General features: G+C 46.8%; 1 protein-coding gene across 2 annotated transcripts; it reads right to left on the bottom strand.

The window, feature by feature from the left end:
• Positions 1–33027: 33027 nt before the first annotated feature.
• LOC142294904 (uncharacterized) lies at positions 33028–98338 on the bottom strand. Of its 2 annotated transcripts, XM_075337971.1 has the most exons (3): positions 98282–98338; positions 33839–34262; positions 33028–33605 (listed from the first exon to the last, which is right to left on the bottom strand). In XM_075337971.1, exons 2-3 carry the CDS (start codon positions 34139–34141, stop codon positions 33105–33107), a joined length of 804 nt encoding a protein of 267 aa, XP_075194086.1. In that variant the 5' UTR covers positions 34142–34262; positions 98282–98338; the 3' UTR covers positions 33028–33104. The 2 variants fall into 2 exon arrangements, with proteins under 2 accessions (XP_075194086.1, XP_075194093.1); XM_075337978.1 differs by lacking the exon at positions 98282–98338 and having other exon boundaries at positions 33839–34284.
• Between the last annotated feature and the right edge of the window lie 45841 nt (positions 98339–144179).

Here is a 144179-nt window from a genome sequence, read left to right as displayed (position 1 = left end):
GCCTCAGTGTCGAACCCACAACCTCTCGCAGGCCAAGCAAAGAGCCTACCACTACACCACCACAGAGAAGTGTGAAACTGATTCTACATTAACTCACATTATCCTAGTGACTGCGCACACAACATGGCCAAACGAAAGCAAAAGACGGTACCTGGCCTTTCAATCCAATGGAAACTCATAGGCAACGCATTCCATTGGACTAGGCAATTACATAGAGCCATACAAAATCCATGGGCCTTGCTTCAGCGTCGAACCCACAACCTCTCACAGCCCAAGTAAAGAGCCTACCACTACACCAACACAGAGAAGTGCAAAACTTACTCTACATAAATTCACATAATCCTAGTGACTGCGCACACAACATGGCCAAACGAAAGCAAAAGACGGTACCAGGCCTATCAATCCAATGGAAACTCATAGGCAACGCATTCCATTGGACTAGGCAATTACATGCAGCCATACAAAGTCCATGGGCCTTGCCTCAGCGTCGAACCCACAACCTCTCGCAGCCCAAGCAAAGAGCCTACCACTACACCAACACAGAGAAGTGTGAAACTGATTCTACATTAACTCACATTATCCTAGTGACTGCGCACACAACATGGCCAAACGAAAGCAAAAGACGGTACCTGGCCTATCAATCCAATGGAAACTCATAGGCAACGCATTCCATTGGACTAGGCAATTACATAGAGCCATACAAAATCCATGGGCCTTGCTTCAGAGTCAAACCCACAACCTCTCACAGCCCAAGTAAAGAGCCTACCACTACACCAACACAGAGAAGTGCAAAACTTACTCTACATAAATTCACATAATCCTAGTGACTGCGCACACAACATGGCCAAACAAAAGCAAAAGACGGTACCAGGCCTATCAATCCAATGGAAACTCAAAGGCAACACAATCCATTGGACTAGGCAATTACATGCAGCCATACAAAGTCCATGGGCCTTGCCTCAGCGTCGAACCCACAACCTCTCGCAGCCCAAGCAAAGAGCCTACCACTACACCAACACAGAGAAGTGTGAAACTGATTCTACATTAACTCACATTATCCTAGTGACTGCGCACACAACATGGCCAAACGAAAGCAAAAGACGGTACCTGGCCTATCAATCCAATGGAAACTCATAAGCAACGCATTCCATTGGACTAGGCAATTACATAGAGCCATACAAAATCCATGGGCCTTGCTTCAGAGTCAAACCCACAACCTCTCACAGCCCAAGTAAAGAGCCTACCACTACACCAACACAGAGAAGAGCAAAACTTACTCTACATAAATTCACATAATCCTAGTGACTGCGCACACAACATGGCCAAACGAAAGCAAAAGACGGTACCAGGCCTATCAATCCAATGGAAACTCAAAGGCAACACAATCCATTGGACTAGGCAATTACATGCAGCCATACAAAGTCCATGGGCCTTGCCTCAGCGTCGAACCCACAACCTCTCGCAGCCCAAGCAAAGAGCCTACCACTACACCAACACAGAGAAGTGTGAAACTGATTCTACATTAACTCACATTATCCTAGTGACTGCGCACACAACATGGCCAAACGAAAGCAAAAGACGGTACCTGGCCTATCAATCCAATGGAAACTCATAGGCAACGCATTCCATTGGACTAGGCAATTACATAGAGCCATACAAAATCCATGGGCCTTGCTTCAGAGTCAAACCCACAACCTCTCACAGCCCAAGTAAAGAGCCTACCACTACACCAACACAGAGAAGTGCAAATCTTACTCTACATAAATTCACATAATCCTAGTAACTGCGCACACAACATGGCCAAACGAAAGCAAAAGACGGTACCTGGCCTATCAATCCAATGGAAACTCATAGGCAACGCATTCCATTGGACTAGGCAATTACATAGAGCCATACAAAATTCATGGGCCTTGCTTCAGAGTCAAACCCACAACCTCTCGCATTCCAAGCAAAGAGCCTACCACTACACCAACACAGAGAAGTGTGAAACTGATACTACATTAACTCACATTATCCTAGTGACTGCGCACACAACATGGCCAAACGAAAGCAAAAGACGGTACCTGGCCTATCAATCCAATGGAAACTCATAGGCAACGCATTCCATTGGACTAGGCAATTACATAGAGCCATACAAAATCCATGGGCCTTGCTTCAGAGTCAAACCCACAACCTCTCACAGCCCAAGTAAAGAGCCTACCACTACACCAACACAGAGAAGTGCAAAACTTACTCTACATAAATTCACATAATCCTAGTGACTGTGCACACAACATGGCCAAACGAAAGCAAAAGACGGTACCTGGCCTATCAATCCAATGGAAACTCATAGGCAACGCATTCCATTGGACTAGGCAATTACATAGAGCCATACAAAATCCATGGGCCTTGCTTCAGAGTCAAACCCACAACCTCTCACAGCCCACGTAAAGAGCCTACCACTACACCAACACAGAGAAGTGCAAAACTTACTCTACATAAATTCACATAATCCTAGTGACTGCGCACACAACATGGCCAAACAAAAGCAAAAGACGGTACCTGGCCTATCAATCCAATGGAAACTCATAGGCAACGCATTCCATTGGACTAGGCAATTACATAGAGCCATATAAAATCCATGGGCCTTGCTTCAGAGTCAAACCCACAACCTCTCACAGCCCAAGTAAAGAGCCTACCACTACACCAACACAGAGAAGTGCAAAACTTACTCTACATAAATTCACATAATCCTAGTGACTGCGCACACAACATGGCCAAACGAAAGCAAAAGACGGTACCTGGCCTATCAATCCAATGGAAACTCATAGGCAACGCAGTCCATTGGACTAGGCAATTACATAGAGCCATACAAAATCCATGGGCCTTGCTTCAGAGTCAAACCCACAACCTCTCGCAGCCCAAGCAAAGAGCCTACCACTACACCAACACAGAGAAGTGTGAAACTGATTCTACATTAACTCACATTATCCTAGTGACTGCGCACACAACATGGCCAAACGAAAGCAAAAGACGGTACCTGGCCTATCAATCCAATGGAAACTCATAGGCAACGCATTCCATTGGACTAGGCAATTACATAGAGCCATACAAAATCCATGGGCCTTGCTTCAGAGTCAAACCCACAACCTCTCACAGCCCAAGTAAAGAGCCTACCACTACACCAACACAGAGAAGTGCAAAACTTACTCTACATAAATTCACATAATCCTAGTGACTGCGCACACAACATGGCCAAACGAAAGCAAAATACGGTACCAGGCCTATCAATCCAATGGAAACTCAAAGGCAACACAATCCATTGGACTAGGCTATTACATGCAGCCATACAAAGTCCATGGGCCTTGCCTCAGCGTCGAACCCACAACCTCTCGCAGCCCAAGCAAGGAGCCTACCACTACACCAACACAGAGAAGTGTGAAACTGATTCTACATTAACTCACATTATCCTAGTGACTGCGCACACAACATGGCCAAACGAAAGCAAAAGACGGTACCTGGCCTATCAATCCAATGGAAACTCATAGGCAACGCGTTCCATTGGACTAGGCAATTACATAGAGCCATACAAAATCCATTGGCCTTGCTTCAGAGTCAAACCCACAACCTCTCACAGCCCAAGTAAAGAGCCTACCACTACACCAACACAGAGAAGTGCAAACCTTACTCTACATAAATTCACATAATCCTAGTGACTGCGCACACAACATGGCCAAACAAAAGCAAAAGACGGTACCAGGCCTATCAATCCAATGGAAACTCAAAGGCAACACAATCCATTGGACTAGGCAATTACACGCAGCCATACAAAGTCCATGGGCCTTGCCTCAGCGTCGAACCCACAACCTCTCGCAGCCCAAGCAAAGAGCCTACCACTACACCAACACAGAGAAGTGTGAAACTGATTCTACATTAACTCACATTATCCTAGTGACTGCGCACACAACATGGCCAAACGAAAGCAAAAGACGGTACCTGGCCTATCAATCCAATGGAAACTCATAGGCAACGCATTCCATTGGACTAGGCAATTACATAGAGCCATACAAAATCCATGGGCCTTGCTTCAGAGTCAAACCCACAACCTCTCACAGCCCAAGTAAAGAGCCTACCACTACACCAACACAGAGAAGTGCAAAACTTGCTCTACATAAATTCACATAATCCTAGTGACTGCGCACACAACATGGCCAAACAAAAGCAAAAGACAGTACCAGGCCTATCAATCCAATGGAAACTCAATGGCAACACAATCCATTGGACTAGGCAATTACATGCAGCCATAAAAAGTCCATGGGCCTTGCCTCAGCGTCGAACCCACAACCTCTCGCAGCCCAAGCAAAGAGCCTACCACTACACCAACACAGAGAAGTGTGAAACTGATTCTACATTAACTCACATTATCCTAGTGACTGCGCACACAACATGGCCAAACGAAAGCAAAAGACGGTACCTGGCCTATCAATCCAATGGAAACTCATAGGCAACGCATTCCATTGGACTAGGCAATTACATAGAGCCATACAAAATCCATGGGCCTTGCTTCAGCGTCGAACCCACAACCTCTCACAGCCCAAGTAAAGAGCCTAACACTACACCAACACAGAGAAGTGCAAAACTTACTCTACATAAATTCACATAATCCTAGTGACTGCGCACACAACATGGCCAAACAAAAGCAAAAGACAGTACCAGGCCTATCAATCCAATGGAAACTCAAAGGCAACACAATCCATTGGACTAGGCAATTACATGCAGCCATACAAAGTCCATGGGCCTTGCCTCAGCGTCGAACCCACAACGTCTCGCAGCCCAAGCAAAGAGCCTACCACTACACCAACACAGAGAAGTGTGAAACTGATTCTACATTACCTCACATTATCCTAGTGACTGCACACACAACATGGCCAAACGAAAGCAAAAGACAGTACCTGGCCTATCAATCCAATGGAAACTCATTGGCAACGCATTCCATTGGACTAGGCAATTACATAGAGCCATACAAAATCCATGGGCCTTGCTTCAGAGGCAAACCCACAACCTCTCACAGCCCAAGTAAAGAGCCTACCACTACTAGAGATGAGCGAACCGGTCGCGGTTCGGCTCGAGGTTGGTTCGCCGAACGGACCTCCCGTTCGAGTTCGGTTCGTCGAACGTTCGACGAACCGAACTCGAACTGCATAGGAAACAATGTCAGGCAATCACAAACACAGAAAAACACCTAGAAAATACCCTCAAAGGTGTCCTAAAGGTGACAAACAACTCAAACACATTGGAAAGTGACAAGGACATATACTCATGCGAAAACAAAACAGCTGGACAAGGAAAAAGAGGAGGACACACAGATATAGGCATGGCACGCCCTTCTAAAATCATGTAAAACACCGCAAGGTGACTCCAAGCGGAGTCTCCATTTTTTCCAAAAATTGGGCCACACACACACCCACCCCTTCAGTGGCAGCAGTTGTGCCCCAGTTGTACACTTCACAGCTACATTTGCATCAAGCACATTCAAAAATACGCCATTCTTATCCATCCCCAGGATGACACCGGGGTAGGTAGCAAAGTCTTTGCTGACCCATGACTTGTTCATCTTGGCTTCTTTTAAAAACAATGTAAGCAAGGGTTACTCCAAGCGGAGTCTCCCTTTTTTCCAAAAATTGGGCCACACAGACACCCACCCCATCAGTGGCAGCACTTGGGCCCTAGTTGCAAACAGGATGTTTTGATTTGCATCAAGCACATTCAAAAATACGCCATTCTTATCCGTCCCCAGGATGACACCGGGGTAGGTAGCAAAGTCTTTCCTGATCCCAGCTCTGTTCATCTTGGCTTCATTTTAAAAACACATCAAGCAAGGGTTACTCCAAGCGGAGTCTCCCTTTTTTCCAAAAATTGGGCCACACAGACACCCACCCCATCAGTGGCAGCACTTGGGCCCTAGTTGCAAACAGGATGTTTTGATTTGCATCAAGCACATTCAAAAATACGCCATTCTTATCCGTCCCCAGGATGACACCGGGGTAGGTAGCAAAGTCTTTGCTGATCCCAGCTCTGTTCATCTTGGCTTCTTTTAAAAACACATCAAGCAAGGGTTACTCCAAGCGGAGTCTCCCTTTTTTTCCAAAAATTGGGCCACACAGACACCCACCCCATCAGTGGCAGCACTTGGGCCCTAGTTGCAAACAGGATGTTTTGATTTGCATCAAGCACATTCAAAAATACGCCATTCTTATCCGTCCCCAGGATGACACCGGGGTAGGTAGCAAAGTCTTTGCTGATCCCAGCTCTGTTCATCTTGGCTTCTTTTAAAAACACATCAAGCAAGGGTTACTCCAAGCGGAGTCTCCCTTTTTTTCCAAAAATTGGGCCACACAGACACCCACCCCATCAGTGGCAGCACTTGGGCCCTAGTTGCAAACAGGATGTTTTGATTTGCATCAAGCACATTCAAAAATACGCCATTCTTATCCGTCCCCAGGATGACACCGGGGTAGGTAGCAAAGTATTTCCTGATCCCAGCTCTGTTCATCTTGGCTTCTTTTAAAAACACATCAAGCAAGGGTTACTCCAAGCGGAGTCTCCCTTTTTTCCAAAAATTGGGCCACACAGACACCCACCCCATCAGTGGCAGCACTTGGGCCCTAGTTGCAAACAGGATGTTTTGATTTGCATCAAGCACATTCAAAAATACGCCATTCTTATCCGTCCCCAGGATGACACCGGGGTAGGTAGCAAAGTCTTTGCTGATCCCAGCTCTGTTCATCTTGGCTTCTTTTAAAAACACATCAAGCAAGGGTTACTCCAAGCGGAGTCTCCCTTTTTTTCCAAAAATTGGGCCACACAGACACCCACCCCATCAGTGGCAGCACTTGGGCCCTAGTTGCAAACAGGATGTTTTGATTTGCATCAAGCACATTCAAAAATACGCCATTCTTATCCGTCCCCAGGATGACACCGGGGTAGGTAGCAAAGTATTTCCTGATCCCAGCTCTGTTCATCTTGGCTTCTTTTAAAAACACATCAAGCAAGGGTTACTCCAAGCGGAGTCTCCCTTTTTTCCAAAAATTGGGCCACACAGACACCCACCCCATCAGTGGCAGCACTTGGGCCCTAGTTGCAAACAGGATGTTTTGATTTGCATCAAGCACATTCAAAAATACGCCATTCTTATCCGTCCCCAGGATGACACCGGGGTAGGTAGCAAAGTCTTTGCTGATCCCAGCTCTGTTCATCTTGGCTTCTTTTAAAAACACATCAAGCAAGGGTTACTCCAAGCGGAGTCTCCCTTTTTTTCCAAAAATTGGGCCACACAGACACCCACCCCATCAGTGGCAGCACTTGGGCCCTAGTTGCAAACAGGATGTTTTGATTTGCATCAAGCACATTCAAAAATACGCCATTCTTATCCGTCCCCAGGATGACACCGGGGTAGGTAGCAAAGTCTTTGCTGATCCCAGCTCTGTTCATCTTGGCTTCTTTTAAAAACACATCAAGCAAGGGTTACTCCAAGCGGAGTCTCCCTTTTTTTCCAAAAATTGGGCCACACAGACACCCACCCCATCAGTGGCAGCACTTGGGCCCTAGTTGCAAACAGGATGTTTTGATTTGCATCAAGCACATTCAAAAATACGCCATTCTTATCCGTCCCCAGGATGACACCGGGGTAGGTAGCAAAGTCTTTGCTGATCCCAGCTCTGTTCATCTTGGCTTCTTTTAAAAACACATCAAGCAAGGGTTACTCCAAGCGGAGTCTCCCTTTTTTTCCAAAAATTGGGCCACACAGACACCCACCCCATCAGTGGCAGCACTTGGGCCCTAGTTGCAAACAGGATGTTTTGATTTGCATCAAGCACATTCAAAAATACGCCATTCTTATCCGTCCCCAGGATGACACCGGGGTAGGTAGCAAAGCCTTTGCTGATCCCAGCTCTGTTCATCTTGGCTTCTTTTAAAAACACATCAAGCAAGGGTTACTCCAAGCGGAGTCTCCCTTTTTTTCCAAAAATTGGGCCACACAGACACCCACCCCATCAGTGGCAGCACTTGGGCCCTAGTTGCAAACAGGATGTTTTGATTTGCATCAAGCACATTCAAAAATACGCCATTCTTATCCGTCCCCAGGATGACACCGGGGTAGGTAGCAAAGTATTTCCTGATCCCAGCTCTGTTCATCTTGGCTTCTTTTAAAAACACATCAAGCAAGGGTTACTCCAAGCGGAGTCTCCCTTTTTTCCAAAAATTGGGCCACACAGACACCCACCCCATCAGTGGCAGCACTTGGGCCCTAGTTGCAAACAGGATGTTTTGATTTGCATCAAGCACATTCAAAAATACGCCATTCTTATCCGTCCCCAGGATGACACCGGGGTAGGTAGCAAAGTTTTTGCTGATCCCAGCTCTGTTCATCTTGGCTTCTTTTAAAAACACATCAAGCAAGGGTTACTCCAAGCGGAGTCTCCCTTTTTTTCCAAAAATTGGGCCACACAGACACCCACCCCATCAGTGGCAGCACTTGGGCCCTAGTTGCAAACAGGATGTTTTGATTTGCATCAAGCACATTCAAAAATACGCCATTCTTATCCGTCCCCAGGATGACACCGGGGTAGGTAGCAAAGTATTTCCTGATCCCAGCTCTGTTCATCTTGGCTTCTTTTAAAAACACATCAAGCAAGGGTTACTCCAAGCGGAGTCTCCCTTTTTTCCAAAAATTGGGCCACACAGACACCCACCCCATCAGTGGCAGCACTTGGGCCCTAGTTGCAAACAGGATGTTTTGATTTGCATCAAGCACATTCAAAAATACGCCATTCTTATCCGTCCCCAGGATGACACCGGGGTAGGTAGCAAAGTCTTTGCTGATCCCAGCTCTGTTCATCTTGGCTTCTTTTAAAAACACATCAAGCAAGGGTTACTCCAAGCGGAGTCTCCCTTTTTTTCCAAAAATTGGGCCACACAGACACCCACCCCATCAGTGGCAGCACTTGGGCCCTAGTTGCAAACAGGATGTTTTGATTTGCATCAAGCACATTCAAAAATACGCCATTCTTATCCGTCCCCAGGATGACACCGGGGTAGGTAGCAAAGTCTTTCCTGATCCCAGCTCTGTTCATCTTGGCTTCTTTTAAAAACACATCAAGCAAGGGTTACTCCAAGCGGAGTCTCCCTTTTTTTCCAAAAATTGGGCCACACAGACACCCACCCCATCAGTGGCAGCACTTGGGCCCTAGTTGCAAACAGGATGTTTTGATTTGCATCAAGCACATTCAAAAATACGCCATTCTTATCCGTCCCCAGGATGACACCGGGGTAGGTAGCAAAGTATTTCCTGATCCCAGCTCTGTTCATCTTGGCTTCTTTTAAAAACACATCAAGCAAGGGTTACTCCAAGCGGAGTCTCCCTTTATTCCAAAAATTGGGCCACACAGACACCCACCCCATCAGTGGCAGCACTTGGGCCCTAGTTGCAAACAGGATGTTTTGATTTGCATCAAGCACATTCAAAAATACGCCATTCTTATCTGTCCCCAGGATGACACCGGGGTAGGTAGCAAAGTATTTCCTGATCCCAGCTCTGTTCATCTTGGCTTCTTTTAAAAACACATCAAGCAAGGGTTACTCCAAGCGGAGTCTCCCTTTTTTCCAAAAATTGGGCCACACAGACACCCACCCCATCAGTGGCAGCACTTGGGCCCTAGTTGCAAACAGGATGTTTTGATTTGCATCAAGCACATTCAAAAATACGCCATTCTTATCCGTCCCCAGGATGACACCAGGGTAGGTAGCAAAGTCTTTGCTGATCCCAGCTCTGTTCATCTTGGCTTCTTTTAAAAACACATCAAGCAAGGGTTACTCCAAGCGGAGTCTCCCTTTTTTTCCAAAAATTGGGCCACACAGACACCCACCCCATCAGTGGCAGCACTTGGGCCCTAGTTGCAAACAGGATGTTTTGATTTGCATCAAGCACATTCAAAAATACGCCATTCTTATCCGTCCCCAGGATGACACCGGGGTAGGTAGCAAAGTCTTTGCTGACCCATGACTTGTTCATCTTGGCTTCTTTTAAAAACAATGTAAGCAAGGGTTACTCCAAGCGGAGTCTCCCTTTTTTCCAAAAATTGGGCCACACAGACACCCACCCCATCAGTGGCAGCACTTGGGCCCTAGTTGCAAACAGGATGTTTTGATTTGCATCAAGCACATTCCAAATCCACAAGCATTTACTCTCCCCAGGATGACACAGGGGTAGTAAATTCCTTCTGGATCCATGACTTGTTCATTTTGATGAACGTCAATCTGTCTACATTGTCACTGGACAGACACGTGCGCTTATCTGTCAGCACACACCCAGCAGCACTGAATACACGTTCAGAGACAACGCTGGCAGCTGGACACGACAAAATCTCCAAGGCGTAACTGGAGAGCTCTGGCCATTTTTCTATGTTTGAAGCCCAAAAGGAGCAAGGCTCCAGTTGCACAGTCATGGCATCGATGTTCATTTGGAGATACTCCTGTATCATCCTCTCCAGCCGTTGAGTATGTGTCAGACTTGTTGTCTCTGGTGGCCTTGCAAAAGAGGGTCTAAAAAAATTATGAAAAGATTCCATAAAATTGCTGTTACCGGCACCAGATACGGTCCTACTGGTACGGGTAGACTGGTGAAGATGACGAGACCGTCCCATGTTTGTCAAGTTACAACTGGGAGATTCCCTCCCTGCACCTGCACGGTTGTTTGGTGGAAAAGCCGAGCTAAGATCGAGTAACAGCTTCTGCTGATACTCCTGCATACGTGCGTCCCTTTCTATGGCTGGAATTATGTCACAAAATTTGGACTTGTACCGGGGATCTAATAGTGTGGCAATCCAGTAGTCATCATCACTTCTAATTTTGACAATACGACTGTCATGTTGGAGGTAGTGCAACAAAAAGGCACTCATGTGTCTTGCGCAGCCATGCGGACCAAGTCCACGCTGTGTTTGTGGCATAGAGGTGCTACCCGTTCTTTCTTCCTCTGACATCTCCCCCCAACCTCTTTCAACTGAAATTTGACCAAGGTCTCCCTCATCCGCTGAGTCTTCCATGTCCATGGACAGTTCGTCCTCCATTTCTTCATGTTCTCCTGCACCTTGCTCAACATTTCGCCTGCTACTATGCGCCCTTGTCGATCCCTGTTCCCCATGGTCCCATGCCTGCTGCGTTGGTGATGATGAACGTCTGGACCTTGGTGATGTTGTTGTCCCTTGCACATATGAATCCTCCTGTAGTTCCTCCCCTTCATGTTGTCCCACCCCCTGACTCCGAATAGTGTTTAGCGTGTGCTCCAGCATGTAAATGACTGGAATCGTCATGCTGATAATGGCATTGTCAGAGCTAAACATATTCGTCGCCATGTCGAAACTGTGCAGAAGGGTGCATAGGTCCTTGATCTGAGACCACTCCATCAGGGTGATCTGCCCCACCTCTGCATCTCGTTGGCCCAGGCTATACGTCATGACGTATTGCACCAGGGCTCTGCGGTGCTGCCACAGTCGCTGTAACATGTGGAGAGTTGAATTCCAGCGTGTCGCCACATCGCATTTCAGGCGATGAACCGGCAGGCCGAAAGACTTCTGTAGCGATGCAAGTCGCTCAGCTGCGGCGCTTGAACGCCGGAAGTGAGCAGACAGTTTTCGTGCCCTGTTCAGAAGGCCATCTAGGCCGGGATAGTGTGTTAAAAATTGCTGCACGACAAGGTTCAACACGTGAGCCATACAAGGTACGTGTGTCACCTTGCCCAGGCGAAGGGCCGCACCCAGGTTTGCAGCATTGTCGCACACGGCCTTACCAGGCTGCAGGTTGAGTGGAGACAACCATTTATTAAACTCGGACCGCAGAGCTGACCACAACTCCTCAGCTGTGTGACTCTTATTACCAAGACATGTCAAGCTAAAGACCGCCTGATGCCGTTGCGCTCGGCTGCCAGCATAGTAATGAGGCGTGCGTGATTCCTTCTGCGCAGTGAGAACGCTGGTGGCCTGACCAGGCAGGCTTGGGGCGGAGGTGGAGGACCCAGATGAGGTGGAGGATGCAGAAGCTGTGGCGGAACTTGGACAGACAGAGGATTGACACACAAGTCGTGGGGACGGCAAGACTTGTGCAGCAGACCCTTCACCATCTATCACCATAGTTACCCAGTGCCCAGTCAGCGACATGTAACGTCCCTGTCCATGCTTACTGGTCCAAGTATCGGTGGTGAAATGCACCCGTTCACACACAGAGTTTCTCAAGGAAGCGGTGATGTTGTGTGCGACATGCTGGTGTAGCGCGGGCACACCTTTCTTAGAGAAGTAGTGGCGACTAGGCATCTGGTACTGGGGCACAGCGACAGACATAAGGTCTCTAAAATCCTGTGTGTCCACTAGGCGGAAAGGCAGCATTTCGGTAGCCAACAGCTTACAGTAGGATAGAGTCAACCTCTTAGCTTTGTCATGGGTCGGAGGAAGTGGCCTTTTATTTGACCACATCTGAGGGACAGAGATCTGGCTGCTGTGTGTAGACGGTGTTGAGTAGGGTGTCCCTGGAAAAATGCAGGTTTGTGAGGAAAGTGCAGGCGGAGACATGATGTTGCCTTCATCCAACGTTGGTGCTATCGATGTCTGAGAGAGCTGTACACACTCACTTGTTTCCCCTTCCAAACCAACTGACGACCTTACAAGCAAACTGCCTGTTGCGGTTACAGTGGTGGAAGTTTTGCGTGGAAAAACAGGTGTGACAGCTGTCCCCACAGTCCTAGAAGATGAAGAGCGCGCGGATGCACTGGAAGGGGCGGGCGGTGGATGGTTCGCTCCGCTAGCCGGCATTGCAGCACGGTGAGCTTCCCACCGGGACTTATGATATTTATTCATGTGACGATTCATGGAAGAAGTTGTCAAACTGCTGAGGTTTTGACCTCTACTAACAGAATCATGACAAATGTTACATATCACATGAGTTGGGCGATCTTTTTCGATGTGAAAAAAGGCCCAGGCTAGGCAAGGCTTAGAGGCCATGCGACCTGTTGATCCACCCCGAATAATGCTCATAGGCAGAGTGGTGGCTGAGGATGCAGTTGTAGACGTGCTACCAGTGCTCCGACTCTGTCCAGGAAGGCGCAAGGTAACTTCGTCGTCGGTTGCATCCTCCTCCACCGCCTCTGTTGACCTCGAGTGCCTGACTGGGGGTTGACAGTAGGTGGGATCTAGAATGTCATCATCAATTGTTGTGTTCGCACTCCCCTCCCCCTCAGACCGAGCCTCTTCTTGCCCTGACCGAATATTTAAGTTGTCATCCCAATCGGGTATCTGCATCTCATCTTCATCAGTATGTTCCTCATTGTCTATAACCACAGGTGTTACAGTTTGTGACAAAGGGTCAACATTATGCTCAGAAACTTGGTCCTCACGACCTGAATCTGAGTCACAAAGGTTCTGGGCATCACTGCAGACCATTTCCTGTTCTGTACTCACTGTAGCTTGGGAGCAGACCTCTGATTCCCAGGCTATAGTGTGACTGAACAGCTCTGCAGACTCAGCCATCTCAGTTCTACCATACTGTGCAGGGCTGATGGAGACTTCAGAGCTGGGAGAAATCAAGTGTGATTGGGATGACAACTCAGAGGAATGGTGTTTTTTGGATGCGGTACTTGAAGTGGCTGAGAGGGCACTTGTTGGACCACTTGAGATCCATTCAAGCATTTTCCTTTTTTGCCCATCATCTACCTTTGTTCCTCTTGTTCGTGTCCGTAAAAAAGGGAGCACATCGGATTGTCCACAATAAGTAGTAGACATCTTACTTTTGCTAGTAGATGGTCTATCTTCAGCAGATGATAATGGAGCTTTGGCACCTTCCCCACTGACAAAACCTTTTTTGCCTTTTCCACCACGCCTCTTCCCCTTTCCACCAGCATCTGTCATTTTGCCACTCATGTTGATTGCGACAAGATTGTGGACTGAAAATGTGGTAGTAAAAATTGACAGGTGGTGAAGATTGCAGTGGTGGTCTAGCTTTATTAACAGCAGAATAATAAAGAATAAATATCCCTGACAATGTAACTTAGTTATAATTCGTTGGAGTGTGCAACGCAGGCAGACGTGCTGCAAATGTCTTGGCACTAGTGGGACTATAGCAAAGTCCAATAGCCACGTATAGGATGCCACTAGGTTCACTGAGTGTGTGCTAGTATAATGGCTTAGTTATAATTAGTTGGAGTGTGCAACGCAGGCAGTTGAGCTCTGCAAATGTCTTGGCACTAGTAGGACTATAGCAAAGTCCAATAGCCACGTATAGGATGCCACTAGGTACACTGAGTGTGTGCTAGTATAATGGCTTAGTTATAATTAGTTGGAGTGTGCAACGCAGGCAGACGTGCTGCAAATGTCTTGGCACTAGTGGGACTATAGCAAAGTCCAATAGCCACGTATAGGATGCCACTAGGTACACTGAGTGTGTGCTAGTATAATGGCTTAGTTATAATTAGTTGGAGTGTGCAACGCAGGCAGACGTGCTGCAAATGTCTTGGCACTAGTGGGACTATAGCAAAGTCCAATAGCCACGTATAGGATGCCACTAGGTACACTGAGTGTGTGCTAGTATAATGGCTTAGTTATAATTAGTTGGAGTGTGCAACGCAGGCAGACGTGCTGCAAATGTCTTGGCACTAGTGGGACTATAGCAAAGTCCAATAGCCACGTATAGGATGCCACTAGGTACACTGAGTGTGTGCTAGTATAATGGCTTAGTTATAATTAGTTGGAGTGTGCAACGCAGGCAGACGTGCTGCAAATGTCTTGGCACTAGTGGGACTATAGCAAAGTCCAATAGCCACGTATAGGATGCCACTAGGTACACTGAGTGTGTGCTAGTATAATGGCTTAGTTATAATTAGTTGGAGTGTGCAACGCAGGCAGACGTGCTGCAAATGTCTTGGCACTAGTGGGACTATAGCAAAGTCCAATAGCCACGTATAGGATGCCACTAGGTACACTGAGTGTGTGCTAGTATAATGGCTTAGTTATAATTAGTTGGAGTGTGCAACGCAGGCAGACGTGCTGCAAATGTCTTGGCACTAGTGGGACTATAGCAAAGTCCAATAGCCACGTATAGGATGCCACTAGGTACACTGAGTGTGTGCTAGTATAATGGCTTAGTTATAATTAGTTGGAGTGTGCAACGCAGGCAGACGTGCTGCAAATGTCTTGGCACTAGTGGGACTATAGCAAAGTCCAATAGCCACGTATAGGATGCCACTAGGTACACTGAGTGTGTGCTAGTATAATGGCTTAGTTATAATTAGTTGGAGTGTGCAACGCAGGCAGACGTGCTGCAAATGTCTTGGCACTAGTGGGACTATAGCAAAGTCCAATAGCCACGTATAGGATGCCACTAGGTACACTGAGTGTGTGCTAGTATAATGGCTTAGTTATAATTAGTTGGAGTGTGCAACGCAGGCAGACGTGCTGCAAATGTCTTGGCACTAGTGGGACTATAGCAAAGTCCAATAGCCACGTATAGGATGCCACTAGGTACACTGAGTGTGTGCTAGTATAATGGCTTAGTTATAATTAGTTGGAGTGTGCAACGCAGGCAGACGTGCTGCAAATGTCTTGGCACTAGTGGGACTATAGCAAAGTCCAATAGCCACGTATAGGATGCCACTAGGTACACTGAGTGTGTGCTAGTATAATGGCTTAGTTATAATTAGTTGGAGTGTGCAACGCAGGCAGACGTGCTGCAAATGTCTTGGCACTAGTGGGACTATAGCAAAGTCCAATAGCCACGTATAGGATGCCACTAGGTACACTGAGTGTGTGCTAGTATAATGGCTTAGTTATAATTAGTTGGAGTGTGCAACGCAGGCAGACGTGCTGCAAATGTCTTGGCACTAGTGGGACTATAGCAAAGTCCAATAGCCACGTATAGGATGCCACTAGGTACACTGAGTGTGTGCTAGTATAATGGCTTAGTTATAATTAGTTGGAGTGTGCAACGCAGGCAGACGTGCTGCAAATGTCTTGGCACTAGTGGGACTATAGCAAAGTCCAATAGCCACGTATAGGATGCCACTAGGTTCACTGAGTGTGTGCTAGTATAATGGCTTAGTTATAATTAGTTGGAGTGTGCAACGCAGGCAGATGCGCTCTGCAAATGTCTTGGCACTAGTAGGACTATAGCAAAGTCCAATAGCCACGTATAGGATGCCACTAAAAAACACTTAGTGTGTGCAAGTATAATGGCTTAGTTATAATTAGTTGGAGTGTGCAACGCAGGCAGATGCGCTCTGCAAATGTCTTGGCACTAGTGGGACTATAGCAAAGTCCAATAGCCACGTATAGGATGCCACTAGGTACACTGAGTGTTTGCTAGTAAAATTGCTTAGTTTAAAAAAGTTGTAGTGTGCAATGCAGGCAGACGTGCTCTGCAAATGTCTTTGCACTAGTGGGACTATAGCAAAGTCCAATAGCCACGTATAGGATGCCACTAGGTACACTGAGTGTTTGCTAGTATAATGGCTTAGTTATAATTAGTTGGAGTGTGCAATGCAGGCAGATGTGCTCTGCTAATGTCTTTGCACTAGTGGGACTATAGCAAAGTCCAATAGCCACGTATAGGATGCCACTAGGTACACTGAGTGTTTGCTAGTATAATGGCTTAGTTATAATTAGTTGGAGTGTGCAACGCAGGCAGATGCGCTCTGCAAATGTCTTTGCACTAGTGGGACTATAGCAAAGTCCAATAGCCACGTATAGGATGCCACTAGGTACACTGAGTGTGTGCTAGTTTAATGGCTTAGTTATAATTCGTTGGAGTGTGCAACGCAGGCAGATGCGCTCTGCAAATGTCTTGGCACTAGTGGGACTATAGCAAAGTCCAATAGCCACGTATAGGATGCCACTAGGTACACTGAGTGTTTGCTAGTAAAATTGCTTAGTTTAAAAAAGTTGTAGTGTGCAATGCAGGCAGACGTGCTCTGCAAATGTCTTTGCACTAGTGGGACTATAGCAAAGTCCAATAGCCACGTATAGGATGCCACTAGGTACACTGAATGTTTGCTAGTATAATGGCTTACTTAGAATGAGTTGGAGTGTGCAGAGGACAAGAGGGTACAGTGGCAGGATTGTGGTGCTCTGGGTAGAGGAATGGAAGCCTGCCTTTCTATTCCCTCCTAATGGTGAAATGCAGGGAGGAAATCCCTGACCTGGGCTACACAGACGCTGTTGCTGTTTGCAGGACCTGTCACTTATGGCTCTCTGACCCTGCCGCTTTGAGCCCTTAAAAGGACTGCTAGAATGTGCTCTCCCTAAGCTGTCTAACGCTGTGTATGCAGCGCATACAGCTGTATCGGCTATAGGACTCAGGAGGACGGAGCTGCGACACTGATGTCTGACACCAAAGACGCAGAAGGCAGATAATGGCGTTCGTGAAGAAAATGTCCGGTTTTATAATGCAGGGACATGTGACATGCAGATCCTATCACACATGCCGTTGCTTCTCTGGCTCAAAGTCCACTTAGGTGTGTGTGTGTCTGTGATTGGCTGACATGCTGGCCCGCCCCACAAGACGCGCGCGCTTAGGGAAGGAAGACAAGAAAAAAAAAAAAAAAAATGGCGATCGCCATTATAGAAACAGCAGTGATCTGAAGGCGCTGTTCACGCACACTATACACTGAAATGTGATAATAGTTTGATTCACAGAGTGACTTACACTATTACAGCAGAAACCAAGCTAGGATTTAGCTGTTTTTTGGCTGCTAGAACCGTTCTCGAACGTTTCTAAAACTATCGAGCTTTTGCAAAAAGCTCGAGTTCTAGTTCGATCTAGAACATGCCCCAAAATCACTCGAGCCGCGAACTGGAGAACCACGAACCACGAACCGCGCTCAACTCTAACCACTACACCAACACAGAGAAGTGCAAAACTTACTCTACATAAATTCACATAATCCTAGTGACTGCGCACACAACATGGCCAAACAAAAGCAAAAGACGGTACCAGGCCTATCAATCCAATGGAAACTCAAAGGCAACACAATCCATTGGACTAGGCAATTACATGCAGCCATACAAAGTCCATGGGCCTTGCCTCAGCGTCGAACCCACAATCTCTCGCAGCCCAAGCAAAGAGCCTACCACTACACCAACACAGAGAAGTGTGAAACTGATTCTACATTAACTCACATTATCCTAGTGACTGCGCACACAACATGGCCAAACGAAAGCAAAAGACGGTAGCTGGCCTATCAATCCAATGGAAACTCATAGGCAACGCATTCTTTGGACTAGACAATTACATAGAGCCATAAAAAATCCATGGCCCTTGCTTCAGTGTCAAACCCACAACCTCTCACAACCCAAGTAAAGAGCCTACCACTACACCAACACAGAGAAGTGCAAAACTTACTCTACATAAATTCACATAATCCTAGTGACTGCGCACACAACATGGCCAAACGAAAGCAAAAGACGGTACCTGGCCTATCAATCCAATGGAAACTCATAGGCAACGCATTCCATTGGACTAGGCAATTACATAGAGCCATACAAAATCCATGGGCCTTGGTTCAGAGTCAAACCCACAACCTCTCACAGCCCAAGTAAAGAGCCTACCACTACACCAACACAGAGAAGTGCAAAACTTACTCTACATAAATTCACATAATCCTAGTGACTGCGCACACAACATGGCCAAACGAAAGCAAAAGACGGTACCTGGCCTATCAATCCAATGGAAACTCATAGGCAACGCATTCCATTGGACTAGGCAATTACATAGAGCCATACAAAATCCATGGGCCTTGCTTCAGAGTAAAACCCACAACCTCTCACAGCCAAAGTAAAGAGCCTACCACTACACCAACACAGAGAAGTGCAAAACTTACTCTACATAAATTCACATAATCCTAGTGACTGCGCACACAACATGGCCAAACAAAAGCAAAAGACGGTACCAGGCCTATCAATCCAATGGAAACTCAAAGGTAACACAATCCATTGGACTAGGCAATTACATGCAGCCATACAAAGTCCATGGGCCTTGCCTTAGCGTCGAACCCACAACCTCTCGCAGCCTAAGCAAAGAGCCTACCACTACACCAACACAGAGAAGTGTGAAACTGATTCTACATTAACTCACATTATCCTAGTGACTGCGCACACAACATGGCCAAACGAAAGCAAAACACGGTACGTGGCCTATCAATCCAATGGAAACTCATAGGCAACGCATTCCATTGGACTAAGCAATTACATAGAGCCATACAAAATCCATGGGCCTTGCTTCAGAGTCAAACCCACAACCTCTCACAGCCCAAGTAAAGAGCCTACCACTACACCAACACAGAGAAGTGCAAAACTTACTCTACATAAATTCACATAATCCTAGTGACTGCGCACACAACATGGCCAAACAAAAGCAAAAGACGGTACCAGGCCTATCAATCCAATGGAAACTCAAAGGCAACACAATCCATTGGACTAGGCAATTACATGCAGCCATACAAAGTCCATGGGCCTTGCCTCAGCGTCGAACCCACAACCTCTCGCAGCCCAAGCAAAGAGCCTCCCACTACACCAACACAGAGAAGTGTGAAACTGAATCTACATTAACTCACATTATCCTAGTGACTGCGCACACAACATGGCCAAACGAAAGCAAAAGACGGTACCTGGCCTATCAATCCAATGGAAACTCATAGGCAACGCATTCCATTGGACTAGGCAATTACATAGAGCCATACAAAATCCATGGGCCTTGCTTCAGAGTCAAACCCACAACCTCTCACAGCCCAAGTAAAGAGCCTACCACTACACCAACAAAGAGAAGTGCAAAACTTACTCTACATAAATTCACATAATCCTAGTGACTGCGCACACAACATGGCCAAACAAAAGCAAAAGACGGTACCATGCCTATCAATCCAATGGAAACTCAAAGGCAACACAATCCATTGGACTAGGCAATTACATGCAGCCATACAAAGTCCATGGGCCTTGCCTCAGCGTCGAACCCACAACCTCTCGCAGCCCAAGCAAAGAGCCTACCACTACACCAACACAGAGAAGTGTGAAACTGATTCTACATTAACTCACATTATCCTAGTGACTGCGCACACAACATGGCCAAACGAAAGCAAAAGACGGTACCTGGCCTATCAATCCAATGGAAACTCATAGGCAACGCATTCCATTGGACTAGGCAATTACATAGAGCCATACAAAATCCATGGGCCTTGCTTCAGAGTCAAACCCACAACCTCTCACAGCCCAAGTAAAGAGCCTACCACTACACCAACACAGAGAAGAGCAAAACTTACTCTACATAAATTCACATAATCCTAGTGACTGCGCACACAACATGGCCAAACAAAAGCAAAAGACGGTACCAGGCCTATCAATCCAATGGAAACTCAAAGGCAACACAATCCATTGGACTAGGCAATTACATGCAGCCATACAAAGTCCATGGGCCTTGCCTCAGCGTCGAACCCACAACCTCTCGCAGCGCAAGCAAAGAGCCTACCACTACACCAACACAGAGAAGTGTGAAACTGATTCTACATTAACTCACATTATCCTAGTGACTGCGCACACAACATGGCCAAACGAAAGCAAAAGACGGTACCTGGCCTATCAATCCAATGGAAACTCATAGGCAACGCATTCCATTGGACTAGGCAATTACATAGAGCCATACAAAATCCATGGGCCTTGCTTCAGAGTCAAACCCACAACCTCTCACAGCCCAAGTAAAGAGCCTACCACTACACCAACACAGAGAAGTGCAAAACTTACTCTACATAAATTCACATAATCCTAGTGACTGCGCACACAACATGGCCAAACGAAAGCAAAAGACGGTACCTGGCCTATCAATCCAATGGAAACTCATAGGCAACGCATTCCATTGGACTAGGCAATTACATAGAGCCATACAAAATCCATGGTCCTTGCTTCAGAGTCAAACCCACAACCTCTCACAGCCCAAGTAAAGAGCCTACCACTATACCAACACAGAGAAGTGCAAAACTTACTCTACATAAATTCACATAATCCTAGTGACTGCGCACACAACATGGCCAAACAAAAGCAAAAGACGGTACCAGGCCTATCAATCCAATGGAAACTCAAAGGCAACACAATCCATTGGACTAGGCAATTACATGCAGCCATACAAAGTCCATGGGCCTTGCCTCAGCGTCGAACCCACAACCTCTCGCAGCCCAAGCAAAGAGCCTACCACTACACCAACACAGAGAAGTGTGAAACTGATTCTACATTAACTCACATTATCCTAGTGACTGCGCACACAACATGGCCAAACGAAAGCAAAAGACGGTACCTGGCCTATCAATCCAATGGAAACTCATAGGCAACGCATTCCATTGGACTAGGCGATTACATAGAGCCATACAAAATCCATGGGCCTTGCTTCAGCGTCGAACCCACAACCTCTCACAGCCCAAGTACAGAGCTTACCACTACACCAACACAGAGAAGTGCAAAACTTACTCTACATAAATTCACATAATCCTAGTGACTGCGCACACAACATGGCCAAACAAAAGCAAAAGACGGTACCAGGCCTATCAATCCAATGGAAACTCAAAGGCAACACAATCCATTGGACTAGGCAATTACATGCAGCCATACAAAGTCCATGGGCCTTGCCTCAGCGTCGAACCCACAACCTCTCGCAGCCCAAGCAAAGAGCCTACCACTACACCAAAACAGAGAAGTGTGAAACTGATTCTACATTAACTCACATTATCCTAGTGACTGCGCACACAACATGGCCAAACGAAAGCAAAAGACGGTACCTGGCCTATCAATCCAATGGAAACTCATAGGCAACACAATCCATTGGACTAGGCAATTACATGCAGCCATACAAAGTCCATGGGCCTTGCCTCAGCGTCAAACCCACAACCTCTCGGAGCCCAAGCAAAGAGCCTACCACTACACCAACACAGAGAAGTGTGAAACTGATTCTACATTAACTCACATTATCCTAGTGACTGCGCACACAACATGGCCAAACGAAAGCAAAAGACGGTACCTGGCCTATCAATCCAATGGAAACTCATAGGCAACGCATTCCATTGGACTAGGCAATTACATAGAGCCATACAAAATCCATGGGCCTTGCCTCAGAGTCAAACCCGCAGCCCAAGCAAACAGCCTACCACTAGTGATGAGCGAGTACAAAAAAGCTCGGGTGCTCGAGGCTTGGGCCAAGCATCCCAAGATACTCGTGTACTCGGCCCGAGCACCGAGCCCAATGTTATCCTATGGGAGACCCAAGTATTTTTCTGAAATGACCCCCGGCAGCATGTAGAAACCCTAAAAATGTCACAAAAGTCTCAGAAGAGTGCTCAAATGACATGGCAACAGCATGGGGAAGACCCCTTGAAGCATTTATCACTCAAAAGTCACAGCTGTGAACAATTTTGTCCGGGTTTTATGCCATTTTTACGGACTCACCAGAAAACCTTCCAAAATGACACCAAAATGAATTTTCATGGCGGTGAGATAGAGCTGGTGTATGTTACTTTTTGAGATTAATACATGAAAGATTTTACGTAAAACATTGTGTGGCACTCCGATGTCCAAAACGCACGTTTTGTGCTTTTTTAGCGATGTCGGTAATTTTTTTTTTCATTCTATCTCCCGTCGGTCGGTCTCGCTCTGTCGGTCTCTCTCTATCTTGTCTGTCCCCCTCTCACAGTCTGTCGGTCATTCTCCCCCCTCTCTCTTACTTACCGTTCCCCGATCACTGCCGCGGCGCTGCACAGCTGTTCGCTAAACTCCGGCGGCTTTTCCTCTTTTGAAAAAGCCGGCCGCTCATTAAACAATCTCGTATTCCCTGTTTTCCTGCTTTTCGGCGCCTATGATTGGTTGCAATGAGACACGCCCCCACGCTGAGTGACAGGTGTCTCACTGCACCCAATCACAGCAGGCGGTGGGTGTGTGTATACTGTGCAGTGAAATAAATAATTAAATAATTTAAAAAAACGGCGTGCGGTCCCCCCAATTTTAATACCAGCCAGATAAAGCCATACGGCTGAAGGCTGGTATTCTCAGGATGGGGAGGTCCACGTTATGGGGAGCCCCCCAGCCTAACAATATCAGTCAGCAGCCGCCCAGAATTGCCGCATACATTATATGCGACAGTTCTGGGACTGTACCCGGCTCTTCCCGATTTACCCTAGTGCGTTGGCAAATCGGGGTAATAAGGAGTTAATGGCAGCCCATAGCTGCCACTAAATCCTAGATTAATCATGTCAGACGTCTCCCCGAGATTCCTTCCATGATTCATCTGTAAATTACAGTTAAAAAACACACACACTCGAAAAATCCTTTATTAGAAATAAAAACACTAACAAAGTCCCTCATCACCAATTTATTAACCCCGACAAGGCCTCCATGTCCGGCATACTCCACAGTCCTCCAGCATCGCATCCAGCTGTGCTGCATGATGGTGACAGGAGCAGCAGAATACACCGCCGCTCCTGTCAGCTTCACACAGCAACTGAAGACAGCCATGCGATCAGCTGAGCTGTCTCTGAGGTTACCTGGATCCAGCGGTGGCCGTGAGTTACCTGACTGACAGCAGCTGATCGCGCTACTCACCTCAGTTGCTGTGTGAAGCTGACAGGAGTGGCGGTGTATTCTGCAGCTCCTGTCACCTGCATGCAGCAGAGCTGGACGCGACGCTGGAGGACTGTGGAGTACGCCGGACATGGAGGCTTTGTCGGGGTTAATAAATTGGTGATGAGGGACTTTGTTATTGTTTTTTATTTCTAATAAAGGATTTTTCGGGTGTGTGTGTTTTTTAACTGTAATTTACAGATTAATCATGGAAGGAATCTTGGGGAGACGCCTGACATGATTAATCTAGGATTTAGTGGCAGCTATGGACTGCCATTAACTCCTTATTACCCCAATTTGCCAACGCACTAGGGTAAATCGGGAAGAGCCGGGTACAGTCCCAGAACTGTCGCATCTAATGTATGCGGCAATTCTGGGCGGCTGCTGACTGATATTGTTAGGCTGGGGGGCTCCCCATAACGTGGGGCTCCCCATCCTGAGAATACCAGCCTTCAGTTGTATGGCTTTATCTGGCTGGTATTAAAATTGGGGGGACCGCGCGCCGTTTTTTTTTAATTATTTATTTATTTTACTGCACAGTATAGACACGCCCACCGGCTGTTGTGATTGGGTGCAGTGAGACACCTGTCACTCAGCGTGGGGGCGTGTCTCACTGCAACCAATCATAGGCGTCTGTGGGCGGGGAAAGCAGGGAATATGAGATGGCTGTGTGCAGAGCACAGCGCGCCCGCCGGTATAAAGGCTCGGTCACGCTGTGCAGGCCGGCCAATCACTGCAATTCTACAACTAACAGGGCTGTGGCATTGCAGTGGTCTGCCAGCCAATCCCTGCATGAGGGCTGGCTCTTAAAAGAGCGCCAACATGCAGGGATGAAGACCACGAGTACAGCACGAGTATTGCAAAATTACTCGGTACCCGCCGAGTAGCCCGAGTACAGTGATACTCGTGCGAGTACCGAGTAGTAACAAGCATACTCGCTCATCACTAATATTTATATGTATATATCTATATATATATAAATATATATCTCTATAGATAGCACCCACTCAGCACCCAGATTTCCCATGATCTGAAATCCCTCTATCAGCACCCAGATTTCATATGTTCTGATATACATCTTGTCCTCGGCACCCAGCTTCCCCATGCTTGGCTAAACATCATTCCCTCAGCACCCAGCTTTCCCATATCAGAGCATGGGAAAGCTGGGTGCTGTGGGTAGGAGCCTTTTTCCCTCAGCATAAAATGTTTCCATCTCCTGCTTGTATCTTTGTCCCCCCTCGTATATAGTTCTCCAAATACAATAATGGCCCCCACATAGCCTTCCATATAGTATAAAGGGTCGCACATAACCCTTCATATATTAGAATGCACCCCATAGTCCTCCATGTACTATAATGCATTTCCTAGAGTTCTCCATGTATTATAATTCACCCCATAGTTCTCCATATATTATACTGCACCACATAGTCCCCAATGTGTTATAATGCACCCCCATAGTCCATGTATAAGGTAGGCTACGTAGTCCGCCATATATTATAATGTACCCCCCACAGTCCTATATGTATCATAACATAACCCCATAAGACTTCATATTTTATTAAGAACCCTCAGAGAAGCAAGGAGCCATAGAGGGTCAACAGCCCCCACAGGAGCATGTGCCCCTGGAGGATCCAGAGCACCCGGTGGAGCTACAGCCACCAGAGAAGGAGGAGCACCCGTATGAGGCATCGGCTGGATCGGCTCCCTGTCATTGTTTCATATAAAATAAACTCCATATAAATTGCAAAACATAAAGCTGTTGAGTACTATAAAGTGTTTTTTGTTTTCATAGATAGTATTCCAACGGGCTCCATCAGTCCCTCAATATCGGACGAGGGGGAAAGCCGTAAGTCTTAAACATGAATCTCCTACTTCATAATAATAATAAGCAGAAATAAAAATTATGATTGTAAACTTTTACCATTCCCTCCATAGGCATCCCCACTTTGGCAGACCTCGTCTCTTCTCAAGCGAACATCAGGGCTTCACAGAGACGAATCATCTCAGCCCAGAGAAGACTGATGGCCAAAGTGGAGCATCATGCAGCGATGCTGGCCCGTTATGTGGCTGGCCAAGGGGAGGGCAGCAGCCAGTAATCCATTTGTAAACTGGAGGAACATACAGTCACATGGTAATTTTTTGGCACCCCTATTAATGCTAACCTTTAAATCCTTTCTAAAAATGTGGGTTTCTGCCACAGCTAATTCAGCTTCATATATGTAGTAACTGATGGACTGAGTAAGATTTCTGGATTGAAATGAGGTTTATTGTACAAACAGAAAATGTGCAATCCGCATTGAAAGAAAATTTGACCGATGCAAAAGTATGGGCACCGCAACATAAAAGTGACCTTAATATATTGTAGATCCTCGTTTTGCAGAAATAACAGCCTCTTCTTGCTTTCAGTAGCTTTTAATAAGATACACCAGCCTATGAATTTGAAAGCTCAATGAGGTTACCCAACCAATTTAGTGCTTTAGTAAAAATTTGTGAGGAGGGTTCAAATCAAGAAATTGTTAAGGTTGCCCATATTATTGCACCGGTCAAATTTTTTGGAAATGCGAGTTGCACATTTTATGTTACTACAATAAACCTCATTTGAATCCAGAAATATTACTGAGTCCATCAGTTATTAAATATATGAAACTGAAATAGTTGTTGCAAAAACCCAATTTTTTATAAATGAAAATGTTAACATTAATAGGTGTGGCCAAATTTTTTAATATGACTGTATATGTTATTGTAATCCCTCATTGTATGCCATACTCATTTTACAATGTCCCAAGTTCAGAATCGGGTATGTTACGCTTGGCTTTGTATGGCTGTCTTCAATGGCTTCTTTCGGGCCTTGAACCCTCTGAAAAAACAGCAAATTTCCAGCGCCAGGAGAAGCTTAATTAAAAATCCACTTTATTATGAAAAATAAAATAAAAAACAGCAGGTACAGCATATGTCGGATAGCTTACAGAACAACGCGTTTCGACGCTCAGGTCTTAATCATGTTCTGACATTGAATGCGACCATCTTCCTTTTGTCGGAGCTCTCCACCATTGATAATCCTAAACACATGTGTGGGTCGTAATAGGCAACTCCCAAAATGGTGGTGGAGAGAGATCCCACAGAATGGAAGAAAAAATTCTAGATATATATAGAATTGTTATAAGATAAGCAACATTCTCATATATACTTTTAAAATATGGATATTCACTATGGATTTGATATATACAGTCCTCCATAAATATAATTCATACATATAATTTTTAGTTTAACATGGATTTGCAACACATTTATTTATTTTTAATTATATATATATATATATATGTATAAATCAAAAGACAATAAGCAAACCACATTATAACTGTATGTTTAAGTAGAGTGGTAAAAGGTAGAATATAGGTATATTTTTGCAATAGTCAAGAAGACAAAAAATGGATGTCAATCCTATAAGGAAAATGGGATATAAAATCCATCAGTGCAATGATGCACAAAGGGGATATATAGAAACCACGTATGGTCTGAACTAGGTTATAAGGATTTTTTGTTCACTTGTTCATGAATCTTTTGATCATCACTATTATAATAATTTGATCAGAGAATATATATATATTCTCAAATCAACAAAAAACTGCATTAGTGAATTTGTAGCAAATTTATAATAGATAGATTTTCCCTTATATAGCATTCAAAATAATTATTTTATATATATAAATTTTCCAAGTTTATTTTTTAGAAAAGTCAGGTTAATTTATTTTGGTACTATTTTAGTTCAATAATGCAGTATTAAATCCTGGCGATTGTTCAGACCGTTCGGGTTTCTTGTATTAAGGGTGAGGATCCAGAAGGATTCTTTATTGAGGAGTTTCCTTCTATGATCTCCACCCCTAATCGGTCTGAAAACCTGTTCAATACCCATAAACTGAAAACCACTAACATCTCCCTTGTGAATAGAGGCAAAGTGTTTGGATACTGCAGAAGTCGCAATTGCGTTTTGTTTGGAGACATCAGAAAGATGCCTTCTGATCCTAACTTTTAATGGACCCATTGTGCAGCCTGTATACTGGATGTTACATATTTTGCAGGTTATTAAATATACTACGTAAGTGGTATTACAATTAATCAGGGAATTAATTTGAAATGTTTTTTGATTAGAAATGGAATAAAAGGTTTTCCCTTTTTGTACATAGCTGCACGCTTTGCATCTCGTCGCACCACATTTATGAAAGCCTTTTAGGGCAATCCAAGAGGATTGTTTGTCATAACTACTATCACTCAGAAAAAGACTCGGGGAGAGTATAGTACCCAGGGTTGGAGCTCGTTTAGCAACACATTTTACGTTGTTTTTTATTACCTGTTTTAATACTGGATCCTCATTTAGGATTGGTAAATATTTTTTCACTATATTAGTGACCAAATTATATTGATTGCTATAGTTAGTGGAAAAGACAATATTGTTATTAATAGTTTTTTTCTTTTTAAGTTGTAATTTATTTTTAACAGTATGAAATAAATGGTGTGCACTCTGCCCTAATAAGGAGAAGGGGTTGAGGTGCTAGTGAGAGGACCGAGGTCCGAGTTACAATATATATGAATCACTGCACTCTCATTGATTTGAAGAAAGTATCAACAGATTCGTTTTTGTGCCAAAAATAATTTTTTATTAATAAATATTTTTTCATATATTTGATTAATTAATAGATAGACTAAGTGGAAATGGGACGTTTCGGCCCAGTAACGGGCCTTCTTCACGCCAATATACACTAAAAGAATATAAAACAAACAGACAACAATCAATATACACATTATGATACAAGGTTAACATGGAGATTCAATAAAGTAGTAAAACACATGTAGAGATGTAAAGATATTATCATGTCAGCGTTGACAAAAATTCAAAGAACAGTAATATAATACACACTGGTAGTTCGTCATGTAGAAGGAAAAGAAAAAGAACAAGCAAATGAAGAAAGAAAAGGAAAGAGGAGGAAAAAAGAAAGAAGAAAGAAAAAAGCAGAAAGCAGGCAACATGATGGTCTGTGTGAACGGTATAACATACCTCAGTTATTGTGAGGTGGTTTATTCAGGTTCTGTACGTGCAGAAAAAGAAAGGAGTTTTTACGGGGGATATTTGTAGAGGAACACCACTTCAATTCATTAGCTCTTGCATTAGGAGTCCTAGGGAACAAGTCCTACGGAAAAGGGATATATGTATAAAAGAGGGGGGTACCAAATGTATGTATATGTTCCTAGTGAAATACCACAGGAGCTTTTTTACCTTATTGGTATTTATGTACGGATTCACAAAGTAAATATTCTGAGTCTCTGGAAACCAGGCTAACAAAATATTATGCTTTCCTTGTGGTCCCTTTGAGAAATTAGAGATATTCAGGATTAGAGGTAAGAGATCTTAGATCAGTGAGTATGGGGCATGTGTCATAAATACCTTGTATCCTATAATATTCAGTATGGTTGTACTTGGAATAAGATGTTGATGAATCTTTTGTTAGCCTGGTTTCCAGAGACTCAGAATATTTACTTTGTGAATCCGTACATAAATACCAATAAGGTAAAAAAGCTCCTGTGGTATTTCACTAGGAACATATACATACATTTGGTACCCCCCTCTTTTATACATATATCCCTTTTCCGTAGGACTTGTTCCCTAGGACTCCTAATGCAAGAGCTAATGAATTGAAGTGGTGTTCCTCTACAAATATCCCCCGTAAAAACTCCTTTCTTTTTCTGCACGTACAGAACCTGAATAAACCACCTCACAATAACTGAGGTATGTTATACCGTTCACACAGACCATCATGTTGCCTGCCTTCTGCTTTTTTCTTTCTTCTTTCTTTTTTCCTCCTCTTTCCTTTTCTTTCTTCATTTGCTTGTTCTTTTTCTTTTCCTTCTACATGACGAACTACCAGTGTGTATTATATTACTGTTCTTTGAATTTTTGTCAACGCTGACATGATAATATCTTTACATCTCTACATGTGTTTTACTACTTTATTGTATCTCCATGTTAACCTTGTATCATAATGTGTATATTGATTGTTGTCTGTTTGTTTTATATTCTTTTAGTGTATATTGGCGTGAAGAAGGCCCGTTACTGGGCCGAAACGTCCCATTTCCACTTAGTCTATCTATTAATTAATCAAATATATGAAAAAATATTTATTAATAAAAAATTATTTTTGGCACAAAAACGAATCTGTTGATACTTTCTTCAAATCAATGAGAGTGCAGTGATTCATATATATTGTAATTTATTTTTATGCAGTAAATCTGCTCTGTCTATTCCACTAACAATTGTTTTAGCTCGATTGAGAACCCAGGTGGAATACCCTCAATCTGAGAGTCTATTGCAGATTTGAGCCTCTTCCCTAGAATAATCGCTAGTTAGGGAACAGTTACGTTTTGTTCTTATGAGTTCTCCTACAGGAATATTATTCTTGGTCGACGTGCTATGGCATGAGTCTGCTGTTAGTATAGAATTGGTGGCAGTAGGCTTTCTATACGGTGTGACTATGACACAGTCAGAATCATTCACAGATAAAGTTATATCCAGGAAATTCATAGTGGTTGGATGAAAATAGGATGTGAACTTCAAATTAAAACCATTACTATTCATATAAGCAAGAAACTCCTCAATATGATCTGTTGGTCCTGACCAAATAATGAGTAAATCATCCAGATATCTGCCATACCAACGCAGATACCTGGAAAAAACATTTTGGTCAGTGTACAGAAAATCTTCCTCCCACCTCGCCATTACTATATTTGCTAGCGAGGGGGAGAAGCGAGCCCCCATGCTTACTCCTCTGCACTGTAGATAGAATTTCTTGTCAAAAGAAAAATAATTATGTCTCAAAAGAAACTCCACTGAAGAAATTAAAAAATCCTTCAGACAAATGTCATAGTCACTAAATTTATCTAGATGTTGAGATAGACAGCGTTATGCCACATTATGGGGAATAGATGGATATAGTGAAATCACGTCACATGAGAGCCAAGAATAGTAAGATTTCCAACTGTAACCATCCAAAGCCCTAACGACTTCCTTGGTATCCCTGAGATAACCTGGTATATCAAGGATCAGGGGTTGAAAAAAATGATCTATCCACCCTCCCAGGTTTTCCCCCAATGACCCAATACCCGAAACTATCGGTCGCATTGGGGGGGGGAATATTTTTATAAATTTTTGGGAGACAGTGGTATATTGGGACCACAGGAATTTTATCTATTATTTAATAAAAATCCTGTGGTCCCAATATACCACTGTCTCCCAAAAATTCATAAAAATATTTCCCCCCCCAATGCGACCGATAGTATATATATATATATATATATATAGTATATATCAAATCCATAGTGAATATCCATATTTTAAAAGTATATATGAGAATGTTGCTTATCTTATAACAATTCTATATATATCTAGAATTTTTTCTTCCATTCTGTGGGATCTCTCTCCACCACCATTTTGGGAGTTGCCTATTACGACCCACACATGTATTTAGGATTATCAATGGTGGAGAGATCCGACAAAAGGAAGATGGTCGCATTCAATGTCAGAACATGATTAAGACCTGAGCGTCGAAACGCGTTGTTCTGTAAGCTATCCGACATATGCTGTACCTGCTGTTTTTTATTTTATTTTTCATAATAAAGTGGATTTTTAATTAAGCTTCTCCTGGCGCTGGAAATTTGCTGCTTTTTTCTATAATTGTACGGCTGCCTAGCCATATTCCGTGGGCAGGAATTGGATATTATCAGCAGGACGGTTGGTGAGCTGGATTTTTTCTCTTTTCATGAACCCTCTGAAGTACATGTTGTTTTATAAAGACTTTGAAATTGATATCTCCTGTTTGTTACGTGTCATTTCAAAAAGCAAGTTAACATCTATCACCACTCACAAACATTATATTACATGTATGCATCTGCATAGATGCACCAACCCCATTTTTCCGCTTTTGGCAGAGCAGGATGTCGAGTCAGGTGACAACTGTGGTGCAGTGGGCAATATATAAAAGGCTGGGCCGGTAGCGAGAAGGTGGAGTTGATGCCAAGATTACCAAGGAAGAAGACGTGTGTGCAGTAGGTCAGGCTCATGTTGCCTGCAGTGGAATGATCAGGAAGTGTGCTGAGCCCCAGACGAACACAAAGACTGCATACGATTACCAGTGGAACCTGAAATCTGAATACCATCGTCGGAGAAACCCCAAGACCAAATACCATTGCCTGAGGAATCCGATGACAGAATGCCATCGCCAGAGGAACTTGAAGACGGAACACTGAACATTAGTGAACTGCGAGCTTTAACTGATAGTAAAGGTATAAGGGTACCGTCACACTTTAGCGATGCAGCAGCGATCCCACCAGCGATCTGACCTGGTCAGGATCGCTGGTGCGTCGCTACATGGTCGCTGGTGAGCTGTCAATCAGGCAGATCTCAACAGCGACCAGTCCCCAGCCAGCAGCGACTTGGAAACGATGCTGCGCTTTAAGGGAGCCGGCGTCTGGAAGCTGAGGACACTGGTAACCACGGTAAACATTGGGTAACCAAGCGCTTGTTACCCAATATTTACCTTGGTCACCAGCGCACACCACTTAGCGCTGGCTCCCTGCCCTCCTAGCCAGAGTACACATCGGGTTAATTAACACTCACAAACATTATATTACATGTATGCATCTGTATAGATGCACCAATCCCATTATCCCGCCTTTGGCCAGGTAGTAACAAGTGCTGGCCGGACCCGGGCTCATGCGGCCGTCCGTACAGTATACCGTAGAAAGGGATTGTTTACTGGGGAGTGAGTTGTTGGTAAGGCCAACCGGGTGCTGCGGTGACTGATGGTGGGACGGTTAGGGGAGGTGTAGTCCCTGGGCCCTGGTGTATGGGCTAAATAACTGTGGAAGGTGACATGCAGGGTTGTACCGGTGTACTCACCCGCGCCCGGATCTATGTCGCCTTTGAGCCTGCTTGCCATCTGTCACCTAGTCCAGTAGTCCATGGGCCCCAACCCCTGACTCCGCTATGCTTCAGACTACTCCACTTCAACTGTCAGAACTTGACTACAGTGGTCCCGCCCCTGACATCTCAGGACCCCTAGGTGGGCGCTCCCATCTGCCTGGTCCCGCCCACTGCTGTGTCCTTATTGTCACGAGGGGGTGACTAGGCTTTACTGGTTGTGGGTTGTGTGGTGGTATGCCAATGAGGGTGGAGTATGGTACAACCTCTGTAACTACCGTGTTTTGCCAGGGCGTCACAACCATATGCTGAATTAAGTAAAGCAGGCTGCAAGATTGAACCAACATAAATTTATTATTACAATCAAAATGAAACAATCAATTAAAATTACACACAAATAACAAACTTTAGTTGCCCTCTTCATATCGGGTGGCATATCCTAGCCGGGTGGGAGACGACAGTTGGGATAAAAATGATTAATTTGAATAAATGGGATACTGTGGGGGGGGGATACTGTGGGGGGGATACTGTGGGGGGAGGTCAAGGTGCAAGCTTGGTGGAGGCATCCTCTTTGGTGTACTTCGTAGGGGCTGTGGATGAATCCATGAAGTTGAATGATTGGGCTGGTTCATCCTACATATAGTATCAGTTTCATCAAGTTCTCCTCGTCCTGCCTTTCTTAGGACTTCGAACATTAGTCTCTCTGCTTGCTCCCTCTGTGTGGAATCCAGTTTGCTGAGTCTGTCTGACGCAAATGTTGCAAAGCTATCAACTAGTGTGCTTTTTGGCTGGAATAGAAGTTTGTTCGCTAAAGAGTAAAAATCGGCGGATGTCACTGGGATGGCCTTCCTTTTGCGGAAATGTGTTCGCCGCATTTCACCAGAGGGTGCAGGTGCTTCATTATCCTCCACAATCGCCTCGGTAGACGTGGTGGGATTCTCGTCCAATTGGGGCCTCACCATATCTGTCTGAGGGTTCTGCGGGAACAGAAAAATAAATGTTAAGTAAAAGCCATACATTTTAATAGGTATTATATTTAATTTAAGTGTGACAAAATTGTATTGGAGTGTACTTATCTGAACTGGAAGGGATAACTTTTCAAAACTCCACAATAAATCATGGTAACAAGAAGTTACTATTTTGTATTCATCAATGGAATGTACATAAAAAGTTTTAATGCTATGTACCATGAAGCAAATAAGGTACTTACATCTACAACAGCGGAGGTGTTGTCATCGATTGGGATGTCTGTTTGCGGATCCTGGTTTGGTAGGTATGAGCTTTCCATCCTTCTGGTTGGCTCCTGGTCCCTCGTGAATTCTAGGAGATTATAGTACCACAAAGGTGAAACATAGACCTGGTCGGTGCCGGCCCCAGACTTTTTGGATTTCTCCACCTTGTTAACTTCTTTCTTGTAAACAGTCCGCAATTCTTGTATTTTCTTTTTAACAAGCTTGGCATCCACCGCCTCGCCTCCACTGTGTTTTTTTAAAAAGTTCCACCAATTGGGCATAGGCCTCTTGTTTTTTTATTCTGTCCGAATATTCTGCTGATTTGATTTTCCACAGGCAGGGCAGTGATTTATACAACTCCAAAAGCTCGCGCACGATCTCTTCTTTGTTGTAATAAGACTTCTGAAATAAAGAATGCAAAAATTATATGTAAACATAAGAGAAGTTACAATAAACCAATCTCAATTTTTGGTTATGGTGTGGCAGAGACTAAAATGGCCGCCCCCTGTTCTATGTGTGGCAGAGACACAAAATGGCGTCTGTAGCTGAGAGACAAAAGAGCCAGCGATGCTAGGATAGGACACATTACAAACGGCACTATGGATGTACGCATATGAGACCCCCTGTAAAAGGCATTATGCACACAGATAAAAGCCAGCCACTTTAATTAACTCACATAATAAATACTAACATGTTATAATAGCAAGAACATTAAACAAAATTGAGGACCCCCCCCAAATAAGGACCTACCTTTTCAAAGAGGTGTATAGCTGTCTATCAGTGAAGAATCCTGGTGGAATCGCAAATCGCATATTCGATCTCACCGTAAACACTTGGGAATGCAAGAGGGATGAATCCGGGTGCAGATGCGGCTTCGATCCGAAAAAACCCCAACCAAGCGACCGGGTACAAAGGACGAATGAATCAGGGTGGAGTCGCAGGTTCTATTCTCAAAGCAAAGCTCAAAAGAAGTGACAAAGGGTGACACGATACAAAATTTAACCGCTAGAAACGCCGCCTGCCTGCCCAATCAGAACGCAGTATTGGCCACCAATCAGAGCGGAGGGGTATGTAAAAGGCGACGCCTGCCCGGCCGCCCAATCAGAAAGCAGTATTGGCCACCAATCAAAGCGGAGGGGGTATGGAAAAGGCGACGCAAATGCACGCCTACGTGGCTCACTGCGTTTCACTACGCCCCCAATGGGATCGGAATCGTTAACACAGTTGCTGTGTGACAGGGTCCCGACGATTTGCAAGATCGTTATACGGGACGCATGCTCGTTCCTAAAGTCGTTATGTGTGACACCTTACATGCGATTTCAACAACGACTTAGCAACGATCCAGGAAGTGTGACGTAGTAGCGATCTCGTTCACGATCTCGTTATGTGTGACTGGACCTTTAGAAAGAATCCTAGCAGAAGGAACACAATTAGGTATTATCACTAAGAAACAGAGTGATTATTTGAATCCATCCTGTCCGTCTACACCATTATTCCATGCACTACCTAAGATGCACAAAAATTCTTTTCCTCCTAATTTTAGACCCATAGTTTCTGGAATTGGGTACCTGACAGAGCGATTGTCCGAATGGTTATATTCTCGTTTGCAGGTGTTAGCTCAGATTTCACCCAGTCTCGTCCGGGACACAAAACACATTCTGAACGTTTTTTCTGAATTTTCATGGGAAAGTGAATATAGCTGGCTAACTTGTGATATTGCCAGTCTCTATACTTCTATCCTCACAATTTAGCCATATTAGCACTGGAACAGCAGTTGTCTAAATATAGTAACTACTCAGACGACCTACAAAAATATATTTTAGAGGTCACACATTTTTTATTGAAAAACATTTTTTTTATTTTTATGGGCAGTTACTATGTTCAGACACAAGGATGTGCCATGTGTGTGAAATTTTCACCTTCCCTGGCAAACATTTCCTGTCGTCGGGGGAAGAAGAATATATTTTTTCCACTGAGAACCCCTTCTCACATGATATTGCAATATTTTTAAGGTAGATCGATGATGTCATTGTTATTCTTATTATTGTTTTAATCTCCCTCAGAAGTAGTGATGGGGAGACTTGTAGATAAAGAAAAAATAAAAAAATCCAGTTTGGGCCCGTAATTGATCTCGAATATCTGGCCGGACGCCAGTAAGTCTATGGGGGACCAGAATCTGGTGCTTTAAAATGGTGGTAGAAAGGATAGGGGGATTGGAGCAGGCATGTTATAATTATCGAATCTCTGCGTGGCTCTAACGCTACTTCCGAGGCCGCTCATTATCCTTCGTACATATTCACATCTTCCCCAGCCCACCAGCAGTCCTCTAGTCTCTGATTGGTTGCAGTCAAACACGCCCTTATCCTGTGTGATAGCGTGTCTGACTGCAACCAATCAGAGATGCTGTTTGTGTGTCTCTATTGTTGTAAAAATAAATAAATAAAATAATTGGCATAAGGTCCCCCTGTATGATACCCAGCACAGATAAAGCATACGGCTACAGGCTGCAACCTGCAGCCTCCGGTCGTGTGCTTTTCCTGGCTGTGGACCAAAATAAGAGAAACACATGCGGCTTTTTAAATAAAAATATTTACATAAATAATTGTAAAAAAAGGAGTGCGGTCCCCTGCAATTTTGATACCGAGACATGATAAAGCCTGACAGCTGGGGGCTGATATTATCAGGCTGGGGAGACCCATGCTTATTAAGCCCCCCAGCCTAAAAAAAGCAGCCTGCAGCTGCCCAGGATTGTCACAACCATTAGAGTGGCAATCAGGATGAGCTGGGTAAAGTTCCAGGATTGTTGCATCTAATGGATGTGACAATCCTAGGTACCTGCAGGCTGCTATTTTTAGGTTAGGGGGCCCAATAAGCATGGGTCTCTCCAGCCTGAGAATACCAGTCACCAGCTGTCGGGCTTTATTATGGCTGGGTATCAAAGTTTGGGAGACCGCACAGCGTTTTTAAAATGAAATGTATATATATTTTTTTTTTTTTAAAAAAAAGCTGTATGCGGTTCCTCTTATTTTGATAGACAGCCAAGATTAGCATGTGGCTGGGGGCTGCAGCCTGTAGCTGTATGCTTTATCTGTGCTGGTTATCATAATATGAAGGGACCATACATGATTTTATTTTATTATTTATTTTTACACCAATATAAACCTGTAGACAGGGTCTGTGATTGCAAGCAGTCAGACACGCTGTCACACAGGCTGGTGACGCGTCTGACTGCAACCAATCACAGACACTAGGTCACCAGTACTCCCTTATAACTCCAGGCCTGGTGTTTGGGTACTTTTGAACCTGCACAGATCCAGACTTACAGTCCAGGTCTGCCCATCACTACTCAGAAACCTTAGCATGTTTGGATTCTAATGAATAGTCTCATGAGAAAGGAGCTGAATGAAGGGACTTCCCATGTGATATCTAGTGAAAGGACTTTTTCTTAGGCAATGAATTGAAGGACTTTTTCCTGTTTAATTGTTTTATCTATGAACATAGATGTGGAGTAATTACAATCTTTCAACCCTTTCTCCCACCTTTTTTCCTCTCCTTTTCCTTCTCTTTTATCTCCTCTTTCTTCTTTACTCTAGTTCTCTTTTTCTCTCTATTTTCTCCTTTGTTTCCTTCTTTTCTGAATCCTGACTGGCTAACAGCTATCTTTTTTTATACTCTGCTGATCATGAGTGGGAGGATGCTATTTGAAACGAGGGTAACGTTGTTGAAAATGTATATTTTTGGATACCTTCTTGGGGTGCTCTCATGGTGTTGACTGGCCTTATGTTTCCTAATGTAAGAGGAATTTCTCAATGTTCTTGTTTGTATAATTTTGAGTGGGTTGGGAGGGAATTTTCCAGAGAAATGCTGTCTACTGTTTGCTGTGGTTTGTCTGAATGACGAACGGGTAGAGAGGATATGATATATGCTTCAAAGAGTTATTCCCTGACTTGATAATGCACTACACCTGTTATGGCAACCATAATTAATATCATAGCATGTAATTTTAGAGGGCTGGGGACTCCAGTAAAGGGGTGCTCTGTGTTTTCAAGGCTCCATCAATTTCAGGCAGGGATTATATGTCACTCTGAAACACATATGATGGGAGATCGAACCAGATTTTTTTAAAAAAGCCTTGGTGAGCATGGAGTATCAATCAGTCTTTACCACTAATGTAACTAGAGTTTGATGGGCCCCGGTGCATAGTTCGGACCGGGGTTCCCTCCACGTACACCGACACTTGGGGTACGGGATAATGACACTGACACTCGGGTACAGGATAATGATGCTGACACTTGGCTCTTACCTTCAGCACCCAGGCTTCCCATGCTCTGAAATCCCTCTATCAGCACCCAGCTTGCCTATGTTCTGATATCCATCTTGTCCTCGGCACCCAGCTTCCCCATGCTCTGCTATACATCTTTCCCTCAGCACCCAGCTTTCCTATATCAGAGCAGGGGAAAGCTGGGTGCTGAGAGAAGATGTATAGCAGAGTATGGGAAAGCTGGTTGCTGAGGGAAAGAGCCTTTTTCCCTCAGCACAAAACGTTCCCATGCCATGCTTATATCTTTGTCCCCCCTCATATATAGTTCTCCAAAGACTATAATGGCCCCCAGATAGCCTTCCATATAGTATAGCGGGTCCCATATAACCCTTCATATATTAGAATGCACCTCCATAGCCCTCCATGTAATAATGCACTTTCCATAGTTCTCCATGTATTATAATTTACCCCATAATACTCCATATATTATACTGCACTACATAGTCCTCCATGTTTTATAATGCACACCCATAGTCCATGCATAAGGTAGCCTCCATTGTCCTCCATATAATATAATGTAGCCCCCATAGTCCTATATGTATTATAATGCAGCCCCATAAACCTTCATATTGTATTATGCAGCCCCATACTCCTCCATGTATAATGCAAGCCTATATTCCATTTATAAGGTGTCCTTCATATTGTATTATGCAGCCTACTACTTCTCCATGTATAGTGCACCCCTATAGTCCTTGTTTAAGGTGTCCTTCATGTTGTATAATGCACCCCCATAGATCTCCATGTATAAAGCAGCCCCATAGACCTCCATGTATAATACAGCCCACCAGGCCTCTATGTATAATGCAGCACCCTCAGGCCTCCATGTACAATGCAGCACCCCCAGAGCTCCATGTATAATGCAGCCAGCCCACCAGGCCTCCATGTATAATGCAGCCAGTCCACCAGGCTTCCATGTATAATGCAGCACCCCCAGGCCTCCATGTATAATGCAGCACCCCCAGGCCTCCATGTATAATGCAGCAAGCCCACCAGGCCTCCCTGTATAATGCAGTACACCCAGGCCTCTATTTATAAGGCAGCCCCCCCCAGGTCTCTGGCCACTCACTGATTTATATGAAAAAAAAAATAATAAAAAAAACAACAAGTACTCACCTCTCTCCTCGTTCCCCTGCTGCTCCGGTCAGCATCCTCCCGTCCTGCACTCTGCATGCCTCAGCACAGCAGTTGCACAGGAGTGATGTCACCACCCAGGCAAGGGAAGAATGATGGAGCGGCACAGGTTGCTTGATGCTTTATCATTGCAGTGTGCGATGACAGGGGAGGGGGCCCGCTGCTGCCACTGGTGCCGGTGTCATATAGCGGTGCGTGGTATGTGACAGAACAGCGCAGCTCCTCTCTCACAAGAAAGAGCTGGCTGCTGATCTGCAGGGCAGCCTGGGGTCCGTAACCTGCCAGGTCTGGTCGCAATGGCGACCTCTGCGACCGCCGTAATTACGCCCCGGATATACTATATTTCTTACTAACGCCCTTTTGTCTGTTGGGTCCACACCTCCTAATTCATATGGTTTGGACTCCAGCCTTTAGTAGCACGGTAGTACTTATTTGGTTGTCGTTTTTTCCATTATCTGACAGATCTCGACACAGAATCTGTCTTCTACCAGCGGCTACTTCCATTTAATTTTTTGCAATATAATAAAAAGTATAATTACTTTTCACAGCGCTTGGTGGAATTTATTTATTTATTTATTTAGTGTTTGAAAATAACTGGTAACCACACATAATATTGATACTTTGGGCACAATTTGGCCATTTTCACATAGGGGTGTACTCACTTTTGTTGCCAGTGGTTTAGACATTATTGGCTGTGTGTTGACTTAGAGTGCACATTAAATTTACACTGTTATACAAGCTGTACACAGACTACTTTACATTATATCAAAGTGTCCTATCTTCAGTGTTATCCCATTAAAAGATATAACACAATATTTGCAAAACTGTGAGGGGTGTACTCACTTTTGTCACATAAAGTATTATAGCCAGGAGGACTGACTGCAGGAGAAAAGCCAAAAGGGACCTCAGTGCTCTGCCCCCTGATTTGACCCCAATGGTCTGATTGCTATGGCATCTCCTTGCTATATGTACCAATGTTCTGTGATGGAAATACGGCAGAAAGTTGATAGGAACACTGAGAATAAAACACTTAGATTTGTTCTGAACATAAAACCACAATTTTCAGCCCATTACAGACACTACCAGGCCTTCTTTATACACGTACAATTGACAACACAAGTAATTTTACCCCAGATATCAATACAGCTCTTCTAAGTAAATGTGCATAATATATGAAGAGATACAGGAGCGTCTGCCCACACATTATCTGAGCAGCTCCATGTAATATACAGTGTTATATGAAATCTGAAATCTATGGTAAAATGTACTGTAGTGCAATTACTGCATACTGTCCCTTTAAATCTGCAGATGCCTCTGTCACCATGGTAACTGCATTGATAAGCAGCCAATAGCACTGCTCACTTTGAATGAGAGAAAAAAAAAAAATTGTTTATCCTCAGTTTGTTACACCTCATCAGAGAGTGAAGACAGACACCAGCGATCAGCGAGCGATATCAGGTATAAGACATAATATAAGATACCGGGCGGCGACACATCAATGACCCGCACTCACACAAGATACCGGGCGGCGATACATCCATTACTAGCACTCACAGCAGATACCGGGCGGCGATACATCCATCACCCGCACTCACTCCAGGGGGATCGGCCATCACTTGTCCCATCAGGCAGCCCCTTTAGTGAAATTGATCTCATATGTAACAGGAAATATCTTTCCATCTCCCAATCTCGCCCGTCCACAACAGCCCCTGAATATAGAGACAATGTTCTTCAGTGTTTTCAGGAACTGTCACCCAAGTCATACAAATATGGATCAGGTCCCTACAACCTCTGCTCCTTTTTTATAGGATTTTGATACATTTCAGCAAAACGAAGATGTCATCAGATGCCATTAATTGGACTGGATCTTGTGCCAGCGTTGGACCAGGTAGTATCATCAGTCTGTGAGGGTCGACTGTTTCCTAGATTTAGGATATCCACTACTACCGGAGGGGGTCATTTTGACCCTTTTGCTATTTCTTTTTCCTATAATTTCAAAAATTTTAACAAATGAGTTCTGAGCTTTTGTGACTTTTATTTATTCATGGTAGTGTATATTTTAGGACACAAAAATGAATTGTAACTTTTTCAGGGGCCCGGATTTTACAATTCATACCAATAAGTACTGAAGGGGTCAATTTGACCCCATACATAAAAGTAGTAGTAGGCAAGTCACCTAATATTACAGAGTACAGAAAATCACAGTGATTCTCCCTAGTTGTAGAGTGTAATTGTATCTTTGCATATCAGGGATGATTCAGCATTTTGCTTTGCCTAAACATGTTTGATCCATGTCTCTTGTAGCGATTTCGGTCTGCACTTCAGTAGCAAAGATTACAGTTCAAGCTACAACTCTGAATGTTTGTACAGTGTTGTTTTATTACTTCTGCGATCTTACAAGTCCCTTTTTGCGACGTACAGTGCTGGCCAAAAGTATTGGCACCCCTGCAATTCTGTCAGATAATACTCAGTTTATTCTTGAAAATGATTGCAATCACAAATTCTTTGGTATTATTATCTTCATTTAATTTGTCTTCAATGAAAAAAAATACAAAAAAAATTGTCATAAAGCCAAATTGGATATAATTCCACACCAAACATAAAAAGGGGGTGCACAAAAGTATTGGCACTGTTTGAAAAATCATGTGATGCTTCTCTAATTTGTGTAATTAACAGCCCCTGTAACTTACCTGTGGCACCTAACAGGTGCTGGCAATAATTAAATCACACTTGCAGGCAGTTGACATGGATTAAAGTTGACTCAACCTCTGTCCTGTGTCCTTGTGTGTACCACATTGAGCATGGAGAAAAGAAAGAAGACCAAAGAACTGTCTGAGGACTTGAGAATCCAAATTGTGAGGAAGCATGAGCAATCTCAAGGCTACAAGTCCATCTCCAAAGACCTGAAAGTTCCTGTGTCTATGGTGCGCAGTGTCATCAAGAAGTGTAAAGCCCATGGCACTGTGGCTAACCTCCCTAGATGTGGAAGGAAAAAAAAAATTGACGAGTGATTTCAACGCAAGATTGTGCGGATGGTGGATAAAGAACCTCGACTAACATCCAAACAAGTTCAAGCTGCCCTGCAGTCCGAGGGTACAGCAGTGTCAACCCGTACCATCCATCAGCGTCTGAATGAAAAGGGACTGTATGGTAGGATACCCAGGAAGACCTCACTTCTTACCCCGAGACATAAAAAAGCCACGCTGGAGTTTGCCAAAACTTACTTGAGAAAGCCTAAAACGTTTTGGAAGAATGTTCTCTGGTCAGATGAGACAAAAGTAAAGCTTTTTGGGAAAAGCCATCAACATAAAGTTTACAGGGAAAAAAAAGAGGCATTCAAAGAAAAAAACACCGTCCCTACAGTTAAACATGACGGAGGTTCCCTGATGTTTTGGGGTTGCTTTGCTGCCTCTGGCACTGGACTGCTTGACCGTGTGCATGGCATTATGAAGTCTGAAGACTACCAACAAATTTTGCAGCATAATGTAGGACCCAGTGTGAGAAAGCTGGGTCTCCCTCAGAGGTCATGGGTCTTCCAGCAGGACAATGACCCAAAACACACTTCAAAAAGCACTAGAAAATGGTTTGATAGAAAGCACTGGAGACTACTAAAGTGGCCAGCAATGAGTCCAGACATGAATCCCATAGAACACCTGTGGAGAGATCTCAGAATGGCAGTTTGGAGAAGGCACCCTTCAAATCTCAGGGACCTGGAGCAGTTTGCCAAAGAAGAATGGTCTAAAATTCCAGCAGAGCATTGTTAGAAACTCACTGATGGTTACCGTAAGCGGTTGTTCGCAGTTATTTTGGTTAAAGGTTGTGCAACCAAGTATTAGGCTAAGGGTGCCAATACTTTTGTCTGGCCCATTTTTGGAGTTTTGTGTGAAATGATCAATTATTTGATTTTTGTTTCATTCTCTTTTGTGTTTTTTCATTGCAAGCAAAATAAATGAAGATAATAATACCAAAGCATTTGTGATTGCAATCATTTTCAAGAAGAAACTGAGTATTCTCTGACAGAATTGCAGGGGTGCCAATACTTTTGGCCAGCACTGTATATTTGAAGCATGAGTAAGCAGAGGGGTCTGACAAGTGATGAAATTTTATCTGAAAATGAGTCAGAAGAAGAAAATCAGGAACAAATAGACTCAGAGTCTGATGGAAGAATATTTTCCTCATGATATTTCCGAAGAATCAGATATAATGGACGATACCGAAGATTCTGGAGAGGATGATGGACATACTTGATCTGAACACTGTTACTACTAAGTTAAAATAAATGTTCTTTAATTTGTTGGCAACAAAAAAGTTATTTTTACTCCAGAGTCAGTACTTTTGAATGGGGGTCAAAATGACCCCTAATGGTAGTTATAGGTATTATGAAACATGTGGTAGTTTTAGTGTTAAAGGGGTTATCCATTCATTGTTAGACTTTGGACCTTTGAATTTGTCATCAGAAATCACCTATTATTTAAATCAGGTTTTTGTGCTTAATCTATTTTTTAATAATATTTGTCATTGTGTTTTTTTTTTATCCATATCACAATCTTTAATGGAAACAGCACTTAAAAATCTTGCAGTTCTCATTGTGGCTTTTTTTTTTTTTTTTTTTTTTTTTAAGGGGGGGCTTTAGTCTCTAATCAGAGCCTAATATCTGGTTGTTTCCTTTAGTTTACATTACACCGGAGGAAAAACTAAGAAGATTGTCCTATTGTATGATGATGCTACCATCACCAATCTTCAAGAAGGAGGTCAGTGAGAAAACTAAGGGCAACATTGATGTTTCTTTTATAATAAGGTCGTTGTGTATTCAGATGTTCCTATTAATCCTTGTAACGTAATCTCTTGTCTTCCTAGCGCCTGATGCCGACAAGCCCCGAGGCCCAGAAAATGTATAGAGTTCGGCGAGAAAAACAGCCTAAGCCATCCAGAATAATCGATGTCAGAGAAAAAAGGAATAGGAGAGAAGAATATGAAAAAAAAAAAATTTGGAGAGAATTATGCAGCTACCTGGATGAAGAAAAAGAAGAAGAAGAAGATCACATGCCAAAAAAGTCGGTAAAGAAGATAAAACTGGACATCAAGATCCCTGCACAGAGGACACAACAAAGAAGGATCCAGCAGGAAAACAACCGCCAATATGTCAACTGGTTCTTGAGAGGAAGGAGGAACATCATATGGACCATCCTGCTGGGGCCTGAACACTGAAACATCAAACATGGCGGTGGTAAGTATAATAATAAGAACAATAATATGAGTGTTAATAAGAAAGTAGTAAAAATATGAAGAAAATAACAGTAGTAATAGATAGAACTGCAGTTTGATCCAGGGTTCTAGGACTGATCGCCTTTTGCCGGGGTCGAGAAGGAATTTTTCCCCTGTGACACAAATTGGCTGAATGTGTCACAGGGGTTTTTTGCCTTCTTCTGGATCAACATTGTAGATTAGTGTAGTACAAATAGTTATAGAATAGTTAGAATTATTGAGCTATTGAGCCACGTTTAGGATGCCACTAGGTTCACTCAGTGTTTGCTAGTATAATGGCTTAGCTACAATGAGTTTGAGTGTGCAATGCAGGCAGACGTGCTGAAAATATCTTTGCACTACTGGGGCAATAGAGCAGTCCAACAACCACGTTAAGGATGCCACTAAGTTCACTCAGTGTTTGCTAGTATAATGGCTTAGTAACAATGAGTTTGAGTGTGCAATGCAGGCAGACGTGCTGCAAATATCTTTGCAGTAGTGGGACTATACAGAAGTCCAATAGCCACGTTAAGGATGCCACTAAGTTCACTCAGTGTTTGCTAGTATAATGGCTTAGTAACAATGAGTTTGAGTGTGCAATGCAGGCAGAGGTGCTGCAAATATCTTTGCACTAGTGGGACTATACAGAAGTCCAATAGCCACATTTAGGATGCCACTAGGTTCGCTCAGTGTTTGCTAGTATAATGGCTTAGCTACAATGAGTTTGAGTGTGCAATGCAGGCAGACGTGCTGCAAATATCTTTGCATTAGTGGGACTATACAGAAGTCCAATAGCCATGTTAAGGATGCCACTAAGTTCACTCAGTGTTTGCTAGTATAATGGCTTAGTAACAATGAGTTTGAGTGTGCAATGCAGGCAGAGGTGCTGCAAATATCTTTGCACTAGTGGGACTATACAGAAGTTCAATAGCCACGTTAAGGATGCCACTAGGTACACTCAGTGTTTGCTAGTATAATGGCTTAGTAACAATGAGTTTGAGTGTGCAATGCAGGCAGAGGTGCTGCAAATATCTTTGCACTAGTGGGACTATACAGAAGTCCAATAGCCACTTTTATGATGCCACTAAGTTCACTCAGTGTTTGCTAGTATAATGGCTTAGTAACAATGAGTTTGAGTGTGCAATGCAGGCAGAGGTGCTGCAAATATCTTTGCACTAGTGGGACTATACAGAAGTCCAATAGCCACGTTAAGGATGCCACTAAGTTCACTCAGTGTTTTCTAGTATAATGGCTTAGTAACAATGAGTTTGAGTGTGCAATGCAGGCAGAGGTGCTGCAAATATCTTTGCACTAGTGGGACTATACAGAAGTCCAATAGCCACGTTAAGGATGCCACTAAGTTCACTCAGTGTTTGCTAGTATAATGGCTTAGTAACAATGAGTTGGAGTGTGCAAAGGGCAGGAGGGTACAGTGGCAGGTTTGTGGGTCTCTGGGTAGAAGAAAGGAAGCCTGCCTTTCTATCCCTCCTAATGGGGAAATGCAGCAAGGAAATCCCTGACCTTAGCTATACAGACGCTGTCATCTTGTGTAGCTGTTTAACTCTGTTTTCAGGACCTGTCACCTATGGCTCTGACCCTGCCGGTATGAGCCCTTAAAAGGACTGATAGAAAGTGCTATCCCTATGCTGTCCAGCGTTGTGTATGGAGCGTAATACAGCTGTATCGACGATAGGAGCTGCGCCAGTGATGTCTGACACCAAGGACGCAGAAGGCAGATAATGGCATGCTGGAGGAAAATGTCCATTTTTATAATGCAGGGACATGTGACATGGACATCTGTCACGCTCCCCGGGTACCCTGCTCTGCTCCCCGGCTCACCTGCCACGCTCCCCGGCTTCCCTGCATCGCTCCCCGGTTCCTATGTCCGGCGTCCGCCGCTCCCCGGTCTCCAGCCTCCATTGCCTGCGGTTCCCAGGCGTCCTGGTCCCCGCTCCCAGCGCCCGTCGGCTACTCAGCCCCAGCCCGGCTCTCCTGCTTCCTCCTCACCGCTCCCTGCCCTGGCTTCTGGCACCCGGGCCTCGCGCATGCGCATTAGGGCGCGCGCGCGGTCATTGACCCTTTCTTAAAGGGCCAGCGTCCACTGACAGGAAATTGAGCACACAGGTACAGGGTATAAAGGGGTTAGTGTCCAAGTGGGTGGGGCCTGTTCTTTGTGTTTCCCAAGCTAGGAGTCAGGTCTCCTTGTGTTCCTGTGATATACTCACCTCTCTCTCTTCTAGAGCCGATCCTGCCTCGCCATCCGGTCCTGCCGAATCCCGAACCCCGAACGCTGACTATCTGCCATCCTGACAGTCCGTTCCATCTCTGATCCCTGTGGTGACCCGTCCTCTCGCTCCATCGGTTCCAGACTCCGCCTGACAACATCTCGGCTTCCGAACCTGAGCTCCGTCACCCGGACTACCATCAGTGACTCCGTGGTCCCAGGGACTTCTCCATTCTACTCTTGTGCACGGACTGTCCTGCTACCCGTAGTGCTCCGGCTACCGGACCCCTTACATTCATCAAGGAGTTCGGCCCAGTGGATCCACCTCCTGGGTCTGCCCGTCCACCTGGCCCTAACAGTAAGAACAGGCCATGGATCCCGCCGAAGCACTAGCGGCCTTGCAGGAAGAACTCACACGCCAGCGTGAGACTCAGACCCGCATGCTGAACTTTATGTCTTCTGTGGACGCCCGCCTGAACACGCTACAAGCGTCGGTTACATCTTCAGCATCTCGGGCTTCCACTAGACAATCCACGGCTCCAGCTCCCGTGGCAGCCTCCTCGGATGCTTCCAGGCTTCGTTTGGCCTCACCACCCCGGTACGCCGGAGATCCCAAGACCTGCAGGGGATTCATAAACCAATGCTCCCTCCATTTCACGCAGCTGCCGCATTTGTTTGCCTCCGACCAAGCCAAGGTCGCCTTCATGATGTCCCATCTAGAGGGTGAGGCACTGGCGTGGATGAACCCCTTGTGGGAGAAGGAGGACCCTATGACCACGAACATCCAGGAGTTCCTGCAGGCATTTCGTGGCACCTTTGACGAGCCCGGACGCGCCTCCGCGTCTGCCTCATCTCTTCTCCGGTTATGTCAGGGGACTCTGACGGTGGGTCAATATGCCATCCGTTTTCGCACCTTGGCTTCGGAACTCGGGTGGAACAACGAGGCTCTAACCGCCACCTTCTGGGAAGGACTCTCGGGTCGAATTAAAGATGAGCTGGCGGGTCGTGACGTACCGTCCACCCTGGATGCCCTGATTACCCTAGCGACTCCAGTGGACATTCGCTTTCAGGAGCGATCCAAAGAGGTGTCCCGTGAGAGACGTCCGGTACGGCATTCCTCTCCTCCGCAGAAGCCCGCCGTACTTCAGTCAACGGCATCTGGTGTCTCCGTCCACGAGCCCATGCAGATCGACCGTGTACGGCAGTCTGAACAACGCTGAGCAGAGCGGCTCGCCAAGGGCCTCTGCTTCTACTGCGGAGAGGGCACACACCTTCTACGCTCCTGTCCAGAGAGGCCGGGAAACTCCAAAGCCTAGGGTTGGTAGGAGAGGCCACCCTAGGTGCTGGGACTCTCTCAGACCCGGTTACGTGGACTGTTCAAGTGACAACGGGAGAGACGCGGTTCACGGCCGAGGCGTACCTCGATTCTGGGGCAGCAGGCAATTTCATCCAGCAGGCCACGGTGGACAAGTACCAGGTGCCTGTTACTCCACTCGACAAACCCCTCGTGATTGCCTCTGTGGATGGGAGACCCCTCTCTGATACCATCTCGTGGATCACCAGGCCGGTCGAACTGCGTATCGGTGCCCTGCACACCGAGAACATCGCTCTCTACGTCCTCCCACACATGTCCCATCAAATCCTGCTGGGACTCCCCTGGTTACGGACACACGAACCGTCAGTCAGCTGGGGCACTGGTGAAATCACCCGATGGGGCTCTTCTTGCCATGAGAACTGTCTGAAGACCATACAACCCATCCGACGACCTCCGGTTCCAGAGTCCCTACCGGGACTGCCCTCGGCCTATTGGTCCTTCGCGGACGTCTTTGACAAAAAGGAATCAGAGGTACTTCCGCCACATCGTCCTTACGATTGTGCTATCGACCTGCTCCCGGGAACTACACCACCTCGAGGACGGATATATCCGCTGTCTCCTGCCGAAACAAGGGCCATGTCTACTTACATCACAGAGAGCCTGGCAAGGGGATTCATTCGGAGATCCTCCTCTCCTGCTGGAGCAGGCTTCTTCTTCGTTAAGAAGAAAGAAGGTGACCTACGCCCATGCATAGACTACCGGGGATTGAACCAAATCACCGTGAAAAACAAGTACCCCCTGCCGCTCATCCCCGAATTGTTTAATCGGCTTAGAGGAGCTCGTGTGTTCACCAAATTGGATCTTCGGGGTGCCTACAACCTGGTCCGCATCCGCTCTGGGGACGAATGGAAGACCGCGTTCAATACTCGCGATGGGCACTATGAATACTGTGTGATGCCCTTCAGCCTGTGTAACGCACCAGCAGTCTTTCAGGAATTGGTGAACGATGTGTTCCGGGACATTCTCTACATCTGTGTGGTGGTGTATCTTGATGACATCCTGGTCTTTTCTCCGGACCTCCAGACCCAAAGAGAGAACATGCAGCTGGTACTACGACGACTGAGGGAGAATCGTCTGTACGCCAAGTATGAGAAGTGTGTCTTCGAGCAGTCTTCTCTTCCCTTCCTGGGTTACGTCATCTCCGATACCGGACTGCAGATGGATCCGAAGAAGGTCTCTTCCATTCTCAACTGGCCTCCTCCTTCTGAACTAAAGGCAATCCAACGCTTTCTGGGATTCGCCAACTATTACCGCCAGTTCATCCCTCACTTCTCGGCTCTGACTGCTCCTCTCTCCGCCTTGACCAAGAAGGGGGCTAATCCAAAGGACTGGTCACCTGCGGCCGACGCCGCGTTTGGCTCTCTGAAGCGGGCATTTGCCTCCTCTCCTGTGCTCCACCGTCCGGAGTTAAACCGACTGTTCACCTTGGAGGTGGATGCCTCCTCCTCGGGAGCCGGAGCAGTGCTCATGCAGAAGTCCTCCTCCGGGAAGATGGTGACTTGCGGTTTCTTCTCCAAGAGCTTCTCAGCGCCTGAACGCAACTACACCATCGGTGACAGAGAGCTATTGGCAGTCAAACTGGCTCTGGAGGAATGGCGCTACCTTCTGGAAGGAGCAGTGTACCCCGTTATTATTTACACGGACCACAAGAACCTGGAATACCTGCGGTCTGCTCAGCGACTGAACCCAAGGCAAGCCAGGTGGTCATTGTTCTTTGCCAGATTCGATTTCCAGCTCCATTTCCGACCCGCGGACAAGAATGTACGCGCAGATACCTTGTCCAGGTCATTCATGCCCATGGAGCAGGAGGAGGATACATCCCAGCCCATCATCTGCCCTAGTAAAATCATTCCGGTGACTCCTGTCACCCTGGCCCAGATACCGCCCGGGAAGACCTATGTCTCTGAGACTGACAGGCAAAAAGTGTTACACTGGGGCCATGCCTCGAAAATAGCCGGTCATGCTGGTCAGAAGAGAACATGGAGTACGATTGTACGTCATTACTGGTGGCCATCCCTTCGGACGGATGTCGCTTCTTTTGTCTCAGCCTGCTCCTCCTGTGCCAGGAACAAGACGCCCAAACACCTGCCATATGGCCGTCTTCTGCCTCTGCCTATACCCTCAGTTCTGTGGCAACACATTGCGATGGACTTTATTACGGACTTGCCACTGTCCTTCGGACACACAGTCATATGGGTCGTGGTGGATTGGTTCTCTAAAATGGCTCATTTCGTCCCTATGGCTGGACTGCCCTCTGCCCAGGAACTCACTGACGCCTATATACAACACATCTTCCGCTTGCATGGCTTTCCATCACACATTGTGTCCGACAGAGGAACTCAGTTCACCTCCCGCTTTTGGAGGGCTCTCTGCAAACATCTGGGAGTGACTCTGGACTTTTCTTCAGCCTACCATCCTCAGTCGAACGGCCAAGTGGAACGGGTCAATCAGATCTTGACCTCCTTCTTACGTCACTATGTCAAAGCCCCTCATGACGACTGGTCCACGCTTCTTCCTTGGGCTGAATTCTCCCATAACCACCACGTCAGTGAGTCCTCCTCCAGCTCTCCCTTCCATGTCGTTTACGGACTTCAGCCTTCCGTCCCATTGCCTGTATCCTCTTCCTCGGATGTCCCTGCTGCTGATGCTGTAGCCCGTGACTTTGCAACGATTTGGGACTCTGTCAAGGCGACCCTTGGACGTGCTTCCCTGCGGATAAAGAGACACGCAGACAAGAGGCGTCTGGACCCTCCGTGTTTCTCTCCAGGAGATCTCGTCTGGCTTGCTTCCAAGTACGTCCGATTGAAGCTACCATCCTACAAGCTGGGACCTCGCTACATCGGGCCGTTTAAAGTCCTCAGCAAGATCAATGAGGTCTCCTACAAGCTGCAGCTCCCGGCCACGATGAGGATACCCAACTCCTTCCACGTCTCCCTGCTCAAGCCGGTTGTCCTTGGTTCCTTCTCCGCTGCTGCCAGTTCGGCTCCTCCTCCTAGTGCCGATAACGACATCTATGCGGTAAGGGATATCGTGGCCATGAAAACCGTACGGGGCCGACAGTTCTTCCTGGTGGACTGGGCAGGGTATGACCCTGAGGATAGGTCCTGGGAGCCCCGGGAGAATGTGGGTACTCCTTTGATCCGTGCCTTCCTGTCCCGGTTGCGGGGAGGGGGCGTGGGGGGGGGTACTGTCACGCTCCCCGGGTCCCCTGCTCTGCTCCCCGGCTCACCTGCCACGCTCCCCGGCTTCCCTGCATCGCTCCCCGGTTCCTCTGTCCGGCGTCCGCCGCTCCCCGGTCTCCAGCCTCCATTGCCTGCGGTTCCCAGGCGTCCTGGTCCCCGCTCCCGGCGCCCGTCGGCTACTCAGCCCCAGCCCGGCTCTCCTTCTTCCTCCTCACCGCTCCCTGCCCTGGCTTCTGGCACCCGGGCCTCGCGCATGCGCATTAGGGCGCTCGCGCGGTCATTGACCCTTTCTTAAAGGGCCAGCGTCCACTGACAGGAAATTGAGCACACAGGTACAGGGTATAAAGGGGTTAGTGTCCAAGTGGGCGGGGCCTGTTCTTCGTGTTTCCCAAGCTAGGAGTCAGGTCTCCTTGTGTTCCTGTGATATACTCACCTCTCTCTCTTCTAGAGCCGATCCTGCCTCGCCATCCGGTCCTGCCGAATCCCGAACCCCGAACGCTGACTATCTGCCATCCTGACAGTCCGTTCCATCTCTGATCCCTGTGGTGACCCGTCCTCTCACTCCATCGGTTCCGGACTCCGCCTGACAACATCTCGGCTTCCGAACCTGAGCTCCGTCACCCGGACTACCATCAGTGACTCCGTGGTCCCAGGGACTTCTCCATTCTACTCTTGTGCACGGACTGTCCTGCTACCCGTAGTGCTCCGGCTACCGGACCCCTTACATTCATCAAGGAGTTCGGCCCAGTGGATCCACCTCCTGGGTCTGCCCGTCCACCTGGCCCTAACAACATCCTATCACACATGCCGTTGCTTCTCTGGCTAAAAGTCCACTTAGCTGTGTGTGTGTCTGGGATTGGCTGACATGCTGGCCCTCCCCACTACACGCGCGCGCTTAGGGAAGGAAGACAAGGAAAAAAAAAAAAAATGGCGATCGCCATTATCCAAACAGCAGTGATCTGAATGCGCTGCTCCCGCACACTATACACTGAAATGTCATAATAGTGTGAGTCACAGAGTGACTTACACTATTACAGCGGAAAGCCAGCTATGAATTAGCTGTTTTTTTTGCTGCTAGAACCGTTCTCGAACGTATCTAGAACTATCGAGCTTTTGCAAAAAGCTCGAGTTCTAGTTCGATCTAGAACAGCCCCCAAAATCACTCGAGCCTCGGACTGGAGAACCTCAAACCGCAAACCGCGCTTAACTCTAGTGGTGGTAGGCTCTTTGCTTGGGCTACGAGAGGTTGCGGGTTTGACTCTGAGGCAAGGCTCATGGACTTTTATGGCTGCATGTATATGCCTAGTTCAACGGACTATGTTGCCTATGAGTTTCCATTGGATTGATAGGCCAGGTACTGTCTTTTGCTTTTGTTTGGCCATGTTGTGTGCGCAGTCACTATGATTATGTGAATTAATGTAGACTCAGTTTCACACTTCTCTGTGTTGGTGTAGTGGTAGGCTCTTTGCTTGGGCTGCGTGAGGTTGTGGGTTTGACTCTGATGCAAGGCCAATGGACTTTTTATGGCTACATGTAATTGCCTAGTCCAATGGACTGTGTTGCCTAAGAGTTTCCATTGGATTGATAGGCCAGGTACTGTCTTTTGCTTTTGTTTGGCCATGTTCTGTGCGCAGTCACTAGGATTATGTGAATTAATGTAGAGTCAGGCTCCCACTTCTCTGGGTTGGTGTAGTGGTATGCTCTTTGCTTGGGCTGCGAGAGGTTGTGGGTTCGATTCTGAGGCAAGGCCCATGGACTTTGTATGGCTGCATGTGTATGCCTAGTCCAATGGACTATATTGCCTATGAGTTTAAATTGGATTGATAGGCCAGGTACTGACTTTTGCTTTCGTTTAGCCATGTTGTGTGCGCAGTCACTAGGATTATGTGAATTAATGTAGAGTCAGTATCCCACTTCTCTGTGTTGGTGTAGTGGTAGGCTCTTTGCTTGGGCTGCGAGAGGTTGTGAGTTTGACTCTGTGGCAAGGCCCATGGACTTTGTATGGCTGCATGTAATTGCCTCATCCAATGGCCTGTGTTACCTATGAGTTTCCATTCTATTGATAGGCCAGGTACTGTCTTTTGCTTTGGTTTGGCCATGTTGTGTGCGCAGTCACTATGATTATGTGAATTAATGTAGAGTCAGTTTCTCACTTCTCTGTGTTGGTGTAGTGGTAGGCTTCGTTCTTGGGCTGCGAGAGGTTGTGGGTTCGACTCTAAGGCAAGGCCCATGGACTTTTTATGGCTGCATGTAATTGCCTAGTCCAATGGAGTGTGTTGCCTATGAATGCACAAGAAAAATGGACATGTCTCCGTTTGGCAATCACGCACACGCGGGTATGCTGCACGGAGACATGGTCAGTGAAAAATCACTGATGTGTGAGCAGACCCATTCATTTAAAAAAAAGCACAAACGTACCAGAATCACTGACGAAGGGGCCATCATCTTAAGCCTGCTTTACACCTTACAATTAGGTATGCGATCTCGTATGCGATGTGACACGCCCAGTTCGTATATGCGATCTAATGAGATTGCATGTAGGTCGTTCATTTGCTGTCACACGTGCGTTAGTAGTCTATGTTAAATTGATCAATTTTGTGTGCGATCCTTTGGATCATGTGTTCTGTGACGTATGCATTGGGCATCTTTTTTTTTTTTTATTTATTGACTTGCCAAGCGTGTGTAATGTGTAGGGATGCGTTTTTACTATGTCATCTGCCATTCAGCTCTGCTACATGGCCGCTAACAGCAGACACAGACAGCCATGTAGCAGCGGTGAATGGCCGCTGACAGCAGACACAGACAGAGCCGCACTGTCAGAATGAACTCGGGTGAACCTCACCCGACTTCATTGTCATGCTGCGGCTCTGTCTGTGTCGCGTCCTGATTAGCGGTCACCAGTGAAGGATTCACCGGTGACCGCTAATCTCCTGAGTAACTGAATTGAGCAGCCCTCTCTCATATACTCACCGATCCCCGATCCCCGGCGCTGCACGGCATTCACACTGCTCCGGCGGCTTTTACTGTTTTGAAAAAGCCGGCCGCCCATTAAACAATCTCGTATTCCCTGCTTACCCCGCCCACCGGCGCCTATGATTGGTTACAGTGAGACACGCCCCCCACGCTGAGTGACAGGTGTCACACTGCACCCAATCACAGCAGCCGGTGGGCGTGTCTATACTGTGTATTGAAATAAATAATTAAATAATTAAAAAAAATGGCGTGCGGTCCCCCCCAATTTTAAAACCAGCCAGATAAAGCCATACGGCTGAAGCTGGTATTCTCAGGATGGGGAGCTCCACGTTATGGGGAGCCCCCCAGCCTAACAATATCAGCCAACAGCCGCCCAGAATTGCCGCATACATTATATGCGACAGATCTGGGACTGTACCCGGCTCTTCCCGATTTGCCCTGGTGCGTTGGCAAATCGAGGTAATAAGGAGTTATTGGCAGCCCATAGCTGCCAATAAGTCCTAGATTAATCATGTCAGGCGTCTATGAGACACCTTCCATGATTAATCTGTAAGTTACAGTAAATAAACACACACACCCGAAAAATCCTTTATTAGAAATGAAAACACAAACATATACCCTGGTTATCCACTTTAATCAGCCCCAAAAAGCCCTCCTTGTCCGGCGTAATCCAGGATGATCCAGCGTCGCTTCCACCGCAGCTGCATGGAGGTGACCAGAGCTGCAGCAGACAGCCGCTCCGGTCACCTCCACACAGCAACTGAAGACAGCCGTGCGATCGGCTGAGCTGTCACTGAGGTTACCCGCTGTCACCGCTGGATCCAGCGGTGACAGCGGGTAACCTCAGTGACAGGTCAGCTGATCGCGCGGCTGTCTTCATTACCTGCGTGGAGGTGACCGGAGCGGCTGTGTCTGCTGCAGCTCCGGTCACCTCCATGCAGCTGCGGTGGAAGCGACGCTGGATCATCCTGGATTACGCCGGACAAGGAGGGCTTTTTGGGGCTGATTAAAGTGGATAACCAGGGTATATGTTTGTGTTTTCATTTCTAATAAAGGATTTTTCGGGTGTGTGTGTTTATTTACTGTAACTTACAGATTAATCATGGAAGGTGTCTCATAGACGCCTGACATGATTAATCTAGGACTTATTGGCAGCTATGGGCTGCCAATAACTCCTTATTACCTCGATTTGCCAACGCACCAGGGCAAATCGGGAATAGCCGGGTACAGTCCCAGATCTGTCGCATATAATGTATGCGGCAATTCTGGGCGGCTGTTGGCTGATATTGTTAGGCTGGGGGGCTCCCCATAACGTGGAGCTCCCCATCCTGAGAATACCAGCCTTCAGCCGTATGGCTTTATCTGGCTGGTATTAAAATTGAGGGGGACCGCACGGCGTTTTTTTTAATTATTTAATTATTTATTTCAATGCACAGTATAGACACGCCCACTGGCTGCTGTGATTGGGTGCAGTGTGACACCTGTCACTCAGCGTGGGGGGCGTGTCTCACTGTAACCAATCATAGGCGCCGGTGGGCGGGGTAAGCAGGGAATACGAGATTGTTTAATGGGCGGCCGGCTTTTTCAAAACAGTAAAAGCCGCCAGAGCAGTGTGAATGCCGTGCAGCGCCGGGGATCGGGGATCGGTGAGTATATGAGAGAGGGGGATAGACTGACATGGACAGAGAGTGAGGGACAGAGATAGTGACGGACTGACAGATTAGTTAATGACAGACATTGTGAGGCGCTTCAGAACGCAGCTTTTCAGCTGCGCTCTGAAGCAGACCTTTTTTAAGCTGCGGTGCAGAGCGCACACCTGCGCACATAGCATCAGACACCAAAATCGTATGAGGGATGTCACACGTTACAATTCACTAGTTTCGTACAACAAAACGTCCAATGTATGAGGAATAAACGACGTGTATGCGATCACCGTATTTTCGTTCAATCTTGATCGCATGTAGGTTTCACACGCAAATACGTCACGAACGATGCCGGATGTGCGTCACTTACAACTTGACCCCGACGACGGATTGAAAGATCTATTGAAGTGTGTAAAGCAGGCTTTATAGCCATAACAGACGCAACAGGGCAAAATTAAACAAATACACACAACACCTGCTCTGTACATTCAAAGGAAACAGATAGATGTCATCATAGACCAGTCAACTAGCATATTGGACCGTGACCAAGCAAATTTCCAAGAGCATCCATTGGGATTTGAACACCCAAGGTGACACATCAAAGACCACCAACCTACCACTAGACCAAAGAAGAGACGTGGGAAATGAACATTCCCCCACTTCCCTTGATCCTATAGCCATAACAGACGCAACAGGGCAAAATTAAACAAACACACATGACACCTGCTCTCTCGATTCAACTGAAACAGATAAACGTCTTCAAAGACAAGGCAACTAGCCCATTGGGCCATGACACAGCAAACATTCTGGAATGATCATTGGGATTCAAACTCCCAAGCTCTCACATCCAAGGACACCAGCTTACCAATACACCATGGATGGGACATTGAAAATACAGCTTCACATACTTCACTTGATCTTTTAGCCATAACAGACGCAACAGGGCAAAATTAAAGAGATACATACGACGCCTGCTCTATTCCTTTAATGGAAACAGATAGGCGTCATCATAATCCAGTCAACTAGCTCATTAGGCCATGACACAGCACATATCCAGGAGCGTCCATTGGAATTTAAACTGCCAAACCCACACATCCAAGGACGACAGCTTACCTCTAGACCATGGAAAGGACATGGAAAATACAGCTTTCCCTACTTACCTTAATCTTATAGCTATAACAGACGCAACAGGGCAAAATTAAAAAAATACACACGACGCCTGCTCTCTCCATTCAGTGGAGATAGATAAGTGTCATCATTGACCAGGCAACTAGCCCATTGGACCATGCCACAGCAAATATCCAGGAGCGTCCATTGGGACACTTAAAAACTCACACATTCAAGGCCACCAGCTTACCACTAGACCATGGAAGGAACATGGGAAATACAGCTTCCCCTACTTCCCTTGATCCTATAGCCATAACAGACGCAACAGGGTAAAATTAAAGAAATACGCACGATGCCTGCTTACTCCAATCAACGGAGACTGATAGGTGTCATAACAGACCTGTCAACTAGCTCATTGGACCATGACACAATGAAAACCAAGGAGCGTCCATTGGGATTTGAACTCCCAGACTCACACATCCAAGTCCAACAGTTTACCACTAGACCATGTAAGCCATAAGAGATGCCATTAAGTAAAATTAAAGAAATACTGACGACAGCTGCTTTCTCAATTCAATGGAATTAGATAAATGTCATCATAGACCAGTCAAGCAGCACATTGGACCATGACACAGCAAACAGGAGTGTCTATTGGGATTCAAACTCCCAAGCGCACACATTCAAGGACACCAACTTACCCCTAGACCATGGAAAGGAAATGGGAAATACAGCTTTCCCTACTTCCCTTGATCCTCTAACAGATCAACAGGGCAAAATTAAAGAAATACACACGACGTTTGCTCTCTCCATTTAATGGAAACAGATAGGCGTCATCATAGACCAGTCAACTAGCCCACTGGGCCATGACACAGCAAATATCCAGGAGCATCCATTGGGATTTGAACTCCCAAATTCACACAGCCAAGGCCACTAGCTTACCACTAGAGCATGGAACGGACATGGGAAATACAGCTTCCCCTACTTTCCTTGATCCTATAACCATAACAGACGCAACAGGGCAAAATGAAAGAAATGCGCACGACGCTTGCTCACTCCAATCAATGGAGACAGATAGGCGTCATAATAGACCAGTCAACTAGCCCATTGGACCATGACACAACAAATACCAAGGAGCGTCCATTAAGATTTGAACTCCCAAACTCACACATCCAAGTCCAACAGCTTATCACTAGACCATGGAAACCATAACAGATACCATAGAGCAAAATTTTATGAAATACTTTACGCCTGCTCTCTCAATTCATTGGAAGTAGATAAATGTCATCATAGACCAGTCAACTAGCACATTGGACCATGACACAGCAAATATCCAAAAATGTCCATTGGGATTCAAACTCCTAAAGTCACACATCCAAAAACACCAACTTACCACTAGACCATGGAAGGAACATTTCAAGTACAGCTTCCCCTCCTTCCCTTGATCCTATAGCCATAACAGACACAACAGGGCAACACAAGATTTCTCCCGTGCATCCCCCATACTCTGGAACGCTCTACCTCAGCACATCAGACTCTCCACTACCGTGGAAAGCTTCAAGAGGAACCTCAAGACCCACCTCTTCCAACAAGCCTACAACCTACAATAGCCCTCAGCCCAGTAGACCACTGCGCAACCAGCTCTGTCCTCACCTATTGTACCATCACCCATTCCCTGTAGACTGTGAGCCCTCGCGGGCAGGGTCCTCTCTCCTCCTATACCAGTCTGTCTTGTACTGTTAATGATTGTTGTACGTATACCCTCTTTCACTTGTAAAGCGCCATGGAATAAATGGCGCTATAATAATAAATAATAATAATAATAATTAAAGAAATACACGCGACGTCTGCTCTCTTCGTTCAATGGAGTCACATAGGTGTCATCATGGACCAGTCAACTAGCTTATTGGACCAAGCCACAGCAAATACCAAGGAGTGGCCATTGGAATTCAAACTCCCAATTTCACACATCCAAGGACACCGGCTTACCACTAGACCATGGAAGGGAAATGGGAAATACAGCTTTCCCTACTTCCCTTGATCCTATAGCCATAACAGACTCAACAGGGCAAAATTAAAGAAATACACACGACGTCTGCTCGCTCCATTTAATGGAGACAGATAGGCGCCATAATAGACCGCCCAACTTGCCAATTGGACGATGACACAGGAAATACCAAGGAGCTTCCATTGGGATTCAGACTCCCAAACTCTCCAATCAAAGGCCAACAGCTTACCACTAGACAATGGAAGGGACATGGGAAATACAGCTTTCCTTACTTCCCTTAATTTTATAGCCATAACAGACGCATCAGAGCAAAGTTAAAGAAATATACATCATGCCTGCTCTCTCCATTCAATGGAAACAGATAAACATCATCATAGACCAGGCAACTAGTCCATTGGGCCATGACACAGCAAACATCCAGGAGAGATAATTGGGATTCGAACTCCCAAGCTCACACATCCAGCTTACCACTAGACCATGGAAGGAACATGGGAAATATGGCTTCCCCTACTTCTCTTGATTCTATAGCGATAACAGATGCCATAGAGCAAAATTAAAGAAATACAAAAGACGCCTGCTCTCTCAATTCATTGGAAATAGATAAATGTCATCATAGACCAGTCAACTAGACCATTGGACAATGACACAGCAAATATCCAGGAGCGTCCATTGGGATTCACACTCCTAAGCTCACACAACCAAGGACACCAGCTTACCACTAGACCATGGAAGGGACATGGGAAATGCAGCTTCCCCTACTTCCCTTAATCTTATAGCCATAACAGACACAACAGGGCATAATTAAAGAAATACACAAGATGCCTGCTCCCTCCATTCAATGGAGACAGATAGGTGTCATCATAGACCAATCAACTAGCCCATTGGACCATGACACAGCCAATACCAAGGAGCGCAAATTGGGATTTGAACTCCCAAGCCCACGCATCCAAAGTCAACAGCTTACCACTAGACCATGGAAGGGACAAGGGAGATAAAGCTTTCCCTACTTCCCTTGATCCTATTACCATAACAGACACAACAGGGCAAAATTAAAGAAATACAGACGAAGCCTGCTCTCTCCATTCATTGGAAATAGATAAATGTCATCATAGATGAAACCAGAGAAAAAAAGTCTTTAAATTTGCCAAGTGACAAATATACCCAAACAAGCCATAATTATGAATGTACAAAACATTTTATTTTTATAATGCTGCAGGGATATCAAAATAAATAAACAGTACATAAACATAGGACCAAGGGAAATTAGTGCTAGAGGGGAAAACCCCACGTGTCCCAGACACTATTCAAGGAGAACAAGTCTCCACTAAGTTAAGGCAGACTTCTCAGGGTTAAAGTAACCCACAGGTAGGGAAAGGCTCAACTGTATAAACATGGCCAAAGAGGCCAGAGCAATAGAAAGTATAGCCCAAAGGGCAGAGCACCTACCAGGAAGATGAATCGCCGAGGACCAGGGTAGCACGTGGGGACCAACGTCCCAACACATGTTTCGCTCAGTGTGCTTCGTCGGGGGACAGATAAAAAATAGTGAAGCGTGTGAGTCTTATAAAGGGGGTCCAACCCCATTGAAAACGCCCCCTCATCAATGCGTCCAGATGGATAGCGCGCAGGACCGCGCCGCAGTGAAGCCTCAGCAGCAGAAGCCGGGTGGAAGAAAACTTCCTGTGACGTCACAACACTTCCGGTATTCCGCTGCTAAGGACACCACCGCGATCGCGCCAAGGAGGCCTCCCACTAGCGCGTCACAGAGCCCGCCCGCCCAGGTGAGGGAAAGGAATCACGTCCATTAGTAAACTGTGCGGCAATGCCCTACACTTGTAACAAGAACAGAAGGCTGTAATTCAGAGTCGTGCCGAAAGTATCGGCAAATTTAAAGCCACATATTCATAATAAAAACATGCATGTAATATATAATGTACACATATGTACATAAATACATGTCCATCAAATACATAATTAGAGCCAAACTACAATGCATGTCATTAGTCGATCCAACGTCAAAGGCTCCATATCCCAGGTTGCTTGTAAGGGAAGAAGTAGCCACCTTCCATAGTGTATGTCCCGATAGGAATCAAAAGGATGAGGGGTGAAACATGATAGGGGTAGGACCCAAGGATAAGCTAAAAAGACCAAAAAAGAACACTGTAAAAATTTAGAACCAGAAACCACTATATAGAAGACAGAAACAACCTGCTAAGAATATAAATAACCAAAAAATAATAATAATAATAATAATAACCAACTGCCAGATGGACAGTGGCACTTCATATTAAAAATAGGAATAACTCTTTTTGGCCCGAAAAAAACGGGCGGCCATAGGACAAAAAATTGTCATGGTTACGAATAGCCTAAGTGACCCAACACCAGAGCCACTAATGTTCAGAACAAACAAGGTACTGGTCCTGGTGGTGGACGTGGAACTCTCCCTCCAGTTCAGAGGAAAGGGGTGGATTCGCACCTTGAGGTAATCAACCTATCCAAACATGTGCTTACCCCCCCTCAGATTGAGGTTCTTAAACTGGGACTATCATTTGAGCCACAGGCAAATTTTAATTTATTTTTAGTGATCAAAGATCTTCACCTATTCCTACGGAAGTTGGTGCTACATAAACTGCACCATAAAAAAACATCAGGCGAACCTTCCCTGTCCATCCTTGAAGAGGAGGCCATTGCCACCCTTGAAGAACTGGAGGCGGAGTCCACTTACCACTCACCAGGTAATTTTCCACAACACACCATGCCAAGATCCACCACATTCCCGCCTTTGTCATTATGCCCCCCTATCCAAATCTTTGGGGAGCTGGTGACGAGAGACATATGGCGTCTCTCGTTGAAGGGCGGTGATAACAACCTTACGAGACAGCAACAATCTGCACTCAGAGAATTACAGTCCCTAGAGGATGTGGTTGTTAAACCCGCTGATAAAGGCGGGAATGTGGTGATATGGCCGGTGGAATTATACGAAAGGGAGGCGTGGCGTCAACTGAGAGATCGGGATGCCTATGAACCTCTCCATCATAATCCCGTACGAGGGTATGCCAATGACCTAGAGGTGATATTATTACGGGCCTTTGAGGGGGGAATTATTCCCAAGAAGATCTATGAGGGCCTCTTAGTTAAGTCACCAGTGGTTCCAACGTTTTACCTCCTCCCCAAAATCCATAAAAACCCGAAGGTGCCACCTGGACGTCCCATTGTCTCTGGCATGGGGGGGCTGTGCGACGTCACTTGCAAATTTATTGAACACTACTTGCACCCACTTGTGGAGACGTTGCCCTCTCATGTCAGGGATACCTCGGACATCCTTAGGAGATTAGAGGGTCTGATTTTGGAGGAGGAGGTATTACTGGTGACCATGGATGTTGAGGCCCTCTATTCTAGTATTGGTCACCGCGATGGACTTGCAGTCGCTCAGTTCTTTCTGGATGCAAGTAGCTTGGACAAATCTCGGTCCGGTCTGATCATGGAGTTGCTGGAGTTTGTGTTGACGCACAACTTCTTCGTTTTTCGGGACTGGTTCTTCCTCCAGTGGCGTGGCACTGCGATGGGGGCGGCTTGCGCACCGTCCTACGCAAACCTCTTTCTCGGTTTCTGGGAGAGGGAGTTTTTCGGGGACGGCATGCCGGCGAGCTCCCATGCGCAGTGCTGGCTCCGCTATATAGATGACATCTTTGTAGTCTGGGGGGGAACAGGCCCTGAGCTGGAGGATTTTGTGCGTCGACTCAACTCCAATGACCGGAACATCTTTTTGACCCATCAGATCGGGCAGAGGTCCATTGATTTTCTGGACATCCGGATTTCTATAGAGCTGAGCGGCGCTGTATCTACTACCATTTTTCGCAAGTCCACCGCGGTTAATTCCCTCCTCCATGCCACCTCGGGACACCCTAGGTCAACGGTAAATGCTATCCCTACGGGCCAGTTTCTGCGGTTACGCAGATTATGCTCTTCGAATCATGCATTTGAGGCCGAATCAGGGGATATGAGGGAGAGATTCACAAATAGGTGCTACAGTAATAGATCAAACGTGGATACCAGCGAGCTAAATCCTCGAGTCGTGACCACCTATTGTCTGGGAGAGATGTGACAGTGAAACCAACTGGCTTTGTGGCCAGATTTATTTCCACCTACTGTCGTCAGTGGGAACAGATAAGGGGTGTGTTAAATAAACATTGGGCAATTCTTCAAACGGAGCCCTCTCTGGAAGGATATTTGCCCGATCGCCCAATGATGACAGCAAGGAGAGGTAGGAGTCTCAAAGACATGTTGGTGCATAGTCACCATGTTGTGAAGACACCCCCCATCTTTGGCTGTGGTCCACAGCGAGTTGGCTGCTATCCATGCGGCAGTTGTCGTGGATGTAAAAATATCATTAGGGCTACCACTTTTTGCTCCGCTGATGGCCTGAGAGAGTTCTCGATCCGGGTATATATTTCTTGCAACACATCTGGCGTGATTTATTACGCCACATGTGGTTGCGAGAAAATATATATCGGCTTGACCTCTCGGGAACTTCGCATCCGTACAAGGGAGCATGTACGTGTTATTTTGGCCGCCAAGGAAGCTACCAACCCAGATGCTCTTAAGACGATCCCCCGTCACTTCAGGGAGGTCCATAATAGTGACCCAACCTCACTGAAGGTCCGTGGGATCGACCGAGTACATCTTGGTATCCGTGGTGGGGATCTGAAAAAGCGCCTGGCACAAGTGGAGTGCCGGTGGATTTTCACCCTCGGAACTATGTCCCCACAGGGACTTAATGAACGACTTACTTTTGCTCCATTTTTGTAGTCCTTGTGGTCACTTAGGCTATTTGTAACCATGACAATTTTTTGTCCTATGGCCGCCCGTTTTTTTCGGGCCAAAAAGAGTTATTTCTATTTTTAATATGAAGTGCCACTGTCCATCTGGCAGTTGGTTATTATTATTATTATTATTATTATTATTTTTTGGTTATTTATATTCTTAGCAGGTTGTTTCTGTCTTCTATATAGTGGTTTCTGATTCTCAATTTTAACAGTGTTCTTTTTTGGTCTTTTTAGCTTATCCTTGGGTCCTACCCCTATCATGTTTCACCCCTCATCCTTTTGATTCCTATCGGGACATACACTATGGAAGGTGGCTACTTCTTCCCTTACAAGCAACCTGGGATATGGAGCCTTTGACGTTAGATCGACTAATGACATGCATTGTAGTTTGGCTCTAATTATGTATTTGATGGACATGTATTTATGTACATATGTGTACGTTATATATTACATGCATGTTTCTATTATGAATATGTAGCTTTAAATTTGCCGATACTTTCTCTTTTCTCTTCTTTATATCTCCTTCCTTCTTTTCTTTATGTCCCGCCTTTAAACATCTTTACCTTTTGTCCATGGGTATTTGCGGCACGACTCTGAATTACAGCCTTCCGTTCTTGTTACAAGTGTAGGGCATTGCCGCCCGGTTTACTAATGGACGTGATTCTTTTCCCTCACCTGGGCGGGCGGGCTCTGTGACGCGCTAGTGGGAGGCCTCCTTGGCGCGATCGCGGTGGTGTCCTTGGCAGCGGAATACCGGAAGTGTTGTGACGTCACAGGAAGTTTTCTTCCACCCGGCTTCCGCTGCTGAGGCTTCACTGCGGCGCGGTCCTGTGCGCTATCCATCTGGACGCATTGATCAGGGGGCGTTTTCAATGGGGTTGGACCCCCTTTATAAGACTCACACGCTTCACTATTTTTTATCTGTCCCCCGACGAAGCACACTGAGAGAAACATGTGTTGGGACGTTGGTCCCCACATGCTACCCTGGTCCTCGGCGATTCATCTTCCTGGTAGGTGCTCTGCCCTTTGGGCTATACTTTCTATTACTCTAGCCTCTTTGGCCATGTTTATACAGTTGAGCCTTTCCCTACCTGCGGGTTACTTTAACCCTGAGAAGTCTGCCTTAACCTAGTGGAGACTAGTGTCTGGGACACGTGGGGTTTTCCCCTCTAGCACTAATTTCCCTTGGTCCTATGTTTATGTACTGTTTATTTATTTTGATATCCCTGCAGCATTATAAAAATAAAATGTTTTGTACATTCATAATTATGGCTTGTTTGGGTATATTTGTCACTTGGCAAATTTAACCCCTTCAGCCCCCGGGCACTTTCCGTTTTTGCGTTTTTGTTTTTTGCTCCTTTTCTTCTGAGAGCCGTAACTTTTTTATTATTCTGTCAACCTTGCCATATGAGGGCTTGTTTTTTGCGGGACGAGTTGTACTTTAAAATGAAATCATAGGTTTTACCATATATTGTACTGGAAAACAGCAAAAAAATTCCAAGTGTGGAAAAACTGCAAAAAAAGTGTCATCGCACAATAGTTTTTGGGATGTTTTATTCACCGTGTTCACTGTATGATCAAACTGATGTATCTATGTGATGCCTCAGGTCGGTGCGAGTTTGTAGACACCAAACATGTATAGGTTTACTTGTATCTAAGGGGTTAAAAAAAATTCACAAGTTTGTCCAATAAAAGTGGCGCACGTTTTGCGCCATTTTCCGAAACACGTAGCGTTCTTATTTTTAAGGATCTATGGCTCAGTGATGGCTTATTTTTTGCGGCTCGAGCTGACGTTTATAATAGTACCATTTTTGCGCAGATGCTACGTTTTGATCGCCTGTTATTGCATTTTGCGTAAAACTTGCGGCGACCAAAAAACATAATTTTGGCGTTTGGAATTTTTTTGCCACTACGCCGTTTACCAATCAGATTAATTGATTTTATATTTTGATAGATCGGGCATTTCTGAACGCGGCGATACCAAATATGTGTACATTTATTTATTTTTTAACCCTTTAATTTTCAATGGGGGGAAAGGGGGGTGATTTGAACTTTTAGGTTTTTTGTTTTTTTTTTTATTTTTTTAAAACTTTTTTTTTACTTTTTTTTTTATTTTACTAGCCCCCCTAGGGGGCTATAGCAATCAGCAATCCGATCGCTGATCGCTATCTGCTGATCACAGCAATACAGCTGTAATCAGCAGATTCAGTCACTTTGGTTTTCCCTCTGCTCTCGGCCGAGGGAAAACGAAAGTGAAACATCGTAGCAGCAGGCGTCATCACATGACCCTGTGCTACGATGGCAACCACCGATAGTCACGTGATAACACACGTGACTTCCGGTGGAGGCGGCGGTAAGTAACAAACATGGCCGCGCGCATTTAAATCTTGCTGCCAGACTTTGGCAGCAAGATTTAAGGGGTTAATGGCCGCGGGTGGAAGCGATTCCACCCGCGGCTAGCAGGCACACATGTCAGCTGTTGAAAACAGCTGATATGTGTGCCGATCCACGCCGCCTGCCCGCGGCAGGGGGCGGGGCTTAACGGGACACGATCCTGGACGGATATATCCGTCCAAGGTCGTGAAGGGCATTGTTAATTTGAGTTGTTGCCAATTATTTTCTGTTTAAGTGGCCCTTTTTTGCTTTATTCAAATGTCATCATAGACCAGTAAACTAGCCTATTGGACCATGACACAGGAAATACCCAGGAGCGTCCAATGGGATTTAAACTCCTAAGCTCACACGTCCAAGGACACCAGCTTACCACTAGACCATAAAAGAGACATGGAAAATGCAGCTTCCCCTACTTCCCTTGATCCTATAGCCATAACAAACGCAAAAGGGCAAAATTAAAGAAATACACGTGATGTCTGCTCTCTCCATTCAATGGAGATAGATATGGGTCATAATAGACCATTCAACTAGCACATTGAATCATTACACAACAAATATTCAGGAGCGTCCATTGGGATTCAAACTCCCACATCCAAGGACACCAGCTTACCACTAGCCCATGGAAGAGACATTGGAAATAGAGGTTCCCCTACTTCCCTTGATCCTATAGCCAGAACAGACACAACAGGGCAAAATTAAAGAAGTACACACGACACCTGCTCTCTCCATTCCATGGAGACAGATAGGCGTCATCATATCCCATCAATTAGCCCATTGGGCCATGGCACAGCAAATATCTAGAAGCGTTCATTGGGATTCAAATTTCTCAATTCACACATTCAAGGCCACCAGCTTTCCACTACACCATGGAAGGGACATGGGAAGTACAGTTTTCCCTACTTCCCTTCATTCTATAGCCATAACAGATGCAACAGGGCAAAATTAAAGAAACACACATAACGCCTGCTCGCTCCAATCAATGGAGACAGATACGCGTCATAATAGACCAGTCAACTAGCCCATTGGACCATGACACAACAAATACCAAATACCAAGGAGCGTCCATTGGGATTTGACCTTCCAAACTCACTCATCCAACAGCTTACCACAAGAGTTGAGCGCGGTTCGCGGTTCTCCAGTTCGCAGTTCGAGTGATTTTGGGGGGTGTTCTAGATCGAACTAGAACTCGAGCTTTTTGCTAAAGTTCAATAGTTCTAGTTACGTTCGAGTACGGTTCTAGCAGCAAAAAGCAGGGCTTTTTACAGTTACAGTGTGCAGTAGCCATCTCTGGCAGCCTGCCAGAAGCTGGTAACCAAGATAAACATCGGGTATCCAAGCAAAGCGCTTTGGTTAGTAACCCGATATTTATCCTAGTTACGTGTGCAGGAAGCCGACACTTCCCCGCTCAGCTCGCTCCGCCCCCTCCTGCATGTGGCATGTACATATACATACACACACACACACACACTCACACTCACCTGTCCCCAGCCATGCAGTCCACGACACTGACGTCCTCAGCGCCACATGACCCCGCTAGGCTCCACCCCCTTCGCACTCCACCGCCAGCACACATGGCTCCACCCACTTGGCACTCTGCACACATTACCCCGCTAAGCTCCGCCCACCTGGCACTCTGCACACATTACCTCGCTAGGCTTCGCCCACCTGGCACTCTGCACACATGGTCCCGCTAGGCTCCGTCCACCTGACACTCTGCACACATGGTCCCGCTAGGCTGCGCCCACCTGACACTCTGCACACATGGTCCCTCTAGGCTCTGCCCACCTGACACTCTGCACACATGGTCCCGCTAGGCTCCGCCCACCTGGCACTCTGCACACATGGTCCCGCTAGGCTCCGCCCACCTTACACTCTGCACACATGGTCCCGCTAGGCTCCGCCAACCTGGCACTCTGCACACATTACCCCGCTAGGCTCCGCCCACCTGGAACTCTGCACACATGGCACTGCTAGGCTCCGCCCACCTGGCACTCTGCACACATTAACCCGCTAGGCTCTGCCCACCTGGCACTCTGCACACATGGCACTGCTAGGCTCCGCCCACCTGGCACTCTGCACACATGGCACTGCTAGGCTCCGCCCACCTGGCACTCTGCACACATTACCCCGCTAGGCTCCGCCCACCTGGCACTCTGCACACATTACCCCGCACGGCTTACCTGCGGTGATGAAGTCCCGACCTCAGCGCTGTCAGTGTCCTCCATGGCCGCCGCTTGTCACATCACCTTCTCTCGCTTCCGACCCGAGACTGACTAGCGGTGATGTCACGGGCTGCTCGCGATACTTGGCTGTGAAGCTGATTGAAGTCAGTGACAGGTGCTGTCAGCAGTGCAGGAGATCAGCGCAGGTAATGTACCTCGCTGACAGCAGCACTTGTCATCCCCTGCAGTGACCTGGTCTGACCTATTGATGTTAGCTCAGGTCACTGCACTGCTCTCCCAGCCAATGGGGAACATCCTGCTCTTCATTGACTGGGACAGTGACTATGGTATGGATCGTCATGGCAACCCCTTGGATTACACCAGACCTGGATTTGTTTTTCTTTCTAATAAATTGGTTAAAGAGGGAATGTATTGGGGAGTGTTTTTTTTCAAATAAAAATGTGTTTGCCGTCTATTTTTTTTATTACTGACTGGGTTGGTGATGTCGGGTATCTGATAGACGCCTGACCTCACCAACCCCAGGGCTTGGTGCCAGGTGACATTACACATCTGGTATTAACCCCACATATTACCCCGTTTGCCACCGCACCAGGGCAACGGGATGAGTTGGGGCGAAGCACCAAGATTGGCACATCTAATGGATGCGCCACTTCTGGGGCGGCTGCGGCCTGCTATTTTTAGGCTGGGGAGAGTCCAATAACCATGGACCTCCCTAGTCTGAGAATATCAGACCCCAGCTGTCTGCTTTACCTTGGCTGGTGATCCAATTTTGGGGGGACCCCTGCGTATTTTTTTTAAATTATTTATTTAATTTAAAATAACAGTGTGGGGTGCCTGAGTTTTGGATTACCAGCCAAGGTGAAGCTGCCAGCTGTGGTCTGCAGGCTGCAGCCGTCTGCTTTACAGTGCGCAAAAAAAACGGAAGGCACACGGATGACAAACAGATGACATACGGAACGTCTACGGAACGGAAACGGATGCCACACGGATGCACCCGTGAAAAAAAACGGACTGTTTTTTGCATACTGCAAAAATGGATCGATCGTGTTAATGTAGCCTTATTCTGATCTGCCGTTTATAAACAGCAGGCAGAAATAAGTGAATAGCGTCCCCCCAGCGTCAGAAAATCTCCGGGGTTTCAGGCGTAGCTGAGACCCTGGAGATCCTGATTCAGGACGGTTTTTCCAGTCCCCGCTCACGTGATCACCGGTATACACCGTACACCGATGATCACGGTACAGTAAATGACAGCGCCGGAAAAAAAATATTTATCTCCCATCTGGCATGAACAAACATGATAAATCTCCTACCCGGTCCCCTCTGGTCCCCCAGTGTCGCCAAAGTGCCCCCCCTGATGCCCTCCCATAAATCCAGAATGGCCGCGCGCACAGCAGCGCGCCGGCCGCATTCACCCTACTCCTCTGACTTCTGTCGCATGTGCCATGACACATGCGACAGAAAACTCCTCCCCAGGCCCTGCCAGGTCACCCCCTATAACTCCACCGGTGTTCCCCGGTGTCCCACGGTACCTGTGCAGCGTTGATCCCCCGCGGCCCTCTCCTTCACAATAGACGCTGCCGCATGCACAGAGCGGCTGTCAGCTCAAGTTCCTGTGTTCAGACACAGTGAGTGGTGGTTATGCATCTGTAAGCTAAATGGGCGGCACGGTGGCTCAGTGGTTAGCACTGCAGTCTTGCAGCGCTGAAGTCCTGGGTTCAATGCCCGCTAAGGACACCTTCTGCAAGGAGTTTGTATGTTCTCCCCGTGTTTGCGTGGGTTTTCTCCGGGTACTCTGGTTTCCTCCCACACTCCAAAGACATACAGATAGGGAATTTAGATTGTGAGCCCCAATGGGGACAGCGTTCCCAATGTATGCAAAGCGCTATGGAATTAATAGCGCTAAATAAATGAATAATTTATTATTATTACTGCAATGCCCTGCTCATGAGGTAAGGAACATAGTTTATCAGGAGAGCTATATACTACATTTCCAAATGGAGGCATTTGATTTTATAGTTGCCCTGCTGAATGACTACCAAACATGAGAGTCCGTTATACGCCACAAGAAAACACATCTAAATAGCGAGCTCTGTTGTTAAGTATTCATTCAGCTGGATAACTGGACTTAAAGGGGTATTCCATCTCCAAGATCCTATCCCCAATATATAGTAGGTGGAATAGCAATAATATCAGCAAATACCAATATTTGGAAATGTAGAATAGTTCTCCTGATTTGGCATGCCCTTACCTCATGAGGAGGGCATTGCAGCTTTGGTAGCAACCGTTACGACATGGACTCTGCTGCTGTGGACCCGGGGAGAGTGGGTGCAGATTCATTGCACCCACATTCCTCACATGGAGGGTCTGCACTCCTAGAAAATGGGGGATACGTTCACGTTTTTTCCTTACAATAAATTTGTGAAAGAGGGAATGTTTTGGGGAGTGTTCTTTCAAATAAATTTTTTTTGTCGATTTTTTTTGTTAGTACAGACAGTTTGATGTCGGGTATCTAATAGACACCATGACATCACAAACTGCTGGGCTTGATGTCAGGTGACTTTACAACTAGTATCAACCCCATTCATTACCCCGTTTGGCACTGCACCAGGGCACAGGATGAGCTGGGGTGAAGCGCCAGGAGTGGCGCATCTAGTGCATGCGCTACTTCTGGGGCGCCTGCGGCCTGCTATTTTTAGGCTGTGAAGGCCCAATAACTATGGACCTTCCCACCCTGAGAATACCAGACCACAGCTGTCCTCTTTACCTTGGCTGGTGATCCAATTTGGGGGGTCCCTACTTTTTTTTGTAATTATTATTGTTTATAAAATAATTATAAAAAAAGAGTCTGGGGTGACCTCCACATTGGATCCCCAACCACGGTAAAGCTGCCAGCTGTGGTTTTCAGGCTACAGCCGTCTGCTTTACCCTAGCTGGCTATCAAAAATGGGGGGACCCAACATCATTTTTTTTTAACTATTTTTTAAATAAAAAAAATTAATGGGCTTCCCTGTATTTTGATTGCCAGCCAAGGTAACGGCAGGCAGATGGGGGTGGCAACCCATAGCTGTCTGCTTTATCTGCACTGAGAATCAAAAATACCGCGGAGCGCTACGTCATTTTTTTTAAAGATTTATTTTTACAGCACTGTCATGTCAGGCAATCAAAATACAGGGAAGCCCTTTTTGTTTTTAGTTATTTAAATAAATAATTAAAAAAAATATATATGGGCTCCCGCTGCATTTTTTGTATTGCTAGCTAAGGGTAATCCAAGCAGCTACTGGCTGCTAACCCTCACTGCTTGGTGTTACCTTCACTGGCAATGGAAAATCCAGGGAAGCATTTTTTATTTTTTTTGCCAAAAAACTACAAAAAAAATGACGTGCGCTTCGCCATATTTTTGTATGCTAGCCAGGTACAGCAGGCAGGTACGGGCTGCCCGTAACCCCCAGCTGCCTATTTGTACCCGGCTGGGAACTAAAAATATAGGGAAGCCCTTTTTTTAATTAATTCATGAATTTTATGAAATAATTAAAAAAAAACCCAAAAAAAAACGACGTAGGCTTCGCCCCATTTTTGTGTCCAGCCGGGTACAACTAGGCAGTTGGGGATTGGAATCCACAGCACAGGTTAGCCCGAGGTTTCTGGGCCCCTCTGCTGCGAATTGCAGTCCGCAGCCGCCCCAGAAAATGGCGCTCTCATAGAAGCGCCATCATCTGGCGCTGTATCCAACTCTTCCAACAGCCCTGGAGCGGGGTGGCTTGTTCACTCATGTTAATCATGAGTTAATACTGGCTTTGTTTTACTAGCCAGTATTAAGCCAGAGATTCTTAATGTCAGGCACGTTTGACCCGGCCATTAAGAATCTCCAAAAAAGGGTTAAAAAAAACACCACACAGAGAAAAAATACTTTAATAGAAATAAATACACAGACACATTAGAGACTCCATCTTTATTACCCCTTGTCAGCCCTCCACGATCCTGCTCTTCTGTCTTCTTTTCCCCTTCAACACATGCAGCTCTGTCTGCTACATCAGACAGCACAGCTGCATGGGAGAAAGGCTGCTGTGCTCCGTGCAGAAATCACTCTGTGAGAGTGACCACAGGCTCCCAGCTGTAAGCGGTGGCACGGGTTGCCATAGCAACGCTGCTCCGATCATGTGATTCCGGTGCCGCTGCGTGCTGGTAGCGGGACGTCCCCGTCACCAAGCGCGTTGCTATGGCAACGGTGATCTCCGTGATTGACCGGCTGTGTCAGCCGGTCAGGAGCTGGCTTCTGCGGACACTGGTAACTACGGTAAACATCGTGTAACCAAGAAGCCCTTTCCTTGGTTACCCGATGTTTACCGTAGTTACCAGCATCCGCCGCTCTCACGCTGCCAGTGCCAGCCCCCTGCACACATAGCCAGACTACAAATCGGGTTAAATTAACCCAATGTGTACTCTGGCTAGGAGTGCAGGGAGCCAGCGCTAAGCAGTGTGCGCTGGTAACCAAGGTAAATATCGGGTTGGTTACCCGATATTTACCTTAGTTACCAAGCGCAGCATCGCTTCCACGCGTGCTGCTGGCTGGGGGCTGTGGTCACTGGTTGCTGGTGAGATCTGCCTGTGTGACAGCTCACCAGCAACCCGTGTAGCGACGCTCCAGCGATCTCTGCCAGGTCAGGTTGCTGGTGGGATCGCTGGAGCGTCGCTTAGTGTGACGGTACCTTAAGGGAACGGGGCAGCAGAGCGGGGAGTCGACCGTGTACTAGAGCATGTCGCCGGTACACGGCGATACACAAACGTGCACCGTGTAACAGAGAGATGCAATGACAGGTCCTACATGACGCGTCATAGTCATGTAACCAGTCTGTAGCCAATGAGATAACAGGCACGAGACTGGTCACATGGCTATTTTTCACTTCACGATAGGTCCTGCATCACTGCTGGCAGTGCTGGTTACCAGGAGGATTCAGAGATCATCGGATGGAATAGCGGCAGGAGACAGAGTGCAGGAGGGATCGCGGGGACCGGTAAGTGTTATGGCAATGTTTATTAACTGTATGTGTACATTTATAATGTGTTTTTATGTGTTTGTGATTGCCTCCTATTGTTTCCTATGCAGTTAGAGTTCGGTTCGTCGAACGTTCGCCGAACCGAACTCGAACGAGACGCCCGTTCGGCGAACCGAACTCGAGCCGAACCGCGACCGGTTCGCTCATCTCTACTTACCACTAGACCATGGAAGCCATAACAGATGCCATAGAGCAAAATTTTATGAAATACTGATGACAACTGCTCTCTCAATTCATTGGAAGTAGATAAATGTCATCATAGACCAGTCAACTAGCCAATTGGACCATGATACAGCAAATATCCAGAAGCATCCATTGGGATTCAAACTCCTAAGCTTACACATCCAAGGACACCAACTTACCACTAGACCATGGATAAGACATAGGAAATGCAGCTTCCCCTAATTCCGTTGATCCTATAGCCTTAACAGACGCAACAGGGCAAAATTAAAGAAATACACACAACGCTTACTCTCTCCATTTAATGGAAACAGATAGGCGTCATCATAGACCAGTCAACTAGCCCATTGAACCATGACACAGGAAATATCCAGGAGCGTCCATTGGGATTTGAACTCCCAAACTCACACATCCAAGTCCAACAGCTTACCACTAGATACTAATACTGTTGACGCCTGCTCTCTCAATTCATTGGAAGTAGATAAATGTCATCATAGACCAGTCAACTAGTCCATTGGACAATGACACAGCAAATATCCAAAAATGTCCATTGGGATTCAAATTCCCAAATTCACACATCCAAGGACACTAGCTTACCACTAGACCATGGAAGGGACATGGAAAATACTGTGTCCCCTACCTCCCTTGATCCTATAGCCATAACAGATGCAACAGGACAAAATTAAAGAAATACACACGACGCCTGCTCGCTCCATTTCATGGAGACAGATAGGCATCATAATAGACCAGTCAACTTACCCATTGGACAATGACACAGGAAATACCAAGGAGCGTCCATTGGGATTTGAACTCCCAAACTTGCCCATCGAAGGCCAACAGTTTATCACTAGACCATGGAAGGGAAATGGGAGATACAGCTTTCCCTACTTCCCTTGATCCTATAGCGATAACAGACGCCATAGAGCAAAATTAAAGAAATACAGACGACGCCTACTCTCTCAATTCATTGGAAATAGATAAATGTCATCATAGACCAGTCAACTAGACCATTGGATCATGACACAGCAAATATCCAGGAGCGTCCATTGGGATTCACACTCCTAAACTCACACATCCAAGGCCACCAGCTTACCACTAGCCCATGGAAGGGACATGGGAAATATGGCTTCCCCTACTTCTCTTGATCCTATAGCCATAACAGACGCAACATTAAAGTAATACACAGAACACCTGCTCTCTCCATTAAATGGATACAGATAAGCATCATTATAGACCAGTTAACTCGCCCATTGAACTATGACACAGCAAATACCTAGGAGCGTCATAACAGATGTAGCAGGGCAAAATTAAAGAAATACACACAACACCTGCTCTCTCCATTCAATGGAGACAGATAGGCGTCATTATAGACCAGTCAACTAGCCCATGACACAGCAAATACCAAGGAGCGTCCATTGGGATTCCAGCTCCCAAACTCACACATCCAAGGCCACCAGCTTACCACTAGACCATGGAAGGGACATTGGAAATATGGCTTCCCCTACTTCCCTTGATCCTATAGCCATAACAGACGCAACAGGCCAAAATTAAAGAAATACACAAACCTGCTCTCTCCATTCAATGGAAACCGATAGGCGTCATCATAGACCAATCAACTAGCCCATTGGACCATGACACAGCAAATATCCAGGAGCATCCATTGGGATTTGAACTCCTAAACTCACACATTCCCTTGATCCTATAGCCATATCAGACGCAACAGGGCAAAATTAAAGAAATACACACGACGCCTGCTTGCTATATTCAATGGAGACAGATAGATGTCATCATAGCCAAGTCAACCAGCCCATTGGGCTATGACACAAAAAATACCAAGGAGCGCCCATTGGAATTCAAACTCCTAAGCTCACACATCCAAGGACACCAGCTTACCACTAGACCATGGTAGGGACATGGGAAATACAGCTTTCCCTACTTCCCTTGATCCTATAGTAATATCAGACGCCATAGAGCAAAATTAAAGAAATACACACGATGCCTGCTCGCTCCATTCAATGGAGACAGATAAGCATAATAATAGACCAGTTAACTAGCCCATTGGGCCATGACACAGCAAATACCAAGGAGCGTCCATTGGGATTTGAACTCCCAAACTCACACATCCAAGGACAACAGCTTACCACTAGTGATGAGCGAGTATGCTTCTCACTACTCAGTACTCGCACGAGTATCACTGTACTCAGTCTACTCGGCGGGTACCAAGTAATCTTGCAATACTCGTGCTGTACTCGTGGTCTTCATCCCTGCATGTTGGCGCTCTTTTGAGAGCCAGCCCTCATGCAGGGATTGGCTGGCAGACCACTGCAATGCCACAGCCCTGTTAGTTGTGGAATTGCAGTGATTGGCCGGCCCGCACAGCATGACCGAGCCGTTATACCGGCAGGCGCGCTGTGCTCTGCACACAGCCATCCAGATTAATTCGATTAACAACTGCATCAATGTAGTAGAGCACGAATTACAGGCATTCTCCCACTTTTCGATGAATGATTCATCATCAATTGTAAAGGACGGTGTAACTCTTATACGAAGACCTCTAGGAATTAATTTTTTAGCTATATAACGTTCCAATAGTGCCCTGTTCCACCATAATCGTGTGCGTCTCGTAATCAACCTTTGTATTTCCGAGAATCTATCGTCCAAGCCAGATGCCTCCTCATTAGATATACCAGTTGGCAGCCCACCAAACACTTGTTCAACCTGATTCTGCCATGTATTTTCCATGGCCTTGTAGTCTATCATCACCACTAAACCTGTGCTAAACACAGTAAAAACTGAAATATAGAAAAAAGCAAGTTGTGATATGATATGTCTTGTACATATCAAGACACTAAAATGTAGTCAATTATGATACAGCAGGACTTTTTTGCCCACACTCACACTTTTTGTATTTGTATGAAACATATATATAAAAAATTTAAATAAAAGTATATTGTACTAAAAATTTCTGACATTTATTGGTCTTTGGGCTCTTATGATCGCTCTTTTCTCTTTTTTCTTTCTAATATGTCTTGCGATTTCTTGCCCATAATTATCTAGTCCTGTTGTATCATAATTGACTACATTCTAGTGTCTTGATATGTATAATATATCACAACTTGCTTTTTTCTACCGAACCTTCCTAGTGAGGCAACCAGGCCAGTCACCCCGCCAGAGGGCCTTGATGCACGGCAGCCGAAGCACTATGGGTAGCAGGACAGTCCGTTCGGAAGGAAGAGGTCCGCTGGGACCACAGAGTCTCTGAAGGTAGTCCGGGTGGCGAGGCTCAAGTTCGGAGGCCGGGATGATGTTAGGTAGAATCCGGAACCGGCTGAGCGAGGGGATCGGTCACCACACGGATCGGGGACTAGAGGCTCTGAAGAGGTGGCGGGCAGTCACCGAGCGAATTCCGGAACCGTCGTTGTCAGGACCAGTTGCGAGGCAAGGGCGGCTCTACAAGAGAGGGACAGTCAATACAGAACAAGGCACAGGGGGACCTGACTCCTAGCTTGCTAAACACGAAGAACAGGCTCCGCGCACTTGGAAAGGAACCCCCTATATACCCTGTACCTGAGTCTTCAATATCCTATTGGAGGACGCATCTGCCTGCACGTTCTTATCTGCGAGCCGAAAATGGAGTTGGAAATCGAACCTGGCAAAGAACAAGGACCACCGGGCTTGTTGTGGGTTCAGTCGTTGAGCAGACCGCAGGTATTCCAGGTTCTTGTGGTCAGTGTAATTGATCCCTCCAAGAGGTAGCGCCATTCCTCCAGAGCCAGCTTGACTGCTAGTAGCTCTCGATCGCCGATGGTGTAGTTGCGTTCAGGCGCCAAGAAGCTCTTGGAGAAGAATGCGCAAGTAACCATCCTCCCGGTGGAGGACTTCTGCATGAGCACTGCCCCGGCTCCTGAGGAGGAGGCATCCACCTCCAAGGTGAACTGTCGGTTTAACTCAGGACGGTGGAGCACAGGAGAGGAAGCAAATGGCCGCTTCAGGGAGCCAAACGCGGCATTGGCCGCAGGTGACCAGTCCTTCGGGTTAGCCCCCTTCTTGGTCAAGGCAGAGAGATGGGCAGTCAGAGCAGAGAAGTGAGGGATGAACTGACGATAATAGTTGACAAAGCCAAGGAAACGTTGAATCGCCTTCAGTCCGGAAGGAGGGGGCCAGTTGAGAACGGAAGAGACCTTCTCTGGATCCATCTGCAGGCCGGTGTCAGAGATTACATAACCCAGGAAGGGAAGAGAAGACTGCTCGAACACGCACTTCTCGTACTTGGCGTACAGGCGATTCTCTCTAAGCCTTTGTAGTACCAGCTGCACGTTCTCTCTGTGGGTCTGTAGGTCCGGGGAGAAGACCAGGATGTCATCCAGGTATACAACCACACATATGTAGAGAAGGTCCCGGAACATGTCGTTCACTAGCTCTTGGAAGACTGCTGGTGCGTTACACAGAACAAAGGGCATCACACAATACTCGTAGTGCCCATCACGAGTATTGAAGGCGGTCTTCCATTCATCCCCAGAGCGGATGCGAACCAGGTTGTAGGCACCACGAAGATCCAACATGGTGAACACACGGGCTCCTCGGAGCCGATCAAACAATTCGGGGATGAGTGGCAGAGGGTATTTGTTTTTTACGGTGATTTAGTTCAATCCCCGGTAGTCAATGCAGGGGCGCAGGTCGCCCTCTTTCTTCTTAACGAAGAAGAAGCCTGCTCCAGCAGGAGATGAGGATCTCCGGATGAATCCCCTTGCTAGGTTCTCAGTGATGTAGGCAGACATGGCCCTTGTTTCGGCAGGGGACAAGGGATATACAGTATCCGTCCTCGAGGAGGTGTGGTTCCCGGTAGCAGGTCGATGGCACAGTCGTAGGGACGATGTGGCAGCAGTACCTCAGACTCTTTTTTATCAAAAACGTCCGCAAAGGACGGATAAGCAGAAGGCAGTCCTGGCAGGGACTCCGGGACCGGAGGTCGTCGGATGGGCTGTATGGTCTTCAGGCAGTTCCCGTGGCAAGAGGGACCCCATCAGGTAATTTCTCCAGCACGCCAGCTGACCGACGGTTCGTGTGTCCGTAACCAGGGGAGTCCCAGCAGGATTTGATGAGACATACACGGGAGAACGTAGAGAGAGATTTTCTCGGTGTGCAGGGCACCGATACGTAGTTCTACTGGCTTGGTGATCCACGAGATAGTGTCAGAGAGGGGTCTCCCATTAAGAGGCAATCACGAGAGGTTTGTCTAGTGGAGTAACAGGCACCTGGTACTTGTCCACCGTAGCCTGCTGGATGAAGTTGCCTGCTGCCCCGGAATCGAGGTACGCCTCTGCCGTGAACCGTGTCTCTCCCGTTGTCACCTGAACAGTCCATGTAACCGGGTCAGAGAGAGTCCCAGTACCTAGGGTGGCCTCTCCTACCAACCCTAGGCTTTGGAGTTTCCCGGCCTCTCTGGACAGGAACGTAGCAGATGTGTGCCCTCTCCGCAGTAGAAGAGTGACGCCCTGGGCAAGCCAGGGGTCACAGGTCATCACACCACCACACCCTACATCCCAGTCAGGAACACCAAGGCTACCAAAATCCTTGTTGCCTTCCTCCAGGAGCTGATGTTCACACCAGGGGGTGGGCCAGGCGGTTGGCTCCGCCCACCGAGGAGTACACAGCCCTGGAGGCGGGAGGAACCAGGCAGAACAGTGAGGGAAGTGAAAGTAGAAGGAAGTGGTAGAGGAGCTAAGTGAAAGTGAAGTAGTAGTGAGTAAAGGAGAAAAGGAACAAAAGGGAGCGTGGAAAGGCCTGAAGGGAGTCCAGCTAAGTGCAGGACAGGTCAGCAAGGTCAGCAACAGCGGTGATCGTCTGGAGGGGGACTGCTCGGAGGTTGCTGGAAGGACCGCGGTCGAGTAGTGGCCGGCGGTCTGGAGCAGTATACGAAGGACAGTCAGCACCAGGGCAGGGGCCTCTCGGACCCCGGCAAGGCTAGGAGTCGCCATAATTTGCCGAATCCGTCAGTGAAGGGGACGTCGATCCCCCAACAACCAAGTCCCAATTGAAGACAACCGTCCAACCATTAGTGAGGAACACCGCCACCGCCAGGGCACCAGCTCCTCAGGGCCAGCGTCTGCGGGCAAAGTAGGGCTCCTCCGGCTCATATCCAAGCCGGGGAGCGGGTTACTGGTGGGAACCCATCGCTACCAACTTAGAAACATCAGGTACAGGTCAGAGGGACATCACCGTTACCTGCTGGGAGAGCAAGTGCAGCCGTCCGTGGGAACCGTCTTTCCAGCCGTGTGGTTTACCGTAAAACTGTGTCAACGTCTCAGGCTGAGTGAGTACCACAGTGCCGCAAGGCACAGCGCTGCCCCCGCGTCCCTGCGCCCACCAGGCCCTGCACCTTCCACACCATCACCGGGCCCCGGGATCACCAACCCCTACACACGGAGGGGCAACACAACACCTGGCTGCTCCGCATCACAACTCCTGGGATCCCCATATTGAACAGCGGTGGTGCTACAAATCACCACAACCGTGGGTGGCGTCACGGACAATCTCCCCAACAAAATTCCCCTTTTCACTCACGGGCGAGGAGTGCCGCTCGAGAACCCCCGGGATCCGGCCCACCGCTCGAGCCACCACTGAGCAGCAGCAGCCGGAACCGAGCAGAGGGGTGAGTGCGGTGCCGGCACCCTCCTCCCCGCCCGCGACAGAAGCAGAGACCCTTGGCGAGCCGTTCTGCCCGGCGTTGCTCGGACTGCTTCAGATGGTCAATCTGCATGGGCTCGTGGGCGGAGATACCAGATGACGCCGACTGAGGAACGGCGGGCTTCAGTGGAGGAGAGAAGTGGCTTACCGGACGCCTCTCGCGGGACACCTCTTTGGATCGTTCCTGAAAGTGGAGGTCCACGCGGGTGGCTAGAGCGATCAGGGTGTCCAGGGTGGGAGGAACCTCGCGGCCGGCCAGTTCGTCCTTAATACGACCGGAAAGTCCTTCCCAGAAGGCGGCAGTTTGGGCCTCGTTATTCCACCCTAACTCTGAGGCCAAGGTGCGGAAACGGATGGCATATTGACCCACAGTCAAAGTCCCCTGGCGCAGCCTGAGGAGAGATGAGGCGGATGCGGCAACACGTCCAGGTTCATCAAAGGTGGTTCGAAAAGCCTGCAGGAAGTCCTGGATGTTAGTGGTCACAGGGTCCTACTTTTCCCACAAGGGGTTCATCCAGGCCAGTGCTTCACCCTCCAGATGGGACATCACAAACGCCACTTTGGCTTGGTCGAAGGCAAACAGATGCAGAAGCAGCTTAAAGTGGAGGGAGCACTGATTCAGGAATCCTCTGCAGGTCTTAGGGTCTCCGGCATAGCGGGGCGGAGAGGCCAAGCGGAGTTTGGAGGTCTCCGAGGAAGCTGCCACGGGAGCTGCGGCCGTGGACTGTGCTGGTGAAGACTGAGATGCCAGGGAGGTGGCTGTTGCTTGCAGCGTATTCAGGCGGGTGTCCACCGAGGACATGAAGGCCAGCATGCGGGACTGGGTCTCGCGCTGTCGTCCGAGTTCCTGCTGCAATCCAGCCAGCTGGGACGCCAGTGCTTCGGCGGGATCCATGGCCTGTTCTTACTGTTACTGTGGGTCCTGGTGGTGGAAGCACTGAACCGTACACCAAACCTTCCTAGTGAGGCAAACAGGCCGGTCACCCCGCCAGAGGGCCTTGATGCACGGCAGTCGAAGCACTACGGGTAGCATGACATTTCGTTCAGACGGAAGAAGTCCACTGGGACCACAGAGTCTCTGAAGGTAGTCCGGGTGGCGAGGCTCAGGTTCGGAGGCCGGGATGATGTTAGGTAGAATCCGGAACCGGCTGAGAGAGGGGAACGGTCACCACACGGATCGGGGACTAGTGGCTCTGAAGAGGTGGCGGGCAGTCACCGAGCGAATTCTGGAACCGTCGTGGTCAGGACCAGTTGGCGAGGCAAGGGCGGCTCTACAAGACAGTCAATACAGAACAAGGCACAGGGGGACCTGACTCCTAGCTTGCTAAACACGAAGAACAGGCCCCGCCCACTTGGAAAGGAACCCCCTTTATACCCTGTACCTGAGTCTTCAATATCCTGTTGGAGGACGCTGGCCCTTTAAGAGAGGGTCAATGACCACGCGCCCTAACGCACATGCGCGAGGCCCGGGTGCCAGAAGCCAGAGCAGGAAGCGGTGCACAGGAGGCAGGAATGCCGGGATAGCTCAGCGTCGCAGACGGGCGCTGGGAGCGGGGACCGGGTCGCCTGGAGGACGCAGGTGAGGGAGCATGGAGGCTGTGGAACGAGGGACCGGGGAGCGGGACACGGGAGCTGGGCAGCGGGACACGGGAGCCGGGAAGCGTGGCACGGGCACCAGGGAGCGTGACAATAAAGCACAAGTCTAGTGAATAATACACGTCAGCAGTGTCTGATAGTGTCAAACTTCTCAGTAATTGTCGCTCCTAAAAACCTGTTAGGTTCTTAGTGCGTCCGTGCTTGCATTTAAAAACCGCACGTGTGTGCCTGTCGGTGGCAGCGTACAGGTGCACTTGTGTGCGTTTTGCACAAATTTGGATAAACGCACAAGTCTAGTGAATAATACACATCAGTCAGCAGTGTCTCATAGTGTCAAACTTCTCAGTAATTGTCATTCCTAAAAACCTGTTAGGTTCTTAGTGCGTCGGTGCTTGCATTTAAAAACTGCACGTGTGTGCCTGTCGGTGGCAGCGTACAGGTGCACGTGTGTGCGTTTTGCACAAACTTGGATATAACGCACAAGTATAGTGAATAATACACGTCAGCAGTGTCTGATAGTGTCAAACTTCTCAGTAATTGTCGCTCCTTAAAACCTGTTAGGTTCTTAGTGCGTCCGTGCTTGCATTTAAAAAACGCACGTGTGTGCCTGTCGGTGGCAGCGTACAGGTGCACTTGTGTGCGTTTTGCACAAACTAGTATATAACGCACAAGTCTAGTGAATAATACACGTCAGCATTGTCTGATAGTGTCAAACTTCTCAGTAATTGTCGCTCCTAAAAACCTGTTAGGTTCTTAGTGCGTCCGTGCTTGCATTTAAAAACCGCACGTGTGTGCCTGTCGGTGGCAGCGTACAGGTGCACTTGTGTGCGTTTTGCACAAACTTGGATAAACGCACAAGTCTAGTGAATAATACACGTCAGCAGTGTCTGATAGTGTCAAACTTCTCAGTAATTGTCGCTCCTTAAAACCTGTTAGGTTCTTAGTGCGTCCGTGCTTGCATTTAAAAAACGCACGTGTGTGCCTGTCGGTGGCAGCGTACAGGTGCACTTGTGTGCGTTTTGCACAAACTTGGATAAACGCACAAGTCTAGTGAATAATACACGTCAGTCAGCAGTGTCTGATAGTGTCAAACGTCTCAGTAATTGTCACTCCTAAAAACCTGTTAGGTTCTTAGTGCGTCGGTGCTTGCATTTAAAAACTGCACGTGTGTGCCTGTCGGTGGCAGCGTACAGGTGCAATTGTGTGCGTTTTGCACAAACTAGGATATAACGCACAAGTCTAGTGAATAATACACGTCAGCAGTGTCTGATAGTGTCAAACTTCTCAGTAATTGTCGCTCCTTAAAACCTGTTAGGTTCTTAGTGCGTCCGTGCTTGCATTTAAAAAACGCACGTGTGTGCCTGTCGGTGGCAGCGTACAGGTGCACTTGTGTGCGTTTTGCACAAACTAGTATATAACGCACAAGTCTAGTGAATAATACACGTCAGCAGTGTCTGATAGTGTCAAACTTCTCAGTAATTGTCGCTCCTAAAAACCTGTTAGGTTCTTAGTGCGTCCGTGCTTGCATTTAAAAACCGCACGTGTGTGCCTGTCGGTGGCAGCGTACAGGTGCACTTGTGTGCGTTTTGCACAAACTTGGATAAACGCACAAGTCTAGTGAATAATACACGTCAGCAGTGTCTGATAGTGTCAAACTTCTCAGTAATTGTCGCTCCTTAAAACCTGTTAGGTCCTTAGTGCGTCCGTGCTTGCATTTAAAAACCGCACGTGTGTGCCTGTCGGTGGCAGCGTACAGGTGCACTTGTGTGCGTTTTGCACAAATTTGGATAAACGCACAAGTCTAGTGAATAATACACGTCAGTCAGCAGTGTCTCATAGTGTCAAACTTCTCAGTAATTGTCGCTCCTAAAAACCTGTTAGGTTCTTAGTGCGTCCGTGCTTGCATTTAAAAACCGCACGTGTGTGCCTGTCGGTGGCAGCGTACAGGTGCACTTGTGTGCGTTTTGCACAAACTTGGATAAACGCACAAGTCTAGTGAATAATACACGTCAGCAGTGTCTGATAGTGTCAAACTTCTCAGTAATTGTCGCTCCTAAAAACCTGTTAGGTTCTTAGTGCGTCCGTGCTTGCATTTAAAAACTGCACGTGTGTGCCTGTCGGTGGCAGCGTACAGGTGCACTTGTGTGCGTTTTGCACAAACTTGGATAAACGCACAAGTCTAGTGAATAATACACGTCAGTCAGCAGTGTCTGATAGTGTCAAACGTCTCAGTAATTGTCACTCCTAAAAACCTGTTAGGTTCTTAGTGCGTCGGTGCTTGCATTTAAAAACTGCACGTGTGTGCCTGTCGGTGGCAGCGTACAGGTGCACTTGTGTGCGTTTTGCACAAACTTGGATAAACGCACAAGTCTAGTGAATAATACACGTCAGTCAGCAGTGTCTGATAGTGTCAAACGTCTCAGTAATTGTCACTCCTAAAAACCTGTTAGGTTCTTAGTGCGTCGGTGCTTGCATTTAAAAACTGCACGTGTGTGCCTGTCGGTGGCAGCGTACAGGTGCACTTGTGTGCGTTTTGCACAAACTAGGATATAACGCACAAGTCTAGTGAATAATACACGTCAGCAGTGTCTGATAGTGTCAAACTTCTCAGTAATTGTCGCTCCTTAAAACCTGTTAGGTTCTTAGTGCGTCCGTGCTTGCATTTAAAAAACGCACGTGTGTGCCTGTCGGTGGCAGCGTACAGGTGCACTTGTGTGCGTTTTGCACAAACTAGTATATAACGCACAAGTCTAGTGAATAATACACGTCAGCATTGTCTGATAGTGTCAAACTTCTCAGTAATTGTCGCTCCTAAAAACCTGTTAGGTTCTTAGTGCGTCCGTGCTTGCATTTAAAAACCGCACGTGTGTGCCTGTCGGTGGCAGCGTACAGGTGCACTTGTGTGCGTTTTGCACAAACTTGGATAAACGCACAAGTCTAGTGAATAATACACGTCAGCAGTGTCTGATAGTGTCAAACTTCTCAGTAATTGTCGCTCCTTAAAACCTGTTAGGTTCTTAGTGCGTCCGTGCTTGCATTTAAAAAACGCACGTGTGTGCCTGTCGGTGGCAGCGTACAGGTGCACTTGTGTGCGTTTTGCACAAACTTGGATATAACGCACAAGTCTAGTGAATAATACACGTCAGCAGTGTCTGATAGTGTCAAACTTCTCAGTAATTGTCGCTCCTAAAAACCTGTTAGGTTCTTAGTGCGTCCGTGCTTGCATTTAAAAACCGCACGTGTGTGCCTGTCGGTGGCAGCGTACAGGTGCACTTGTGTGCGTTTTGCACAAACTTGGATAAACGCACAAGTCTAGTGAATAATACACGTCAGCAGTGTCTGATAGTGTCAAACTTCTCAGTAATTGTCGCTCCTAAAAACCTGTTAGGTTCTTAGTGCATCCGTGCTTGCATTTAAAAACCGCACGTGTGTGCCTGTCGGTGGCAGCGTACAGGTGCACTTGTGTGCGTTTTGCACAAACTTGGATAAACGCACAAGTCTAGTGAATAATACACGTCAGCAGTGTCTGATAGTGTCAAACTTCTCAGTAATTGTCGCTCCTTAAAACCTGTTAGGTTCTTAGTGCGTCCGTGCTTGCATTTAAAAACCGCACGTGTGTGCCTGTCGGTGGCAGCGTACAGGTGCACTTGTGTGCGTTTTGCACAAATTTGGATAAACGCACAAGTCTAGTGAATAATACACGTCAGTCAGCAGTGTCTCATAGTGTCAAACTTCTCAGTAATTGTCATTCCTAAAAACCTGTTAGGTTCTTAGTGCGTCGGTGCTTGCATTTAAAAACCGCACGTGTGTGCCTGTCGGTGGCAGCGTACAGGTGCACTTGTGTGCGTTTTGCACAAACTTGGATAAACGCACAAGTCTAGTGAATAATACACGTCAGCAGTGTCTGATAGTGTCAAACTTCTCAGTAATTGTCGCTCCTTAAAACCTGTTAGGTTCTTAGTGCGTCCGTGCTTGCATTTAAAAAACGCACGTGTGTGCCTGTCGGTGGCAGCGTACAGGTGCACTTGTGTGCGTTTTGCACAAACTTGGATATAACGCACAAGTCTAGTGAATAATACACGTCAGCAGTGTCTGATAGTGTCAAACTTCTCAGTAATTGTCGCTCCTAAAAACCTGTTAGGTTCTTAGTGCGTCCGTGCTTGCATTTAAAAACCGCACGTGTGTGCCTGTCGGTGGCAGCGTACAGGTGCACTTGTGTGCGTTTTGCACAAACTTGGATAAACGCACAAGTCTAGTGAATAATACACGTCAGTCAGCAGTGTCTGATAGTGTCAAACGTCTCAGTAATTGTCACTCCTAAAAACCTGTTAGGTTCTTAGTGCGTCGGTGCTTGCATTTAAAAACTGCACGTGTGTGCCTGTCGGTGGCAGCGTACAGGTGCAATTGTGTGCGTTTTGCACAAACTAGGATATAACGCACAAGTCTAGTGAATAATACACGTCAGCAGTGTCTGATAGTGTCAAACTTCTCAGTAATTGTCGCTCCTAAAAACCTGTTAGGTTCTTAGTGCGTCCGTGCTTGCATTTAAAAACCGCACGTGTGTGCCTGTCGGTGGCAGCGTACAGGTGCACTTGTGTGCGTTTTGCACAAACTTGGATAAACGCACAAGTCTAGTGAATAATACACGTCAGCAGTGTCTGATAGTGTCAAACTTCTCAGTAATTGTCGCTCCTTAAAACCTGTTAGGTTCTTAGTGCGTCCGTGCTTGCATTTAAAAACCGCACGTGTGTGCCTGTCGGTGGCAGCGTACAGGTGCACTTGTGTGCGTTTTGCACAAATTTGGATAAACGCACAAGTCTAGTGAATAATACACGTCAGCAGTGTCTGATAGTGTCAAACTTCTCAGTAATTGTCGCTCCTAAAAACCTGTTAGGTTCTTAGTGCGTCCGTGCTTGCATTTAAAAACCGCACGTGTGTGCCTGTCGGTGGCAGCGTACAGGTGCACTTGTGTGCGTTTTGCACAAACTTGGATAAACGCACAAGTCTAGTGAATAATACACGTCAGTCAGCAGTGTCTGATAGTGTCAAACGTCTCAGTAATTGTCACTCCTAAAAACCTGTTAGGTTCTTAGTGCGTCGGTGCTTGCATTTAAAAACTGCACGTGTGTGCCTGTCGGTGGCAGCGTACAGGTGCAATTGTGTGCGTTTTGCACAAACTAGGATATAACGCACAAGTCTAGTGAATAATACACGTCAGCAGTGTCTGATAGTGTCAAACTTCTCAGTAATTGTCGCTCCTAAAAACCTGTTAGGTTCTTAGTGCGTCCGTGCTTGCATTTAAAAACCGCACGTGTGTGCCTGTCGGTGGCAGCGTACAGGTGCACTTGTGTGCGTTTTGCACAAACTTGGATAAACGCACAAGTCTAGTGAATAATACACGTCAGCAGTGTCTGATAGTGTCAAACTTCTCAGTAATTGTCGCTCCTTAAAACCTGTTAGGTTCTTAGTGCGTCCGTGCTTGCATTTAAAAACCGCACGTGTGTGCCTGTCGGTGGCAGCGTACAGGTGCACTTGTGTGCGTTTTGCACAAATTTGGATAAACGCACAAGTCTAGTGAATAATACACGTCAGCAGTGTCTGATAGTGTCAAACTTCTCAGTAATTGTCGCTCCTAAAAACCTGTTAGGTTCTTAGTGCGTCCGTGCTTGCATTTAAAAACCGCACGTGTGTGCCTGTCGGTGGCAGCGTACAGGTGCACTTGTGTGCGTTTTGCACAAACTTGGATAAACGCACAAGTCTAGTGAATAATACACGTCAGTCAGCAGTGTCTGATAGTGTCAAACGTCTCAGTAATTGTCACTCCTAAAAACCTGTTAGGTTCTTAGTGCGTCGGTGCTTGCATTTAAAAACTGCACGTGTGTGCCTGTCGGTGGCAGCGTACAGGTGCAATTGTGTGCGTTTTGCACAAACTAGGATATAACGCACAAGTCTAGTGAATAATACACGTCAGCAGTGTCTGATAGTGTCAAACTTCTCAGTAATTGTCGCTCCTAAAAACCTGTTAGGTTCTTAGTGCGTCCGTGCTTGCATTTAAAAACCGCACGTGTGTGCCTGTCGGTGGCAGCGTACAGGTGCACTTGTGTGCGTTTTGCACAAACTTGGATAAACGCACAAGTCTAGTGAATAATACACGTCAGCAGTGTCTGATAGTGTCAAACTTCTCAGTAATTGTCGCTCCTTAAAACCTGTTAGGTTCTTAGTGCGTCCGTGCTTGCATTTAAAAACCGCACGTGTGTGCCTGTCGGTGGCAGCGTACAGGTGCACTTGTGTGCGTTTTGCACAAATTTGGATAAACGCACAAGTCTAGTGAATAATACACGTCAGTCAGCAGTGTCTCATAGTGTCAAACTTCTCAGTAATTGTCATTCCTAAAAACCTGTTAGGTTCTTAGTGCGTCGGTGCTTGCATTTAAAAACTGCACGTGTGTGCCTGTCGGTGGCAGCGTACAGGTGCACGTGTGTGCGTTTTGCACAAACTTGGATATAACGCACAAGTATAGTGAATAATACACGTCAGCAGTGTCTGATAGTGTCAAACTTCTCAGTAATTGTCGCTCCTTAAAACCTGTTAGGTTCTTAGTGCGTCCGTGCTTGCATTTAAAAAACGCACGTGTGTGCCTGTCGGTGGCTGCGTACAGGTGCACTTGTGTGCGTTTTGCACAAACTAGTATATAACGCACAAGTCTAGTGAATAATACACGTCAGCATTGTCTGATAGTGTCAAACTTCTCAGTAATTGTCGCTCCTTAAAACCTGTTAGGTTCTTAGTGCGTCCGTGCTTGCATTTAAAAACCGCACGTGTGTGCCTGTCGGTGGCAGCGTACAGGTGCACTTGTGTGCGTTTTGCACAAACTTGGATAAACGCACAAGTCTAGTGAATAATACACGTCAGCAGTGTCTGATAGTGTCAAACTTCTCAGTAATTGTCGCTCCTTAAAACCTGTTAGGTTCTTAGTGCGTCCGTGCTTGCATTTAAAAAACGCACGTGTGTGCCTGTCGGTGGCAGCGTACAGGTGCACTTGTGTGCGTTTTGCACAAACTTGGATATAACGCACAAGTCTAGTGAATAATACACGTCAGCAGTGTCTGATAGTGTCAAACTTCTCAGTAATTGTCGCTCCTAAAAACCTGTTAGGTTCTTAGTGCGTCCGTGCTTGCATTTAAAAACCGCACGTGTGTGCCTGTCGGTGGCAGCGTACAGGTGCACTTGTGTGCGTTTTGCACAAACTTGGATAAACGCACAAGTCTAGTGAATAATACACGTCAGTCAGCAGTGTCTGATAGTGTCAAACGTCTCAGTAATTGTCACTCCTAAAAACCTGTTAGGTTCTTAGTGCGTCGGTGCTTGCATTTAAAAACTGCACGTGTGTGCCTGTCGGTGGCAGCGTACAGGTGCACTTGTGTGCGTTTTGCACAAACTTGGATAAACGCACAAGTCTAGTGAATAATACACGTCAGTCAGCAGTGTCTGATAGTGTCAAACGTCTCAGTAATTGTCACTCCTAAAAACCTGTTAGGTTCTTAGTGCGTCGGTGCTTGCATTTAAAAACTGCACGTGTGTGCCTGTCGGTGGCAGCGTACAGGTGCACTTGTGTGCGTTTTGCACAAACTAGGATATAACGCACAAGTCTAGTGAATAATACACGTCAGCAGTGTCTGATAGTGTCAAACTTCTCAGTAATTGTCGCTCCTTAAAACCTGTTAGGTTCTTAGTGCGTCCGTGCTTGCATTTAAAAAACGCACGTGTGTGCCTGTCGGTGGCAGCGTACAGGTGCACTTGTGTGCATTTTGCACAAACTAGTATATAACGCACAAGTCTAGTGAATAATACACGTCAGCAGTGTCTGATAGTGTCAAACTTCTCAGTAATTGTCGCTCCTTAAAACCTGTTAGGTTCTTAGTGCGTCCGTGCTTGCATTTAAAAAACGCACGTGTGTGCCTGTCGGTGGCAGCGTACAGGTGCACTTGTGTGCATTTTGCACAAACTAGTATATAACGCACAAGTCTAGTGAATAATACACGTCAGCAGTGGCTGATAGTGTCAAACTTCTCAGTAATTGTCGCTCCTTAAAACCTGTTAGGTTCTTAGTGCGTCCGTGCTTGCATTTAAAAAACGCACGTGTGTGCCTGTCGGTGGCAGCGTACAGGTGCACTTGTGTGCGTTTTGCACAAACTAGTATATAACGCACAAGTCTAGTGAATAATACACGTCAGCAGTGTCTGATAGTGTCAAACTTCACAGTAATTGTCGCTCCTAAAAACCTGTTAGGTTCTTAGTGCGTCCGTGCTTGCATTTAAAAACCGCACGTGTGTGCCTGTCGGTGGCAGCGTACAGGTGCACTTGTGTGCGTTTTGCACAAACTTGGATAAACGCACAAGTCTAGTGAATAATACACGTCAGCAGTGTCTGATAGTGTCAAACTTCTCAGTAATTGTCGCTCCTTAAAACCTGTTAGGTTCTTAGTGCGTCCGTGCTTGCATTTAAAAAACGCATGTGTGTGCCTGTCGGTGGCAGCGTACAGGTGCACTTGTGTGCGTTTTGCACAAACTAGTATATAACGCACAAGTCTAGTGAATAATACACGTCAGCAGTGTCTGATAGTGTCAAACTTTTCAGTAATTGTCGCTCCTAAAAACCTGTTAGGTTCTTAGTGCGTCCGTGCTTGCATTTAAAAACCGCACGTGTGTGCCTGTCGGTGGCAGCGTACAGGTGCACTTGTGTGCGTTTTGCACAAACTTGGATAAACGCACAAGTCTAGTGAATAATACACGTCAGCAGTGTCTGATAGTGTCAAACTTCTCAGTAATTGTCGCTCCTTAAAACCTGTTAGGTTCTTAGTGCGTCCGTGCTTGCATTTAAAAAACGCACGTGTGTGCCTGTCGGTGGCAGCGTACAGGTGCACTTGTGTGCGTTTTGCACAAACTTGGATATAACGCACAAGTCTAGTGATTAATACACGTCAGCAGTGTCTGATAGTGTCAAACTTCACAGTAATTGTCGCTCCTAAAAACCTGTTAGGTTCTTAGTGCGTCCGTGCTTGCATTTAAAAACCGCACGTGTGTGCCTGTCGGTGGCAGCGTACAGGTGCACTTGTGTGCGTTTTGCACAAACTTGGATAAACGCACAAGTCTAGTGAATAATACACGTCAGTCAGCAGTGTCTGATAGTGTCAAACGTCTCAGTAATTGTCACTCCTAAAAACCTGTTAGGTTCTTAGTGCGTCGGTGCTTGCATTTAAAAACTGCACGTGTGTGCCTGTCGGTGGCAGCGTACAGGTGTAATTGTGTGCGTTTTGCACAAACTAGGATATAACGCACAAGTCTAGTGAATAATACACGTCAGCAGTGTCTGATAGTGTCAAACTTCTCAGTAATTGTCGCTCCTTAAAACCTGTTAGGTTCTTAGTGCGTCCGTGCTTGCATTTAAAAAACGCACGTGTGTGCCTGTCGGTGGCAGCGTACAGGTGCACTTGTGTGCGTTTTGCACAAACTAGTATATAACGCACAAGTCTAGTGAATAATACACGTCAGCAGTGTCTGATAGTGTCAAACTTCTCAGTAATTGTCGCTCCTAAAAACCTGTTAGGTTCTTATTGCGTCCATGCTTGCATTTAAAAACCGCACGTGTGTGCCTGTCGGTGGCAGCGTACAGGTGCACTTGTGTGCGTTTTGCACAAACTTGGATAAACGCACAAGTCTAGTGAATAATACACGTCAGCAGTGTCTGATAGTGTCAAACTTCTCAGTAATTGTCGCTCCTTAAAACCTGTTAGGTTCTTAGTGCGTCCGTGCTTGCATTTAAAAACCGCACGTGTGTGCCTGTCGGTGGCAGCGTACAGGTGCACTTGTGTGCGTTTTGCACAAATTTGGATAAACGCACAAGTCTACAGAATAATACACGTCAGTCAGCAGTGTCTCATAGTGTCAAACTTCTCAGTAATTGTCATTCCTAAAAACCTGTTAGGTTCTTAGTGCGTCGGTGCTTGCATTTAAAAACCGCACGTGTGTGCCTGTCGGTGGCAGCGTACAGGTGCACTTGTGTGCGTTTTGCACAAACTTGGATAAACGCACAAGTCTAGTGAATAATACACGTCAGCAGTGTCTGATAGTGTCAAACTTCTCAGTAATTGTCGCTCCTTAAAACCTGTTAGGTTCTTAGTGCGTCCGTGCTTGCATTTAAAAAACGCACGTGTGTGCCTGTCGGTGGCAGCGTACAGGTGCACTTGTGTGCGTTTTGCACAAACTTGGATATAACGCACAAGTCTAGTGAATAATACACGTCAGCAGTGTCTGATAGTGTCAAACTTCTCAGTAATTGTCGCTCCTAAAAACCTGTTAGGTTCTTAGTGCGTCCGTGCTTGCATTTAAAAACCGCACGTGTGTGCCTGTCGGTGGCAGCGTACAGGTGCACTTGTGTGCGTTTTGCACAAACTTGGATAAACGCACAAGTCTAGTGAATAATACACGTCAGTCAGCAGTGTCTGATAGTGTCAAACGTCTCAGTAATTGTCACTCCTAAAAACCTGTTAGGTTCTTAGTGCGTCGGTGCTTGCATTTAAAAACTGCACGTGTGTGCCTGTCGGTGGCAGCGTACAGGTGCACTTGTGTGCGTTTTGCACAAACTTGGATAAACGCACAAGTCTAGTGAATAATACACGTCAGTCAGCAGTGTCTGATAGTGTCAAACGTCTCAGTAATTGTCACTCCTAAAAACCTGTTAGGTTCTTAGTGCGTCGGTGCTTGCATTTAAAAACTGCACGTGTGTGCCTGTCGGTGGCAGCGTACAGGTGCACTTGTGTGCGTTTTGCACAAACTAGGATATAACGCACAAGTCTAGTGAATAATACACGTCAGCAGTGTCTGATAGTGTCAAACTTCTCAGTAATTGTCGCTCCTTAAAACCTGTTAGGTTCTTAGTGCGTCCGTGCTTGCATTTAAAAAACGCACGTGTGTGCCTGTCGGTGGCAGCGTACAGGTGCACTTGTGTGCATTTTGCACAAACTAGTATATAACGCACAAGTCTAGTGAATAATACACGTCAGCAGTGTCTGATAGTGTCAAACTTCTCAGTAATTGTCGCTCCTTAAAACCTGTTAGGTTCTTAGTGCGTCCGTGCTTGCATTTAAAAAACACACGTGTGTGCCTGTCGGTGGCAGCGTACAGGTGCACTTGTGTGCATTTTGCACAAACTAGTATATAACGCACAAGTCTAGTGAATAATACACGTCAGCAGTGGCTGATAGTGTCAAACTTCTCAGTAATTGTCGCTCCTTATAACCTGTTAGGTTCTTAGTGCGTCCGTGCTTGCATTTAAAAAACGCACGTGTGTGCCTGTCGGTGGCAGCGTACAGGTGCACTTGTGTGCGTTTTGCACAAACTAGTATATAACGCACAAGTCTAGTGAATAATACACGTCAGCAGTGTCTGATAGTGTCAAACTTCTCAGTAATTGTCGCTCCTTAAAACCTGTTAGGTTCTTAGTGCGTCCGTGCTTGCATTTAAAAAACGCACGTGTGTGCCTGTCGGTGGCAGCGTACAGGTGCACTTGTGTGCGTTTTGCACAAACTTGGATATAACGCACAAGTCTAGTGAATAATACACGTCAGCAGTGTCTGATAGTGTCAAACTTCTCAGTAATTGTCGCTCCTTAAAACCTGTTAGGTTCTTAGTGCGTCCGTGCTTGCATTTAAAAAACGCACGTGTGTGCCTGTCGGTGGCAGCGTACAGGTGCACTTGTGTGCGTTTTGCACAAACTTGGATATAACGCACAAGTCTAGTGAATAATACACGTCAGCAGTGTCTGATAGTGTCAAACTTCTCAGTAATTGTCGCTCCTAAAAACCTGTTAGGTTCTTAGTGCGTCCGTGCTTGCATTTAAAAACCGCACGTGTGTGCCTGTCGGTGGCAGCGTACAGGTGCACTTGTGTGCGTTTTGCACAAACTTGGATAAACGCACAAGTCTAGTGAATAATACACGTCAGTCAGCAGTGTCTGATAGTGTCAAACGTCTCAGTAATTGTCACTCCTAAAAACCTGTTAGGTTCTTAGTGCGTCGGTGCTTGCATTTAAAAACTGCACGTGTGTGCCTGTCGGTGGCAGCGTACAGGTGTAATTGTGTGCGTTTTGCACAAACTAGGATATAACGCACAAGTCTAGTGAATAATACACGTCAGCAGTGTCTGATAGTGTCAAACTTCTCAGTAATTGTCGCTCCTTAAAACCTGTTAGGTTCTTAGTGCGTCCGTGCTTGCATTTAAAAAACGCACGTGTGTGCCTGTCGGTGGCAGCGTACAGGTGCACTTGTGTGCGTTTTGCACAAACTAGTATATAACGCACAAGTCTAGTGAATAATACACGTCAGCAGTGTCTGATAGTGTCAAACTTCTCAGTAATTGTTGCTCCTAAAAACCTGTTAGGTTCTTAGTGCGTCCATGCTTGCATTTAAAAACCGCACGTGTGTGCCTGTCGGTGGCAGCGTACAGGTGCACTTGTGTGCGTTTTGCACAAACTTGGATAAACACACAAGTCTAGTGAATAATACACGTCAGCAGTGTCTGATAGTGTCAAACTTCTCAGTAATTGTCGCTCCTTAAAACCTGTTAGGTTCTTAGTGCGTCCGTGCTTGCATTTAAAAACCGCACGTGTGTGCCTGTCGGTGGCAGCGTACAGGTGCACTTGTGTGCGTTTTGCACAAACTTGGATAAACGCACAAGTCTAGTGAATAATACACGTCAGCAGTGTCTGATAGTGTCAAACTTCTCAGTAATTGTCGCTCCTAAAAACCTGTTAGGTTCTTAGTGCGTCCGTGCTTGCATTTAAAAACCGCACGTGTGTGCCTGTCGGTGGCAGCGTACAGGTGCACTTGTGTGCGTTTTGCACAAACTTGGATAAACGCACAAGTCTAGTGAATAATACACGTCAGTCAGCAGTGTCTGATAGTGTCAAACGTCTCAGTAATTGTCACTCCTAAAAACCTGTTAGGTTCTTAGTGCGTCGGTGCTTGCATTTAAAAACTGCACGTGTGTGCCTGTCGGTGGCAGCGTACAGGTGCAATTGTGTGCGTTTTGCACAAACTAGGATATAACGCACAAGTCTAGTGAATAATACACGTCAGCAGTGTCTGATAGTGTCAAACTTCTCAGTAATTGTCGCTCCTTAAAACCTGTTAGGTTCTTAGTGCGTCCGTGCTTGCATTTAAAAAACGCACGTGTGTGCCTGTCGGTGGCAGCGTACAGGTGCACTTGTGTGCGTTTTGCACAAACTAGTATATAACGCACAAGTCTAGTGAATAATACACGTCAGCAGTGTCTGATAGTGTCAAACTTCTCAGTAATTGTCGCTCCTAAAAACCTGTTAGGTTCTTAGTGCGTCCGTGCTTGCATTTAAAAACCGCACGTGTGTGCCTGTCGGTGGCAGCGTACAGGTGCACTTGTGTGCGTTTTGCACAAACTTGGATAAACGCACAAGTCTAGTGAATAATACACGTCAGCAGTGTCTGATAGTGTCAAACTTCTCAGTAATTGTCGCTCCTTAAAACCTGTTAGGTTCTTAGTGCGTCCGTGCTTGCATTTAAAAACCGCACGTGTGTGCCTGTCGGTGGCAGCGTACAGGTGCACTTGTGTGCGTTTTGCACAAATTTGGATAAACGCACAAGTCTAGTGAATAATACACGTCAGTCAGCAGTGTCTCATAGTGTCAAACTTCTCAGTAATTGTCATTCCTAAAAACCTGTTAGGTTCTTAGTGCGTCGGTGCTTGCATTTAAAAACTGCACGTGTGTGCCTGTCGGTGGCAGCGTACAGGTGCACGTGTGTGCGTTTTGCACAAACTTGGATATAACGCACAAGTATAGTGAATAATACACGTCAGCAGTGTCTGATAGTGTCAAACTTCTCAGTAATTGTCGCTCCTTAAAACCTGTTAGGTTCTTAGTGCGTCCGTGCTTGCATTTAAAAAACGCACGTGTGTGCCTGTCGGTGGCTGCGTACAGGTGCACTTGTGTGCGTTTTGCACAAACTAGTATATAACGCACAAGTCTAGTGAATAATACACGTCAGCATTGTCTGATAGTGTCAAACTTCTCAGTAATTGTCGCTCCTAAAAACCTGTTAGGTTCTTAGTGCGTCCGTGCTTGCATTTAAAAACCGCACGTGTGTGCCTGTCGGTGGCAGCGTACAGGTGCACTTGTGTGCGTTTTGCACAAACTTGGATAAACGCACAAGTCTAGTGAATAATACACGTCAGCAGTGTCTGATAGTGTCAAACTTCTCAGTAATTGTCGCTCCTTAAAACCTGTTAGGTTCTTAGTGCGTCCGTGCTTGCATTTAAAAAACGCACGTGTGTGCCTGTCGGTGGCAGCGTACAGGTGCACTTGTGTGCGTTTTGCACAAACTTGGATATAACGCACAAGTCTAGTGAATAATACACGTCAGCAGTGTCTGATAGTGTCAAACTTCTCAATAATTGTCGCTCCTAAAAACCTGTTAGGTTCTTAGTGCGTCCGTGCTTGCATTTAAAAACCGCACGTGTGTGCCTGTCGGTGGCAGCGTACAGGTGCACTTGTGTGCGTTTTGCACAAACTTGGATAAACGCACAAGTCTAGTGAATAATACACGTCAGTCAGCAGTGTCTGATAGTGTCAAACGTCTCAGTAATTGTCACTCCTAAAAACCTGTTAGGTTCTTAGTGCGTCGGTGCTTGCATTTAAAAACTGCACGTGTGTGCCTGTCGGTGGCAGCGTACAGGTGCACTTGTGTGCGTTTTGCACAAACTTGGATAAACGCACAAGTCTAGTGAATAATACACGTCAGTCAGCAGAGTCTGATAGTGTCAAACGTCTCAGTAATTGTCACTCCTAAAAACCTGTTAGGTTCTTAGTGCGTCGGTGCTTGCATTTAAAAACTGCACGTGTGTGCCTGTCGGTGGCAGCGTACAGGTGCACTTGTGTGCGTTTTGCACAAACTAGGATATAACGCACAAGTCTAGTGAATAATACACGTCAGCAGTGTCTGATAGTGTCAAACTTCTCAGTAATTGTCGCTCCTTAAAACCTGTTAGGTTCTTAGTGCGTCCGTGCTTGCATTTAAAAAACGCACGTGTGTGCCTGTCGGTGGCAGCGTACAGGTGCACTTGTGTGCGTTTTGCACAAACTAGTATATAACGCACAAGTCTAGTGAATAATACACGTCAGCAGTGTCTGATAGTGTCAAACTTCTCAGTAATTGTCGCTCCTAAAAACCTGTTAGGTTCTTAGTGCGTCCGTGCTTGCATTTAAAAACCGCACGTGTGTGCCTGTCGGTGGCAGCGTACAGGTGCACTTGTGTGCGTTTTGCACAAACTTGGATAAACGCACAAGTCTAGTGAATAATACACGTCAGCAGTGTCTGATAGTGTCAAACTTCTCAGTAATTGTCGCTCCTTAAAACCTGTTAGGTTCTTAGTGCGTCCGTGCTTGCATTTAAAAAACGCACGTGTGTGCCTGTCGGTGGCAGCGTACAGGTGCACTTGTGTGCGTTTTGCACAAACTAGTATATAACGCACAAGTCTAGTGAATAATACACGTCAGCAGTGTCTGATAGTGTCAAACTTCTCAGTAATTGTCGCTCCTAAAAACCTGTTAGGTTCTTAGTGCGTCCGTGCTTGCATTTAAAAACCGCACGTGTGTGCCTGTTGGTGGCAGCGTACAGGTGCACTTGTGTGCGTTTTGCACAAACTTGGATAAACGCACAAGTCTAGTGAATAATACACGTCAGCAGTGTCTGATAGTGTCAAACTTCTCAGTAATTGTCGCTCCTTAAAACCTGTTAGGTTCTTAGTGCGTCCGTGCTTGCATTTAAAAAACGCACGTGTGTGCCTGTCGGTGGCAGCGTACAGGTGCACTTGTGTGCGTTTTGCACAAACTAGTATATAACGCACAAGTCTAGTGAATAATACACGTCAGCAGTGTCTGATAGTGTCAAACTTCTCAGTAATTGTCGCTCCTAAAAACCTGTTAGGTTCTTAGTGCGTCCGTGCTTGCATTTAAAAACCGCACGTGTGTGGCTGTCGGTGGCAGCGTACAGGTGAACTTGTGTGCGTTTTGCACAAACTTGGATAAACGCACAAGTCTAGTGAATAATACATGTCAGTCAGCAGTGTCTGATAGTGTCAAACTTCTTGTAACGCCTGGTCCCACCAGACCCCGGGGGGGGAGCTCTCCCTCACATCTGCCCAGTCTCAGCATGGCTCCCACATGCACTCCTGCCCCCACTCCCAGGCAGAGAAGGCCTTCCACTTACCGGCCCCAGGGCTCTGCAGACGTTGCTCCCACTCCTAGGCCTGCTGCAGTTTCCTCCTCACACAGAATTGCTGTAGGTTATTCTAGGCTGCGTGCGAGGCCACGCCCCCTTTCTTAAAGTGGCATGCCCCAAATCCTGGAAGTGATCTCAGAGGTCACCTGCTGCCTAATAGGTATTTAAGTTCACTTCCCCCGGCAGCAGGCGCCCGAGCAACGCCTCTATTAGTGCATTGCCAGTGTCCTAATCTGTTTATGCTATTGTTTATGATCCGTACATTTGTTCCTGATTCTAATCCTGTGTCTCACCGTAGTGCCATCCATACCATTCCGGCTGTGGACGTCACCACCCATTCCTACCGTGGACGTCACCGTGCCATACCTGCCGTGGACACTATCTGTACCGTACCGGCTGTGGACGTCACCTGCTGTGAAACATCTCCGGTGCCACTTCCGTGTTCCGCCTGCCGCGGACATCGTACCCGAGCCACGCCCGGCCGTACAGAGACTCCTACCTCCGGTCCCTGGCTGCCGTGCATTTAGGCCTTCTGGGGAGGCGCCGCACAGTCCCTGTATAGGGGTTCGCTGCTGGCCGTCTTCTCAGGGGAGTCCGGTGCACGGTCCAGTGGGTCCACCTCCGGACGTTCGCCGCTCCTCGGTGAGCGTAACACTTCTCAGTAATTGTCACTCCTAAAAACGTGTTAGGTTCTTAGTGCGTCGGTGCTTGCATTTAAAAACTGCACGTGTGTGCCTGTCGGTGGCAGCGTACAGGTGTACTTGTGTGCGTTTTGCACAAACTAGGATATAACGCACAAGTCTAGTGAATAATACACGTCAGCAGTGTCTGATAGTGTCAAACTTCTCAGTAATTGTCGCTCCTTAAAACCTGTTAGGTTCTTAGTGCGTCCGTGCTTGCATTTAAAAAACGCACGTGTGTGCCTGTCGGTGGCAGCGTACAGGTGCACATGTGTGCGTTTTGCACAAACTAGTATATAACGCACAAGTCTAGTGAATAATACATGTCAGCAGTGTCTGATAGTGTCAAACTTCTCAGTAATTGTCACTCCTAAAAACCTGTTAGGTTCTTAGTGCGTCCGTGCTTGCATTTAAAAAACGCACGTGTGTGCCTGTCAGTGGCAGCGTACAGGTGCACTTGTGTGCGTTTTGCACAAACTTGGATATAACGCACAAGTATAGTGAATAATACACGTCAGCAGTGTCTGATAGTGTCAAACTTCTCAGTAATTGTCGCTCCTAAAAGCCTGTTAGGTTCTTAGTGCGTCCGTGCTTGCATTTAAAAAACGCACGTGTGTGCCTGTCGGTGGCAGCGTACAGGTGCACTTGTGTGCGTTTTGCACAAACTAGTATATAACGCACAAGTCTAGTGAATAATACACGTCAGCAGTGTCTGATAGTGTCAAACTTCTCAGTAATTGTCGCTCCTGAAAACCTGTTAGGTTCTTAGTGCGTCCGTGCTTGCATTTAAAAAACGCACGTGTGTGCCTGTCGGTGGCAGCGTACAGGTGCACATGTGTGCGTTTTGCACAAACTTGGATAAACGCACAAGTCTAGTGAATAATACACGTCAGCAGTGTCTGATAGTGTCAAACTTCTCAGTAATTGTCGCTCCTAAAAACCTGTTATGTTCTTAGTGCGTCCGTGCTTGCATTTAAAAACCGCACGTGTGTGCCTGTCGGTGGCAGCGTACAGGTGCACTTGTGTGCGTTTTGCACAAACTAGTATATAACGCACAAATCTAGTGAATAATACACGTCAGCAGTGTCTGATAGTGTCAAACTTCTCAGTAATTGTCGCTCCTAAAAACCTGTTAGGTTCTTAGTGCGTCCGTGCTTGCATTTAAAAACCGCACGTGTGTGCCTGTCGGTGGCAGCGTACAGGTGCACTTGTGTGCGTTTTGCACAAACTTGGATAAACGCACAAGTCTAGTGAATAATACACGTCAGTCAGCAGTGTCTGATAGTGTCAAACGTCTCAGTAATTGTCACTCCTAAAAACCTGTTAGGTTCTTAGTGCGTCGGTGCTTGCATTTAAAAACTGCACGTGTGTGCCTGTCGGTGGCAGCGTACAGGTGCACTTGTGTGCGTTTTGCACAAACTAGGATATAACGCACAAGTCTAGTGAATAATACACGTCAGCAGTGTCTGATAGTGTCAAACTTCTCAGTAATTGTCGCTCCTTAAAACCTGTTAGGTTCTTAGTGCGTCCGTGCTTGCATTTAAAAAACGCACGTGTGTGCCTGTCGGTGGCAGCGTACAGGTGCACTTGTGTGCGTTTTGCACAAACTAGTATATAACGCACAAGTCTAGTGAATAATACACGTCAGCAGTGTCTGATAGTGTCAAACTTCTCAGTAATTGTCGCTCCTAAAAACCTGTTAGGTTCTTAGTGCGTCCGTGCTTGCATTTAAAAACCGCACGTGTGTGCCTGTCGGTGGCAGCGTACAGGTGCACTTGTGTGCGTTTTGCACAAACTTGGATAAACGCACAAGTCTAGTGAATAATACACGTCAGCAGTGTCTGATAGTGTCAAACTTCTCAGTAATTGTCGCTCCTTAAAACCTGTTAGGTTCTTAGTGCGTCCGTGCTTGCATTTAAAAAACGCACGTGTGTGCCTGTCGGTGGCAGCGTACAGGTGCACTTGTGTGCGTTTTGCACAAACTAGGATATAACGCACAAGTCTAGTGAATAATACACGTCAGCAGTGTCTGATAGTGTCAAACTTCTCAGTAATTGTCGCTCCTAAAAACCTGTTAGGTTCTTAGTGCGTCCGTGCTTGCATTTAAAAACCGCACGTGTGTGCCTGTCGGTGGCAGCGTACAGGTGCACTTGTGTGCGTTTTGCACAAACTTGGATAAACGCACAAGTCTAGTGAATAATACACATCAGTCAGCAGTGTCTGATAGTGTCAAACGTCTCAGTAATTGTCACTCCTAAAAACCTGTTAGGTTCTTAGTGCGTCGGTGCTTGCATTTAAAAACTGCACGTGTGTGCCTGTCGGTGGCAGCGTACAGGTGCACTTGTGTGCGTTTTGCACAAACTAGGATATAACGCACAAGTCTAGTGAATAATACACGTCAGCAGTGTCTGATAGTGTCAAACTTCTCAGTAATTGTCGCTCCTTAAAACCTGTTAGGTTCTTAGTGCGTCCGTGCTTGCATTTAAAAAACGCACGTGTGTGCCTGTCGGTGGCAGCGTACAGGTGCACATGTGTGCGTTTTGCACAAACTAGTATATAACGCACAAGTCTAGTGAATAATACATGTCAGCAGTGTCTGATAGTGTCAAACTTCTCAGTAATTGTCACTCCTAAAAACCTGTTAGGTTCTTAGTGCGTCCGTGCTTGCATATAAAAACCGCACGTGTGTGCCTGTCGGTGGCAGCGTACAGGTGCACTTGTGTGCGTTTTGCACAAACTAGTATATAACGCACAAGTCTAGTGAATATAATACACGTCAGCAGTGTCTGATAGTGTCAAACTTCTCAGTAATTGTCGCTCCTAAAAACCTGTTAGGTTCTTAGTGCGTCCGTGCTTGCATTTAAAAACCGCACGTGTGTGCCTGTCGGTGGCAGCGTACAGGTGCACTTGTGTGCGTTTTGCACAAACTTGGATAAACGCACAAGTCTAGTGAATAATACACGTCAGCAGTGTCTGATAGTGTCAAACTTCTCAGTAATTGTCGCTCCTTAAAACCTGTTAGGTTCTTAGTGCGTCCGTGCTTGCATTTAAAAAACGCACGTGTGTGCCTGTCGGTGGCAGCGTACAGGTGCACTTGTGTGCGTTTTGCACAAACTAGTATATAACGCACAAGTCTAGTGAATAATACACGTCAGCAGTGTCTGATAGTGTCAAACTTCTCAGTAATTGTCGCTCCTAAAAACCTGTTAGGTTCTTAGTGCGTCCGTGCTTGCATTTAAAAACCGCACGTGTGTGCCTGTCGGTGGCAGCGTACAGGTGCACTTGTGTGCGTTTTGCACAAACTTGGATAAACGCACAAGTCTAGTGAATAATACACGTCAGCAGTGTCTGATAGTGTCAAACTTCTCAGTAATTGTCGCTCCTTAAAACCTGTTAGGTTCTTAGTGCGTCCATGCTTGCATTTAAAAAACGCACGTGTGTGCCTGTCGGTGGCAGCGTACAGGTGCACTTGTGTGCGTTTTGCACAAACTAGTATATAACGCACAAGTCTAGTGAATAATACACGTCAGCAGTGTCTGATAGTGTCAAACTTCTCAGTAATTGTCGCTCCTAAAAACCTGTTAGGTTCTTAGTGCGTCCGTGCTTGCATTTAAAAACCGCACGTGTGTGGCTGTCGGTGGCAGCGTACAGGTGAACTTGTGTGCGTTTTGCACAAACTTGGATAAACGCACAAGTCTAGTGAATAATACATGTCAGTCAGCAGTGTCTGATAGTGTCAAACTTCTTGTAACGCCTGGTCCCACCAGACCCCGGGGGGGGAGCTCTCCCTCACATCTGCCCAGTCTCAGCATGGCTCCCACATGCACTCCTGCCCCCACTCCCAGGCAGAGAAGGCCTTCCACTTACCGGCCCCAGGGCTCTGCAGACGTTGCTCCCACTCCTAGGCCTGCTGCAGTTTCCTCCTCACACAGAATTGCTGTAGGTTATTCTAGGCTGCGTGCGAGGCCACGCCCCCTTTCTTAAAGTGGCATGCCCCAAATCCTGGAAGTGATCTCAGAGGTCACCTGCTGCCTAATAGGTATTTAAGTTCACTTCCCCCGGCAGCAGGCGCCCGAGCAACGCCTCTATTAGTGCATTGCCAGTGTCCTAATCTGTCTATGCTATTGTTTATGATCCGTACATTTGTTCCTGATTCTAATCCTGTGTCTCACCGTAGTGCCATCCATACCATTCCGGCTGTGGACGTCACCACCCATTCCTACCGTGGACGTCACCGTGCCATACCTGCCGTGGACACTATCTGTACCGTACCGGCTGTGGACGTCACCTGCTGTGAAACATCTCCGGTGCCACTTCCGTGTTCCGCCTGCCGCGGACATCGTACCCGAGCCACGCCCGGCCGTACAGAGACTCCTACCTCCGGTCCCTGGCTGCCATGCATTTAGGCCTTCTGGGGAGGCGCCGCACAGTCCCTGTATAGGGGTTCGCTGCTGGCCGTCTTCTCAGGGGAGTCCGGTGCACGGTCCAGTGGGTCCACCTCCGGACGTTCGCCGCTCCTCGGTGAGCGTAACACTTCTCAGTAATTGTCACTCCTAAAAACCTGTTAGGTTCTTAGTGCGTCGGTGCTTGCATTTAAAAACTGCACGTGTGTGCCTGTCGGTGGCAGCGTACAGGTGCACTTGTGTGCGTTTTGCACAAACTAGGATATAACGCACAAGTCTAGTGAATAATACACGTCAGCAGTGGCTGATAGTGTCAAACTTCTCAGTAATTGTTGCTCCTTAAAACCTGTTAGGTTCTTAGTGCGTCCGTGCTTGCATTTAAAAAACGCACGTGTGTGCCTGTCGGTAGCAGCGTACAGGTGCACATGTGTGCGTTTTGCACAAACTAGTATATAACGCACAAGTCTAGTGAATAATACATGTCAGCAGTGTCTGATAGTGTCAAACTTCTCAGTAATTGTCACTCCTAAAAACCTGTTAGGTTCTTAGTGCGTCCGTGCTTGCATTTAAAAACCGCACGTGTGTGCCTGTCGGTGGCAGCGTACAGGTGCACTTGTGTGCGTTTTGCACAAACTTGGATAAACGCACAAGTCTAGTGAATAATACACGTCAGCAGTGTCTGATAGTGTCAAACTTCTCAGTAATTGTCGCTCCTTAAAACCTGTTAGGTTCTTAGTGCGTCCGTGCTTGCATTTAAAAAACGCACGTGTGTGCCTGTCGGTGGCAGCGTACAGGTGCACTTGTGTGCGTTTTGCACAAACTAGTATATAACGCACAAGTCTAGTGAATAATACACGTCAGCAGTGTCTGATAGTGTCAAACTTCTCAGTAATTGTCGCTCCTAAAAACCTGTTAGGTTCTTAGTGCGTCCGTGCTTGCATTTAAAAACCGCACGTGTGTGCCTGTCGGTGGCAGCGTACAGGTGCACTTGTGTGCGTTTTGCACAAACTTGGATAAACGCACAAGTCTAGTGAATAATACACGTCAGCAGTGTCTGATAGTGTCAAACTTCTCAGTAATTGTCGCTCCTTAAAACCTGTTAGGTTCTTAGTGCGTCCGTGCTTGCATTTAAAAAACGCACGTGTGTGCCTGTCGGTGGCAGCGTACAGGTGCACTTGTGTGCGTTTTGCACAAACTAGTATATAACGCACAAGTCTAGTGAATAATACACGTCAGCAGTGTCTGATAGTGTCAAACTTCTCAGTAATTGTCGCTCCTAAAAACCTGTTAGGTTCTTAGTGCGTCCGTGCTTGCATTTAAAAACCGCACGTGTGTGCCTGTCGGTGGCAGCGTACAGGTGCACTTGTGTGCGTTTTGCACAAACTAGGATATAACGCACAAGTCTAGTGAATAATACACGTCAGCAGTGGCTGATAGTGTCAAACTTCTCAGTAATTGTTGCTCCTTAAAACCTGTTAGGTTCTTAGTGCGTCCGTGCTTGCATTTAAAAAACGCACGTGTGTGCCTGTCGGTGGCAGCGTACAGGTGCACATGTGTGCGTTTTGCACAAACTAGTATATAACGCACAAGTCTAGTGAATAATACATGTCAGCAGTGTCTGATAGTGTCAAACTTCTCAGTAATTGTCACTCCTAAAAACCTGTTAGGTTCTTAGTGCGTCCGTGCTTGCATTTAAAAAACGCACGTGTGTGCCTGTCAGTGGCAGCGTACAGGTGCACTTGTGTGCGTTTTGCACAAACTTGGATATAACGCACAAGTATAGTGAATAATACACGTCAGCAGTGTCTGATAGTGTCAAACTTCTCAGTAATTGTCGCTCCTGAAAACCTGTTAGGTTCTTAGTGCGTCCGTGCTTGCATTTAAAAAACGCACGTGTGTGCCTGTCGGTGGCAGCGTACAGGTGCACTTGTGCGCGTTTTGCACAAACTAGTATATAACGCACAAGTCTAGTGAATAATACACGTCAGCAGTGTCTGATAGTGTCAAACTTCTCAGTAATTGTCGCTCCTAAAAACCTGTTAGGTTCTTAGTGCGTCCGTGCTTGCATTTAAAAAATACACGTGTGTGCCTGTCGGTGGCAGCGTACAGGTGCACTTGTGTGCGTTTTGCACAAACTTGGATAAACGCACAAGTCTAGTGAATAATACACGTCAGCAGTGTCTGATAGTGTCAAACTTCTCAGTAATTGTCACTCCTAAAAACCTGTTAGGTTCTTAGTGCGTCGGTGCTTGCATTTAAAAAACGCACGTGTGTGCCTGTCGGTGGCAGCGTACAGGTGCACTTGTGTGCAATTTGCACAAACTAGGATATAACGCACAAGTCTAGTGAATAATACACGTCAGCTGTGTCTGATAGTGTCAAACTTCTCAGTAATTGTCGCTCCTAAAAACCTGTTAGGTTCTTAGTGCGTCCGTGCTTGCATTTAAAAACCGCACGTGTGTGCCTGTCGGTGGCAGCGTACAGGTGCACTTGTGTGCGTTTTGCACAAACTTGAATATAACGCACAAGTCTAGTGAATACACGTCAGCACAGCATTGCAAAATGCGCAAGGGCGTTGGCAACAAACAAGGAAGTGGACGTGATGGTGGTGCAGGCAGAGGCCGAGGTTGTGTGCAAGCTCTAATTTCGCCACAACAAAGGGCCACATCTACTCGCTCGCACGTCCTGTCCCAAATTCTTGAGGACCGCAGCAGTACACCGCTCTTGATCCAAGACCAGTGTCAACAGGTTGTTAGTTGGATAGCGGATAATGCTTCCAGTCAGATTGGCACCACCACAAACACTCTGTCTTCCACACGGTCAAGTGCCAGTAGCCGTGATACTGCCCCGCACATTTCAGAACCTGATCCTCCTTCCTACCACCAGGACGAGTACACGTCCATGGACATTACTGATCCCACACTTGGACACTCGGAAGAGCTGTTCACGTTTCCATTCGCACATTCTGGCCTCTCGCCAGCTCCTGTTGAAGTGGGTCATGACGAGATCGTATGTACAGATGCCCAATTTTTGAGCAGCCACGTTCTCACGAAGTTGGCAATGTGTCTCAACAAGGGGTGGACGATGATGAGACACAATTTTCAGGAAGTCAGGAGGAGAAGCAGGGTGCGGAAGAGGATGACGACGTGGTGGATGATCCAGTAACTGACCCAACCTGGCAGGAGGATATGCAGAGCGAGGACAGCAGTGCACAGGGGGAGGGAGGCATACCATCCCAACAGGCAGTAAGAAGCAGGGTGGTGGCCCCAGGCAGAAGTCAGGCGACCGTTCCCCGGAACAACAACACGACACAAGGTGCCTGTTCAAATGTTAGGTCTTCCCGAGTCTGGCAGTTTTTTAAGTTGGCTCCAGATGAGTCTAAAAAGGCCATTTGCAACACCTGCCATGCCATCATCAGCAGGGGTACCAAAACTAGCAGCCTGACCACACCCAGCATGATCAGGCACATGTCAGCCAGGCACATGTCAGGCAAGCACCCGACTTTGTGGGATGTACAACAGAGTCGAGGAGCAGTGCTTGCTGATGTCACTGCTACGTCTTCGCTTGTTGTGCATGCGAGCCAATCCCCTGTCCATGCTGCCCGCGAACAAGCCTCCTCCGGCCCTGCACCTGCAGTTGCCCACGCAGGAATAACAACATCATCAAGCACGTCCTTGTCCCAGCGCAGCGTTCAGTTATCCATTCAGCAAACCTTTGAATGCAGGCACAAATACACTGCCAACGCCCCACATGCCACAGTTCTAAATGCTAACATTTCGCGACTGCTTGCGCTGGAAATGTTGCCTTTTAGGCTGGTGGAGACAGAAGCATTCTGCGACCTGATGGCGGCAGCTGTCCCACGTTACTCGGTCCCCAGCCGCCACTATTTCTCCCGGTGTGCCGTCCCCGCATTGCATAACCACATGTCACAAAACATCACACGTTCCCTGAAAACGCTGTTTCAGCCAAAGTCCACCTAACCACAGACACGTGGACAAGTGCTTGTGGGCAAGGCCGCTACATCTCGTTGACGGCACACTGGGTTAATATTGTGGAAGCTGGGACCCAGTCTGAGCGAGGGACGGAACACGTCCTTCCCACACCAAGGTTTGCAGCCCCTACCTCAGTCAGGGTTTCACCCACACTCTACAGCTCCGGAATGTCATGCTCCTCAGCCTCTTCCTCCTCCTGCGCATCCTCATCCACTTTACCCTCCACACCAGTCCCAAGCTGGAAGCACTGCAGCACTGCCTTGGCGAAGCGGCAACAGGCTGTGCTGAAGCTAATGTGCATAGGTGACAAACCGCACAATGCAGAAGAGGTGTGGACAGCTCTGAAACAGCAGGCAGATCACTGGCTCACACCTCTAAACCTAAAGCCAGGAAAGGTTGTGTGTGACAATGGCCGGAACCTGGTGGCAGCTTTGAGGCGAGGCCAGCTGACACATGTTCCATGCGTGGCCCATGTGCTCAACCTCGTGGTTCAGCGGTTTCTAAAGTCATACCCAGAGCTGTCTGATCTGCTGGTAAAAGTTCGCCGCCTGTCTGCACATTTTCGAAAGTCACCTACTGCTTCAGCCGGCCTTGCCGGCTTTGAGTGCCGTTTGCATCTTCCGGCTCACTGACTTTTGTGTGATGTCCCCATGCGTTGGAATTCAACTCTGCACATGTTGGTCAGGATATGTGAGCAGAAGAGGGCAGTTGTTGAGTACCTGCATCACCTAAGCTGTCGGGAAATGGGTCAAACTCCACACATAACACCTGAGGAGTGGAGATGGATGTCCGACCTATGTACCATCCTCCAAAACTTTGAGGACTCCACCAAGATGGTGAGCGGCGATGACGCCATTATTAGCATCACCATACCGCTTCTCTGCCTTCTAAAACGGCTCTGCTTAAAACCAAACATGATGCATTGCAGGCGGAGCGCGATGAGTTGGAGCAAGAAACAGTAGTGGGTGTGGGTGATAACACACAGCCCAGCCTCGTCTCATCACAACGTGCAGTGGAGGACTATGACGAGGAGGAGGATGAAGACATGGAGCAACTCTCCGGCCAAATTGAGGATATGACATGCACACCAGTCATATCCTCGGTTCAGCGTGGCTGGCCAGAGGACAGGGTAGATGAGGAGGAGGAGGAGGACAGCATGTTCAGTCATCATGTTGGTCAGGATACTGAAGTGATGGCTGTTAAGAGTCTGGCGCACATGGCTGACTTTATGGTAAGCTGTCTGTCTCGTGACCCTCGCGTTAAGAACATCTTGGCCGACAATCATTACTGGTTGGTAACACTGTTAGACCCACACTACAAGGAGAACTTTATATCTCTTATTCCCGAGGCGGAGAGGTCAGCCAAAATGCAGCAGTTCCGGAAGGCCATAGTCACGGAAGTAGGCAAAGCATTCCCCTCACAAAACGCTAGTGGCAGGTCAGGAATCAGTGGACAACCAAGGCGTACAGCCGAGAGGGGCACAAGTCCAATCCGCCAGAGGTAGGGGAACAGTCTTTAAGATGTAGGACAGTTTTCTCAGCCCCTCACGTACCACAGCCCCTGAGCTGCGGGGTAGTGCCACAAGAAATCCTAAGTTTGACCAGATGCTCAAGGAGTACCTTGCAGATCGAACAACTGTACTCCGACATTCCTCTGTGCCTTACAATTATTGGGTATCCAAGCTGGACACGTGGCATGAATTGGCTCTCTATGCCTTGGAAGTCCTGGCCTGCCCTGCCGCTAGCATTTTGTCAGAGCGTGTTTTTAGTGCCGCAGGTGGAATCATTACAGATAAACGCACCCGCCTGTCATCTGAAAATGCTGACAGGCTGACTCTGATCAAGATGAACAAGGGTTGGATTGGGCCAGACTTCACCACACCACCAGCAAATGAGAGCGGAATTTAAAGTTTGTAACGGGAATTTGCCATGTACCTCCATTCACCCATGGGTACACACTTCTGAACTTTGGCTAATCGCTGGACTGCTCCTCCTTCTCCTCATGCGCCACCATGATGACCGTTACAATAGTTAGGCCGTTGTTTCAGGTATACCCCCAGTGGTAAATTTTTTCGCCCATTCTTTCAGAATGGGCATTACAACAACAGGAGACCCGCTCCTTTGCAATGAGAACAATGTTTTGAGGCCCTCATGCATGTCTCTATCCATGGACAATGTGGAGCCTCCCAATTTTTGGCTGCCCTGCCAAAGGGCTATACTACAATAGACCCACTTCCTTACAATGGGCACTTGAGGTTTACAGGCCCTCATGCACGTCTCTATCCAGGGACAATGTGGAGCCTCCCAATTTTTGGCTGCCCTGCCAAAGGGCTATGCTACAATAGACCCACTTCCTTACAATGGGCAATTCAGGTTTACAGGCCCTCATGCATGTCTCTATCCAGGGACAATGTGGAGCTTCCCAATTTTTGGCTGCCTTGCCAAAGGGCTATACTACAATAGACCCACTTCCTTACAATGGGCACTTCAGGTTTACAGGCCCTCATGCACGTCTCTATCCAGGGACATTGTGGAGCCTCCCAATTTTTGGCTGCCCTGCCAAAGGGCTATACTACAATAGACCCACTTCCTTACAATGGGCACTTCAGGTTTACAGGCCATCGTGCACGTTTGTATGCAGGGGCATTGGTGAACCTCACAATTTTGCACTGCCCTGGCAAAGGAAAATACTACAAAGACTCACTTCCTCAAAATGGGCACATTAGACTCAAGAGGCCTTCATGTACATCTCTTCTCAGGGACATCGGAGTGCCACACAATGTTTTCATGTAAAATCTTTCATGTAATCTCAAAAAGTAAAATACACTAGCTCTATCTCACTATTTGGTATGTGCCCTTAACATTTCCGCCATGAAAATTCATTTTGGTGTCATTTTGGAAGGTTTTCTGGTGAGTCCATAAAAATAGCATAAAACTCGGACAAAATTGTTCACAGCTGTGACTTTTGAGTGATAAATGCTTCAAGGGGTCTTCACCATGCTGTTGCCATGTCATTTGAGCACTCTTCTGAGACTTTTGTGACATTTTTAGGGTTTCTACATGCTGCCGGGGGGTCATTTCATAAAAATACTCAGCTCTCCCATAGGATGACATTGGGCTTGGTGCTCGGGCCGAGTACACGAGTATCTCGGGATGCTCGGCCTGAGCCTCGAGCACCTGAGCTTTTTGGTACTCGCTCATCACTACTTACCACTAGACTATGGAAGGGAAATGGGAAATGCTGTTTTCCCTACTTCCCTTAATCTTATAGCAATAACAGACACAACAAGGCAAAATTAAAGAAAAACACAAAACGCCTGCTCTCTCCATTCAATTGAAACAGATAAACGTCATCATAGACCAGGCAACTAGCCCATTGGACCATGACACAGCAAACATTCAGGAGTGATCATTGGGATTTGAACTCCAAAACTCACATATCCAAGGCCAACAGCTTACCACTAGACCTTAAAAAGGACATGGGAAATACAGCTTTCCCTACTTCCCTTGAAATAGAAAGGCGTCATCATAGACCAGTCAACTAGCCTATTGGACCATGACAGGGCAAATTTCCAGGAGAATCTCGTTCAATTTGAACTACCAAGGTCACACATGCAAGACCGCCACCTTACCACTAGACCATGAAAGGGACATGGGAAGTGCAGCTTCCCCAACTTCCCTTGATCCTATAGCCATAACAGACGCAACAGTAAAGAAATTTACACAACACCTGCTCTCATGATTCAAAGGAAACAGATAGGCGACATCATAGACCAGTCAACTAACCTATTGAACCATGACAGAGCAATTTTCCAGGAGCTGTCAATTGGGATTAGAACTCCCAAGGTTACACATCCAAGACCATCAACTTTCCACTAGAGCATGGAAGGGCCATGGAAAACATAACTTCCCCTACTTCCCTTGATCCTATGGCCATAACAGACGCAACAGGGAAAAAATAAACAATACCCACAACACCTGCTCTCTCCATTCAAAGGAAATAGATAGGCGTCATCATTAGAGATGAGTGAATTGGCCATGGTTTGGCTCGAGTTTGATTCGCCAAACGGAGGTCTCATTCGATTTCGGTTCGGTGAACCACTCGAACCGCATAGGGAACAATGGCAGGCAATCAAAAACACCTAGAAAACACCCTCAAAGGTATCCAAAAGGTGACAAGCAACACAAACACATGGGAAAATGACAAGGACATATACTCATGCAAAAACAAAAGAGCTGGACAATGAAAAAGAGGAGGAGGCACAGATATAGGCATGGCATGCCCTTCTAAAATGATGTAAAACACCGCAAGGTGACTCAAAGCGGAGTCTCCCTTTTTTCCAAAAATTGGGCCACACAGACACCCACCCCTTCAGGGGCAGCACTTGTGTCCCAGTCGTACACTTCACAGGTAGATTTGCATCAAGCACATTCAAAAATACGCCATCCTTAACCGTCCCCAGGATGGCCCCGGGGTAGGTAGCAAAGTCTTTCCTGATCCCAGCTCTGTCCATCTTGGATCATTTTTAAAAACTCTGTAAGCAAGGGTTACTCCAAGCGGAGTCTCCCTTTTTTCCAAAAATTGGGCCACACACCCACCCCTTCAGTGGCAGCACTTGTGCCCCAGTTGTACACTTTACAGTTAGATTTGCATCAAGCACATTCAAAAGTACGCCATCCTTAACCGTCCCCAGGATGACCCCGGGGTAGGTAGCAAAGTCTTTGCTGAACCATTACTTGTTCATCTTGGCTCCTTTTAGAAAACACAACAAGTAAGGGCTATGTCGAGGGCAGGGAGGAGGCCGACGCTGCACACTCACTAACGCTCGGGTTCGGCGCTGCTGCTGCCTGCTGCTGGCTGCTCGAGCGGTGGGCCGGATCCGGGGACTCGAGCGGCGCTCCTCGCCCGTGAGTGAAAGGGTTGGTTTTGGGTTCGGGGAGTTGGTCCGTGACGCCACCCACGGTTTGTGGTGAGGTTGGGGCACCACCGCTGCTCTGGACGGGGATCCCGGGAGCGATGGACGAGTCCCGCAGCCGGCTGCTGTGGTTACTCCCGGACGGTTGGTGGTGACTGCCTTTCCCTGCACCTGTTGTGTATCTTCGGTCCCGATGGCTTCCCACCGGTAACCCGCTCCCCAGCTTGGATAGATGCCGGAGGAGCCCTTTTGCCCGCAGGCTCTGGCCATTCTAGCTGTGGCGGTAGCTGTATTTCCCCTTTTCTGTCTGGACGGTTGCCTTCACTCGGGTCTTTGCTGCTAGGAAACCCCGAGGGTTCCGGTCGCTAACGGATTTGACCAGTTTAACGGCGACTCCAAGCCTGGTCGGGGTCCGCAGGCCCTGCCGGTTTGTGCTGGCTTCTCTTCGCTCCCCGGTTCGGTACCGGCGGGCCACCGCCGGTCCCCGGTCCTACGGTTCCACGTCGATCGGCCTCTCCTGCAGATGGCCACCACCGTCTCCCAACCTTGCTCTCGGTGCCCGGGCCACGTACCCGGACACGGTCAGTCTGCTCCTCCACTGCTACTTCACTCCTTCACTTTCACTCTCCCTCACTTCACTCTAAACTGCACTCCAAACTGCACTGACTTCCTTTCCCGCCTCCAGGGCTGTGAACTCCTCAGTGGGTGGGGCCAACCGCCTGCCTCCACCCCACCTGGTGTGGACATCAGCTCCTGGAGGGAGGCAACAAGGATTTGTGTCTGACTGATGTGCCTATCTCGGGGTGTGGGGTGTGTTGTTGCAGTACCTGTGATGACCTGGCTTGTCCAGGGCGCCACAGTTACTCCAAGCGGAGTCTCCCTTTTTTCCAAAAATTGGGCCCCACACACACCTACCCCTTCAGTGGCAGCACTTGTGCCCCAGTTGTACACTTCACAGGTAGATTTGCATCAAACACATTCAAAAATACGCCATACTTAACCGTTCCCAGGATGACCCTGGGGTAGGTAGTAAAGTCTTTCCTGATCCCAGCTCTGTTCATCTTGGATCATTTTTAAAAACACTGTAAGCAAGGGTTACTCCAAGCAGAGTCTCCCTTTTTTCCAAAAATTGGGCCCCACACACACCCACCACTTCAGTGGTAGCACTTGTGCCCCAGTTGTACACTTCACAGGTAGATTTGCATCAAGAACATTCCAAATCCACAAGCATTTACTCTCCCCAGGATGACAAAGGGGTAGTAAATTCTTTGTGGATCAATGACTTGTTCATTTTGATGAACGATAGTCTGTCCACATTGTCACTGGACAGACGCGTGCGCTTATCTGTCAGCACACACCCAGGAGCACTGAAGACACGTTCAGAGACAACGCTGGCAGCTGGACACGACAAAATCTCCAAGGCATAAGTGGAGAGCTCTGGCCATTTTTCTAGATTTGAAGCCCAAACTGAACAAGGCTCCATTTGCAAAGTCATGGCATCGATGTTCATTTTTAGATACTCCTGTATCATCCTCTCCAGCCTTTGACTATGTGTCAGACTTGTTGTCTCTGGTGGCCTTGCAAAGGATGGTCTAAAAAAATTATGAAAAGATTCAATAAAATTGCGGTTACCAGCACCAGATACGGTGCTGCTGGTACGGGTAGACTATTGAAGATGACGAGACCGTCCCATGTTTGTCAAGTTACAACTGGGAGATTCACTCCCTGCACCACGGTTGTTTGGTTGAAAAGCCGAGCTAAGATCGAGTAACAGCTTTTGCTGATACGCCTGCATACTTGCGTCCCTTTCTATGGCTGGAATTATGTCACATAATTTGGACTTGTACCAGGGATCTACTAGTGTGGCAAGCCAGTAGTCATCATCACTTCTAATTTTGACAATACGAGGGTCATGTTGGAGGTAGTGCAGCAAGAAGGCACTCATGTGTCTTGCGCAGCCATGCGGACCAAGTCCACGCTGTGTTTGTGGCATAGAGGTGCTAACTGTTCTTTCTTCCTCTGACATCTCCCCCCAACCTCTTTCAACTGAATTTTGACCAAGGTCTCCCTCATCCGCTGAGTCTTCCATGTCCATGGACAGTTCGTCCTCCATTTTCTCATGTTCTCCTGAACCTATGCTCGTGTGTTACTCTGCCATTATTGGTATACTATACTCGTGTGTGACTCAGCCCTTTTTGGTATACTATGCCCGTGTGTGACTCTGCCCTTGGTGGTACACTATGCTCGTGTGTGACTCTGCCCTTGGTGGTACACTATGCTCGTGTGTGACTCTTTCCTCAGTAGTATACTATGCTCGTATGTGACTCTGCCCTTATTGGTATACTATGCTCGTGTGTGACTCTGCCCTTATTGGTATACTATGCTCGTGTGTGACTCTGCCCTTAGTGGTATACTTTGCTTGTGTGTGACTCTGCCCTTAGTGGTATACTTTGCTTGTGTGTGACTCTGCTCTTAGTGGTATACTATGCTCGTGTGTGACTCTGCCTTTGGTGGTACACTATGCTCGTGTGTGACTCTGCCCTCTTTGGTATACTATGCTCGTTTGTGACTCTGCCCTTATTGGTATACTATGCTCGTGTGTTACTCTGCCCTTATTGGTATACTATACTCGTGTGTGACTCTGCCCTTATTGGAAAACTATGCTCGTGTGTGACTCTGCCCTTATTGGTATACTATGCTCGTGTGTGACTCAGTTCTTTTTGGTATACTATGCTCGTGTGTGACTCTGCCTCTGGTATATACTATGCTCGGGTGTGACTCTGCCCTTAGTGGTATACTGTGCTCGTGTGTGACTCTGCCCTTATTGGTATACTATGCTCGTGTGTGACTCTGCCCTTATTGGTATACTATGCTCATGTGTGACTCTGCCCTTAGTGGTATACTATGCTTGTGTGTGACTCTGCCCTTAGTGGTATACTATGCTTGTGTGTGACTCTGCCCTTAGTGGTATACTATGCTCGTGTGTGATTCTGCCCTTAGTGGTATACTATGCTCGTGTGTGACTCTGCACTTTGTGGTATACTATGCTCGTGTGTGACTCTGCCCTTGGTGGTACACTATGCTCGTGTGTGACTCTGTCCTCAGTAGTATACTATGCTCGTGTGTGACTCTGCCCTTATTGGTATACTATGCTCGTGTGTGACTCTGCCCTTATTGGTATACTATACTCATGTGTGACTCTACCCTTATTGGTATACTATGCTCGTGTGTGACTCTGCCCTTATTGGTATACTATGCTCGTGTGTGACTCTGCCCTTAGTGGTATACTATGCTTGTGTGTGACTCTGCCCTTAGTGGTATACTATGCTTGTGTGTGACTCTGCCTTTAGTGTTACACTATGCTCGTCTGTGACTCTGCCCTTGGTGGTACACTATGCTCGTGTGTGACTCTGCCCTTATTGGTATACTATGCTCGTGTGTGACTCTGCCCTTATTGGTATACTATGCTCGTGTGTGACTCAGCCCTTATTGATATACTATGTTCGTGTGTGACTCAGCCCTTATTGGTATACTATGCTCGTGTGTGACTCTGCCTTTTGAGGTATACTATGCTCGTGTGTGACTCTGCCCTTATTGGTACACTACGCTCGTGTGTGACTCTGCCCTTAGTTATATACTATGCTCGTGTGTGACTCTGCCCTTGGTGGTACACTATGCTCGTGTGTGACTCTGCCCTTATTGGTATACTATGCTTGTGTGTGACTCTGCCCTTGGTGGTATACTATGCTCGTGTGTGACTCTGCCTTTTGAGGTATACTATGCTCGTGTGTGACTCTGCCCTTATTGGTACACTACGCTCGTGTGTGACTCTGCCCTTAGTTATATACTATGCTCGTGTGTGACTCTGCCCTTGGTGGTACACTATGCTCGTGTGTGACTCTGCCCTTATTGGTATACTATGCTCGTGTGTGACTCTGCCCCTATTGGTATACTAGGCTCGTGTGTGACTCTGCCCTTATTGGTATACTATGCTTGTGTGTGACTCTACCCTTATTGGTATACTATGCTCGTGTGTGACTCTGCCCTCAGTAGTATACTATGCTCGTGTGTGACTCTGCCCTTATTGGTATACTATGCTCGTGTGTGACTCTGCCCTTATTGGTATACTATGCTCGTGTGTGACTCTGCCCTTATTGGTATACTATGCTCGTGTGTGGCTCTGCCCTTAGTGATATATTTAGCTCGTGTGTGACTCTGCCCTTATTGGTATACTATGCTCGTGTGTGACTCTGCCCTTATTGGTATAATATGCTCATTTGTGACTCTGCCCTTATTGGTATACTATGCTCGTGTGTGACTCTGGCCTTAGTGGTATACTATGCTTGTGTGTGACTCTGCCCTTAGTGGTATACTATGCTTGTGTGTGACTCTGCCCTTAGTGGTATACTATGCTCGTATGTGACTCTGCCCTTTGTGGTATACTATGCTCGTGTGTGACTCTGGCCTTGGTGGTACACTATGCTCGTGTGTGACTCTGCCCTTATTGGTATACTATGCTCGTGTGTGACTCTGCCCTTAGTGATATACTATGCTCGTGTGAGACTCTGCCTGTGGTAAATTATGCTCCTGTGTGACTCTGCCTGTGGTATATTATGCTCGTGTGTGACTCTGCCCTTAGTGGTATACTATGCTCGTATGTGACTCTGCCCTTAGTGGTATACTATGCTCGTATGTGACTCTGCCCTTTGTGGTATACTATGCTCGTGTGTGACTCTGGCCTTAGTGGTATACTATGCTCGTGAGTAACTCTGCCCTTATTGGTATACTATGCTCGTGTGTGACTCTGCCCTTATTGGTATACTATGCTCATGTGTGACTCTGCCCTTATTGGTATACTATGCTTGTGTGTGACTCTGCCTGTGGTATATTATGCTCCTGTGTGAGTCTGCCTGTGGTATATTATGCTCCTGTGTGAGTCTGCCTGAGGTATACTATGCTCGTGTGTGACTCTGCCCTTAGTGATATACTATGCTCGTGTGAGACTCTGCCTGTGGTATATTATGCTCCTGTGTGACTCTGCCTGTGGTATATTATGCTCGTGTGTGACTCTGCCCTTAGTGGTATACTATGCTCGTATGTGACTCTGCCCTTAGTGGTATACTATGCTCGTATGTGACTCTGCCCTTTGTGGTATACTATGCTCGTGTGTGACTCTGGCCTTAGTGGTATACTATGCTCGTGAGTAACTCTGCCCTTATTGGTATACTATGCTCGTGTGTGACTCTGCCCTTATTGGTATACTATGCTCATGTGTGACTCTGCCCTTATTGGTATACTATGCTCGTGTGTGACTCTGCCCTTAATGATATACTATGCTCGTGTGTGACTCTACCCTTATTGCTATACTATGCTCGTGTGTGACTCTGCCCTTATTGGTATACTATGCTCGTGTGTGACCATGCCCTTAGTGGTATACTATGCTTGTGTGTGACTCTGCCCTTAGTGGTATACTATGCTTGTGTGTGACTCTGCCCTTAGTGGTATACTATGCTCGTGTGTGACTCTGCCCTTTGTGGTATACTATGCTCGTGTTTGACTCTGCCCTTGGTGGTACACTATGCTTGTGTGTGACTCTTTCCTCAGTTGTATACTATGCTCGTGTGTGACTCTGCCCTTATTGATATACTATGCTCGTGTGTGACTCTGCCCTTATTGGTATACTATGCTCGTGTGTGACTCTGCCCTTAGTGGTATACTTTGCTCGTGTGTGACTCTGCCCTTATTGGCATACTATGCTCGTGTGTGACTCTTTCCTCAGTAGTATAATATGCTCGTGTGTGACTCTGCCCTTATTGGTATACTATGCTCGTGTGTGACTCTGCCCTTATTGGTATACTATGCTCGTGTGTGACACTGCCCTTAGTGGTATACTTTGCTTGTGTGTGACTCTGCCCTTAGTGGTATATTATGCTTGTGTGTGACTCTGCTCTTAGTGGTATACAATGCTCGTGTGTGACTCTGCCCTTTGTGGTATACTATGCTCGTGTTTGACTCTGCCCTTGGTGGTACACTATGCTCGTGTGTGACTCTGCCCTCTTTGGTATACTATGCTCATGTGTGACTCTGCCCTTATTGGTATACTATGCTCGTTTGTGACTCAGCCCTTTTTGGTATACTATGCTCGTGTGTGACTCTGCCCTTATTGATATACTGTGCTCGTGTGTGACTCTGCCCTTATTGGTATACTATGCTCGTGTGGGACTCTGCCCTTATTGGTATTCTATGCTCGTGTGTGACTCTGCCCTTAATGGTATACTATGCTTGTGGGTGACTCTGCCCTTAGTGGTATACTATGCTTGTGTGTGACTCTGCCCTTAGTGGTATACTATGCTCGTGTGTGACTCTGCCCTTTGTGGTATACTATGCTCGTGTGTGACTCTGCCATGGTGGTACACTATGCTCGCGTGTGACTCTGCCCTTATTGGTATACTATGCTCGTGTGTGACTCTGCCCTTATTGGTATACTATGCTCGTGTGTGACTCAGCCCTTATTGGTATACTATGTTCGTGTGTGACTCAGCCCTTATTGGTATACTATGCTCGTGTGTGATTCTGCCTCTCCTATATACTATGCTCGTGTGTGACTCTGCCCTTATTGGTATACTATGCTCATGTGTTACTCTGCCCTTATTGGTATACTATACTCGTGTGTGACTCAGCCCTTTTTGGTATACTATGCTCGTGTGTGACTCTGCCCTTAGTGGTATACTATGCTCGTGTGTGACTCTGCCCTTTGTGGTATACTATGCTCATGTGTGACTCTGCCCTTGGTGGTACACTATGCTCGTGTGTGACTCTGCCCTTGGTGGTACACTATGCTCGTGTGTGACTCTTTCCTCAGTAGTATACTATGCTCGTATGTGACTCTGCCCTAATTGGTATACTATGCTCGTGTGTGACTCTGCCCTTGGTGGAACACTATGCTCGTGTGTGACTCTGCCCTTATTGGTATACTATGCTCGTGTGTGACTCTGCCCTTATTGGTATACTATGCTCGTGTGTGACTCTGCCTTTATTGGTATACTATGCTCGTGTGTGACTCTGCCCTTATTGGTATACTATGCTCATGTTTGACTCTGCCCTTAGTGATATATTAAGCTCGTGTGTGAATCTGCCCTTATTGGTATACTATGCTCGTCTGTGACTCTGCCCTTATTGGTATACTATGCTCATGTGTGACTCTACCCTTATTGGTATACTATGCTCGTGTGTGACTCTGCCCTTATTGGTATACTATGCTCGTGTGTGACTCTGCCTCTGGTATATACTATGCTCGTGTGTGACTCTGCCCTTAGTGGTATACTATGCTCGTGAGTGACTCTGCCCTTATTGGTATACTATGCTCATGTGTGACTCTGCCCTTATTGGTATACTATGCTCGTGTGTCACTCTGCCCTTATTGGTATACTATGCTTGTGTGTGACTCTGCCCTTAATGATAAACTATGCTCGTGTGTGACTCTACCCTTATTGCTATACTATGCTCGTGTGTGACTCTGTCCTTATTGGTACACTATGCTCGTGTGTGACCCTGCCCTTAGTGGTATACTATGCTTGTGTGTGACTCTGCCCTTAGTGGTATACTATGCTTGTGTGTGACTCTGTTCTTAGTGGTATACTATGCTCGTGTGTGACTCTGCCCTTTGTGGTATACTATGCTCGTGTGTGACTCTGCCCTTGGTGGTACACTAAGCTCGTGTGTGACTCTGCCCTTGGTGGTACACTATGCTCGTGTGTGACTCTTTCCTCAGTAGTATACTATGCTCGTGTGTGACTCTGCCCTTATTGGTATACTATGCTCGTGTGTGACTCTTTCCTCAGTAGTATACTATGCTCGTGTGTGACTCTGCCCTTATTGGTATACTATGCTTGTGTGTGACTCTGCCCTTAGTGGTATACTTTGCTTGTGTGTGTCTCTGCCCTTAGTGGTATACTTTGCTCTTGTGTGACTCTGCTCTTAGTTGTATACTATGCTCGTGTGTGACTCTGCCCTTTGTGGTATACTATGCTCGTGTGTGACTCTACCCTTGGTGGTACACTATGCTCGTGTGTGACTCTGCCTTCTTTGGTATACTATGCTCGTTTGTGGCTCTGCCCTTATTGGTATACTATGCTCGTTTGTGACTCTGCCCTTATTGGTATTCTATGCTCGTGTGTGACTCTGCCCTTAGTGATATACTATGCTCGTGTGTTACTCTGCCCTTATTGGTATACTATACTCGTGTGTGACTCTGCCCTTATTGGAAAACTATGCTCGTGTGTGACTCTGCCCTTATTGGTATACTAAGCTCGTGTGTGACTCAGCCATTTTTGGTATACTATGCTCGTGTGTGACTCTGCCTCTGGTATATACTATGCTCGTGTGTGACTCTGCCCTTAGTGGTATACTGTGCTCGTGTGTGACTCTGCCCTTATTGGTATACTATGCTCGTGTGTGACTCTGCCCTTATTGGTATACTATGCTCGTGTGTGACTCTGCCCTTAGTGGTATACTGTGCTTGTGTGTGACTCTGCCCTTTGTGGTATACTATGCTTGTGTGTGACTCTGCCCTTAGTGGTATACTATGCTCGTGTGTGACTCTGCCCTTAATGGTATACTATGCTCGTGTGTGACTCTGCCCTTAGTGGTATACTTTGCTCGTGTGTGACTCTGCCCTTATTGGTATACTATGCTCGTGTGTGACTCTTTCCTCAGTAGTATACTATGCTCGTGTGTGACTCTGCCCTTATTGGGATACTATGCTCGTGTGTGACTCTGCCCTTATTGGTATACTATGCTCGTGTGTGACTCTGCCCTTAGTGGTATACTTTGCTTGTGTGTGACTCTGTCCTTAGTGGTATACTTTGCTCTTGTGTTACTCTGCTCTTAGTTGTATACTATGCTCGTGTGTGACTCTGCCCTTTGTGGTATACTATGCTCGTGTGTGACTCTGCCCTTGGTGGTACACTATGCTCGTGTGTGACTCTGCCCTCTTTGGTATACTATGCTCGTGTGTGACTCTGCCCTTATTGGTATACTATGCTCGTTTGTGACTCTGCCCTTATTGGTATTCTATGCTCGTGTGTGACTCTGCCCTTAGTGATATACTGTGCTCGTGTGTTACTCTGCCCTTATTGGTATACTATACTCGTGTGTGACTCTGCCCTTATTGGAAAACTATGCTCGTGTGTGACTCTGCCCTTATTGGTATACTAAGCTCGTGTGTGACTCAGCCATTTTTGGTATACTATGCTCGTGTGTGACTCTGCCCTTAGTGGTATACTGTGCTCGTGTGTGACTCTGCCCTTATTGGTATACTATGCTCGTGTGTGACTCTGCCCTTATTGGTATACTATGCTCGTGTGTGACTCAGCCCTTATTGGTATACTATGTTCGTGTGTGACTCAGCCCTTATTGGTATACTATGCTCGTGTGTGATTCTGCCTCTCCTATATACTATGCTCGTGTGTGACTCTGCCCTTATTGGTATACTATGCTCGTGTGTTACTCTGCCCTTATTGGTATACTATACTCGTGTGTGACTCAGCCCTTTTTGGTATACTATGCTCGTGTGTGACTCTGCCCTTAGTGGTATACTATGCTCGTGTGTGACTCTGCCCTTTGTGGTATACTATGCTCATGTGTGACTCTGCCCTTGGTGGTACACTATGCTCGTGTGTGACTCTGCCCTTGGTGGTACACTATGCTCGAGTGTGACTCTTTCCTCAGTAGTATACTATGCTCGTATGTGACTCTGCCCTAATTGGTATACTATGCTCGTGTGTGACTCTGCCCTTAGTGGTATACTATGCTCGTGTGTGACTCTGCCCTTTGTGGTATACTATGCTCATGTGTGACTCTGCCCTTGGTGGTACACTATGCTCGTGTGTGACTCTGCCCTTATTGGTATACTATGCTCGTGTGTGACTCTGCCTTTATTGGTATACTATGCTCGTGTGTGACTCTGCCCTTATTGGTATACTATGCTCGTGTTTGACTCTGCCCTTAGTGATATATTAAGCTCGTGTGTGACTCTGCCCTTATTGGTATACTATGCTCGTGTGTGACTCTGCCCTTATTGGTATACTATGCTCATGTGTGACTCTACCCTTATTGGTATACTATGCTCGTTTGTGACTCTGCCCTTATTGGTATACTATGCTCGTGTGTGACTCTGCCTCTGGTATATACTATGCTCGTGTGTGACTCTGCCCTTAGTGGTATACTATGCTCGTGAGTGACTCTGCCCTTATTGGTATACTATGCTCATGTGTGACTCTGCCCTTATTGGTATACTATGCTCGTTTGTGACTCTGCCCTTATTGGTATACTATGCTTGTGTGTGACTCTGCCCTTAATGATAAACTATGCTCGTGTGTGACTCTACCCTTATTGCTATACTATGCTCGTGTGTGACTCTGCCCTTATTGGTATACTATGCTCGTGTGTGACCCTGCCCTTAGTGGTATACTATGCTTGTGTGTGACTCTGCTCTTAGTGGTATACTATGCTTGTGTGTGACTCTGCCCTTAGTGGTATACTATGCTCGTGTGTGACTCTGCCCTTATTGGTATACTATGCTCGTGTGTGACTCTGCCCTTAGTGGTATACTTTGCTCGTGTGTGACTCTGCCCTTATTGGTATACTATGCTCGTGTGTGACTCTTTCCTCAGTAGTATACTATGCTCGTGTGTGACTCTGCCCTTATTGGTATACTATGCTCGTGTGTGACTCTGCCCTTATTGGTATACTATGCTCGTGTGTGACTCTGCCCTTAGTGGTATACTTTGCTTGTGTGTGACTCTGCCCCTAGTGGTATACTTTGCTCTTGTGTGACTCTGCTCTTAGTTGTATACTATGCTCGTGTGTGACTCTGCCCTTTGTGGTATACTATGCTCGTGTGTGACTCTGCCCTTGGTGGTACACTATGCTCGTGTGTGACTCTGCCTTCTTTGGTATACTATGCTCGTGTGTGGCTCTGCCCTTATTGGTATACTATGCTCGTTTGTGACTCTGCCCTTATTGGTATTCTATGCTCGTGTGTGACTCTGCCCTTAGTGATATACTATGCTCGTGTGTTACTCTGCCCTTATTGGTATACTATACTCGTGTGTGACTCTGCCCTTATTGGAAATCTATGCTCGTGTGTGACTCTGCCCTTATTGGTATACTAAGCTCGTGTGTGACTCAGCCATTTTTGGTATACTATGCTCGTGTGTGACTCTGCCTCTGGTATATACTATGCTCGTGTGTGACTCTGCCCTTAGTGGTATACTGTGCTCGTGTGTGACTCTGCCCTTATTGGTATACTATGCTCGTGTGTGACTCTGCCCTTATTGGTATACTATGCTCGTGTGTGACTCTGCCCTTAGTGGTATACTATGCTTGTGTGTGACTCTGCCCTTAGTGGTATACTATGCTTGTGTGTGACTCTGCCCTTAGTGGTATACTATGCTCGCGTGTGACTCTGCCCTTAGTGGTATACTATGCTCGTGTGTGACTCTGCCCTTTGTGGTATACTATGCTCGTGTGTGACTCTGCCTCTGGTATATACTATGCTCGTGTGTGACTCTGCCCTTATTGGTATACTATGCTCGTGTGTGACTCTGCCCTTAGTGGTATACTATGCTTGTGTGTGACTCTGCCCTTAGTGGTATACTATGCTTGTGTGTGACTCTGCCCTTAGTGGTATACTATGCTCGTGTGTGACTCTGCCCTTAGTGGTATACTATGCTTGTGTGTGACTCTGCCCTTAGTGGTATACTATGCTCGTGTGTGACTCTTTCCCCAGTAGTATATGTGAAGATGTAATTTACCCTCTCACTGTATATGCTGTGATACTATGTCATGATATGTATATTTCCCTGGTTGTATTAGTTGTAATTCATGTATTTTCTTGGGGGAGCTACTGGTCTCAATGTGTCTCTCTCATACAATTGTAGTCTTGGCATCTAATGTGATTATGTAAATAGCCTGTCCTCTTCTTTCCAGAGTTGTGTATCTAATCTGTAATTGCATTGGCCAGTGAAGGAATAGTCATTGTTCTTTACAGCAGGGGATCCCTTCATCTACTGTGGCTGGCAGACATATTGGAGCCCTGTGATGGACCAAACCATTGATGATAGGATGTGTGACCCCTACCCCCTGAACAAACATGGTGGGCTGGTCAGGCAGCACAGACAATGCATTTCCCTTTTTGTAACTTCAGAGTGAGCTGAAACTTGAAGAGAGCAGGAGCCCCAGCCTGGGTAGCTGTGGACACGGACGGAGCTAGGCCTGTGTGGCGGCCCGTGGGATTGTGTGGAACTCTTTGGACTACTGTAAGGACGATTGCTTTGTTATCCGGACCGAGGATTGTCGGGAAGGGCCCCCGAATCTGTTTTACGTGGACTTATCGTGTGCTGTTCCAGTGTTCTTGTGAATAAACCTGTTGGATCGTCCCTCGGCCTCGTCCATCCTTTGCTCTCTTGTACACTCCTGTCACAAACTGGTGGCAGCGGTGGGATCAGAGCAGAAGGAATGGAGGACAATGGCTCAACATCAGGAACCAGCACTGCAAAGTACAAGACCTGGACTTTGGGGAGCCTGCAATCAAAGGCCCGTGAAGTAGGAGTTCGTTTCAAAGGACTCTCCAAGGAGCAGCTGATTGAGGCGCTAGAAGGAGTCTGCTCGCAAAATGACGTGGAGGAAGTATCCTCACATCAAACGGAAGAAAGACGGCAGCCGGAGGTGAATACCCAAAAAAGTCAATGGGTTGTGTGGTACAAGGAGGAGATGGCACTGCTTGGAGATGAGGCCACCATAGAAGATAAGAGGGAGGCCATGCGTGGAGCTAAAGAGAAGGAGCGCAGGATGGAGGAGATGGCACTGCTGGATAAGGAGCTCGCTGTGGAAGCCGCGAGAGGTTCCAGACAGACTGTAACCCCAGCACCCATCATGAGGGAACTTCCCAGGGTGTCCCGCAAAGACTTTAAGCCGTTTAATGAGGCTGCAGGCGACATTGAGGGCTTCTTCCAGGACTTTGAGCATCAGTGTCGATTAATGGAAGTCCCGGACAGGGAGCGTGTCCGGCATCTGGTTGGGCTCCTAGAGGGGGGAGCTGCTGAAGCCTATAGAGCTATGGACCCTCGGTGGAACTGTGAGTATGCGGATATTAAACAGACTATTCTAGAACATTATGCTGTGACCCCAGACACTTACAGGACTCAGTTCCGTGCTTTAGCCTGTGATGGGGAAGTGTCTTTTAAGATATATGCTCATAGACTCAAACAAATATGTAATCGCTGGCTGGAGGCAGAGGAGGCCTTATCTTGGGAGACCTTCCTGCAAGTCATCCTAAAAGAACAATTCTTTGCCCAGTGCCCCGCTGAGATCCGGGAATGGGTGCGTGAGAGAAAACCAGCGACAGTGGAGGAAGCTGCTGCTCTCGCTGATGAGGCTCTCACCATCAAGCCTCAGTGGAGGGTTCTGTTGGAGGATGGAGAGACGCCTAACAGCTCCACAACACCGGATGCCCCCAGTTATTCTGTCCCCATTGTTCCCCGTTCCTCTAAGCCACCACATGTTGATACCCGTGTTAATGTGCCTCCAGTTGCTTCTACTGCACTTTCTGGAATACGCCGGGGAGAGGAAGTAACAGAGCGCAGGTGTTATGTTTGTAGGCATCCCGGGCATTTGCAGGCCTCATGCCCAGCCAGGCCATGGAGGAATCATCCTCAAACCCCTACAGCACCTTCAGGTGGGAGCCGGCCTCCAAGTTCCCCTACCCCTTACCCAAGAGGACGCCTTGGATGGAGGGAGACCCAGCTCAGATGCTATCAATGTGGACAGCCAGGGCATCGGCAAGTCTCCTGCCCAGCTGTTCAAATGAGGACTGATCCTGCACCCAATCGGATTGTTAATTATTTACAGCCCAGTGCCGTGGAGGAAGATGTGGCACCGTTATGTGAGGACTGGCCTAGTGACTCAGCCCCCCATGTTGCACCACCAGGAGTTTACGGGGTGCGACCCGCAGTTATGACGACTTCTGCTCATCGAGGTAAGCACTTGCAGGAGGTTGTGCTGGATGGACAGAGACTTGTTGGATTTTGTGACTCGTGTGCTTTCCTCACACTGGCTGATCCCCGAGTGGTTCGGCCTGAGGCAATCCATAGAGGACCTGGGATTGTTATTGAACTGGCTGGTGGACAATGGAGGACTATTCCCACAGCCACTGTGGATCTGAACTTTGGTTTTGGGGTCAGGCGATGTGTGGTTGGGGTGATGGGTGGTCTGCCTGCAGCTGTTCTCCTGGGCAATGATGTGGGAGAGCTACGATGCCAATTCGTGGCTGCATGAAGCCACATGTAAGTAACGCTCTGCCTGTGTGTACTTAACCAGTGACCTGTAGAGGTCCCTAGTACGTAAACAAGTTGGGAGGGGGAGGGATTGTGAAGATGTAATTTACCCTCTCACTGTATATGCTGTGATACTATGTCATGATATGTATATTTCCCTGGTTGTATTAGTTGTAATTCATGTATTTTCTTGGGGGAGCTACTGGTCTCAATGTGTCTCTCTCATACAATTGTAGTCTTGGCATCTAATGTGATTATGTAAATAGCCTGTCCTCTTCTTTCCAGAGTTGTGTATCTAATCTGTAATTGCATTGGCCAGTGAAGGAATAGTCATTGTTCTTTACAGCAGGGGATCCCTTCATCTACTGTGGCTGGCAGACATATTGGAGCCCTGTGATGGACCAAACCATTGATGATAGGATGTGTGACCCCTACCCCCTGAACAAACATGGTGGGCTGGTCAGGCAGCACAGACAATGCATTTCCCTTTTTGTAACTTCAGAGTGAGCTGAAACTTGAAGAGAGCAGGAGCCCCAGCCTGGGTAGCTGTGGACACGGACGGAGCTAGGCCTGTGTGGCGGCCCGTGGGATTGTGTGGAACTCTTTGGACTACTGTAAGGACGATTGCTTTGTTATCCGGACCGAGGATTGTCGGGAAGGGCCCCCGAATCTGTTTTACGTGGACTTATCGTGTGCTGTTCCAGTGTTCTTGTGAATAAACCTGTTGGATCGTCTCTCGGCCTCGTCCATCCTTTGCTCTCTTGTACACTCCCGTCACAGTATACTATGCTCATGTGTGACTCTGCCCTTATTGGTATACTATGCTCGTGTGTGACTCTGCCCTTATTGGTATACTATGCTCATGTGTGACTCTACCCTTATTGGTAAACTATGCTCGTGTGTGACTCTGCCCTTATTGGTATACTATGCTCGTGTGTGACTCTGCCCTTAGTGGTAAACTATGCTTGTATGTGACTCTGCCCTTAGTGTTACACTATGCTCGTGTGTGACTCTGCCCTTGGTGGTACACTATGCTCGTGTGTGACTCTGCCCTTATTGGTATACTATGCTCGTGTGTGACTCTGCCCTTATTGGTATACTTTGCTCGTGTGTGACTCAGACCTTATTGATATACTATGTTCGTGTGTGACTCAGCCCTTATTGGTATACTATGCTCGTGTGTGATTCTGCCTCTCCTATATACTATGCTCGTGTGTGACTCTGCCCTTATTGGTATACTATGCTCATGTGTGACTCTACCCTTATTGGTAAACTATGCTCGTGTGTGACTCTGCCCTTATTGGTATACTATGCTCGTGTGTGACTCTGCCCTTAGTGGTAAACTATGCTTGTATGTGACTCTGCCCTTAGTGTTACACTATGCTCGTGTGTGACTCTGCCCTTGGTGGTACACTATGCTCGTGTGTGACTCTGCCCTTATTGGTATACTATGCTCGTGTGTGACTCTGCCCTTATTGGTATACTTTGCTCGTGTGTGACTCAGACCTTATTGATATACTATGTTCGTGTGTGACTCAGCCCTTATTGGTATACTATGCTCGTGTGTGATTCTGCCTCTCCTATATACTATGCTCGTGTGTGACTCTGCCCTTAGTGGTATACTATGCTCGTGTGTGACTCTGCCTTTTGAGGTATACTATGCTCGTGTGTGACTCTGCCCTTATTGGTATACTATGCTCGTGTGTGACTCTGCCCCTATTGGTATACTCTGCTTGTGTGTGACTCTGCTCTTCTTGGTATACCATGCTCGTGTGTGACTCTACCCTTATTGGTATACTATGCTCGTGTGTGACTCTGCCCTTAGTGGTAAACTATGCTTGTATGTGACTCTGCCCTTAGTGTTACACTATGCTCGTGTGTGACTCTGCCCTTGGTGGTACACTATGCTCGTGTGTGACTCTGCCCTTATTGGTATACTATGCTCGTGTGTGACTCTGCCCTTATTGGTATACTTTGCTCGTGTGTGACTCAGACCTTATTGATATACTATGTTCGTGTGTGACTCAGCCCTTATTGGTATACTATGCTCGTGTGTGATTCTGCCTCTCCTATATACTATGCTCGTGTGTGACTCTGCCCTTATTGGTACACTACGCTCGTGTGTGACTCTGCCCTTAGTTATATACTATGCTCGTGTGTGACTCTGCCCTTGGTGGTACACTATACTCGTGTGTGACTCTGCCCTTATTGGTATACTATGCTCGTGTGTGACTCTGCCCCTATTGGTATACTCTGCTTGTGTGTGACTCTGCTCTTATTGGTATACCATGCTCGTGTGTGACTCTACCCTTATTGGTATACTATGCTCGTGTGTGACTCTGCCCTCAGTAGTATACTATGCTCGTGTGTGACTCTGCCCTTATTGGTATACTGTGCTCGTGTGTGACTCTGCCCTTATTGGTATACTATGCTCGTGTGTGACTCTGCCCTTATTGGTATACTATGCTCGTGTGTGACTCTGCCCTTAGTGATATATTTAGCTCGTGTGTGACTCTGCCCTTATTGGTATACTATGCTCGTGTGTGACTCTGCCCTTATTGGTATACTATGCTCATGTGTGACTCTGCCCTTATTGGTATACTATGCTTGTGTGTGACTCTGCCCTTAGTGGTATACTATGCTTGTGTGTGACTCTGCCCTTAGTGGTATACTATGCTCGTATGTGACTCTGCCCTTTGTGGTATACTATGCTCGTGTGTGACTCTGGAGTTGGTGGTACACTATGCTCGTGTGTGACTCTGCCCTTATTGGTATACTATGCTCGTGTGTGACTCTGCCCTTAGTGATATACTATACTCGTGTGTGACTCTGCCTGTGGTATATTATGCTCCTGTGTGACTCTGCATGTGGTATACTATGCTCGTGTGTGACTCTGCCCTTAGTGGTATACTATGCTCGTATGTGACTCTGCCCTTTGTGGTATACTATGCTCGTGTGTGACTCTGGCCTTAGTGGTATACTATGCACGTGAGTAACTCTGCCCTTATTGGTATACTATTCTCATGTGTGACTCTGCCCTTTTTGGTATACTATGCTCGTGTGTGACTCTGCCCGTATTGGTATACTATGCTTGTGTGTGACTCTGCCTGTGGTATATTATGCTCCTGTGTGAGTCTGCCTGTGGTATATTATGCTCCTGTGTGAGTCTGCCTGTGGTATACTATGCTCGTGTGTGACTCTGCCCTTATTGGTATACTATGCTCGTGTGTGACTCTGCCCTTAATGATATACTATGCTCGTGTGTGACTCTACCCTTATTGCTATACTATGCTCGTGTGTGACTCTGCCCTTATTGGTATACTATGCTCGTGTGTGACCCTGCCCTTAGTGGTATACTATGCTTGTGTGTGACTCTGCCCTTAGTGGTATACTATGCTTGTGTGTGACTCTGCCCTTAGTGGTATACTATGCTCGTGTGTGACTCTGCCCTTTGTGGTATACTATGCTCGTGTGTGACTCTGCCCTTGGTGGTACAGTATGCTCGTGTGTGACTCTGCCCTTATTGGTATACTATGCTCGTGTGTGACCCTGCCCTTAGTGGTATACTATGCTTGTGTGTGACTCTGCCCTTAGTGGTATACTATGCTTGTGTGTGACTCTGCCCTTAGTGGTATACTATGCTCGTGTGTGACTCTTTCCTCAGTAGTATACTATGCTCGTGTGTGACTCTGCCCTTATTGGTATACTATGCTCGTGTGTGACTCTGCCCATATTTGTATACTATGCTCGTGTGTGACTCTGCCCTTAGTGGTATACTTTGCTCGTGTGTGACTCTGCCCTTATTGGTATACTATGCTCGTGTGTGACTCTTTCCTCAGTAGTATACTATGCTCATGTGTGACTCTGCCCTTATTGGTATACTATGCTCGTGTGTGACTCTGCCCTTATTGGTATACTATGCTCGTGTGTGACTCTGCCCTTAGTGGTATACTTTGCTTGTGTGTGACTCTGCCCTTAATGGTATACTTTGCTAGTGTGTGACTCTGCTCTTAGTGGTATACTATGCTCGTGTGAGACTCTGCCCTTTGTGGTATACTATGCTCATGTGTGACTCTGCCCTTGGTAGTACACTATGCTCGTGTGTGACTCTGCCCTCTTTGGTATACTATGCTCGTGTGTGACTCTGCCCTTATTGGTATACAATGCTCGTTTGTGACTCTGCCCTTATTGGTATACTATACTCGTGTGTGACTCTGCCCTTATTGGAAAACTATGCTCGTGTGTGACTCTGCCCTTATTGGTATACTATGCTCGTGTGTGACTCAGCCCTTTTTGGTATACTATGCTCGTGTGTGACTCTGCCTCTGGTATATACTATGCTCGTGTGTGACTCAGCCCATATTGGTATACTATGCTTGTGTGTGACTCTGCCCTTAGTGGTATACTATGCTTGTGTGTGACTCTGCCCTTAGTGGTATACTATGCTTGTGTGTGACTCTGCCCTTAGTGGTATACTATGCTCGTGTGTGACTCTGCCCTTAGTGGTATACTATGCTCGAGTGTGTCTCTGCCCATTGTGGTATACTATGCTCGTGAGTGACTCTGCCCTTGGTGGTACACTATGCTTGTGTGTGACTCTTTCCTCAGTAGTATACTATGCTCGTGTGTGACTCTGCCGTTATTGGTATACTATGCTCGTGTGTGACTCTGCCCTTATTGGTATACTATGCTCATGTGTGACTCTACCCTTTTTGGTATACTATGCTCGTGTGTGACTCTGCCCTTATTGGTATACTATGCTCGTGTGTGACTCTCCCCCTAGTGGTATACTATGCTTGTGTGTGACTCTGCCCTTGGTGGTACACTATGCTTGTGTGTGACTCTTTCCTCAGTAGTATACTATGCTCGTGTGTGACTCTGCCCTTATTGGTATACTATGCTCGTGTGTGACTCTGCCCTTATTGGTATACTATGCTCATGTGTGACTCTACCCTTTTTGGTATACTATGCTCGTGTGTGACTCTGCCCTTATTGGTATACTATGCTCGTGTGTGACTCTGCCCTTAGTGGTATACTATACTTGTGTGTGACTCTGCCCTTAGTGGTATACTATGCTTGTGTGTGAATCTGCCCTCAGTGTTACACTATGTTCGTGTGTGACTCTGCCCTTGGTGGTACACTATGCTCGTGTGTGACTCTGCCCTTATTGGTATACTATGCTTGTGTGTCACTCTGCCCTTGTTGGTATACTATGCTCGTGTGTGACTCAGCCCTTATTGAAATACTATGTTCGTGTGTGACTCAGCCCTTATTTGTATACTATGCTCGTGTGTGATTCTGCCTCTCCTATATACTATGCTCGTGTGTGACTCTGCTCTTTTTGGTATACTATGCTTGTGTGTGACTCTGCCCTTAGTGGTATACTATGCTCGTGTGTGACTCTGCCTTTTGAGGTATACTATGCTCCTGTGTGACTCTGCCCTTATTGGTACTCTACGCTCGTGTGTGACTCTGCCCTTGGTGGTACAGTATGCGCGTGTGTGACTCTGCCCTTATTGGTATACTATGCTCGTGTGTGACCCTGCCCTTAGTGGTATACTATGCTTGTGTGTGACTCTGCCCTTAGTGGTATACTATGCTTGTGTGTGACTCTGCCCTTAGTGGTATACTATGCTCGTGTGTGGCTTTGCCCTTTGTGGTATACTATGCTCGTGTGTGACTCTGCCCTTGGTGGTACAGTATGCTCGTGTGTGACTCTGCCCTTGGTGGTACACTATGCTTGTGAGTGACTCTTTCCTCAGTAGTATACTATGCTCGTGTGTGACTCTGCCCTTATTGGTATACTATGCTCGTGTGTGACTCTGCCCTTATTGGTATACTATGCTCGTGTGTGACTCTGCCCTTAGTGGTATACTTTGCTCGTGTGTGACTCTGGCCTTTTTGGCATACTATGCTCGTATGTGACTCTTTCCTCAGTAGTATACTATGCTTGTGTGCGACTCTGCCCTTATTGGTATACTATGCTCGTGTGTGACTCTGCCCTTATTGGTATACTATGCTCGTGTGTGACTCTGCCCTTAGTGGTATACTTTGCTTGTGTGTGACTCTGCCCTTAGTGGTATATTATGCTTGTGTGTGACTCTGCTCTTAGTGGTATACAATGCTCGTGTGTGACTCTGCCCTTTGTGGTATACTATGCTCGTGTTTGACTCTGCCCTTGGTGGTACACTATGCTCGTGTGTGACTCTGCCCTCTTTGGTATACTATGCTCATGTGTGACTCTGCCCTTATTGGTATACTATGCTCGTTTGTGACTCAGCCCTTTTTGGTATACTATGCTCGTGTGTGACTCTGCCCTTAGTGATATACTGTGCTCGTGTGTGACTCTGCCCTTTGTGGTATACTATGCTCATGTGTGACTCTGCCCATGGTGGTACACTATGCTCGCGTGTGACTCTGCCCTTATTGGTATACTATGCTCGTGTGTGACTCTGCCCTTATTGGTATACTATGCTCGTGTGTGACTCAGCCCTTATTGGTATACTATGATCGTGTGTGACTCAGCCCTTATTGGTATACTATGCTCGTGTGTGACTCTGCCCTTAGTGGTATACTATGCTGGTGGGTGACTCTGCCCTTAGTGGTATACTATGCTTGTGTGTGACTCTGCCCTTAGTGGTATACTATGCTCGTGTGTGACTCTGCCCTTTGTGGTATACTATGCTCATGTGTGACTCTGCCCATGGTGGTACACTATGCTCGCGTGTGACTCTGCCCTTATTGGTATACTATGCTCGTGTGTGACTCTGCCCTTATTGGTATACTATGCTCGTGTGTGACTCAGCCCTTATTGGTATACTATGATCGTGTGTGACTCAGCCCTTATTGGTATACTATGCTCGTGTGTGATTCTGCCTCTCCTATATACTATGCTCGTGTGTGACTCTGCCCTTATTGGTATACTATACTCGTGTGTGACTCAGCCCTTTTTGGTATACTATGCTCGTGTGTGACTCTACCCTTAGTGGTATACTATGCTTGTGTGTGACTCTGCCCTTAGTGGTATACTATGCTTGTGTGTGACTCTGCCCTTAGTGGTATACTATGCTCGTTTGTGACTCTGCCCTTTGTAGTATACTATGCTTGTGTGTGACTCAGCCCTTGGTGGTACATTATGCTCGTGTGTGACTCTGCCCTTATTGGTATACTATGCTCGTGTGTGACTCTGCCCTTATTGGTACACTATGCTCGTGTGTGATTCTGCCCTTAGTTATATACTATGCTCTTGTGTGACTCTGCCCTTGGTGGTACACTATGCTCGTGTGTGACTCTGCCCTTATTGGTATACTATGCTCGTGTGTGACTCTGCCCTCAGTAGTATACTATGCTCGTGTGTGACTCTGCCCTTATTGGTATACTATGCTCGTGTGTGACTCTGCCTTTATTGGTATACTATGCTCGTGTGTGACTCTGCCCTTATTGGTATACTATGCTCGTGTGTGACTCTGCCCTTAGTGATATATTATTAACTCGTGTGTGACTCTGCCCTTATTGGTATACTATGCTCGTGTGTGACTCTGCCCTTATTGGTATTCTATGCTCATGTGTGACTCTACCCTTATTGGTATACTATGCTCGTGTGTGACTCTGCCCTTATTGGTATACTATGCTCGTGTGTGACTTTGCCTCTGGTATATACTATGCTCGTGTGTGACTCTGCCCTTATTGGTATACTATGCTCGTGTGTGACTCTGCCCTTATTGGTATACTATGCTCGTGTGTGACTCTGCCCTTATTGGTATACTATGCTTGTGTGTGACTCTGCCTGTGGTATATTATGCTCCTGTGTGACTCTGCCTGTGGTATACTATGCTCGTGTGTGACTCTGCCCTTATTGGTATACTATACTTGTGTGTGACTCTGCCCTTAATGATATACTATGCTCGTGTGTGACTCTACCCTTATTGCTATACTTTGCTCGTGTGTGACTCTGCCCTTATTGGTATACTATGCTCGTGTGTGACCCTGCTTTTAGTGGTATACTATGCTTGTGTTTCACTCTGCCCTTAGTGGTATACTATGCTTGTGTGTGACTCTGCCCTTAGTGGTATACTATGCTCGTGTGTGACTCTGCCCTTTGTGGTATACTATGCTCGTGTGTGACTCTGCCTTTGGTGGTACACTATGCTCGTGTGTGACTCTTTCCTCAGTAGTATACTATGCTCGTGTGTGACTCTGCCCTTATTGGTATACTATGCTCGTGTGTGACTCTGCCCTTATTGGTATACTTTGCTCGTGTGTGACTCTGCCCTTATTGGTATACTATGCTCGTGTGTGACTCTTTCCTCAGTAGTATACTATGCTCGTGTGTGACTATGCCCTTATTGGTATACTAAGCTCGTGTGTGATTCTGCCCTTATTGGTATACTATGCTCGTGTTTGACTCTGCCCTTAGTGGTATACTTTGCTTGTGTGTGACTCTGCCCTTAGTGGTATACTTTGCTTGTGTGTGACTCTGCTCTTAGTGGTATACTATGCTCGTGTGTGACTCTGCCCTTTGTGGTATACTATGCTCGTGTGTGACTCTGCCCTTGGTGGTACACTATGCTCGTGTGTGACTCTGCCCTCTTTGGTATACCATGCTCGTGTGTTACTCTCCCCTTAGTGATATACTATGCTCGTGTGTGACTCTGCCCTTATTGGTATACTATGCTCGTGTGTGACTCTGCCCTTAGTGATATACTATACTCGTGTGTGACTCTGCCTGTGGTATATTATGCTCCTGTGTGACTCTGCCTGTGGTATACTATGCTCGTGTGTGACTCTGCCCTTAGTGGTATACTATGCTCGTATGTGACTCTGCCCTTTGTGGTATACTATGCTCGTGTGTGACTCTGGCCTTAGTAGTATACTATGCTCGTGAGTAACTCTGCCCTTATTGGTATACTATTCTCGTGTGTGACTCTGCCCTTATTGGTATACTATGCTCGTGTGTGACTCTGCCCGTATTGGTATACTATGCTTGTGTGTGACTCTGCCTGTGGTATATTATGCTCCTGTGTGAGTCTGCCTGTGGTATATTATGCTCCTGTGTGAGTCTGCCTGTGGTATACTATGCTCGTGTGTGACTCTGCCCTTATTGGTATACTATGCTTGTGTGTGACTCTGCCTGTGGTATATTATGCTCCTGTGTGACTCTGCCTGTGGTATACTATGCTCGTGTGTGACTCTGCCCTTATTGGTATACTATACTTGTGTGTGACTCTGCCCTTAATGATATACTATGCTCGTGTGTGACTCTACCCTTTTTGCTATACTTTGCTCGTGTGTGACTCTGCCCTTATTGGTATACTATGCTCGTGTGTGACCCTGCTTTTAGTGGTATACTATGCTTGTGTTTGACTCTGCCCTTAGTGGTATACTATGCTTGTGTGTGACTCTGCCCTTAGTGGTATACTATGCTCGTGTGTGACTCTGCCCTTTGTGGTATACTATGCTCGTGTGTGACTCTGCCTTTGGTGGTACACTATGCTCGTGTGTGACTCTTTCCTCAGTAGTATACTATGCTCGTGTGTGACTCTGCCCTTATTGGTATACTATGCTCGTGTGTGACTCTGCCCTTATTGGTATACTTTGCTCGTGTGTGACTCTGCCCTTATTGGTATACTATGCTCGTGTGTGACTCTTTCCTCAGTAGTATACTATGCTCGTGTGTGACTATGCCCTTATTGGTATACTAAGCTCGTGTGTGATTCTGCCCTTATTGGTATACTATGCTCGTGTTTGACTCTGCCCTTAGTGGTATACTTTGCTTGTGTGTGACTCTGCCCTTAGTGGTATACTTTGCTTGTGTGTGACTCTGCTCTTAGTGGTATACTATGCTCGTGTGTGACTCTGCCCTTTGTGGTATACTATGCTCGTGTGTGACTCTGCCCTTGGTGGTACACTATGCTCGTGTGTGACTCTGCCCTCTTTGGTATACCATGCTCGTGTGTTACTCTCCCCTTAGTGATATACTATGCTCGTGTGTGACTCTGCCCTTATTGGTATACTATGCTCGTGTGTGACTCTGCCCTTAGTGATATACTATACACGTGTGTGACTCTGCCTGTGGTATATTATGCTCCTGTGTGACTCTGCCTGTGGTATACTATGCTCGTGTGTGACTCTGCCCTTAGTGGTATACTATGCTCGTATGTGACTCTGCCCTTTGTGGTATACTATGCTCGTGTGTGACTCTGCCCGTATTGGTATACTATGCTTGTGTGTGACTCTGCCTGTGGTATATTATGCTCCTGTGTGAGTCTGCCTGTGGTATATTATGCTCCTGTGTGAGTCTGCCTGTGGTATACTATGCTCGTGTGTGACTCTGCCCTTAATGATATACTATGCTCCTGTGTGACTCTACCCTTATTGCTATACTATGCTCGTGTGTGACTCTGCCCTTATTGGTATACTATGCTCGTGTGTGACCCTGCCCTTAGTGGTATACTATGCTTGTGTGTGACTCTGCCCTTAGTGGTATACTATGCTTGTGTGTGACTCTGCCCTTAGTGGTATACTATGCTCGTGTGTGACTCTGCCCTTTGTGGTATACTATGCTCGTGTGTGACTCTGCCCTTGGTGGTACAGTATGCTCGTGTGTGACTCTGCCCTTATTGGTATACTATGCTCGTGTGTGACCCTGCCCTTAGTGGTATACTATGCTTGTGTGTGACTCTGCCCTTAGTGGTACACTATGCTTGTGTGTGACTCTGCCCTTAGTGGTATACTATGCTCGTGTGTGACTCTTTCCTCAGTAGTATACTATGCTCGTGTGTGACTCTGCCCTTATTGGTATACCTATGCTCGTGTGTGACTCTGCCCATATTTGTATACTATGCTCGTGTGTGACTCTGCCCTTTTTGGTATACTATGCTCGTGTGTGACTCTACCCTTAGTGGTATACTATGCTTGTGTGTCACTCTGCCCTTATTGGTATACTATGCTCGTGTGTGACTCTGCCCTTATTGGTATACTTTGCTCGTGTGTGACTCTGCCCTTATTGGTATACTATGCTCGTGTGTGACTCTTTCCTCAGTAGTATACTATGCTCGTGTGTGACTATGCCCTTATTGGTATACTAAGCTCGTGTGTGATTCTGCCCTTATTGGTATACTATGCTCGTGTTTGACTCTGCCCTTAGTGGTATACTTTGCTTGTGTGTGACTCTGCCCTTAGTGGTATACTTTGCTTGTGTGTGACTCTGCTCTTAGTGGTATACTATGCTCGTGTGTGACTCTGCCCTTTGTGGTATACTATGCTCGTGTGTGACTCTGCCCTTGGTGGTACACTATGCTCGTGTGTGACTCTGCCCTCTTTGGTATACCATGCTCGTGTGTTACTCTCCCCTTAGTGATATACTATGCTCGTGTGTGACTCTGCCCTTATTGGTATACTATGCTCGTGTGTGACTCTGCCCTTAGTGATATACTATACTCGTGTGTGACTCTGCCTGTGGTATATTATGCTCCTGTGTGACTCTGCCTGTGGTATACTATGCTCGTGTGTGACTCTGCCCTTAGTGGTATACTATGCTCGTATGTGACTCTGCCCTTTGTGGTATACTATGCTCGTGTGTGACTCTGGCCTTAGTAGTATACTATGCTCGTGAGTAACTCTGCCCTTATTGGTATACTATTCTCGTGTGTGACTCTGCCCTTATTGGTATACTATGCTCTTGTGTGACTCTGCCCGTATTGGTATACTATGCTTGTGTGTGACTCTGCCTGTGGTATATTATGCTCCTGTGTGAGTCTGCCTGTGGTATATTATGCTCCTGTGTGAGTCTGCCTGTGGTATACTATGCTCGTGTGTGACTCTGCCCTTATTGGTATACTATGCTCGTGTGTGACTCTGCCCTTAATGATATACTATGCTCGTGTGTGACTCTACCCTTATTGCTATACTGTGCTCGTGTGTGACTCTGCCCTTATTGGTATACTATGCTCGTGTGTGACCCTGCCCTTAGTGGTATACTATGCTTGTGTGTGACTCTGCCCTTAGTGGTATACTATGCTTGTGTGTGACTCTGCCCTTAGTGGTATACTATGCTCGTGTGTGACTCTGCCCTTTGTGGTATACTATGCTCGTGTGTGACTCTGCCCTTGGTGGTACAGTATGCTCGTGTGTGACTCTGCCCTTATTGGTATACTATGCTCGTGTGTGACCCTGCCCTTAGTGGTATACTATGCTTGTGTGTGACTCTGCCCTTAGTGGTACACTATGCTTGTGTGTGACTCTGCCCTTAGTGGTATACTATGCTCGTGTGTGACTCTTTCCTCAGTAGTATACTATGCTCGTGTGTGACTCTGCCCTTATTGGTATACTATGCTCGTGTGTGACTCTGCCCATATTTGTATACTATGCTCGTGTGTGACTCTGCCCTTTTTGGTATACTATACTCGTGTGTGACTCTACCCTTAGTGGTATACTATGCTTGTGTGTGACTCTGCCCTTAGTGGTATACTATGCTTGTGTGTGACTCTGCCCTTAGTGGTATACTATGCTCGTTTGTGACTCTGCCCTTTGTAGTATACTATGCCTGTGTGTGACTCAGCCCTTGGTGGTACATTATGCTCGTGTGTGACTCTGCCCTTATTGGTATACTATGCTCGTGTGTGACTCTGCCCTTATTGGTACACTATGCTCGTGTGTGATTCTGCCCTTAGTTATATACTATGCTCTTGTGTGACTCTGCCCTTGGTGGTACACTATGCTCGTGTGTGACTCTGCCCTTATTGGTATACTATGCTCGTGTGTGACTCTGCCCTTATTGGTATACTATGCTCGTGTGTGACTCTGCCCTTATTGGTATACTATGCTCGTGTGTGACTCTACCCTTATTGGTATACTATGCTCGTGTGTGACTCTGCCCTCAGTAGTATACTATGCTCGTGTGTGACTCTGCCCTTATTGGTATACTATGCTTGTGTGTGACTCTGCCTTTATTGGTATACTATGCCCGTGTGTGACTCTGCCCTTATTGGTATACTATGCTCGTGTGTGACTCTGCCCTTAGTGATATATTATTAACTCGTGTGTGACTCTGCCCTTATTGGTATACTATGCTCGTGTGTGACTCTGCCCTTATTGGTATTCTATGCTCATGTGTGACTCTACCCTTATTGGTATACTATGCTCGTGTGTGACTCTGCCCTTATTGGTATACTATGCTCGTGTGTGACTTTGCCTCTGGTATATACTATGCTCGTGTGTGACTCTGCCCTTATTGGTATACTATGCTCGTGTGTGACTCTGCCCTTATTGGTATACTATGCTCGTGTGTGACTCTGCCCTTATTGGTATACTATGCTTATGTGTGACTCTGCCTGTGGTATATTATGCTCCTGTGTGACTCTGCCTGTGGTATACTATGCTCGTGTGTGACTCTGCCCTTATTGGTATACTATACTTGTGTGTGACTCTGCCCTTAATGATATACTATGCTCGTGTGTGACTCTACCCTTATTGCTATACTTTGCTCGTGTGTGACTCTGCCCTTATTGGTATACTATGCTCGTGTGTGACTCTGCCCTTATTGGTATACTATGCTCGTGTGTGACCCTGCTTTTAGTGGTATACTATGCTTGTGTTTGACTCTGCCCTTAGTGGTATACTATGCTTGTGTGTGACTCTGCCCTTAGTGGTATACTATGCTCGTGTGTGACTCTGCCCTTAGTGGTATACTATGCTTGTGTGTGACTCTGCCCTTAGTGGTATACTATGCTCGTGTGTGACTCTGCCTTTGGTGGTACACTATGCTCGTGTGTGACTCTTTCCTCAGTAGTATACTATGCTCGTGTGTGACTCTGCCCTTATTGGTATACTTTGCTCGTGTGTGACTCTGCCCTTATTGGTATACTATGCTCGTGTGTGACTCTTTCCTCAGTAGTATACTATGCTCGTGTGTGACTATGCCCTTATTGGTATACTAAGCTCGTGTGTGATTCTGCCCTTATTTGTATACTATGCTCGTGTTTGACTCTGCCCTTAGTGGTATACTATGCTCGTGTGTGACTCTGCCCTTTGTGGTATACTATGCTCGTGTGTGACTCTGCCCTTGGTGGTACACTATGCTCGTGTGTGACTCTGCCCTCTTTGGTATACCATGCTCGTGTGTTACTCTTCCCTTAGTGATATACTATGCTCGTGTGTGACTCTGCCCTTATTGGTATACTATGCTCGTGTGTGACTCTGCCCTTAGTGATATAATATACTCGTGTGTGACTCTGCCTGTGGTATATTATGCTCCTGTGTGACTCTGCCTGTGGTATACTATGCTCGTGTGTGACTCTGCCCTTAGTGGTATACTATGCTCGTATGTGACTCTGCCCTTTGTGGTATACTATGCTCGTGTGTGACTCTGGCCTTAGTGGTATACTATGCTCGTGAGTAACTCTGCCCTTATTGGTATACTATTCTCGTGTGTGACTCTGCCCTTATTGGTATACTATGCTCGTGTGTGACTCTGCCCGTATTGGTATACTATGCTTGTGTGTGACTCTGCCTGTGGTATATTATGCTCCTGTGTGAGTCTGCCTGTGGTATATTATGCTCCTGTGTGAGTCTGCCTGTGGTATACTATGCTCGTGTGTGACTCTGCCCTTATTGGTATACTATGCTCGTGTGTGACTCTGCCCTTAATGATATACTATGCTCGTGTGTGACTCTACCCTTATTGCTATACTATGCTCGTGTGTGACTCTGCCCTTATTGGTATACTATGCTCGTGTGTGACCCTGCCCTTAGTGGTATACTATGCTTGTGTGTGACTCTGCCCTTAGTGGTATACTATGCTTGTGTGTGACTCTGCCCTTAGTGGTATACTATGCTCGTGTGTGACTCTGCCCTTTGTGGTATACTATGCTCGTGTGTGACTCTGCCCTTGGTGGTACAGTATGCTCGTGTGTGACTCTGCCCTTATTGGTATACTATGCTCGTGTGTGACCCTGCCCTTAGTGGTATACTATGCTTGTGTGTGACTCTGCCCTTAGTGGTACACTATGCTTGTGTGTGACTCTGCCCTTAGTTGTATACTATGCTCGTGTATGACTCTTTCCTCAGTAGTATACTATGCTCGTGTGTGACTCTGCCCTTATTGGTATACTATGCTCGTGTGTGACTCTGCCCATATTTGTATACTATGCTCGTGTGTGACTCTGCCCTTAGTGGTATACTTTGCTCGTGTGTGACTCTGCCCTTATTGGTATACTATGCTCGTGTGTGACTCTTTCCTCAGTAGTATACTATGCTCGTGTGTGACTCTGCCCTTATTGGTATACTATGCTCGTGTGTGACTCTGACCTTATTGGTATACTATGCTCGTGTGTGACTCTGCCCTTAGTGGTATACTTTGCTTGTGTGTGACTCTGCCCTTAATGGTATACTTTGCTAGTGTGTGACTCTGCTCTTAGTGGTATACTATGCTCGTGTGTGACTCTGCCCTTTGTGGTATACTATGCTCATGTGTGACTCTGCCCTTGGTAGTACACTATGCTCGTGTGTGACTCTGCCCTCTTTGGTATACTATGCTCGTGTGTGACTCTGCCCTTATTGGTATACAATGCTCGTTTGTGACTCTGCCCTTATTGGTATTCTATGCTCGTGTGTGACTCTGCCCTTAGTTATATACTATGCTCGTGTGTTACTCTGCCCTTATTGGTATACTATACTCGTGTGTGACTCTGCCCTTATTGGAAAACTATGCTCGAGTGTAACTCTGCCCTTATTGGTATACTATGCTCGTGTGTGACTCAGCCCTTTTTGGTATACTATGCTCGTGTGTGACTCTGCCTCTGGTATATACTATGCTCGTGTGTGACTCAGCCCTTATTGGTATACTATGCTCGTGTGTGACTCTGCCCTTAGTGGTATACTATGCTTGTGTGTGACTCTGCCCTTAGTGGTATACTATGCTTGTGTGTGACTCTTTCCTCAGTAGTATACTATGCTCGTGTGTGACTCTGCCCTTATTGGTATACTATGCTCGTGTGTGACTCTGCCCTTATTGGTATACTATGCTCATTTGTGACTCTACCCTTTTTGGTATACTATGCTCGTGTGTGACTCTGCCCTTATTGGTATACTATGCTCGTGTGTGACTCTGCCCTCAGTGTTACACTATGTTCGTGTGTGACTCTGCCCTTGGTGGTACACTATGCTCGTGTGTGACTCTGCCCTTATTGGTATACTATGCTCGTGTGTCACTCTGCCCTTGTTGGTATACTATGCTCGTGTGTGACTCAGCCCTTATTGAAATACTATGTTCGTGTGTGACTCAGCCCTTATTTGTATACTATGCTCGTGTGTGATTCTGCCTCTCCTATATACTATGCTCGTGTGTGACTCTGCTCTTTTTGGTATACTATGCTTGTGTGTGACTCTGCCTTTTGAGGTATACTATGCTCCTGTGTGACTCTGCACTTATTGGTACTCTACGCTCGTGTGTGACTCTGCCCTTTGTGGTATACCATGCTCGTGTTTGACTCTGCCCTTGGTGGTACAGTATGCGCGTGTGTGACTCTGCCCTTATTGGTATACTATGCTCGTGTGTGACCCTGCCCTTAGTGGTATACTATGCTTGTGTGTGACTCTGCCCTTAGTGGTATACTATGCTTGTGTGTGACTCTGCCCTTAGTGGTATACTATGCTCGTGTGTGACTCTGCCCTTGGTGGTACAGTATGCTCGTGTGTGACTCTGCCCTTGGTGGTACACTATGCTTGTGAGTGACTCTTTCCTCAGTAGTATACTATGCTCGTGTGTGACTCTGCCCTTATTGGTATACTATGCTCGTGTGTGACTCTGCCCTTATTGGTATACTATGCTCGTGTGTGACTCTGCCCTTAGTGGTATACTTTGCTCGTGTGTGACTCTGCCCTTATTGGCATACTATGCTCGTATGTGACTCTTTCCTCAGTAGTATACTATGCTCGTGTGTGACTCTGCCCTTATTGGTATACTATGCTCGTGTGTGACTCTGCCCTTATTGGTATACTATGCTCGTGTGTGACTCTGCCCTTAGTGGTATACTTTGCTTGTGTGTGACTCTGCCCTTAGTGGTATATTATGCTTGTGTGTGACTCTGCTCTTAGTGGTATACAATGCTCGTGTGTGACTCTGCCCTTTGTGGTATACTATGCTCGTGTTTGACTCTGCCCTTGGTGGTACACTATGCTCGTGTGTGACTCTGCCCTCTTTGGTATACTATGCTCATGTGTGACTCTGCCCTTATTGGTATACTATGCTCGTTTGTGACTCAGCCCTTTTTGGTATACTATGCTCGTGTGTGACTCTGCCCTTAGTGATATACTGTGCTCGTGTGTGACTCTGCCCTTATTGGTATACTATGCTCGTGTGGGACTCTGCCCTTATTGGTATACTATGCTCGTGTGTGACTCTGCCCTTAGTGGTATACTATGCTTGTGGGTGACTCTGCCCTTAGTGGTATACTATGCTTGTGTGTGACTCTGCCCTTAGTTGTATACTATGCTCGTGTGTGACTCTGCCCTTTGTGGTATACTATGCTCATGTGTGACTCTGCCCATGGTGGTACACTAT

This window comes from Anomaloglossus baeobatrachus, chromosome 1, assembly GCF_048569485.1.
Source record: "Anomaloglossus baeobatrachus isolate aAnoBae1 chromosome 1, aAnoBae1.hap1, whole genome shotgun sequence".
NCBI lineage: Eukaryota > Metazoa > Chordata > Amphibia > Anura > Aromobatidae > Anomaloglossus > Anomaloglossus baeobatrachus.
The sequence above is the reverse complement of the archived record's forward strand: the minus strand, read 5'-3'. Positions and strand labels throughout refer to the sequence as shown.

Bases quoted from the DNA above. Each gene is read 5' to 3' on its own strand.
- LOC142294904 (XM_075337971.1), bottom strand. From the start codon at position 34,141: ATGCCCAATTGGTGGAACTTTTTAAAAAAACACAGTGGAGGCGAGGCG. The intron at 33,606-33,838 runs GTAAGTACCTTA...CTGTTCCCGCAG, and splicing joins ACACCTCCGCTGTTGTAGAT to AACCCTCAGACAGATATGGT.